The 144,179-nt window shown below is 40.3% G+C and overlaps 5 protein-coding genes, 4 long non-coding RNA genes and 2 other non-coding genes across 14 annotated transcripts in view; 1 reads left to right on the top strand and 10 right to left on the bottom strand.

Annotated features, from left to right (window-relative positions):
- The window catches only part of LOC101471868 (Fc receptor-like protein 5), a 5,832-nt gene extending 5,501 nt beyond the window's left edge, over positions 1-331 (bottom strand). Inside the window, exon 1 of the mRNA XM_076887086.1 lies at positions 307-331. Within this exon, the coding sequence (XP_076743201.1) occupies positions 307-331 (25 nt within the window). The remainder of the gene's footprint in view (positions 1-306) is intronic.
- A 6,795-nt stretch (positions 332-7,126) lies between these two features.
- Positions 7,127-9,985, bottom strand: LOC112431881 (myelin-oligodendrocyte glycoprotein). The gene is made up of 3 exons (XM_076885651.1): positions 9,702-9,985; positions 8,171-8,533; positions 7,127-7,932 (listed from the first exon to the last, which is right to left on the bottom strand). Exons 1-3 carry the CDS (start codon positions 9,769-9,771, stop codon positions 7,796-7,798), a joined length of 570 nt encoding a protein of 189 aa, XP_076741766.1. The 5' UTR covers positions 9,772-9,985; the 3' UTR covers positions 7,127-7,795.
- Positions 9,986-26,347: 16,362 nt separating this feature from the next.
- LOC106674697 (low affinity immunoglobulin gamma Fc region receptor III) lies at positions 26,348-33,300 on the bottom strand. The gene is made up of 8 exons (XR_003022699.2): positions 33,288-33,300; positions 32,234-32,269; positions 31,825-32,085; positions 31,500-31,745; positions 31,192-31,413; positions 30,015-30,107; positions 27,026-27,113; positions 26,348-26,790 (listed from the first exon to the last, which is right to left on the bottom strand). It is a non-coding gene; the product is annotated as a low affinity immunoglobulin gamma Fc region receptor III (long non-coding RNA).
- Positions 33,301-55,070: 21,770 nt separating this feature from the next.
- LOC101471078 (coxsackievirus and adenovirus receptor) lies at positions 55,071-76,806 on the bottom strand. Of its 3 annotated transcripts, none has more exons than XM_076885647.1 (3): positions 76,543-76,806; positions 75,189-75,545; positions 55,071-56,351 (listed from the first exon to the last, which is right to left on the bottom strand). In XM_076885647.1, exons 1-3 carry the CDS (start codon positions 76,610-76,612, stop codon positions 56,215-56,217), a joined length of 564 nt encoding a protein of 187 aa, XP_076741762.1. In that variant the 5' UTR covers positions 76,613-76,806; the 3' UTR covers positions 55,071-56,214. The 3 variants fall into 3 exon arrangements, with proteins under 3 accessions (XP_076741762.1, XP_024655412.2, XP_076741761.1); XM_024799644.2 differs by lacking the exon at positions 55,071-56,351 and adding an exon at positions 73,180-74,483; XM_076885646.1 differs by lacking the exon at positions 55,071-56,351 and adding an exon at positions 74,505-74,950.
- Positions 66,821-67,237, bottom strand: LOC143419334 (uncharacterized). Its single transcript, XR_013099286.1, has 2 exons — positions 67,154-67,237; positions 66,821-66,955 (listed from the first exon to the last, which is right to left on the bottom strand). It is a non-coding gene; the product is annotated as an uncharacterized LOC143419334 (long non-coding RNA).
- LOC143419606 (high affinity immunoglobulin gamma Fc receptor I-like) lies at positions 68,630-72,965 on the bottom strand. Its single transcript, XM_076887015.1, has 6 exons — positions 72,887-72,965; positions 70,839-71,102; positions 70,514-70,759; positions 70,224-70,427; positions 69,297-69,389; positions 68,630-68,709 (listed from the first exon to the last, which is right to left on the bottom strand). Exons 1-6 carry the CDS (start codon positions 72,963-72,965, stop codon positions 68,630-68,632), a joined length of 966 nt encoding a protein of 321 aa, XP_076743130.1.
- A 9,653-nt stretch (positions 76,807-86,459) lies between the features above and the next one.
- On the bottom strand, positions 86,460-90,094 carry LOC143419627 (uncharacterized). The gene is made up of 4 exons (XR_013099638.1): positions 89,993-90,094; positions 88,508-88,600; positions 86,837-86,924; positions 86,460-86,623 (listed from the first exon to the last, which is right to left on the bottom strand). It is a non-coding gene; the product is annotated as an uncharacterized LOC143419627 (long non-coding RNA).
- Positions 90,095-98,459: 8,365 nt separating this feature from the next.
- On the bottom strand, positions 98,460-105,096 carry LOC106676513 (sialoadhesin-like). The gene is made up of 7 exons (XM_076887098.1): positions 105,021-105,096; positions 104,599-104,862; positions 104,274-104,519; positions 104,071-104,187; positions 103,762-103,854; positions 101,702-101,761; positions 98,460-101,581 (listed from the first exon to the last, which is right to left on the bottom strand). The coding sequence occupies exons 1-7, from the start codon at positions 105,094-105,096 to the stop codon at positions 101,538-101,540; spliced, it is 900 nt and encodes a 299-aa protein (XP_076743213.1). The 3' UTR covers positions 98,460-101,537.
- Positions 105,097-109,109: 4,013 nt separating this feature from the next.
- LOC112431095 (uncharacterized) lies at positions 109,110-115,403 on the bottom strand. Its single transcript, XR_013099287.1, has 3 exons — positions 115,049-115,403; positions 111,463-111,804; positions 109,110-110,809 (listed from the first exon to the last, which is right to left on the bottom strand). It is a non-coding gene; the product is annotated as an uncharacterized LOC112431095 (transcript).
- A 5,932-nt stretch (positions 115,404-121,335) lies between these two features.
- On the top strand, positions 121,336-126,622 carry LOC106676512 (uncharacterized). Of its 2 annotated transcripts, none has more exons than XR_013099639.1 (3): positions 121,336-121,655; positions 121,743-121,849; positions 125,413-126,622. It is a non-coding gene; the product is annotated as an uncharacterized LOC106676512 (transcript). The 2 variants fall into 2 exon arrangements; XR_013099640.1 differs by having other exon boundaries at positions 121,336-121,632.
- A 9,508-nt stretch (positions 126,623-136,130) lies between these two features.
- LOC111501537 (uncharacterized) overlaps positions 136,131-144,179 on the bottom strand; it is a 9,183-nt gene continuing 1,134 nt past the window's right edge. Inside the window, exons 3-5 of the long non-coding RNA XR_002721541.3 lie at positions 142,731-142,811; positions 140,567-140,653; positions 136,131-136,482 (exon numbers count right to left, since the gene is read on the bottom strand). This is a non-coding gene — a long non-coding RNA (uncharacterized LOC111501537). The remainder of the gene's footprint in view (positions 136,483-140,566; positions 140,654-142,730; positions 142,812-144,179) is intronic.

Consider the following 144,179-nt stretch of genomic DNA (forward strand, 5'->3'; position numbering starts at 1 on the left):
AGATGTTTCCTTCATCGTCCTTCTCACTCATTTGAGCTTTTTTTCATTTCTGTCACTGACACCAAGTAAAGCCCGCCCTCTTCCTCTGAGCACCAGCTTTCTATTGGTTCAAACACAGAGGTGGGGGCTGGCTTTTTTTTTTCTTTTTTTAAAGATTAGAAAGACACGCCAAAAAACATCAAAAACCTCTAACTCTTTTATTTAAAACTGTGACACACACGTGCAAGTACTTAAGGATGAACACATTCAAAAGAAGTGTACATAAGCACTGCCTTAACTTTATCTGAGTTTGACCAAAGTGATTACATTTCATGTCAATGCCCACAGACATTCTCGACATTAGTTCAATGCAAAATTGAGTCTCCTCTGTTCTCAGTAAGCTGTAGTTTTGTTCATGAACAAATTCAATTTCAATGTAGTTGATGTGTAGTTGACATGGTTTATATATGGCCACTAGAGGGAGATGATGAAATTTAGTGGTTGAACGGCTACTCTGAGGCACCCCTGAGCAAGGCACCGTCCCCACACACTGCTCCCCGGGTGCTGCACTGGTGGCTGCCCACTGCTTCACTGGGTGAATGGGTTAAATAAAGAAGAGTAATTTCCCTACGGGGCCTAACACATACACATTCAAAAAATTATTACATGGATGAGCCCGTTCTCACTCTCGAGGTGCAACATCTTGATGATTTGTGTGAGGAACGCGAAAGGGGACCGTTCACATTCTTATGGTACGCGCAGGGTTATGGGTGAAATCTAGTAGAATTACGGTCCATCCATCCATCCATCCATCCATCCATCTTCATCCGCTTTATCCGAGGCCGGGTCGCGGGGGCAGCAGCCTAAGCAAAGAGGCCCAGACCTCCCTCTCCCCAGCCACCTCCTCCAGCTTGTCCGGGGGAATACCAAGGCGTTCCCAGACCAGCCGAGAGATATAATCTCTCCAGCGTGTCCTGGGTCTGCCCCGGGGCCTCCTCCCGGTGGGACATGCCTGGAACACCTCGCCCAGGAGGCATCCTTGTCAGATGCCTGGCATAGACTTTCCCAGGGAGGCTGAGGAGTGTGATCCCCCTGTGGTTGGAACACACCCTCCGGTCCCCCTTCTTAAAGATGGGAACCACCACCCCGGTCTGCCAGTCCACAGGTACTGCCCCTGATCTCCACGCAACATTGCAGAGGCGTGTCAACCAGGACAGCCCTACAACGTCCAGAGCCTTCAGGAACTCGGGGCGGACCTCATCAACACCAGGGGCTCTGCCACCAAGGAGTTGTTTAACTGCCTCAGTGACCTCGCCCCCGGAAATTGGCGGGTCATTCCCCTCATCCCCAGACTCTGCTTCCTCCTCGGAAGACGTGTCAGTGGGATTAAGGAGGTCCTCGAAGTATTCCTTCCACCGCCCGACAATTTTCTCAGTCGAAGTCAGCAGCGCTCCGCCAGCACTATACACAGTGCAGGTGGAGCACCGCTTTCCCCTCCCGAGACGCCTGATGGTTTGCCAGAATCTCTTCGAGGCAGTCCGAAAGTCGTTTTCCATGGCCTCTCCGAACTCCTCCCACACCCGAGTTTTTGCTTCAGCCACTGCCCGAGCCGCATTCCGCTTGGCCTGTCGATACCTGTCGGCTGCCTCCGGAGTCCCACAGGCTAACCAAGCCCGATAGGACTCCTTCTTCAGCCTGGTGGCTCCCTTCACCTCTGGTGTCCACCATTTGGTTCGGGGATTACCACCACGGCAGGCACCAACCACCCTGTGGCCGCAGCTCAATGCAGCAGCTTCGGCAATGGAGACACTGAACATGGTCCATTTGGACTCAATGTCCCCAGTCTCCCTCGGAATGCTGTTGAAGCTCTGCCGGAGGTGTGCGTTGAAGATCTCGCGGACTGGGGCCTCTGCTACACGTTCCCAGCACACCCTCACTACGCGTTTAGGTGCACCGGGTCTGTCCAGCGTCCTCCCCCGCCACCTGATCCAACTCACCACCAGGTGGTGATCAGTTGACAGCTCAGCCCCTCTCTTTAGAATTACGGTCCCATGGTAAAATCATAACCTTATCCCTAACCTTGACCAGCACTTTAATGATGTTAAATAGTGTTTTCCAAAGTTATTTAAGGAAAATGAACGATGTGTAGATTGAGCCCAAACGGTTCTCATGTTTTCTAATTTTTCCGATCTCATCATTTAGGAACGTGTTGGGTTCCCCAAAGCATAATATGTTGATGATTTGGCAGCTAGCCTCAAATATTACGCCTCAGGAGTGAAAATGTGTTGCATGGATACAAGCAGATCATCAGTGATGATAGTGCAGGAACATCACACTGAGCATTAGGATCTCCTAATAAATTTAAGTTCACTTAAATCTTTTTCTTTGCAAGCTCCTTTGACTACGATGACCTGGATGACTGAGAACCTTCACAGACATATTTCACTTAAATCTGTTTTTAGGATGATAATGATAAAAATACTAAAGAAATATAACTATCAAACGGACCAGTATAATGAATGACATGATGGTTCAATTGTGAATTTAAATCTGTTCTTGCATTTTTTTGGCATTTCTGCTCTGCCAGACAGGACTAGGGAAAAAACAAAAACAAAAAAAAACATCCTCCCACATGGTTTATATAGCCATGGCCAGTAGGGAAAAAAAGGGAAAAAAGATGTCTGATGCTAATGTGGATGTTAAGTCTAATTGTTGAAGTGTACCTCTGGTGCAAATTACTGACCTCTGTCATCATTTCAGGTGGGGGAACTTGCACAATCGGTGGCTGACTAAATACTTTTTTGCCCCACTGTATGTAAATAGCTTACCTTCCCTTCTGTGGTTCGATCGGGTTCATTGGAAGCTGGAAAAAGGACCCAGAATTTGCTTGCTGTCCCGCTTGGTCAAAAAGCGCGGTCTGGCGCATGCGCAATTAGGAACATAAGACTCATTATTTGGGGGTATATTTTACTGCATTTTTTAATGCAATGTTGTTACTGTTTGGAAAAGGGTATAATTAACCCATTACTTTATAATTCCTTGGCTGAGTGCAATAATAGAGTAAATTATACATGATTTGCATAGATTATATATACCTCTCTCCAAAATAGCTTTTATCAGTGCACTTGGCTGTGAACTGCTTCAGCTCAAGCTAAAGATTGCCACTTGACGGACCCAATAGATTCAGCTGCAGAAAGAACAAATGAAATCTTAAGTCCACCAGAACTATGACCAGGATCACTGTCACCATGGGATCGTTTTGACTTTTTTCTCATTGGGAAACTCCTCTGTCATGATGTAACTAGTTATTTCTGGGAAGATTTTACTAGCTTGGATAGCAGACTCTGACGAGAGATTATTTGATCATTCTGGGGTTACCTGTAAGAGCAATTTGTACTAATAAAGAATAATTACTGAGACTTTTACCTTTACAGTTTCACAAAAGCTTAAACAGTGAATGTCATAATTAAAGCTTGAGTTACACAAAATGTTATTAAATCATAAATTCTGAGACTCAGACATTCTTTAACACCAGTGAGTCCTGTGCAGTGAGGCCCGTTATTAGAATCACTGTTATTCTATTTTCTGATTCATCATACTGGTTTAGTTAAACATATATATTTTACCACTCCATCATGGTGAAGAGGCAGCTTGGTGTAAAAGTGAAGCTCTCAATTTTTTTTGGTCACTGTGGGTAGTCACCAAAAGAACGAAATTATGGATACAGGCGGCGGAAATGGGCTTCCTCAGAGATAGGGTGATAGGTTAGACATCCGGGACGGGCTCAGAGTAGAGCCGGTGCTCCTCCACATCAAAAGGAGCCAGTTGAGGGGGTTCGGGCATTTGACAAGGATGCCTCCTGGCTGCCTACGGGATGAGGTGTTCTGGGTGTCCCACCGGCAGGAGGCCCCGTGCCAGACCCAGGGCATGCTGGAGAGATTATATCTCTCAGCTGGCCTGGGAACGCCTTCGTGTTCCCCCAGATAAGCTGGAGGAGGTGGCTTGGGAGAGGGAGGCCTGGGCTTCTCTGCTTAGGCTGCTGTCCCCGTGACCCGGCCCCAGATACGCGGAAGAAGATGGATGGATATTTATGTGTACTTCTTTAAGTTCAACATGGCAGTGTTGCGAAATTTAGCATATTTAAGCCTAAGAAACAACATACGAATTCTGATAACTGGCACACATGTTTAACTGGCACATAACCCAACATATTAAACATATGTTTAATATGTTGGGTTATATTTTGATCAGTGTTAAGTGATTATGCTATTAAGCATCAGATAAACCACATATAAATTGTGGTTCTGTGTTTAAGAATTACACACTAAATGCTGATTTTCTGATTCTGGGTTGTTCGTATTATGAGTTGGTGGCACAGTATCTTCGTACATTCCTCCAGACACACAAAACTGTTACGTTATAGACCTTTTAACCTCTCTTAGCTGAGCGGTGAGGCAGCCAGGTTTCTTTCTACCCCAGGTCACGTGACATGTTTCAGCCCAGTACAATATGGCCACTTCTAGTTTTAAAAGAATATGACATAAAACTTATAAATGCCTATTTCCATCCCAGTGTAAAAATTGTTCCATCATCTGTGCTTGAGGCCACTGAAGCCCAAGGAGCACATCATCACTAAAAATCAGGGATTTGTTTTTTTCAACAATTGGTTAAATCGTATGGAACATTGGCATTCCATAAAATCAAAACAGCCACTGGTAAATAATCTGAACAGACAAAAACCATTATGTGTACCTGGAGTGCTTCTTGGTCCCTGAACCACCATCTCTGTTCTCTGCTGAAATCACAAGTTCATAGGAGTAACGTCACTTACATTTTTCAGAGTGGATTCAAAACAACTTTCCACATCTTGTTTCTTGTTACAGGAACAGTCACAAAGGTTTATCTCTCAGTCTGATGCAGTTAAAGCAGGGGTGTCAAACTCAATTGCACAGGGGGCCAAAACTCAAAGCACACTTTAGGTAATGGGCCACACAGGATAAACATTTATTGTACACACGGAATTTTAACTTTAAATATTTTGCTCTCCATAAAACTAAATCCTGTGAAAATTTAACAAGCTTGAAATATGAACATGCTGCACCCCCCCCCCCCCCCCCCCCCCCAGGAGAAATACATGAAAATTGTGCTTTTAAGGAAACACTAAAATGACATGAAATAAAAATAATGAGATTTTGTTGCTATTATGCCATTTTATGAAAAGCAAGCTAAAAATATTTTGCTCTTCATAAAAATATCTCTTGTCAAAATGACACAAATTCAAAGTATGAACATGAAAATCGTGCAAAAAAACAACAAAAACCCCCAACAAGAAATAAATAAATAATAAGAGAAATAAAATTGGTGCTTTTTAGCAAGGGTTAAAATAACAACAAATCATAACATTCAGGGTCAAAGGAGCTTGCAAAGAAAGGCGTCTGGACTTCTTTAAGTTACTTGAAGACGTTTCACCTCTCATCCGAGAAGCTTCTTCAGTTCTAAGGTCAAATGGTGGCGAGTCCCAGATATAAACCTAGTGGGAGTGACCCCCCACAGAGGGACAAAAGGACCCCCTGATGATCCTCTAGTCGCCTGAGACAAGGTGTGACACTGGGTGTGGGTCCCAATCAGCCAGAGTTTTGGGTGAGCTCATTGTGAAACCTGGCCCCACCTTATCATGCGAATTCCTGAGATCTGATGGCCCAGGATGTGAGTGGGCGTTAAGGCGTCTGGGAAGGGATCTCAACCTTAGACCTTGACCTTAGAACTGAAGAAGCTTCTCGGATGAGAGGTGAAACGTCTTCAAGTAACTTAAAGAAGTCCAGACGCCTTTCTTTGCAAGCTCCTTTGACTACGATGACCTGGATGACTGAGAACCTTCATAGACATTCTGACACTTAAAAGTGTTCTGTGTTGTGTGGAGAGCAACATATTGATGATTTAGTGTGACAACACTGCCACCATGAGGAAAAAGTGATAAATTACAATTAAAATTACAATTCAGGGTTTGTTTTTTGTTTTGTTTTTTTGCTCTTATGCAATTTTGTCAGAGGTAGATGCTTGGCACCATTTTTTGGCAACATTTTTGTTTAAGTTTGGTGTGAGGTCTTGTGTTGTGGAGATTATCAGGATGGTCCACAGGTGTTCATCAGTGAGACAACTCCTGTGTGCTGTTTTGTTAACCTTCATCACTGAAAACAGCTTCTCACACAGATATGTGCTACCAAACATACACAAGGTTCAAACTGCGTGTAGAGCTGCGGCGATCGTGGCTCAAGAGTTGGGTGTTTGCCTTGTAATCGGAAGGTTTCCGGTTCGAGCCCCGGCTTGGACAGTCTCGGTTGTTGTGTCCTTGGGCAAGACACTTCACCCGTTGTCTACTGGTGGTGGCACTGCATTATGGGATCTGTTGTTTGTGTGTTATTAGCGTGTCATATCACCATGCATAACAACCATAATAAATCTATATAAATTGATCTTGTGGGCCGAATATAAATGTACGTCGGGCCAGATGTGGCCCGCGGGCCTTCAGTTAGACACATATGAGTTAAAGAGTGTCTAGATTATTTTACTATGTATCAGAATCTAGCTGAGACAGAAATCTGCATCAGCTGCTCCAGAAATAAAAAAAGAACGGTTACAGCCACAAAAAACACATGAACAGACTGAATCAACACAACAATAGAGTCCTAGTTTTTTTTTTATGTTTTTTATTAGCAAAAACAGATTCAAAAAGAGTAAAATAAAACATTACAAATGTAACAAGTTCTTGAAATATTTAAACTGAAATAACACCCAGAAAACAAACAACCATGGAATGAAAAGTTCAATAAAGCTTCACAGATCAGAGGAAACATCTGCCTAATATATAAACATTCATAGATTTGGTTTCATGACACTGTCAAAATTACTGTTACTGTCTGTGATCTCCACATGAGGATGAGTCTGTGTGGTTCAAACCTCTCAGAATGAGTTTGATCTCACAGATAACTGAACCTGAAGATGAAACAAACACACTCACTCGTTCTGATGCTGCAACATTCTGAGCTCATGAATACTGATGAGAACCAAACTATGAAAAAGTAATTTGCGCTTCCACAGAAATGTAAATATGCACAGCTAAGCTCACAAACACAAATCTGACATTCACTTTTCTCTACAAACTAATTTAGCTGCCTCAGACCAAACGTACAATCAAATGATGAAAACCTGTGTGTGTTTGAAACATTTAACATTATCAAAACTGAACATGACTACTAATTATAATAATATACAATCGTCCAATACATCAGAAGCCAAACATCCTCAGTGCTGGAAATATATACATAACAATGTATGTTGTTAACAATGCTAACAGTAACAGTGTCGGCTTTAGTAATTATTTCAACATTATGCAGCATCTACTGTAAACGTGTTTACTACTGCAGGCTGTTGATTAAAATGTCTTTGATCCTTCTTGGATCACTTTGGGTCTAATTTCTCCCTCAGATGCTTGAGAATATTTTTTTTAATTCTTAAATTGGATTTTCAAATTACAGTTAAAATAACCTGCAATTTAAATAATTGCAGTTTCCCATTTTCAGTTGATAAATGTGCTGCACCTTGTTCTCCACCTTTTTCTTCTTCTTTTTGATTATCTGTTATTTTTTCTTACTTGAGGAAAAATTAGCTTTTTCTTTAACATTGTCTCTGCTGTGAAATCTTTTTGGAATGAAGCAGCTCTTCTGGTTTTCTACATGATGTGATTGTTTTAGTTTCTGAAAGCAGGCCTCTGCTTTGTGCCTTAGTGATACAGGCGACTCTTACATCTTCAAACATGCTACAGTTCAACAGGAGGCCGGTATGAATCCTGACTCTGCTGTTGTTTACGTTTTCTGTAGCACACAAAACCAACAACAGCAGCAACAAGAAGCACAGCAGCAACACTCAGACCGACGATCAGTCCAACAGGTCCTCCTGCAGGTGAGAAACAGGTGTGAGGTGTCAGCTGTCAGGTAGGTGATGAGTGAAGAACAGAACAGAATCCATTTCCTCTTCAAACTGCTGTCAGACATTATCTACTGCACTCTGATCACATCACTCAGACCAGCTGCTTTCTACAAAGTCTCATCAACAACATCTTTAGAAACAAACATCAACAACCAGGAAGCAGCTTCACCTCTGATCACACACACACTCAACTCTACTCACTCACCTGGAGGATCAACTTTCAGGGTGATGATGCTGATGGGGTCACCATCCAGATTTGCTCTTTTCCTCACGTTTCCTCTCGTGAAGACACGACACTCGTATGTTCCAGCATCATTAATCGTCACATTGTTCAGAATCAGAGACACGTCTCCATCCTTCATCTGTCTGTCCTGCAGATCCACCCGGTTCTTAAAAGATGGATGCTGGTTTTCTAGGTCGAACCGCTGATCCCGGTACAAAAGCACATAATCTGACTCCATGCCAGATCTGCTCCACTCTACACCGATGATGCTGTTATTATTGTTTGGAGCTCGGCATGGTAGAGTGATGTTCTTCTGTCCAGGCTGAGCTGTGATAATTTTCTGGCCTGACAGAAGAAACAAGACAGAGCAGAGAGGTGAAAGGTCGAAGTACAATCGTCGCTTAGCTATGCTGTAATAGAGGCTGCTGATGCTCCATGATGCATTGAGTATTCCTTCTTCTCACACTCACTTTGTTTTACTACACCTCTCTGCATTTAATCTTTAATGATTAATTAATCTCTTAAGATCTCTTCCACAGCATGTCTTTGTACTATCCTCCTCCACTCACCTCCTACCGGTCGTAGCAGATGGCCGCACCTCCCTGAGCCTTTTCTCTGTATGTATTATTGTACAGTCTACCTTACAATATAAAGCACCTTGAGGTGACAGTTGTTTTGATTTTCATATAAATAAAATGGAATTGAACTAAATTGAATACAGCAGCCATTCAAAGTGAGACACACTCACTGCTTGTAATATACTATAAAATAATTCAGATGAATGTAAGAAGCAGTGTAATATAAACATTTATACATGTGCTGATAATAAGTGAACATAATCTGTGAGAGAAAGCAGCCTCTCATTATAAGACACTGTGAGTCTCTGCATGCTGCCTTTATGGAGCTACAGCTGTTTGTATACACTGAACAAAAAGCTTTGTAGCTGCGTACAGGGCTGGATGTAATGAAATGTTCTTAGGGTGGCAAAATCAAAGCCATTTCTTTACACATATCGCATGTGTGTAACATTGTGTAATGTGCCTTACAATGTAAACAATGATTCTGACATTTCTTTGTACAACCATTTAAAACTTAGGGGCAGATCTGCAGAGGTGGCATAGAGAGGCATGTGCCAGCCTAATATAATCTGTTGCCACACCTTAACAAACAACAATGTCATATATAAAACTACTGTGGCACTAGAGGTGACTAGAGATCATTTTAGGGTGGAGCATGCCACTCCATGCCACCTCTGTAGATCGGCCTCTGGCTGTATACTGACTCCTGAAACTACAACACATCACACTGACACACACACTACACTTCTTTGTCTCTGTGCTGGAAACAGCATCGCTGACCAAGCGGGTAAATCCACAGACACCAACAGGCCTCGTGATGCCGTCACACACGCAGACGCTCAGAAACTAAATGTTTGGGAAGTACCAGGTAAACCAGACTGATGTTTATTCCTCTTTATCTCAGAGGGAAACACCGTTTGGTTTATAAACCTCACCTGCAGAGACAAACACGAAGACACCGAGAATCAGCAAAGTCGAGCAGAGCGACGCAGTTACGGGAAACATTTCCGTGTTTTTGTTTCTGCTGATCTGACTCTTAGTTTGTTCTAAAAGTCTGAGTCTGTTGGTATTTTCAGTGAATAACAAAACTAGAGTTTTAAAACTGACTACATGAGGTTAACTTTGAGGTTTAAATAAAGCTGAAACATTTGTTTTTCAGCCACTCGTTCAAACGCCACACTTTTGATATCTTAAGGAAGTCGCGTTAAAGTGACGTCTGTTACGCTGCGCTGTAGGACGACCATGAATAAGTGCGTCATGACTAAGGCCGTCAAATGTAGATATCAACGTGAAAATCAGGTTAATTCTCTTTTCACAGACAAACACTGTTTGTTTTCTAACAGTTAAATTTCACCTACATTCACAAACACAAAGACACCAACAAACAAACAAGCTTTAGTGATACAGGCTTCTCTTACCCAGCATCACCACGTAAGAAGCTCTGAGACATTTCTAACCTGCTGCTTTTTACTGGGAGGCTGGAATAAATCCTGACTCTGTCTCTTATGTTTACTGTAGATCAAAAAACCAGCAAGAAGCTTTCAGACCAACGTTCAGTCCAACAGATGATGCAGGTGAGAAACAGGTGTGAGGTGTCAGGTAGGTGATGAGTGAAGAACAGAACAGAATCCATTTCCTGCAGCTGTTTGTACACACTGAACTAAAAGCTTTGTATACAGGGCCGGATGTAATGAAATGTTCTTAGGCTGGCAAAATCAAAGGTATTTCTTTAAAAATATGCAGCTGTTGGATTGTGTAATATGCCTTAAAATGTAAACAGTGTTTCTGACTTTTTTGCACAACCATTTAAAACTCAGGGACAGATCTACAGAGGTGGCATGGAGTGGCATGTTTATAAACCTCACCTGCAGAGACAAACACGAAGACGCCGACAAACAGCAAAGTCGAGCAGAGCGACGCAGTTACAGGAAACATTTCCTTGTTTTTGTTTCTGCTGATCTGACTCTTAGTTTGTTCTAAAAGTCTGAGTCTGTTGGTATTTTCAGTGAATAAAAGAACCTCAGTTTAAAAAAAAAAGTTTAAAAATGACTACATGAGGTTAAATTTGAGTTTTAATAAAGCTGAAACATTTCTTTTTCACTCATACTCATATTCATACTCAACACATTTTGTAGGATGACCATAAGTAAGTGCATCATTACTAAAGTGGTGAAATCTGAGTGTTTAACAGGTTCAGTTCTTGAATGATCTCCACAGAACAACACAAACATCACCTCTCTCATCATCAACCATCAGCTACATACTAAAGACCATCATCAGCCAAAGGACTTCAAAATGACGTCACTGTATAAAAATGTATATTGTACTATGGAGGAGGCAGCATTTAGCTGGAGCCTCCATCAAACCACAGAGAACTTTCTCCACCTTTGTACAAAATAGTCAAACACTTACTTTTTTTCTGGATGAAATCTGTAATCCTCAAAGTCTTTTCTGATCATCATGATGGAATAAAATAAATAATAAATAAATAAATAAAATATTTTAAAAATGTAAAGAGCAAAAAGAAAAAGTACAATAAAATAAAATAAAAATAAATGGACCTCTGTACTAAACATCCAGAGAACAAACTGAGCTGTGTTTCCTTATCAGCTGTTTTTATACAGACACACCTCAGATCTGTGACATCAGCGCCCACAGCGTCACCTTAGCAACCACATTCCTCCACCTATCAGCTGTGAGTTCACATATTTGACAGACAAATACAAAGTCACAGCTGACTCTGAGCCCTCACAGTCAGCTGATCCTTCTGTCAAATAACTTAATGAAACCCTGAAATACAATAAATATTTTCAGGTCCTTGAAGTACACACGGGTGGGGGCTGGAAACTCACTCCACCTGTCACAGTCTGAAGACAGAACGTGATTTCTGTCAGTGTGTGAGGATCAGTATGATGTATAATAATGTGAGTAAACTTCAGCAGGTTCATGTCTGTGATGTAGAGAACAGGAACAAGCAGAGGTGCTCTGGATGTTTGATCTGTGCTCTGATAATTCAGCGTATCACCACGTGGGACAGGAGACTGTCCAGCACAAGTTACAGCCTGTCAGAGTGTCGCTCACGACAAACAACAGATGCATCTGTTACTGTTTCTGTCTGCTTTTATTCTAAGCCCACCTTTTATTTCCTGTCCTGTTCTTGTTTTGTGCTCATGTCTGACTGTGAAATGATTTCACTTCAGTGCAGCTAAAGCTCCTGTTAGAGCGAACATAGCTGTGGTTAGCTCCACCTGCCCGTCTGTTAGAATACAATAGAATCAAATACAATAAAAACATCCTGAATATTAACATCATTAGTTCAAACTAACAAAGTCTATGTATTATTATTATAATTGTTTTAATATAACACTGAGATGCAGCATAAACTGTTCATTTAAAAGAAAAATTGAAACTGATTGTTGCAGTAACTAAATACAAGTGAAACTCATGATACAACCTGTTTAAAAAACAGATTTTACAAACCTTAAATATTATTTTTAAATGCAACATATGTAAAACCAATAAATCAAGGTGATTAAATGATTAAATTATTGATCAGCTCCTCAGCACCACTGTGTTGATGGTAAATAGCTGTGTGTCAGTATCCTGGTCAGACTGGTTCAGCAGTAGCATCATGTGTCTGTGTGTGAATCATATCAGATTTCCTCTTTGGTGTTCAGCACATTCATCAGCTCTATTTGAACTTGGAGCTCCATTATTTTTCTTTCTGTTGTTTTGTTCTCGTCTGGATGTAAAATCATTTTAGAGGTCAAAGCTGACACACCTGTGGTTATTTCTGCCTGTCCAACAGATCTAAACATTTCAAATTTCACTGAAGTTTTATTTTAATCTACTTTGACTTTTCTTGCGTTTAGTGTTTGTTTTGATGGTAACTAAATACTTGACAAGTTTCTTATTGTTTACTTCTAATGAATTAAATGATCAGTAACTCCTTTGAAATGATCATCTGAGAAAGTTTGCTAAAGACAACAAACAGAAACTAAACCTCCAGCTTCCTTAAATGTAAAAGTTTGATTATTTTTCTTAGGTGAGAACATAGAAAGAAATATGTCAACATGATCAATTAAAATCAAGCAGGGAAAATTTGATGAAATTTGAAGAGAAGTTTGTAACTGCTCCTGAAGGTTTTTCATGTTCGAAGTAGAATAAAGGGCCATGCTCCAACTGATGTTCAGCCAGTATTTTAATCTTCTTTTCACCAGCAAACACCGTGAAAAACTATGGTGAAATGATCAATGAAAAACACGGATATTACATCAGCAGAACAAAAATTACAACTCAAATAAAACATACACACAAAGTAAATGCACCAACATACCGTGTGCGCCTTTCTACTGAACATTCATGAGCAATTGTAGTCCATATTTTCTATATTTCCACCCTTTACACAGGCCAGCATTCTCTTTGTGGCTCGAGCCTTCAGTCTCTGGTGACACGTGCTCTTAATTGAGCCTCACCCCAAAGCATGCGCACCACAAAGCGCCACACTCAGGCCCACCAGTAGGTGGCGACAACACAACATGAATCCAGATTAAACACCAAATTTTTCAACATTGCAATCACATAATAATTACATTTCAATGCGACAGCTACACTGCCACCAAAATTACAAAGGATTTCTATTTACAAGTGTTAAACAAAATTAAATCCTGTAATTTTTAATAAATTGACAATCAAACATCAACTTATGTTACAAAAAAAAACACTTCTTAAATAAACTTATAGATCACATATTATGTTTGTGCTCTTAACCCATGTACTACTTCACTGTAGTTTAGACCCTTTAACTAGTACCACTAGTTTCTGAACTGGTCTCTCAAGAAAAGAGACTTGTTTCAAACGTTCACCTTTTTTTCCCAGATCCTTTTGCCCTATTTGGATCTTAACCTTCCGCACTAAACCATCATCATCTTCATTGGCTTCAACCACCCTTGCCAATTTCCACTCATTTCTTGGAATATTGTCCTCCTTTAAAATCACTACATCTCCAACCTGTACATTTTGTTTAGAAGTATGCCATCGTTGTCTTAAACTAATGCTGGTTAGGTATTCCTTGCGCCACCTGCTCCAGAACAACTCTGTTAAATATTGCACCCTCCGCCACCTCTTCCTGGAGTACAAATCTTCTCTTACAAATCTACCAGGAGACGGAAGTGGCACAGACTCTTTCATTGTGAGCAAATGATTAGGCGTCAAAGGCTCAGCACTGTTGGGGTCGTTGATTGTATCAGTAGTGAGTGGATGATGGTTCAAAATTGACATGGCCTCGTAGAAGAAAGTTCTCAATGAGGTGTCATCTAACCTCCCTGTGGCTTGGGCTAGGACAGAACTCATGACATTCCTAACAGTGCAGATCTGTCGTTCCCAAATGCCTCCTCTGTGACTAGCTTCAGGAACATTCATTTGAAAGTCACACTGGTTTTTAGCTAGATAAGTAGAAATCATCTCCTTGTCTAATTCCAACAGACCCTTCTTGAATTCGTTCTTAGCTCCGACAAAATTTGTCCCTTGGTCAGAACGAATCTGTCTGACTGTGCCTCTGATTGCTATGAAGCATCTTAAAGCGTTTATAAATGCGTCAGTGGAGAGATCCTCCAACATCTCAATGTGCGCGGCTCTCGAGCTTAAACACGTAAACAATAGGCCATACCTCTTCCATTCCTTTCGACCTTGTTTCGTATAGAAGGGGCCGAAAACATCAACTCCAGTGTAGGTGAATGGGGGCGAAGGATCCACTCTGTCAAATGGCAAGTCAGCCATGCGTTGTTCTTCAGCTGGCCCACGCACTTTTCTACAATTGACACACCCTTTAAGGTATTTGGCCACTACCTTACTGCCACCTATGATCCAATAGCCACTTTCCCTGAGTTTGTTCAGAGTTTGGCCTCGGCCTTGGTGTTGCGTTTTCTTGTGACAGTGGTCAAGAACAAGTTGTGTGACAATGCCTTCCTTTGGAAGGATTACTGGATGATTCAATGCAAATGATGCTGAGGACTTTCTCAACCTTCCTCCAACCCTAAGCAAGTTGTCTGCCAAATCAAGTTGATACATTTTATGAGTTTTTGGTAGTCCAGCTGAGTTTTGACTGAACCATTTGAGCTCTTCTTTAAAGACTTCCCTCTGTGCTGCCTGGAGGAGTACAAAAGCGGCCATTTGTCTTTCTTTTACACTAATGGGTCCTGAGTTATCTCTCCTTGCAAGTCTTTTAATTCTTGCCACAACGTTAAGAGCTGTATCCCAATTGGAAAATCTTGAGAACCTCTCAAGAAAGCTGTTTTCTTCAAGGGCATTTGTCTTCAGGACCTTTACTTCTGGGTCCCCAACAAGAAGATTAGGGGAATGTTGGTTTGTGACAATTTCCCTTTCCCATAGGAATTTAGGTCCAGTGAGCCAATTCGAGCTTAGCAGATCTGCCACCTTGAGGCCCCTAGACACGTGATCAGCTGGATTTTGATCAGATTCAATGTAAAACCATTGCTTCGGATCAGTAGAGTCTCTTATTTTCTGAACTCGATTTGCCACAAAGACATGAAAGCGACGAGCATCATTTTTTATGTATCCAAGCGTCACTTTAGAATCTGTCCAGAAAAACTCCTCGTCAATTTTCCGCTCGAGCTCTGACCTGAGGAAGTTACTTACAGCTGCAGAAACTGCAGCTGCAGTGAGCTCAAGGCGTGGGATAGTGATTATTCTTGTGGGTGCCACTCTGGCTTTACCCATGACCAGTGCACAATGCACGTTCTTATCAGCAACAATCCTGATGTATGAACATTGTCCATAGCCACTGCTGCTGGCATCCGAAAAATGATGCAGCTCAATTTTTTTGACCTTGCCAAAGTTCTCAGGAACAAGGCATCTTGGTATTTCAATCCTTTTTAGATTCTCCAAGTCACCGAGCCATGCTTTCCATTTGGTCTCTAGTGCCGGGGGAATAGGATCATCCCATCCCACTCCGCGCTTGCACATTTCCTGGAGTACTTGTTTTCCTGTCAAAATGTAGGGTGAGAGAAAACCTAACGGGTCATACACACTAGCAACTGTTGCTAGAATTCCTCGGCGTGTGGCTGGCCTTTCTTTGAGGGCTACACTGAATGAGAATACGTCAGCCTCTATGTTCCACTTTACTCCCAGCACACTTTGCATTTGAATTACAGAGTAGTTCAGGTTTACATCTTTGGTCTTGCTGGCTCGTTCTGTTTCTGGGATAATGCTCATGACCTCCTTGTTGTTGCATGCAAATTTGTGCAAGCGCAGTTTCCCTTTTGCACAGACCTCTTGTGCTTCACAGACCAGCTGCTTGGCTTCCCTGACTGAATCAATGCTGATTAGCCCGTCATCCACATAAAGGTTTTTGTGAATGAATCTGGCTGCCAGTGGGTAGTCCTTTTTTTGTTCCCTGGCGAGATACTTCATGCCATAGTTAGCACATCCCGGTGATGATGCCGCTCCAAAAATGTGCACTCGCATGCGATACTCCTTAGGCTCAGTATCTGTATTCCCGTCCTTCCACCACAGAAACCTTAAGAAGTCTCGATCCTCTGGGTTGACATGAAAGCGATGAAACATTTTTTCCACATCACACATAATTGCTATTTGATGCTCTCGAAATCTGCACAAAACCCCTGCCAGAGCATTAATCAAGTCTGGGCCTGTGAGTAGGTGGTCATTTAAAGAGATGCCTTCGTGTTTAGCAGAGCAGTCGAAAACAACTCGAATTTTCTCTGGCTTCCTGGGATGATACACGCCATGGTGCGGAATGTACCATGTGTTACTACCTGATGTGCCATCTGCTTCCTCTGCATCACCATCTTTAAAGACACTATTCATGAACTTGATGTAGTCTTCCTTGTACTTTGGGTTCTTATCCATTTTTCCTTTTAAACGTTTCAAGCGAAACATTGCAAGCTGCTTGTTATTTGGAAGCTGTGGGCGTTCTCTAAAAGGCAGAGGCATTTCTAAATGGCCTTCCTCATTGTAGTGAATGTTCTCATTCAGCATCTCTAGAAACTGAATGTCCTCTTGAGAGACACTCCCTTCTTTATGGTTTGTGTCCAGAAAGTCAATTTCAAGTGCTTTAATCACAGAAGCAGGTGTGACAGATGGCAGCTCCTTTACTGTGACACGATGACAGATCCCTGCTGCTTCCATCGAACTTTTCCATGGCTTAATGGCTCCCACGATACTCCACCCTAAGTCTGTCTTTATTGCATAGGGATCATAATCATTTCCTGGTATGACTTCCCTTGGCTTTAGTGCTCTTGCACAGTCGTAACCGATGAGAAGAGCTATAGGACAGTCCAAGAGATCTGGCATTTCATTTGCAATGCTAAGTAGATGGGGCCACTTCTTTGCTGTCTCTCGAGTTGGAATAGTGTGTTTCTCCAATGGAATGTACTCTTGAGTGTAGGTTGGTGGCAAGTCAATGTACTTTTCTGAGTTGTACCCTCTTACCCTCAGTCCATCCACTCTTTGACTAGGTACAATCGAACACCTGTCAGTCATTGTTGTCAGCTTTAGCTTCACTGGTTCCCTGCTTGCCTGTATCTTTTCACAAATATCTTGGTCAATAAATGTGTTGCTGCTTTGGGTGTCTAGCAGAGCATAAACCAATGTCTCTTGATTCTTCGCTGATGAAGAAAGCCACACTGGAACAATCATTGAAGTGCAATCATTGTTGCCCACTCTCACACTGCACGATACGGTGGCTGCATTCTCCTCTTCTGATGGTGGTTCAGGTTCATCTCCCAGTGGAGGATCTTCATGGAGAGGAGAAGGGTGGCTTCGTCTGCAGACATTACATGTTGCTCTCTGTCGACAGTTTTTGGAAATGTGGCCGACTCGCAGACAAGCAAAGCACATATTGTTGTCCCTAATAAACTGTTTCTTTTCTTCAAGCGGCATTGCTGTAAACTTTGCACATTTATAGATAAAATGATTTTGCTTGCAGCAGATACATTCAAGTTTCCGTTTGTTCTGAGTTGAGGAAGGGTTGGGTTTTGATTTTCTTTGGCTCTGAACTGGAGTTGTGTTCTTCACATCTTTAGACCCATTTGCTGATGTCACCAGGACACTGGCCTTCAGACGTTTTTGTTCTTTCTCAGGTTTTTCAAATGTGTTTTTTAAGGCAAACAGAGAAGAAACAGGATTACATGCTATACGCGCCTCTTCAGCCACAAAGTCCGCAAATTCTGCAAACCCTGGATATGCCTTTTCTTCATCCAGTAATTTTGTGACATAACGATTCCAGCGGGTTGTGGCCCAGTCAGGAAGTTTCAGCAATATTTTTTGATTTTCTTCACAATCATCTAAAACCTTGAGGCCTTGGACGTGAGGCATAGCATTCTTACAAGAAATGAGGAAATCACTAAACTCTCTCAATTTAAGTGACTCCTTTGGACCAATCTTTGGCCAACTGCTTAGTTTTCCCCTAAAGGTTCTTTGAACTACAAAAGGGTGTCCATAGCGTTTGTTCAGAGCATCCCAAGCTTGTTTGTAAGCTTCCTCGTCACTTCGATAAAATGTCCCTTCTAAAACACAGAGAGCTTCTCCACCAATGTACTTCTTCAAGTAGAACAGCTTATGGGCTGAATCTGTGCAGCTAGTCTCGATAAGCGCCTTAAAGCAAGTGCTCCACTCAACAAATTTAAGTGGGTCTCCTGTAAATGTAAACGGCTCTGGCACTGGGAGTCTAGACATTACTAAGGACTCTTTTAATGCCTGCACCAGAGAGAGCTCACTTTCTTTTGGCACCACTTGAGTATCATATTGAGGGGCGTGAACACTTTGTGAGGTCAGGATGAATTTACCTTCAGAGTGAGGAGGTGCAGTGCTCTGAGGAACTTGGGTGCATGGGGGACTGTTAAGTGGTTTAGGAAGCTGACTGAAAGACAAAGTACTCCTTACTTCACAATTTCTTATTTCAGCATTCATTTTTGATTCCTCTTCAGCATATACATTGTATTCTGCCTGAATGACCTCAAGATCTCTTTGATTTTCCAACATTTTCAATTGCTCTTGTTGAGCTAATATCTCCTTTCTCCGGGCAGATATTTCCATTTCTCTGTTTATTTCAGCTTGCTTTGATGCCAGTCGTGCTGCTGCCTCTGCTTTCCTTGCAGATACATGACTTCCTTGCTGACTATGGCTGTGCTGGCTATTTCTTCCAGCTCTAGACACAGTTGAGCCATAAATTGATTCTGCACCTTCTCTTTGGAGTAACTGAAGGAGTGATTCTTTTACAGCTCCTGCATCAAACTCTTTGTCAACATCTGCGTAACGCCTTTTCAGAAGTATCATCATCTCAGCAGAAACTGAAGTACAGCTATCCATCTTTCTTCTCATATCTTGAGATGGTGTAGTCAGTGCACGTAAAGCTACATAATCTTGCTGTAGGTCTAACTCACATTTTTCTACTGACTTGATCATTTCAGCTAATTCTGCTTTAGAACATTCTTCTTTAAGTTTGGACCTAGTGAGCTGAATTTCTGCCTTAAAGTTTAAATATGTTGACATAAACTTTCTTTCTTTGCTTGTTATCTCTGTCTGTTTAAACTCGCGCATTTTTTCTGTTAGTTGCCTTTGACGGTCTGTCCGTCTTACCTCTGCGTCAGGTTTAGATGATGGCTGAGGCAGCCCTACTTTGTGTATTTCATGGTCTCCATGAATTTCTCCTATGCGTGCTTCAACTTCTTCTCTTTCTGCATCTTCAAGTTCAGTTTCTAATTTCTTTTCTAACTGTGCCTTTTCATCTTCTAAGGCTATAAGTATTTGCTCAAGGATATGAGTTTCTTGTGTACTCTGCTCCATTACAATGTTTTGAACCAACAACTTAGGACAATAAAAGGAAACTTACCCAGAGTACACTACCTTAAATATCAAACAGCACAGTAATAAACTTTCAATAAATGAACAGATGTACAATATCTACACCATACAATTTTACTTTTGGCTTTTTCTTAGATCTCTTTATGCAGTTCAAACGTTTCGCTGATGTAAGAACTCACAGTCTACTCTTCCACATGGGCTGCCGTCTTGGAAGAATGGCGTGCAGGGCTCTGGCTGCTCGCTCCATAACAGGCCACGTTTTTCACTGTAACTGCTCCTGAAGGTTTTTCATGTTCGAAGTAGAATAAAGGGCCATGCTCCAACTGATGTTCAGCCAGTATTTTAATCTTCTTTTCACCAGCAAACACCGTGAAAAACTATGGTGAAATGATCAATGAAAAACACGGATATTACATCAGCAGAACAAAAATTACAACTCAAATAAAACATGCACACAAAGTAAATGCACCAACATACCGTGTGCGCCTTTCTACTCAACATTCATGTTCAGTCCATATTTTCTATATTTCCACCCTTTACACAGGCCAGCATTCTCTTTGTGGCTCGAGCCTTCAGTCTCTGGTGACACGTGCTCTTAATTGAGCCTCACCCCAAAGCATGCGCACCACAAAGCGCCACACTCAGGCCCACCAGTAGGTGGCGACAACACAACATGAATCCAGATTAAACACCAAATTTTTCAACATTGCAATCACATAATAATTACATTTCAATGCGACAGCTACAAAGTTAAAATGTAACAAAGAGAAATGATTAAATATTAACTTCCTTTCTCTGTGCTGACAGAGAGTGAAGATTACATAGGAAACATTTTATGGTCTTCCTGTTGTCAGTAAATTATTTTGGGTCATTTCTTTTTATTCAATCTGTGGAAATAAAATAGGGACACATTTTAGCTCAAGACTCGTGGGGAGCAGGTGCTGCAGCACCTCCTGGTGGATGTTTAAATTCATGACCAGGGAGACGTATTAAAATAAATAAATAAATAAATGAATAAATAAATAAATAAATAAAGATATCTCAAAATGTAAGTTCTTTTGTAAACAGCAGAGTAATAATGTTTAATTCCACCTTTACTTTCACCCAGAGCTCAAAGACTATATGCAGGTGAAGTCTATATTTTATGTACCGGTATATGTTTTATATGATTACTCTTTTATAAAGAAGTTAAAATGTGTGTTAATGTCTAGAAAGATTCTAAAAAATGGATTTTATTCCTCTGTGGACCTGGCATAAATAAAACCTTCCTACTCCTAACAGTTAAATCTTGCCTGCAGACACAAACACATAAACACCGACAAACAGAGAAACTGATCAGAGTAAAGCAGACATTCCTCTGTTATCTAGTTGTGATAATCTGCTGTCTTCTAAATGTCTTAGACTGTTTGTATTTTCAGTGAAAACAGAAACAGAGTTTCAAACTAAGATTAAATTCAGATTTAAATAAGTCACCGATTAAGATAAGAGATCTGTGTTTGAGCTACTTGGTTGACTTTCCCATAAATGTTGATGAAAAAAAGAAGTTTGTGTAACTACATATACGTGCTTCATAATAAAATATTAGCTGTCGCAACCATAAAACCACAGCTGTTCTGGAGAGCTTTGTCCACCTTTAGTCTCCAATCTGTTATTCCACTGAAGACCATAGTTTTTTTTAGTTCTCTCCATGATGACAGCAGGGCTAACTATGTATTTAACTAGCTTTGCTATGCAAAACAGCTAAAGTCTGTCTAGATAGATGCAATATTTGTTGCTAGAAGGCAGCGCTATTCAGAAGCTTCTGATGAGGCTGTGTTCTCAGTTCTCCTTTCCTGCCGTGTTTCTCACCACAGCGTCGTAGGTGGGGTAGCAACAGCTCATTTGATACAGACTCTGAAATTGACTGAAACCGCAGGTGTACAGGCACGGTACAATGAGCGATCTGAATGGTGTTTTAACATGAAACTTGAAAGGCACATTCTCAATCATGCAATAGCCTCTATTGGTAAAGCCTCAATTTTGCAGCAAGACAATGATCCCAAACTCACTGTCAATGCAGTAAAAGCACACGTGGATACAAAAAAAATAAACAAAACACACACACACACACAAAATGAAACTCTATGAATCATGGATTGGCTTCCTCAGAGCTGTGTTAGATCCTTTTGCCAGAGAAAAGAACAAAAGGCAGCCAAGATCCAAAGAAACTTGGGTCATATTAAATAAAAAATCATTTTTATGCAACCAGGACAGCGTAGATGGAAACACTCATGCAGAGGTTTCACCGAATTCAGAAATCAGTGGACGGCATCACGGTAGCTATGTCCATCTTTTGTACTGTCTGTATTTACATAGACGTTTGCACTTGTTTCAGTAAATCCCTGGAGCTGTTTCCCATATAAATAGGAAAAAAGCTCATCTTACTATAATATGACTCCCTTTTAATAGAGGGTCTAACATGGAACATTAAATATGTGCAACACTTTGGTCACCGTCTGTTACATTTAAATGTGTTTTATGAATAAAGACTTGACTATCATGCACAGTGACATCAGAAAAATACATACACTGTGAGGTGCATCACTATGATGCAATAAAAGCACTGGAATTAAGACTATATTACTAAAAACCCTTAGTTCTGTTGACACTAACTGATTTGTGTGTTATACACTGGGGTTGAACAATGTCTGGCTGCCATATTAAAATATTCTAATATTTTTGTTTTATTCATCTTTATATAAACACATACTACTATATAATACAAACCAATCAAAGTCTACAACACTGCAAACCTCAAGCTCAAAAACTTATAGTCTGTGCCAAAACCAATTATATTCACTCTCCACAGTAACACAAACTTAGTGCAAATGCTGATAAGGTCATTTTTGGTCACTGGATAAATATGTTTGAGGTACCTCAAAGTACACTAAGGAAACATGCACCTTAAAGCTTTGATAATTTTGAATATGAAAAGGTGATTCTGTTTAAAGCTCTATTTCTTCTATGAAATCATATTCTTAAGTTTGATTGTTCACCTGCAAAAGAAAACAAAGAAAAAAAAAGACCATAGCAACATTTTAGAAACCACAGTCCTGTCTTCTCCAGCTTTACATACACATATTTGACAAACAAGTACACTTACAAAGTAACAGGAAGTGAACTTGTCTCAGTAAAACAGGTAGATGTGTAGAAACATCCTGTCTGTGTAGTGTATGTGAATTGAAATCAACTTATTCTAATGAGTAAAATTCAAATGTCACATGTACCTAAACATCATGTACAATGTCCTGTACAACACGGTTATTTACAAAAACAACAGGCTCTTTTCTTAATTCTTCACATGCAACAAACCCCAAGAGAGTGACTGTTCAAAATATATCCACTGTCTTGAGTGAATGCATTTTTTCATTTGGAAACAAAAACAAACAAACAAACAAACAAAAAAAAAACATTGATCATAAATCCAGCAGGTCTGATCACATACTCAGACAACATGAATGGAAAATGTAAATAAAACACTTACTCTGTTTAAAACCACCGCACTTGTTTCTGGTGTCGTCTGTGTCATGGACGTCATTCATTACTCTACTCCGAGTACAAAGCGCTATATAAGAACCATTTACCGTTTACGATTTGTTCCCTCAGAACTTCATAAGTTATGAAATTTCAATGGCTAAAAAAAACTAAACAACAAAAAAATGAAGTTCTATGAAAAGCTAAAACCACTACAACTGTCACAATCTAGAGACAAAATTTTTTATCAAAGTTTTAATAAACTGAACCATCTGTGAGGAACAGGAACAAGTCCAGGGTAAACCAGTGCATTCTGGGAAACTTTGAAGGCTCATATGACCGTGTGGGAAATGTGGCTCAGAACAAGTTTCAGAATAAAGTAAAACAGAAAGGCCGATGGAATTTTCCAATTATTTATTATTACTATTGATTATTATTTAAATAATATCCTGATTATTTATACAAACCTCAGCAGCTGTGTGTTGGTGGAAAAGGTGTGTCTGTGTGTGTCTGTGTGTGTCTGTGTGTGTCTGTGTGTCAGTGTCCTGGTCAAACTGGTTCAGCAGTGAGTGTTTGTTTATTGTACAGATGCGTGTTTTGTTTCACATGAGCTGTTGGTTTGTACAGCAGAATGAAAACACACTAAGCTTCTTTCCTTCTACGATTTTATTCTGTGTTCATGAAACATCTGACAGTGACGTGACCTCATGTGTCAGTAGAGCAAACAGAGCTGGTTAGCTGTTAACAAGATGCTTAGCTCAGCTGCCTGAAAGCGATAAAACCACACAGTTCAAAACGTTTTGAAACAGAACGGTTGTTGTTGTGTAGATTAGTGCTGCATTCATTTGATTTCTAGTCAAGGAAATGATGAGCTGCTCCCCCTGGTGGATCACCGGGGAAATTGTTGAACTAAATAGCAATAAAAATTTGAATACAGAAAAAAATCAAGATAGCACCGGTGTGTGTGGCTTGCCGTCTGCTTCTGTCAATTGTGTTATTGTTTGTTTTGTTTCTGACAGTTCTTGCCACCCAATCAACTCACAACTGGTGGATGAATGCCCCAAAACTTTTAGATCTTCAGTTTTCTGCCATAAGTTTTGAAAGCTCTAATCAGAAAGAGTTAAGAACAGAGTATCCACCGCCCCTAGCTGATGTTCTTACTTGCTACATGGAGCACTTCCACCTGCCCCGACACACCGTCATTAACGCCGTAAATGTACTGGTTTAAGGTTTAAGCTGATCAAGTTTAAACCTTGCCTTAGTGTTTCTTCAGCGGCTGCTCCAGTTGGTTATTGTCTGTTCCATCCCAGGGCATCTCCTGGAACCTGTTGCCTCTTGTCTGGTTCTTGTGATGGGGTTGGGTGGCGGTGAGCCTGCTGGCTACTGTTGCCCTCTGACTGCTCATTTCTTAATGCTCTAAAGATATCAGGTAGAGGAGGAGGAATACTGAGTTTTTAAAATAACTTTCACTGCAAACAACTCCATGTACCAGTTTCCCCCTCCAGCTTTGAACTTCTCATGATTGGATTTTAATAGTTGTTGATTTTAATATTCACGTCTGTTCCCCTGATGGATCGTTTGCTCAGAAGTTTTTAAATCTTATTCAATCTTTTAACCTTGTACAGTCTGTAGAAAGCCCTACACATCAGCAGGGGCACACTCTTCAAAGTGACCTTGACCTCTGTCTCGGTTTGCTCAAATGTTAGACTCAAAACTCACATTCCTTTCAAAGCTATTGGAAAAAAAAGTTTTTTTTCCAAACTGATTATGTTTTTGGATAGTAATGGTGTTTTTTCAGTCTGGTTTTAAACATCTACACTCCACTAAAACAACACTTTTACGGGCTTTTAATTACGTAATTCTAGCAAATGATTGCGGAAGATCCGCAATTCTTGTGCTTTTAGATCTTACTGCAGCCTTTGATGTTGTTGACCAACCACAGTATTCTTGGAACACTGATCTAAAGGGTTGAAGGACCTTAGATCAGCCGACCTGCTGCTTTCGGTTGTCCCCAAAACTGGTTGAAACTTAAAGGAGAACGAGCTTTTTCAATTGTGGCTCCCAAACTTTGGAATACGTTGCCTTTAAATATTAGACAGGCATCTACACTTCTTCCTTTTAAGTCTCTTTTGAAAACACAACTTTTTTCAGCATTTAGCGTTTAGACTGGTGTGAGTTGATATGCTTTTTTCCCTTTATGTGCGTGTTTTAATGTGAATGGTTTTATCTTTTGTTTTATATCCTGTTTTATTTTTGTACAGCACTTTGGGCAAACTTTCCACCTTTTAAATGTGCTATATAAATACATTAGATTTGGATTTTGTATTTGAAAATCATTAATCTATAAATCAACACTAAACTTTCCAGGTGATGGCTATCTGATCATTTGTAACCTCTAATTATAAATTATTCCAACTCACTGGAATCAAGAAAATTTTATAGATAAGATAAGATAAGATATGATAATTTTATAGATAGATATATATTTTACTTTTATATATTTAACAAATAGCTTCCGAATCCTCTTAGGTAAAAAAGCAACTAAAGTCTGACATCTTGAAGTACAATGTGAACGGTAATCTATGGTGTGGAGGGCAAAATATTAATTAATTCAGTGTGAAAACACTGCCACCATGTGGTAAAAGTGAAACATTACATAATTATGAAAAGACACATTTGTGGGATCATAAATTATGCTTAATCCACTGAGTATAATTTCGCATGTGACTGATTCTTCACCAGATTTACCTTTTGTTAAATCTGTTGTGCAGAACAGAAGAAGAGCACTGTCAGGAGCCCCTGAGTTTCACAGAATTTCAGACTTTACTTTTCACAGAAGGTTAAAAACACATCATCTGTGGTGATCTTAAGATGCCCCCAGCAAAGTCACAGGAGTGTTATACCCACTGAGATGTAAAGTCATCCCTCTTACCTAAATGGACATTGATTCGTTTCTGAAAATAGCTGCAGCACAAATTGGTTGTTAATAGATTAGTACGACTGTCATGCTGCTATGAGAGAGTATTGGGGCCATTTTAAGAAAAAAAAAAACATTGTCAATTTTGAGATTAAGCTCCAAACTCATATTTGACAAAGTTGAAATTTGGCCCTCACAGTCGTTTCCAGCCGAACAACTGCCACAACACTTATACCCTCTACAAAATGCTTGTGTAGATGATTCAGTGAAACACATTGGTACTGTGTCTTGTGATACAACACACATATTCTTTATTGCACAAGACTGTAAATATCCATATTTCCACTCCCAGCTATTTCATTAAGCACAAATCTGGCAAACTCTTTCATGTTTGTGTGTTTTTTCCTTTTAACCAGATGCAGATGTGTGCGCCATCTCTTCTAACTTTGTTATACTTATCACCACATTGTGTTTGTTTCTGAAGACATTCTGAATTATGATTTCACTAACTAGTCTTTACTGGTGTATAGGCCCTTTGCACATTAGTCATTTAGCCTGAAAAAAAAAATTAAATATTCCAACAAAAAATACACAAAAAATGACATAAAACATATAAAAATGTGTTTTATGTATTTTTTTACTCTGGTCTGAGGTGCTGGGGGACCAGTTAGAGACCAGCAGCTGGATGTCAGTGGTTGGACTGGTGGACTACTTCAGTGAAGAGTAGACGACGTCTGGCTCTGGTTTAAAGTCTGAACACAAACACACACAGTTCAAACAACAAGAAACATGATTAGAAACTTTGTAGTTCAGTCAAGACCTCCAACCTCCATCTCTCTGCATCACACACATTCTAGTTCAACTGGGTCAGAGCTCTGAGTTTGATCCAGGATGAGGTTTGATCAGCTTATCTTAGCATCATGGATGCAAACAGGATGAGCAGCTAGCTTGTCTCTATGCAAAGTTAAAGATAAAGAGCAGCTGTACCTGGGCCTGCTTGTTCTGATGGCTGTTTGTCCAGAACTGATGTCTTCACTTCTCACTGCTGAGTAGACCACAACTACAAAATAAATATCTGCAAAATGAAAACAAAACTCATTGAAGCTACAACAATACACCAGTGTAGCTACACAAAGCAAAACATTTTTACTGTTTCTAATGTTTCATCACGAGAGTCCATGACAGTGCCGGCCATTGCAAGGGTCACATTTGTAACCAGATGAATTTGTCCCACAAACACTGTTTGTGTGACTTCCCAGAGTTTATCGTCCAATATAGTGAAGAAATAACAAGAACATGTAAAACTTTCTTTCTGTTCTTCACACGGTTCAGTAACATGAGAAATATGATGGGTCATGAACAGGAGGAGCTACATGGCACCGATGTTCTGCTTTATAAACCGCAGCATCTTTGTACAGTTTTTTTTCCTCATCTTAACACCTCTGCTGTGAAACACTGAGTGACCACAAAGAACTGGAGGCTGTTTCTGAGAAAGATGCAGGTGGACGACCACAAAGCTGCCATCTTTTTCCACTGCAGACTGACACTCTTCACCACAGAGCACAAAGCAAACACGTTCTCACAACATGAACACTATTGTTAGACAAACCAGTAAAAACTGTGGTGAGAATGAACTGTGTGATGGATGAACTGTAATCAACAACAGGAAGTTTGTTTTACAGTTTGCCGAACTTTGAAACGGTAAAAAGTGTGTTTATTATATTAAACAACATCTTGTCAATTCAGTCGTTTTCTTTATATCGACCGACAACCAACAACTGAAAGTCTCGGTCGTTGTGTCCTTGGGCAAGACACTTCACCCGTTGCCTACTGGTGGTGGTCAGAGGGCCTGGTGGCGCCTGTGTCCGGCAGCCTCGCCTTTCTCAATGCGCCCAGGAGAAGCTGTGGTTACAATGTAGCTTGCCATCACAAGTGTGTGAACGTGTGTGTGAATGGGTGGATGACTGAATGTAGTGTAAAGTGCTTTGGGGCCCATAGGGACGAAGTAAAACACTAAGTAAAGCGCTATACAAATACAGGCTATTTACCATTTACCATATGCAAATATGGCAATAAATTGACGTGGGCCAAAAACCAGACAGCAGATACATGTCAGACTAATCAGAGCTGCTCTAAGGTCCTACTGCTCAATTACAACACTGATAATGTTCTGAGTGTCACAACATACCTGCCATCTGGACCTGAGGCTGAGTCATTAGTTAAAATCAAAGACTCGCTAAAGAAATTTGCTGATCTGTCACATTTATTTCTGCTTATCTGCAGGGGAAGCACCCTAAGAAGAGAAGCCCAGAACTCCACCTCCTTGGCCACCTCCTCCAGTTTGTCCAGGGAAACACCATCATTCCCAAAGACTGCTGAGGAATATTATCTCTAAAGCAGTGGTTCTTAACCTTGTTGGAGGTACCGAACCCCACCAGTTTCATATGCGCATTCACTGAACCCCTCTTTAGTGAAAAATAAAATATGCTTTTTTTCAAATTCAAGACATAGATATGTTTTTTATTGGTGCACAAAATGAGCCGTGCATGTCACGGTGGAGGCTCTGCCGAACCCCTGAGACCGACTCACCGAACCCCTAGGGTTCGATCGAACCCAGGTTAAGAACCACTGCTCTAAAGCATATCCTGGGTCTGCCCCTGGGCGTACTCCCAGTGGGACACCTCATCCAAGAGGCATCCTTGTCAGATATCCGAACCACCGCAACTGGATCCTTTTAATGTGGCGGAGCGGTGGCTCTACTCTGAGCCTCTCCGGGATGGCTGAACTTCTCACGCTATCTCTAAGGGAGAGGCGAGGCACTCCTTGGAGAAAACTCACCTGATTAAGCAAACAGAACCACATCATCTGCAATCAGCAGGGATTCGATTCTAAGGCTACGTTCACACTAAATGTGAAAGTGCATCAAATCTAACTTTTTTTGACCCTATGCGACCCATATCCAATCATGTTATGACAGTTTGAACAGCACAAATCCGATATTTTCAAATCCGACCTAGGTCACTTTTGTACCTACCAATTATCAGTGCCAGAAAAGACAAACTAGAAAGCACCGGGCAGAAACTGGAGACGGAGCGAGTCAATGGACAGAAACGGAGTTTTCTCTCTAGTTAATTTGTCAAAATTCTTTCGGTTATGACTCTGCAGAAATTGATATATTGCTGCAACAACACCTACTAACTCTGTAGCTGCCATTTTTACTTCCGTAAACAGAGCACGTTGTGTGTGATTAGTAGGATCTGCTAAATTGGTCCTGGGATCAGATAAAGAGCAATTCAAAAACTCCTTTGAGCAGAGGTCCATCGGGCCTGGCTGGGCATAGCCCAAAAAAGGGACATTAGTCAACCCTTTTGTATGCCCACCACCACCACCCGCACAAGGCACTTTAGAGGTCAGGAAACATTGTGTGCTTGGCAGTGGCCAGGAGCGGAGGCCCTGGCAGACGGATCCCTGGCTATGAACATTAGGGAGTTCATATTTGACACAATAAAATAAATGCAATATATCTCACATCTTTCTATTAAATATGTGTTCCTGTTTCAGCTGCCAATTAGCTCTTTTTGGGGCAGCGATAGCTCAGTAGGTAGAGTGGTCGCCCCATTATTGGAAAGTTGGTGGTTCAAGTCCACTGAATGGCTACCCTGAGGTACCCTTGAGCTAGATGCCGTCCCTACACAGTGCTCCCCAGTGTGGCTGCCCACTGCTTCACTGAGTGAATGGGTCAAACGCAGAGAGAAGGGATCAATAAAGTATAAACTATTATTAGCAACTATATTTGTTGAAGATTTTCATTTAGATAAAATTGTAATGTCTCTTTGTTTACATGTTTTTTTTAATCATTTTTATTATTGGTTTGCAATACTTCTTTAGGAAAAGATTATTTATATACTTACTAAGAATATTAAAAACAGACCTGTGACCCACAGCCCACCATAAAGAAAAAAAATAAAAATACTACCTCGTCTTTCTTTGTCAGATTGTTCTTGATGAACTGATATCTCAATGATGACATAAGTGATGAGGTCATCTTCTTCACTTCCTTCTTGATCTGCTGAAATGATCCAAATAATGTGAATTACATCTCTAAACAGAGATTCGACCCACAATAAATCTCAGACATGTGGTATCTAACCAGATACGTACTGATATCATTACCTTGGCCTTACTCTTTATTACTCTTTATTTTATTTAGGACAGTGCATGTTAATGAACATACATGTAACAAAAAACTTACATGAATGTAAACATACCAGATTATAGCCAAGGGCTAATTTCCATCTGTTGTCCATAAAACATAAAAAGTAGACATAATAATTCATAAAAAATTCATAATTCATCCATAATAAAAAACTCCATCACCAAACTCACACATACACACCATTCTATTCCCAAATACAACATTAAAACACTTAGAAACCCTCTAGTTATTTTTGACCAGATTACATCAGTGCGCATATTAAAATTAATATGTGAGCTTTTTTTCCCTGTTTGTCTCAAACTTATGCCGAAAAGCAAGATTCCAACGATGCACGAGTGTTTCTTTGTCAGTCACCTTTTTCACTCACTATGTGCTTTTATTCCTCTCTGCATTTAAATATTAGCCCTTATACATCTCTACCTCTCTTCCACAGCGTGCCTCTGTCTGTCTGCCTCCCCTCACCCCAACCAATCACGGCAGATGGCTGCCCCTCCCTGAGCCTGATTCTGCTGGAGGTTCTTTCCTGATAAAAGGCAGATTTTCCTTCCCACTTTCACCAAAGCAATTGCTCATAGGAGGTCATATGATTCTTGGGTTTTACTGTTTGGTTTGTTTGGTTTTTTTAAATTAATAAATTAATAAATCCATTTGCCTCTGCTTAATCTTTTCAGGGTCGCGGGGGGCGCTGGAGCCTATCCCAGCTGTCTTAGGGTGAGAGGCAGGATACACCCTGGACAGATTACCAGTCAGGCGCAGGGCCAACACACAGAGACAGAAAATCATTCTCACTCACGCATTCACAACTATGGGCAATTTAGATTCTTTAATTAACCTATCCTGACCTTTCTTATTTGTTTTGTTTAATGATCATAATGAATGTGAACTTTATTCTACTAAACAAACTCAGACATGAAAGATCAGGAAGTCTGAGTCTCACCTTCAGGTTTCCTGTGAACACATCGTCTCACCAGCAGAACCAGTAACACCAGTAGAACCACAACACAGACTGATCCAACAAATGAAAGCACAGAGAGATCAAGAGGAGAGAGTGATGGAGGAAGAGTGATGGAGGTGGAACCAGGAGGAGGTGTGGATGTAGGTGGAGTTGTGGATGTAGGTGGAGGTGTGGATGTAGGTGGAGGTGTGGTGGTGTGTTCCCCTAAAATAAAGCAAACACAGTCATTAAGTTGTCGTCACATTGTGAATGTTGAAAGCTGCAGAAACACAGACAGGTGAGTGTGTCACCTGTGACAGTGATCCAGCTGGATGGAGACTCTCCATGACCGCTGATGTCACACTTGTAGAGGCCTTCATCAGACCTGGAAACATGCTGGATGGTCATGTGACCTGTAGGCTGCTTCCCGATGAGGGAGCCATCTTTATAGAAAGCAGCTGGGAGGTTGGAGGGAGTGGTCTTTGTTTTACAGAGCAGAGTGACGTCATCTCCCTCCATCACAGGGAGGACAGGACTCTGCAGGATCACTGATCCACCTCAACACAGAGACAAACTACAGCATTTCATCCATTTACACACAGCTTCATCAACACTAACTCCACACACTCAGCTTACCAGTGACTGTCAGGTTAACCATGTTACTGATGGGACCCTCTCTGGACTCACACCAGTAAACTCCACTGTCATGAGGCATCATAGTGATGATACAGGAAGAACCAGCTGGTTTTCCCCATGTGCTTCCACACTGAGTCCTCTGTTGTTTGCTTGTGTTTCTCCTCAGAGTCCATCCAGCAGAGCTGTCGTCCTCCTCACAGCTCAGAGACACAAAGTGTCCTTTAAATAACTGAGAGCTGCTGGGACTCACAGTCAGACGAGCTGTGACGGTTAAAATGAAAAAAAAAAAACTGATGATCTGTTATACTTTTTTTTTTTCTGAGATTTTACATCTGCAAACATGAATCCAATCAGGTCATATCAGTGAGCATTTCTCAGGTTTAAACTGTGACAGAAGAAGGTTACTGACCTTGGTTTGTTGTGCAGCTCAGCAGTGAGATCAGAACTAAAGAGAAATGACACTCAGGTTGATTTGAGGTGAACATAAAGAACAACTCCACACAAACAACATTCTCTGCCAGTTGAGTGTATTTTAAACATTTTTTGCTTCATAAATTGTTAATTTTCACACCATATATTCATTTAAATGTAATTCAGTTCAACTTTATTTTGTTCATAATACCAAATTGCAACAACAATGGGCTTAAAGTTCTTTGTTTGGTAAGATAAAGACAATGATGCTGAGAAAACCCGAAAATCAGAAAGATCCATACGACCAAGAACTTTGGCAACACTGGAAAAACATAAATAATAAGTATCGAAAGAACTGAGATCAGGGAGTTATGGGAATGAAAAATAAATAAAGGAAATGGCATAAAACAGATGTTTGCCATGTGCCAATTCAGGGGCTGCATCCTTCAGAGGGTCCAGCCTTCATGGTCTACGTGGGCCCAGTCCTCTGAAGACCGAAAAGGCCGGAAGTGTGAGTCTGTGAAATGCAACAGTCTAGCCTTCAGACTTGTGTCACCAGCTGTCTCAGTGGAATTTAATAAACTCAGCTGTGCACATGCTCCTTGCTATCTAAAATACAAAAAGGACACTGGCGTAACCTCTCAACGATCTCACACTTCTGTTTATGTGATGTTTATTAAACTTTGTGAAAACTGTAACTTTAATCTCAGCCAAATTACTCAGGAACAAGTAAAACACTGAAAAAAGCCAAACAATAAAATTTTTAAGTTATCTATATATCATGTTTAAGCTGAGTAGTGAAAGACAGCAGGGATCTGAAAATGATGTGCTGGGAGTTTGCTGTTCTCACCAGCTCTAGTGAGCCTTGACCTTCCAGCTAACTATCGAGCTGGTGGGTAGCAGACGGCTCCAAAAATATCAGAGTACTTTTGCAAATATATGATGTCTTCAAAAACCGAGCAGATATTTAATGTTTACACACCTACGTTCTCGGCTAAAAATATCTTAAAAGTTTATTTTGTGATCCATAAAGAGTAATATTTCAAACCCGCTCTCCTCCACCATTGCCGCATTCTAAAAGTATTTTTATATTTTTATAAAAATATTATCAATGCTATTTTAATTAATGAAGTGTTGAAAAGAGTAATAAGGGTAATATTACTGTGAGACATATCACATATTGACGGGGTCAGGTTATGTTAAAAAGTATAAATTGTTATACTTTGTTCATTGGTTCAAAGGTACCCCACACTTCTTTTTTTGTTTGCTTGTTTGTTCTGGTGTATTTTTCATTTAAACTGTTATTCTGCCAGAGTACTCATATTTACAAGATGGCATTGAACGCCTCATTGGTGTGTCAGGAAATCTCTTTTGTACGTATGTTCCTTGAAGGGGATTGGAGTCGTTCTTTTTCCACCGCAGCGAAGGGCTAGGAGTAGGAAAGGAGCTGCTGTATGTTTTTGTTATCGATCTGATTGTGAAATAAAGCATATGCAGTGAGAAAGCAACTCCAGGAGTCATCCCTGCCTTAAAGCTGCAACATATCATGGCGAGCCAGCCAGGAGGAAGGTTTGAAGAACTTCCAGCACGAGAGTGAAGCAGAAGCCTGGTTAGCGCCATTAGCGGCTAACGTTAGCGCTACCGCACCGCTCAAGAAAAACCTTTCTCCAAGCACCGGACCTGAAATCTGACGGACTAAAGACAAGCTTGTGAGTAGCCACAATGGAGGTAGAAGCCCTACGAGATAAGATCACCGCCACACTCTGCCAGCTAAGTCGTGATCAGCTCATAGAAGTGGGTTATAATGTGAAAGGCTTTGCTACACCGCTAGATGAGCCCACAAAAGACACTTCCAGACGCCACCTGATGAAAGTTATAGAACATAAACTGGACGAGGTGGAAAACAGTTATACACCAGACGATGCTGTACAGTTTGTGAAAGAACTTTTATCGTTTTTGGGCGAATATAAAGCTAAAGACAATGCGGCCGAGAGTGATTTTTCCCGCCCTTCAGACGAAAGAGACAAGTATGACGAGCTGCAGGAAGAAATTAGAGTGATAGGGCAGAAACTCAAGATGGCAGATGCTGCCCCGAGCCTCGGCCAGAACCTGCCGTCTTCTAAAGTACCAGAGGTGACAATTCGCAGGGACTTTCGCACCTGTGGCCAAATAGGAGAGGGAGGGCAGCGCGATCGGCTGTCCTATACCAACCTGCTGCATCAGATGGAAAATGGACTCCACAAAGGCCACAGTGAGTCAGAAGTTATTGAAGCAGTGATAAGAGCCATCAATCCAGGTCTCAAACTGCGTGATATGCTTGAAATAAAGACTGATTTGACACTCACACAGTTATAGACAATATTGAAAGGACATTACAGAGAAGATGACACATCTGATTTGTACCAAAAACTGATAAATATTTCCCAAGATCCAAAAGAGTCAGCTCAAGACTTTTTTATTCAGAGCCATTGAGCTTAAAGATCGCCTCCTGTACGCATCCAAGGACAAAGAAGCAGAACACTACAGTCGGGACCTGGTAAAAATGAAGTTTTTGAGATCAGTGGGCACTGGGCTGCAAAATGACAACATAAAGTTCCAAGTTAAAGCCCTTCTTGACAACCCAGATGTGACTGATGAAATGCTGATTGAGAAACTAAATGAAGCTGCCAATCTCGAGACAGAAAGACTGAACAAGTTAAAGAGGAACAATACAAAACCACCAAGAATCAATGAGCTACATACTAGGGATGAACCACGCAGTAGCTCACAGATCCCCGCCACCAAGGAAGACAAGAAAAATCATCCTCCACCCGAAATGCACGACCTGGTGAAAGAACTGAGGAACGAGGTTGCAGAGGTGAGGCAGATGGTTCTTACTTCCCTGAACGCTGGCAAGTCGCAGACTACAAAGAGGACATCAGATGCTGCCACGGACACCCGGAGGAAGAAAAGCTGCAGGACCTGCCAGAGCAATGGAGAGGGAGACAACTGCACCCACTGCTTTAAGTGTGGCCAGCCCGGCCACATCTCCAGAGGATGCCGAGCTCCACTTCAGCTGCAGGGAAACGCCAGAGGGCCACTGCTACGGGACCAGCAGTGACCCCACCACCACATCAGGAGTCCCGCCGCTGTGGTTGCTGCCACCAGAGAGAGTCGGTCAGCACCCCACTCCACAGGTGTGCAGGCTGCTCATCTGTCAGTTACTGTTCTAAAGCCTGTCAGGGACAACACTGGCACCATCACAAACATGTATGTAAAGCGGTGTAGCTAGTTGAACAACATTTGAGGGAAAGAGAGAAAAAGGGGTGTTTGTCATACATGGGATATTCTGACCTTCTATCAGATAAGCAAGGACAAAAACTAGTGAAGCTGATTGGTAGACGAAAAATGGTGAGATGCACCTTTGACAATGTACCAGTCACCGCATTGTGGGACACGGGTGCACAGGCTACCGTAATAAATGAGAACTGGAGAGTCGAGCACTTACCTCACACCGCTATCCGGGGGATAGATGAACTCTTAGGTTCAGAACCATTAAATGGGCTCGCAGCTAATCAGACAGAGATACCATTTATGGGGTGGGTCCCTGTAGAGTTTAGACTGACGGGGGTGGAGACGACCAGCTCTAGTCTCCTAGTGCCTGTATTGGTCTCTAGTGACCCAAATGTAGCTCAGGATCCCATTATTGGATACAATGTTATAGAGGAAATCATCAACGAGCAACTTAAACAACAGGGTGTTAAAAACAGTGACTGTGCTGCAAATATTGTGAGTAGTGCTTTTGGTATTGACGTCAGATCTGCTAAGACTTTTATCCAGTTGATAGAGACACATCGAACAGCCGCGGAAGAGATCCAAGTCAAGACAGGGCGGAGTAAAGTTGTTTTAGGCCCTAGTGAAGCTACTACCATTCGCTGTTGCACACGCATACAGGCTGACGAGGACACTCTAATGTTATTTTGTCCTGTTCTGAACCCCAGCCTGCCTGAGGGGCTTCATTTGCAGGAAGTATTGTTTAAAGTAAAAAGGGGCAACTCAGCCATGGTCCCAGTATTTGTCACAAATACCACATGCCATAATATTACTGTAGATCCGCGTGTTGTCCTGGGACACATTGAGGGCGTAAAAGCATTATACCCTGCTGCCCTAAAACCTGTAGAAACTCCAAAAACTAAAACAGCAGACAATGCAGGTGTTGAAGTCCCATTAGCCCCCACAGGTGAGACAAGTGGTGTTTGGGATCCTCCTGTAGTTCTAGACCATCTAACGAGTGGGCAACAGTCGGCGGTGAGGATGATGCTCAGGGAGGAATGCAAAGCTTTTGCAAAAGACGAAAATGATGTAGGCTGCATTCCAAGCCTTCGGATGCACATCACTCTCAACGACCAAACACCAGTTCAAAAGACTTAAAATAGTGTGCCTAAACCTCTGCATCAGGAAGTAAAAGCTTACCTGCAAGACTTGATCAATAGGGGGTGGGTCACGAAATCCAAGTCGCCTTATTCGTCACTGATAGTCTGTGTTAGGAAAAAGTCCGGTGACCTCAGACTTTGTGTGGATTATCGAGAACTTAATCGCAAATCGGTGCCTGACAGACATCCTATTCCTAGGATACAGGACATGTTGGACAGCCTTACTGGTAGCTCCTGGTTTACAGTACTAGACCAGGGAAAGGCTTATCATCAAGGATTCCTAGACGAAGACAGTCAGCCACTCACTGCATTCATCACCCCCTGGGGTTTATACCAGTGGGTTAGAATCCCATTTGGACTCAGCTCCGCCCCAGCAGAGTTCCAGAGGAGCATGGAGGAGTGTCTTTGGGGTCTGCGTGATGATATCTGTCTACCGTACCTTGATGACAATTTGGTCCACAGTAAATCTTTTGAGGACCATGTTGAGCATGTAAGAGCCGTGCTACAAAGGTATCAGAAACATGGGGTCAAACTTACTGCTAAGAAATGTGAACTGTTCAAGCCTAAGGTCAGGTTTTTGGGTAGAGTGGTGTCAAAAGATGACCATAGTATGGATCCAGCAGAGGTCGCCTCCGTGATGTCACTTAAAGAGAAACACCCTAGTACAGTGGGGGAAGTGAGACAGATTTTGGGCTTCTTATCTTATTATAGAGCCTATATACAGGACTTTTCACGTATCGCCAAACCTTTGTATGAACTGCTAGCAGCCCAAACAAATGCTAAAAGTAGCCCACAGGACTTAAAAACACAGAACAAGAGAAGGAAGGAGAAAAACAAACAGGCTAAAGGACAGTTGCCTTCATCAGCCCCTGTGAAATGGACAGAGTCACGCCATCAGGTTTTGTCTTACTTAGTCAATAAACTGGCCAGTCCTCCGATCCTAGGCTACCCTGATCTAAACCAACCATTTGTGCTTCATACTGATGCTTCTCAAGCAGGGTTAGGAGCAGTGCTCTACCAGCGCAGTAATGGCAAGTTAAGAGTTATAGCTTATGGATCTAGAACATTAACGCCGCCAGAAAAAAATTACCATATGCATGCTGGCAAACTAGAGTTTTTAGCTCTCAAATGGGCTGTCTGTGAGTGCTTCAGAGATTATTTGCTGCATGCGCCATCTTTGGTGGTTTATACAGATAATAATCCACTCACCTATGTGTTAACAACAGCAAAGTTGAACGCATCAGGTCAGCGTTGGGTGGCTGAGCTCGCAGATTTCAACTTTATGATAAAATACAGGCCAGGAAAAACGAATGCAGATGCAGATTTTTTATCCATGATGCCCTTCGATTTTGAGGACTATATAAACTGCTGTACACAGACGGTTAGCCAGGACGTGGTTGCAGCCTCACAGCAGGGCATATTAGTGCAGCAAACAGAAGCTCTAATGTTTAATGCTGTCTCCTTCCACACCCTTCAGCATCAAACACGAGCAGAGGAACTGCTGGACATGATTCAGCCAATACCGAGAGAGGAAATCTGTGCAGCACAGCGGCAAGACCCCGTGATAGGTAATATGTACGAGTCTGTAGTGCAAAACAAAAGGCTCACCACACAGGAAATTAAAACTGAGAGCACTGAGTTTAAAGCATTGGCTAGAGAGTGGAGCAAACTAAAAATCAGAGAGGATGGAACTATGTTCAGGGAGACTCGACACAAAAAACAACTAGTTCTCCCCTCAGCTTACCACCCACTAGTGCTCAATGAACTACACAAACAGATGGGTCACTTGGGATCAGAAAGGACCCTAAATTTAATTAGGGATCGTTTCTTCTGGCCTAAGATGTTGAACATTGAACACTTTGTCAGTAATGTTTGTGAGTGTCTCAAACAGAGGAAGCCAAACAGGCAGGCACGGGCACCTATGTTGAGCATAGAGACCACTCATCCATTTCAGTTGGTTTCAGTTGACTTTTTGCACCTAGAGCAATGCAAGGGGGTGTGTGAATACATACTTGTAGTTATGGACCACTACACCCGCTTCGCTCAGGCCTACGCAACTACAAATAAGTCAGCTAAGACTGTAGCAGAAAAACTATTCAATGATTATTGTCTCAGGTTTGGTTTTCCAGAAAAACTACACCACGATTTGGGGCGAGAGTTTGAGAATAGACTATTGCACCATTTAAAAGAACTGGCTGGTGTTAAAGGGTCACACACTACTCCTTATCACCCACAAGGAAATGGGCAGACCGAAAGATTCAACAGGACCCTGCTCTCTATGTTAAGAACTCTAACAGAGGAACAGAAAAGAGACTGGAAAAGCCACCTCCATAAAGTTGAACATGCCTACAATTGTACTGTTAATGAGGCCACTGGCTACCCTCCTTTTCTCCTAATGTTTGGTAGGTCACCACGGTTACCGGTTGACCTTCTCTTTGGCATTGAGCAGGAGGACAGTTCAGGCTCCTACCAGGACTATGTGGACAGATGGAGAAGGAGAATGGCTGAAGCTTACACTGTCGCCACAAAAATGCAGCTAAGTCAGCTGACCGAGGTAAAAGGCAGTACAACAAAAGTGTGCCTGGTCCACCACTTCAAATAGGGAGTCGTGTCCTTGTTAGAAATGTTGTGGAGAGGGGTGGGCCAGGTAAAATTCGCTCCTATTGGGAAGACAACATCTACATCATTAAAAGACAAAAGGGGGAGGCCAGTCCTGTGTTTGAGTTAGAGCCAGAGAATGGTAAAGGCAGGACAAGGATTTTGCACAGGAATATGTTGTTGCCTTGCGATTTTCTTCCGCTCCCAGCAGATAAGGAGGCAACTGTAACTAGTACTAAAACAAGGAAAAGACATTATAACAAACGGAAATAAACATGCATGACTCTGACACAAGTGGGGAGTGAGGAGGAGGAGGACACAGATGAGTTTTTTGATGTGGTTTTCACCTGGCCTTATCCTGAGCCTCAGTGTTCACCCACATTGGACCCCACAGCGGCAGAGTTTATGCCACTAAGGGACGGAGGTGAGCCAGATGAGTTTCCTCACATGTCAGGAGATGGCCAGGGGGCCCCCAGCCAAACTGATGAGGAGAAGATGGACAATATGGAACCATAGGTTGTGGCTATTGTGGGTGCAGGGGAGGTGGACAGCAGCTCTGATGTCGAAGAGGCTTTGGAAACAGACCAGCCAAGTCCATACCCAAAGAGAGAAAGGAGGAGACCACAGACTTTGACCTATAGTAAACTTGGACAACCAAGTGTTGAAGAAAGAATAGTGGCCACCAAATGTGTGAATATTCAAGGTTACTGGCGACCTTGGTAAAAGAGGAAGATATAATGTTTACACTTGGTACCCCTATTTCAGATTGTAACAAATGTACCTATGTTGATTGAAATATCGTGACACATAGATTGCAGGCCGAACATGTGTATGAGTAAAGGGAAGATGCTTAGTGTTCAGATGAGATGTGGACAAAGTTAATGCCTTTACAGGAGAGTACAAATAGCATGGTAATTTGATAGATTGAATGTTGGACTAAAAAAACAAAAAAGCTAAACTGATTATATCAGGAGTATACACAACTACAGTGCATGGTAGTTTGGGTAACTTAAAAAAAAAGGGGGTGTAATGTAACCTGGTAAATAGTCCATGCCATTTTATTGTTCTCTATGGATTGTAGATTAAAAGGTACATTTATGTCGGGACGACATTTCTCGAGTGGGGGAGAGTGTGAGACATATCACATATTGACAGGGTTGGGTTATGTTAAAAAGTATAAATTGTTATACTTTGTTCATTGGTTCAAAGGTATCCCACACTTCTTTTTTTGTTTGCTTGTTTGTTCTGGTGTATTTTTCATTTGAACTGTTATTCTGCCAGAGTACTCATATTTACAAGATGGCATTGAACGCCTCATTGGTGTGTCAGGAAATCTCTTTTGTACGTATGTTCCTTGAAGGGGATTGGAGTCCTTCTTTTTCCACCGCAGCAAAGGGCTAGGAGTAGGAAAGGAGCTGCTGTATGTTTTTGTTATCGATCTGATTGTGAAATAAAGCATATGCAGTGAGAAAGCAACTCCAGGAGTCATCCCTGCCTTAAAGCTGCAACATTACAACTAAATGGCTACCGCTATTGTTGGAACTGGAATTGACTGGGGAGCGCTATTAATTCTGGGATAGGTTGGGCCATGAAGGATACGCCTGACCCATCCTTCAAATCTGGGAAAATGAAGACTGCATTTGAAGCAGCCTTCAAATTTGGAATTCAAATTTGCCTTTCTCGTGTTGCTGTGAGGTAATTGTGCTATAAATGCGGCCCCCAAAGGATGCAGTCTCTGAATTAGGAGATAGCACTAGACTGTTAACAGCCCTAGCTGTGGAAGAAGTGAGCTAGCCTCCCTTCAAGCAAATTCAAGTGTGGCAACACCCACAGATGATTGGCTGACTGGGAACCTTTTTTTTTTTCACCTCCAGGGAAAGGGACCAATTAGCGACCAATTGGGCACACCTGTATCTTTAAAAGCCTGAAGAGCATCCATTCAGGCGCTGCTGTTTAGAGCTGAGTGATCAGTCTGCGCTGTATGCTTCTGTCTGTGAGCCTTGTCTAAATTGTGATATTCTCTTGAGTAATATTAGTTGTGTTACAACCTGTGAGGGTATTTTGGTTTTCTACAGGTTAGGCCTTAAGCAAGAAAGTTGTTTTTGCATTGGTTGTTTGTTTGTATTAAATGCCTCTATTATTTTTTTCGTAATAAAACGTTTTGAATCCAATCTTTCTCATGGGAATCTCATTTATGTTACCTCCTCTGACTTCCCTAGCAGAGTTGCGTCATAACATAGACAAATCAATGTTTCAATAAAGTCTGAACAACAAATCACAAAAAAGTGTGTAAAGCTAAAAAGCTGCTGGTGGAAGTTTCATAGTCATCATCATCCATCCCTTCCAGATTTAACAGCATGTGTACAGGTCATCAGTCGATCACAGATTAACACACGTACAACTAGTTTAAAATCACCAGTTAACCAAACATGTCTCATGTATGTTTAAGCCCTAATTTTTATTCAGTTCTCTATCCTGATCTGCTTCCTGTTGTGTTGTTTTCAGTCTGCTTGCTTCCTCTGGCTTACGGATCACATTAACTCGATGGACCGACGCATCAAATTCACCAGGGAGGATATGAAAAGTGGCAGGTTAGCCTTCTTAGACTGTGAGATTTCCATCAGTAATGGAGGAAATCTAAAAGCTGACGTGTACCGTAAATCTACACATACGGATCAGTATCTGAGGTTTGACTCTCATCATCCACTGAAGCACAAACTGGGTGTCATCAGGATTGTAACTGCTCCTGAAGGTTTTTCATGTTTGAAGTAGAATAAAGGGCCATGCTCCAACTAATTTAAAAATCTTTTTAAACTGTTTTAAATCTAAAGTTCTCACCACCACTCCTGTGGAGGAACCTTGGAAGAACGTTACTGACAAATATGCTCATGTAGTTTGGGCTCAGCTTTAACCATGATCATTATGTTTACAAGTATACACAAGATATCCTCTACAGTGTTTCCTCGACTCCTGAGCAAAGATAAAGAGTCAGTTCAGACCCGCAGTTGGTCCTCGTGGTGTTTGAACTTGAATTCAGCCTGATTTGTTTTTCATGTCTTCTCCTCCATCATCAGTTATCAGGAGAGCAGACAGTCAAAGTACAAGAATTCAAACAAACACAGAGATTCTACTTACAGAGCAGACACAGCACAGATGTTTCCTTCATCGTCCTTCTCACTCATTTGAGCTTTTTTTCATTTCTGTCGCTGACACCAAGTAAAGCCCGCCCTCTTCCTCTGAGCACCAAGTTTTCTATTGGTAGAAACACAGAGATGGGGGCTGGCTTTTTTTTTCTTTTTCTTTTTTTTTAAAGAGTAGAAAGCCACACGCCAAAAAACATCAAAAACCTCTAACTCTGTCATTTAAAACTGTGACACACACGTGCAAGTACTTGAGGATGAACGCATTCGAAAGAAGTGTACATAAGCACTACTTCATCTGAATTTGACCAAAGTGATTACATTTCATGTTGATGTCCACAGACATGCTTGACATTAGTTCAATGCAAAATTCAGTCTCCTCTGTTCTCAGTAAGCTGAAGTTTCGTTCATGAACAAATTCTATTTCAATGTAGTTGATGTGTAGTGGACATGATTTATATATGGCCACTAGAGGGAGATATTGGAATTTAGTGGTTGCCCCATGATCGGGTTCGAATCCACTGAACGGCTACCCTGAGGTACCCCTGAAAACAAAACAACAAAACAACCCCCCCCCCCAAAAAACATCCTCCCACATGGTTTATTTATGGCCATTAGAAAAAAAAAGATGACTTTAAATGCTTGCCCCCAAGTCCTCAACGTAAGGAACGACGATAGACGGCGTATCCTTTACTGCATGGAGATGCACGACCTGGCAGTGACCAACACATTCTTTAACCCTTTAAGACTTACCATACAACCAAGTCCGCCAGAGCTTATATTATATTTTTACATGCTATAGTGCCATTTTTGGGAGCATTTCAAGTTGATATACATCAATACAACCATTACAGCCCAAATTTTAATAATATGTCTGCATTAAGTGCATAGTAATTACAAACATTGCAAAAACGTGCAATAACCTACCAAAAAAAATTGAAAATCGTTTTGGTTTTTTTTAACATATATTTCTAGTTAGAGAAATTTAAGAGGTTTATCTCTTAAAACTTTAAATGGTAAATGGCCTGTATTTATATAGCGCTTTACTAGTCTCTAAGAACCCCAAAGCGCTTTACATATCCAGTCATCCACCCATTCACACACACATTCACACACTGGTGATGGCAAGCTACATTGTAGCCACAGCCACCCTGGGGCGCACTGACAGAGGCGAGGCTGCCGGACACTGGCGCCACCGGGCCCTCTGACCACCACCAGTAGGCAAGGGGTGAAGTGTCTTGCCCATGGACACAACGACCGAGACTGTTCAAGCCGGGGCTCGAACCGGCAACCTTCCGATTACAAGGCAAACGCCCAACTCTTGAGCCACGATCGCCCCTTCAAAAAAGTTGCACAAAGTAGTTTCCCACCACAGGAAATTTATTTTGAGTGTCTTCATAGTTTTATTTTTGAAATACACCAATTTTTATATACTGCATGAAAAACAAAAATAAATATTATAGTGCAAATTTGCAAAAAATAAAGAATATGCATCAAAATAAACTATTTCAAGCAGCGCAATTTGAGTTCTAATCATCCCAGAAACGACACAGAGTCACAAAATTAAACATAACTTTTAAAAACACCAGTATAGGCTCATAAGGCCCTGATGGTAAAAAAAAAACAACTAAATTTCTGCAAAAATGACGTCACTTCCTGTTTCGGGCGGGTCATGGCGGACATGCGATAGTTCGCGCTGATGGATATAGGAAGTGTTATGAACAGCTGATCGGATCGGCAAAGTGTATGCAATACTCTTACATACTCAATACTCATATACTCATACAAATATCTCAAATATTGTGTTTTTGTTGCTGCAAGTGCTTTTTATGCAGTTTTTGCAAAGCTATATGTGGAAGGAAACTGTGACCTAGGACAAGCTGATGGCATAAGATGTAAGTACAACTCCTCCGGTTTGATATGCAAAAAAAATTATTGCACTAGCTCATGTGGTTGCAGTGCTACCGGGATTTAAAAATAGTTACGCAAAACGTTGCGTGCCTGCTCCGACTGGCTTTAAAGGGTTAAGAAGCAGCCATCGCAACCAGCGGCGCCCATGCGACTCCGTTTGACTATTGGATATTCCGGCGGTGAGACCTATATAGGGATGGGTATCGTTTAGGTTTTATCCGATACCGGTGCCAAATCGGTACTTTTGAAACGGTGCCGGTGCTTAAATGGTGCTCAAACCGGTGCTTAAAGAATGGAGAACACAAAATTGGTCCAAAAACCTCTCATGTTTAGCTGTTTTTTTGTAAAAAGATAACAATGTTAGCCTTTTCTGCAGCTATGGGACATATATGGTATCACTCTTGGCTGGAAGCAGTGCTTAAACAATGGAAAAAACACAAACTTTGTCCAAAAACCTCTCATGTTTAGCTGTTTCCCTCTTTTTCTTTGGTCATTTTAGCCTTTTTGGCCAGGGTGAAGGGAGCACCTGCCATCAAACAAGAAGACAGCATGTAGCTATGATGATGTTTGCTAGTTCACCTTACATGCATTAATGTAATAACGTGGTTAGCCTACTCAACGTAAATTACACACGAACAACATTAAGCTACTCACGCAGAGAAGAACGGCTGCTGCTGCCATCAAATACGGCGCATTTCTCGGCTTTTAAAAAAAAAAACGCTACGCGTCGTCAGGTGTTTCATCGGATTTGAGGTGTTACCTCCTTTGCACAGTATCACCTTAAAGCACTTGTTGCAGGCTGCTGAGTTTGCATATTTTGCTGTGAAGTACAGCCAGACTTTTGACCGCTTCGCCTTGGGCATTTTTAATCTGTAGCTCTGCTCTAAAAGAACATACGTACCTGGACCCGCCTACTATCCTCGGAAATGTAAAATGATTGGCTAGAAGTGTATCACAGCTCAGGAAAAAAAAGCACCGAAATAAAGCACCGAAATGTGCGCTGCTTTTCGGTCTGGTTACTACCGTTTATGTCAGAACCGGTGCCATCATGTCACCAGACACCGATACCCATCCCTAGACCTATATGGGGTGACGGACACCAAAGTAATTCTGTATGAATCCATGACTCCCCAGCACCGCCTAATCATCATGGCCAAGCCAAAGTTGCCCAGGCCAAAACAACTCAAATGGTGGAAGGTGAAGGAGCACACGGAGAATCTGACAGTTGCACTCATTTCACTCATTTCACTTGCAGCAAACACCGACCAACCCGCCGAGAAGATGTGGACTCAAGCGGCGGTCGAGTGAATCCATGAAATTGTGGAGGACACACTTGGCTCGACAAAATCGGGAAGAAAATACATTGACAAACAAGTGGAAGGAGGAAGTACAAGAAGCAATAAAAGTGAAGAAGCTGGCCTTTAAGACTTGGTGGCACTTGTGAACTCACAAAGACTTTGGTCAATACCACTCGCTGAAATTGGCAGCAAAGGGGGTGCTGGCCTCCACAAAAATCAGACAAAATCAGGGTTGCACATAACGTGAGCCTATCAGAAGCAAAAGACCGCCCAGACTTGCAAACCCAAACACAAGTTTGGAAAGATCGTCTCTCCAAAAATGGCAGGTGCCTGAACAAGAAGATTTAGTACCTCCAATGAACGATGGTACCATCACCATTGACCAAAGTCACTCAATTCAAATACCTTGGGTCCCTTGTCACCTTGTACTGCAAAACCCTGTACGTTGAGCCCATGTCAATGTAGAGTGGATGAAGTGGCTTCAGGTCACTGGAGTCCTGTGCAACAACAGAATTCAAATCTACCTCAAGGCAAAAGTCTAAAAGTCGATCATGTGTCTAGTGGCATTCTACGGGTCAGAGTGCTGGCCAGTGATGACCAAGCACGAGCGAGTTCTTCACACCATGGAGATGAAAACGCTGACGTCCCACATGACTCGACCGAGTAATGAATGAAGACGTCAGGAAACAATTGGGAGCAATCTTCCCTCCTGTTGTCAGGCCTGCAGGTATCAGGCTGTTGTTCTCCTTTATCTCATAGTGGACAGAAATATTTTTTGGAGTGGCACAAATAATTTGTGTGGCATCAGATTTGATGCAGAACACCTGATTGTTCTGTAAATAGTTTGAAATGTTTGTTTAAAAAACGCCTTGGCTGCATTTAAAAATATATGGCTGCAAAAAACTTTGTTGTTTGCCAAACTGAGTTACTTTTTTGAAGAAGTAACTATATAATTAATTGCCCAACATTGGTTATTATTTACTGTATTTTGCAGACAGAGTTACAGGACTCTCTCCCAGACCACAGACTCATAATACAAGTCAGAGCTTTATAAAAAAAAGAAAAAAAAAGAAAGAAAGTTGTGTTAATTTTCATTGTAAGTGGGCAAAAGCAGTTAATTAAAAGTAGTGTAACATAAATGTAAATGCTGTAATTTGATTATTTTAACAAACCATGTAACTTGGATGGATTGGATGCCGGCGTGACCACACGTCTGATGTCGCTCACAGTGGTCCAAGGGATCGCTCAGGTAGTTTGTGTGTTCGCTCAGACACGTGAAAAATTAGAGGGAACATTGGTTGGGAGTGGTCCAGATCATGGACAAGATGCAAGAGTCTAGTCTCTGATGGTACACTGAACAGCTCAACAATTAGACCTGGGTGGCAATACACCACAAGGAAGACCAAAAAAAAAGCACTGGATGGACCAAATCAAAGACAATATAAAGGCTGTGAAAGTCACACCGGAAGGCGCTCTGGATTGGAAGAAGAGGAGAAAAGCGTGCAAAACAGCGGACCCTGCATCGAACAGGACATGAACCGCTAAGACAGAGGGATGTGTTCAGGATGGTAATGATCAGACTTTGAAGACCGTGAGTGTTTGAGAGAAGAATAATAAAACATAAACTGAAGAAGAACACATTTATACAGATTACAGAGAACATAGTAAGGAGGAAAAACTACTCTCTGTTTAAAGTATCTACTCTGCTGATCAACACAACATAAGCAATTTTAATGTTAAGTCATTGTCACGGCTGGGGCAGCAGTCGTATGGTGGAGTGAACGAGGACTCAAGTAGCAGACAGCGGCGGAGGTGCAAGTGAGTTTTATTTACAGTGAACAATAACCAAGGTTAGGGCAGAACTGAACATAAACCTAAACTGGGAAAAACTAAGAAACAAATCCGAAAACATAAGGACAGCAGGAGATACACAGAGATGACAGATGAAGAAGGCTGGGCAGAGAGACACAGAGAAACACTGATTGGCATGGAGCAACACAGAGTAATGCAGAGTAATGCAGACGATGCGACAAGGAGCACAGACTGACACCCACTATATACACACACACACACACACACACACACACACACACACACACACACACACACACACACACACACAAGGTAATCCAGAAATGGCACACAGGAGGGGACACAGGTGGAACTAATGGGCATAACGAGACACAGACCTACAAAGTGAAACAGGAAACTCACAGACTGTTTTACAACACAAAACTCGGGGACACGAACAGAGCACAGAGGGAAGACACGGGTAGGGATATAAAAGACACAAGAACTAAACCCAAAGACTTAGCACAAAACATAAGCTGACACCAAAATGAAACACAAAACGCTGGGTCAACGACACAGGACCATGACAGTCATATTAACCTACAGTGTTGGGGAGTAACGGAATACATGTACCGCCGTTACGTATTTAAAATACAAAATATGAGTAACTGTATTCCGCTACAGTTACCGTTTATAAAGGTGGTATTTAGAATACAGTTACTTTGTTGAAATAAATGGATTACACTGCGGTACTTTCCTGTTTCATTTTGTCGCGGGTCAGGACTGTTTGGGTTTTGTTTGACAGCTACGTTCTGTTGTTCCAGACGGCAGCGTTACGGTTGCCATGGTTACAGTGTCTCTCTGCGTGTTTCCTGGGTGAGTGAGGCCTTTTGTTGTTGTTATGCTAAGCTAATAGGCAGAATGCTACAGGTATAGCTCTAAAGAATGTAGCATCATGGGCAGTGTAGTCCGTGCTGCAGGGAGAATGAACTGCCATACCCGTTATGTATCTATGAGCAAGGGAGGGAGAAAAAGGAAAAGTACGAGTTATCATCGAGCAGAAACGGGAGCTGGAATCATGTAAATATAATAATAACCACTGCAGCCAAGAAGAGTGCCTGATGAGCCCAGTCGTAAGTAAGCTATTAAGACTCGACTGTACGCTGTGTTCATGTTTTCCTCCGAAACAATAAGTTCCGTTGGAGCAGCCTTTCAACGCCTCTCTCTTTGTCTCTCGCAAGCAAAGTTGACCCACACATCAAAGTAAAGCTAGTTTTCGGCTACAAGCCCGACACGGACTCCACCGTATAAGTCAGAGGTCCCTTTACTACAGTTCGGAGCTGCGGACCTTCAGTAATAGTAATAAATCACACAGCAATAGTACATTCACGTTGTTGTAAACAGCATGATAATATATTACGTAATCCAAAGTATTCAAAATACGTTACCCTCATTGAGTAACGTAACGGAATACGTTACAGAATACATTTTGGGGCATGTATTCTGTATTCTGTAATGGAATACATTTTAAAAGTAACCTTCCCAACACTGTTAACTAAACGTTGAACCATTGAACTGAAATTCTTTAAATATGTGATCTATTCAAATGTTTGGCAGGTGGTTATAGATGTAAGACTAATAATATAATATATTTAATGAAAATAGGTTTTTTAATACTGTTGAAGTAGCTTCCAATTTTTAGATTTAATTTACAGTAACAGTAAAACTAGGTAGGTAGTTAACACAAACTTACTCAAATCTTTTAGTTTTATCTCTCAGTCTGATGCCGTTAAAGCAGGGGTGTCAAACTCAATTGCACAGGGGGCCAAAACTCAAAGCACACTTTAGGTCATGGGCCAAACAGGTTAAATATTTACTGAACACACTATAACAATGTTTTGTGAACATAAATATGAATAGAAACAAACAGGAATATTATTCCTGAATAAATAAAATTATAATAAAGAATAACTTTAAACTTTAAACTTTTAATATTTTGCTCTCCATAAAACTATATCCTGTCAAAATTAAACAAGAACATGCTGCAAAAACCCCCAGAAAAAATACATAAAATTTGTGCTTTCTTAAATAAAGCTCGACCCACGACTGTCGAAGCTTTGAAAATCTTCTCATCCAAAGTTATCTCCTGGAAGAGGCAATAACTGGTTATGACTTTGTGTTTTTGTGTTTTTTCTTTCCTGTCCCCTTGCCTTGTGACCAATGTTTGCTTTGATAGTGCAGTTTACTGTTGTGCTGTATATGTCTGTTATGTCAGCCAGAAACGCCAACAAACATTTTCACTTGTCATCCCGCAAAACTGTGGAGTCATTTCCTTTACTGTCCATGAACTGACAGATTTCCTTGCTCTGCTCAAAAACTCTATTGAGAACTTTTATTTGACTCAGCCAATGGACCTATGATAAGGAATGTCTGTAAACTCTGAATCTATTTCCTCTCACAAACCTGATTTCTACTCAGGCTCACATTTGCCAAAATTTGCGCTTTGTCTAGATACAGGACATCGGTAAATGGCCCGGTGTTCCAGATCTACTGGCGTTTAGATCAACTGGCGTTGGTTGAACAGATGTGTGGCAGTCTTGCGTTTCAGGAGCTGCTACCGACAAACCAGCAAAAAAACGCCAAATGTGAGGTTATCTCAAACATACTCTGTCAGTCTTGATGCTGTTGAACAACAAAATGTTTAAAAATGTGGCGAGTTTACCTGGTGATATCCTCACGCGCGACGCGATTGCGAAAACAGCAAACAATTAACACCACGCCGATGTTGTTCACAGGACAGCAAGAGTAAACGATCGGGAAAGCGAGCAGTTTACTTTGTGCACTTACATGGAGTCGAGTCAACCAGCGCCACCTCTGGCCAAGTGCCACAGCCTACAGCCAGATCAACCTGTGACACACATCTGCAACACGTTTGAATTCGTGTCATGCACAACACATTTGTACCTTTCAATTGTGTCTGTTTGTGCATCATGCAAATAAACCTCTGAAAAGAATGAAATGATATCATATATTCCTTATTGGCCTATGTGATATTCTGGATTAGGCTCTTTGAAAAGATCAGGACAGAAGGACGTGGATAGGTGCCTTTATTGAACAGCAGGACATCACACACTAACTTGTTGTTTTCTTAGCGTGCAGAAACTACCCTTTTTTGTTGTTATATATTGGTCAACCAAGAACTAGCCCTGTAACAGGCACTTCTGTATTTTACCACTGGGGGGCAACAATTCACTCTATTACAGCCTACATTTGTACAAAATTCCAAATTATATACACAAAGTCATAGAAATCACCACTCCAATTGGTCATCATGATTTTGATATTCTCTTTTCCCATAACAATGAAATACACCTTGGACAAACATGACACATCAATATTTCATTAGTGTTGTCACAGTGTCACAGTGAGCTTTATATATTTACTAGGTATGTGTGTTTTTAAAGGGATGTCAAATGCTGTCATTTTTCTGTAAAGCAAATTTACCTTGCCTTTGGGTATAAATAAAGTTACCTTACCTTACCTTACCTTACCTTACCTTACCTTACCTTACCTTACATCACATCCTGTAAGCACAGTCTGTCTGTGTCCTTTCTCTGGAAATTAATATTTCCAGCCAATATAGGCAATCCGTCAACATGGCTGGAGAGTTGGTAGTTATATACAGTCTGTGGTTAATCTAATGAACATTTGTAAGGAGACGGCAGTTACTGTGAATTCACAGCAGTTACACAGTGATTAGTAATAAACAGCCAGTGAGAGTGAGTGGATATAAGTCAGTGACTCAGGTGTGTCGCTTGGTTTGTCATCTGTTTGTGAGACTGGAGGAGACGTAGAAATCTTTTGTTTTAAATCTTAGTTAGGAAGGTTCCTGTTTTAAAACAAGCACTTTTTGTGAGAAATGCAAGAAGTACATCTACAGAAAGCACACAGTTACATTCTGTCCATCATGTCGACAAAACTGAAAATGTTGAACATTGAAAAACTGAGAACGTTGGGCAAGTTCAAAAGAAATGTGTTTGTAAGAACGAAAAACCAAATTGTTCCTAAAATAGTTATGGAAAGTCAAACTGTTGGATGTCTTTGTTCTACATGTTTATCTCATGGGAAATAAAGTTGCTATTGTTTCAGTGCAGTTTTTTGACAATTCTGAGTGGATTGACACAGTACAGGTCAAAATGACCCGCAACAGAATCAATGTCACTTTTTTGTTCTTCAACATAATACAAGGGTTTTCCAACACTTGCATATGATCTTCAATTTGTAGCAGATCCACTATCACACAGCAGCTGGAGCAGTTTCAAATGGAGGTCAGTCCACTGCTGCCACCTGTGGCCAAATACCATAGCCTACTACTAGATTAACTTGTGACACATCTGCACCTGCTGCTATGATCACATTGAGTAGAGGCTGAGTGGCTGCACTTACCCCTGATACATCCAAATCTACCCACAAACATGTTGAAAGATGCAATCCCAGCAATGTGGATTGTCAACACTAAAAACAATCAGTAAGCAAAGACAACAGGGATCAATTTTCTCTGTTTATTTAGCACCCACAACATTTGTAGTTGCCTTCTGCAAAGGGGAAGTCCACACACACTGTGTGGTACCACTTTCCACAGAAGGAGCAATCTGCAAGATTGAATGAGATTGTCAGAGTTGTAAATGTCCAGTTTTGTTTATTGATCTAAGCCTGAACAGCTACGCGTAGTGTCCAGTAAAGGGCTCTGTTGTTTAGTTAGCGGCAAGCTGCACTTCCAGCTCAGACCGGTTTTTGTGGCGCACATGTCCCAGTAAGCAGCTCTCAATGAAGCGTGAAGCAGCGTGATACCGGACTCTTGCGAAATTAACAATTTGCAGCCCTTGGAATGCGGAGCGAGGTACATGTTTTAAGTTGTATTTCTTTGCTTAACTGATATTTTGTTGTATTTTCTGCTTTATTTGAGTTCATATTTGTAATAAGCATCTAAGAAAATGTATTTTGTGTTTCTGTTTAGTTTTCACGGTGCATTGGTGCACCTCAGCACTGTTAGATTCTGAATGAATCTCAAAGTAAAAATTACTGCACCCGTCGAGGCTCTCTCTATTTCTTCCTTGGTCCGAGGGACTGCTACAAGAGTCATTGTCTGACTGTTTATTACTAATCACCTGCTGTACATTCACAGTAACTGCCATCTCCTTACAAATGTTTATTAGATTAACCACACTTATACAGACTGTATATAACAACCAACTCTAAAATGTTTGTTCGCAGAGAAAAGACGCAGACAGACTATGCTAACGACATGTGATGTTACAAAACTAGTGAAATATTAGTGTCATTTCATTCATTTCAAAGGTTTATTTGCATGACGCACAAACAGACACAATTGAAAGGTACAAATGTGTTGTGCAAGAAAGGAAACAAACGTGCTGCAGATGTGTGTCACAGGTTGATCTGGCTGTAGGCTGTGGCACTTGGCCAGAGGTGGCGCTGGTTGATTCGAGTCCATGTTAGTGCACAAAGTAAACTGCACGGTTTAGTTGTGAAGCAAAAACGCTGAAACCGGAGAAATAAAACGTGCGAGGGGAACGATAACGACGACAAGAGTCTCCCGATCGTTTACTCTTGTGTCCTGTGGACAACATCGGCGTGGTGTTAATTGGTTGCTGTTTCGCGATCGCGTCGCGCGTGAGGATATCACCAGGTAAACTCGCCACATTTTTAAACATTTTGTTGTTCAACAGCATCAAGACTGACGGAGTGTGTTTGAGATAACCTCACAAGTGTCACAGTTGACACATTTGGCGTTTTTTTGCTGGTTTGTCGGTAGCAGCTCCTGAAACACAAGACTGCCACACATCTGTTCGACCAACGCCAGTTGATCTAACGCCAGTAGATCTGGAACACCGGCTGATTTGACTGTCTCCTCTGCTACATTAAATCTTGCTTTAAAAACAGCTTCACTTTGTGATTTTGCTCTGGTGAAAAAGTCTGCTGAAATGTCAGATTCTTCTTCAGCTCTTCTACTTTCTGTAACTTCTGCTCTGCATTTAGGTTTTTCAGCTTATCCTGACGTTTTGTCTCGTAGTGCCGTCTTAAATTAAATTCCTTCATTAAAGCCACATTATCTCCACTAATAAGACACACGGGTTTACCAGCAATGTCTGTAAACATATATTCAGCCTCTCACTGGTGCTGAAAGGCTCTGCTTTCAGAATCAACTTTTCTCTCCACCATTGTGAGCGGCTAGCTTCACAATAACAGAAGTTTAACTGCACGGGAATGTTCCCAGGTAGACTAGCGTTCAGCAAGGAGGCTGCAGCGCTGCATTATGGGTAGGGATGGGTATCGAAAACCGGTTCTTGTTGAGAACCGGTTCCCACTGTTTCAATTCCTTGGAATCGTTTGCCATTTTTGCAAACGATTCCCTTATCGATTCCAGTCGCCCCTAATGACGTCACCACGTTGCGGAGCGTCATTTACCTGGCAGGAAACATGGCGGCTCAAACGCTAAAAAGTTTGGTTATACTTTACAAGAACGGATGACAACAGGGCAACTTGCAATACTTGCAAAGTAGATACAGGTACTTCATTTAAGGGAGGAAACACTACGAATATGCAAAAGCATTTGCTCACAAAACACGTGATAACCTTAAATGAATGTCGTGTTTTTAATTCCGCTCCGGACTCGTGAATCTCAACCCAGCAGCAGCGGTAACGTTTGCACGTCCTCTCCCGTTAATGCGGCAATGATAATCAGCTAACAGTGCATATTATGTTAGCGCGATCTGCCTTATCTGCCATTACTGTGCGTTTAGGTGACCATGATGAGAGAGACAGAGTCTGGCTGGCGCTCGCTCTCGCTGGCAGTTCTCGCTGCAGTCTGCCGGTAGCGTCTCCTTTCAAGCCAGGATAGACTAATGTTACCGAGCAGTGACTAAGTTTGTGGTCAAAGGCTTGCACCCATTTGCCACAGCAGATGCCCCCAATTTTCGGTAAGTGAATGTGTTTAATTGTAGGCAGGGACATTACTGGATATTCTTGTGTAATTGCTACAGAATAATTTATGTTATACTTTGTTATTGCTACAGAAGAATATTTATTTTATTATTTTACATTTACAATTTTTTTCCGCGGGGTCCCTGTGACACCACATTGAAGAGCCGTAGGCTGGATCTCTTAAGATCTCACTGCTGGGTTTGTAAGGCCATGTTACTCCTAAATTTCTATCTTGTTCAAAGAGAAGATATAAAACAAAGTTCTAAGCTAATCGACCTTAGTGTTCTCCTTTTTTAAAAAGAATCGATAAAGAATCGAATCGTTAAACAGAATCGAAAATGGAATCGGAATCGTGAAAATCTTATCAATACCCATCCCTAATTATGGGATCTGTAGTTTGTGTGTTATTAGCGTGTCACATCGCCATGCATAATGACGATAATAAATAATACATTTATAAATCTATATAAATTGATCTTGCGGGCTGGATATAAATGTACGTCAAGCCAGATGTGGTCCGTGGGCCTTGAGTTTGACACATATGACTTAAAGAGTGTCTAGATTATTTTATTATGTATTATTGAAATCTAGCTGAGATAGAAATCTGCATCCGCTGCTCCAGAAAAAAAAGAGAAGAGTTACAGCCACAAAAAACACATGAACAGACTGAATCAACACAACAATAGAGTCCTAGTTTTTTTTTATTAGCAAAAACGGATTCAAAAAGAGTAAAATAAAACATTACAAATGTAACAAGTTCTTGAAATATTTAAACTGAAATAACACCCAGAAAACAAACAACCAAAAGAGTCGTTCATGGAATGAAAAGTTCAATAAAGCTTCACAGATAAGAGGAAACATCTGCCTAATATATAAACATTCATAGATTTGGTTTCATGACACTGTCAAAATTACTGTTACTGTCTGTGATCTCCACATGAGGATGAGTCTGTGTGGGTCAAACCTCTCAGAATGAGTTTGATCTCACAGATAACTGAACCTGAAGATGAAACAAACACACTCACTCGTTCTGATGCTGCAACATTCTGAGCTCATGAATACTGATGAGAACCAAACTATGAAAAAGTAATCTGCGTTTCCACAGAAATGTAAATATGCACAGCTAAGCTCACAAACACAAATCTGAAAGTCATTTTTCTCTACAAGCTAATTTAGCTTCCTCAGTCCAAACGTACAATCAAATGATGAAAACCTGTGTGTGTTTGAAACATTTAACATTATCAAAACTGAACATGACTACTAATTATACTAATTTACAATTGTCCAATACATCAGAAGCCAAACATCCTCAGTGCTGGAAATATATACATAACAATGTTTGTTGTTAAAATGCTACCAGTAACAGTGTCGGCTTTAGTAATTCTTTCAACAGTATGCAGCATCTACGGTAAACATGTTTACTACTGCAGCCTACAGCCTGTTGATTAAAATGTCTTTGATCCTTCTTGGATCCTTTTGGGTCTAATTTCTCCCTCAGATGCTTGAGAATATTTTTTTTTCCTTAAATTAGATTTTCAAATTACAGTTAAAATAACCTGCAATTTAAATAATTGCAGTTTCCCATTTTCAGTTGATAAATGTGCTGCACCTTGTTCTCCACCTTTTTTCCTTCTTTTTGATTATCTGTTATTTTTTTCTTACTTGAGGAAAAATTAGCTTTTTCTTTAACATTGTCTCTGCTGTGAAATCTCTTTGGAATGAAGCAGCTCTTCTGGTTTTCTACATGATGTGATTGTTTTAGTTTCTGAAAGCAGGCCTCTGCTTTGTGCCTTAGTGATACAGGCGACTCTTACATCTTCAAACATGCTACAGTTCAACAGGAGGCTGGTATGAATCCTGACTCTGCTGTTGTTTACATTTTCTGTAGATCAGAAAACCAACAACAGCAACAACAAGAAGCACAGCAGAAACACTCAGACCGACGATCAGTCCAACAGGTCCTCCTGCAGGTGAGAAACAGGTGTGAGGTGTCAGCTGTCAGGTAGGTGATGAGTGAAGAACAGAACAGAATCCATTTCCTCTTCAAACTGCTGTCAGACATTATCTACTGCACTCTGATCACATCACTCAGACCAGCTGCTTTCTACAAAGTCTCATCAACAACATCTTTAGAAACAAACATCAACAACCAGGAAGCAGCTTCACCTCTGATCACACACACACTCAACTCTACTCACTCACCTGGAGGATCAACAACACTCAGGTTGATGATGCTGATGAGGTCACCATCCAGATTTGCTCTCTTCCTCATGTTTGTTCCTCTCATGAAGACTTGACACTCATATATTCCAGCGTCATTAATCATCACATCCTTCAGAATCAAAGACACGTCTCCATCCTTCATCTGTCTGTCCTGCAGATCCACCCGGTTCTTAAAAGATGGATGCTGGTTGTCTGGGTCAAATAAGTCATCCCGGTACAAAAGAACATATTCGTCTCCCAGGTCAGCTCTGCTCCACTCTACACCGGTGATGCTGCTGCTGTTGTTTGGAGCTCGACATGGAAGAGTGACGTTCTTCTGTCCAGGCTCAGCTGTGATGATTTTCTGGTCTGAAAGTGAAAACAACACAGAGCAGAGAGGTTAAAGGTCAAAGTACAACTGTTCACTTCGACAGCAGCCAATGAGAGGACCACAAACACACTCACTGCTGTAGTATCATTTTCAATAAATAACAGCAGGACCTGTGTTATATAAACATTTATACAGTGAAACGTGCTGAGAGAAAGCAGCCTCTCATTATAAGACACTGTGAGTCTCTGCATGCTGCCTTTATGGAGCTACAGCTGTTTGTATTCACTGAACTAAAAGCTTTGTAGCTGTATACAGGGCTGGATGTAATGAAATGTTCTTAGGGTGGTGTGGAAATCAAACGTAAAATCAAAGCCATTTCTTTACACATATTGCAAGTGTAACATTGTGTAATGTGCCTTACAATGTAAACAATGATTCTGACATTTCTTTGTACAACCATTTAAAACTCAGGGCAGATCTGCAGAGGTGGCATAGAGAGGCATGTGCCAGCCTAATATAATCTGTTGCCACACCTTAACAAACAACAATGTCATATATAAAACTACTGTGACACTAGAGGTGGCAAGAGATCATTTTAGGGTGGAGCATGCCACTCCATGCCACCTCTGTAGATCGGCCTCTGGCTGTATACTGACTCCTGAAACTACAACACATCACACTGACACACACACTACACTTCTTTGTCTCTGTGCTGGAAACAGCATCGCTGACCAAGCGGGTAAATCCACAGACACAAACAGGCCTCGTGATGCCGTCACACACGCAGACGCTCAGAAACTAAATGTTTGGGAAGTACCAGGTAAACCAGACTGATGTTTATTCCTCTTTATCTCAGAGGGAAACACTGTTTGGTTTATAAACCTCACCTGCAGAGACAAACACGAAGACACCGACAATCAGCAAAGTCGAGCAGAGCGACGCAGTTACAGGAAACATTTCCGTGTTTTTGTTTCTGCTGATCTGACTCTTAGATTGTTCTAAAAGTCTGAGTCTGTTGGTATTTTCAGTTTATAACAGAACCGGAGTTAAAACTGCCTACATGAGGTTAACTTTGAGGTTTAAATAAAGCTGAAACATTTCTTTTTCAGCCACTCGTTCAAACGCCACACTTTCGATGTCTCTTAAGGAAGTCGCGTTAAAGTGACGTCTGTTACGCTGCACTGTATGATGACCATGAATAAGTGCGTCATGACTAAGGCGGTGAAATGTAATGTAATGATTTCTTTGAGAGATATCAATGTGAAAATCAGGTTAATTCTCTTTTTCACAGACAAACACTGTTTGTTTTCTAACAGTTAAATTTCGCCTACATTCACAAACACAAAGACACCAACAAGCAAACAAGCTTTAGTGATACAGGCTTCTCTTACCCAGCATCACCACGTAAGAAGCTCTGAGACATTTCTAACCTGCTGCTTTTGAATGGGAGGCTGGAATAAATCCTGACTCTGTCTCTTATGTTTACTGTAGATCAAAACACCAGCAAGAAGCTTTCAGACCAACGTTCAGTCCAACAGATGATGCAGGTGAGAAACAGGTGTGAGGTGTCAGGTAGGTGATGAGTGAAGAACAGAACAGAATCCATTTCCTGCAGCTGTTTGTACACACTGAAGTAAAAGCTTTGTATACAGGGCCGGATGTAATGAAATGTTCTTAGGCTGGCAAAATCAAAGGTATTTATTTACATATATGCAGCTGTTGCATTGTGTAATATGCTGTAAAATGTAAACAGTGTTTCTGACTTTTTTGCACAACCATTTAAAACTCAGGGACAGATCTACAGAGGTGGCATGGAGTGGCATGTTTATAAACCTCGCCTGCAGAGACAAACACGAAGACGCCGACAAACAGCAAAGTCGAGCAGAGCGACGCAGTTACAGGAAACATTTCCTTGTTTTTGTTTCTGCTGATCTGACTCTTAGTTTGTTCTAAAAGTCTGAGTCTGTTGGTATTTTCAGTGAATAAAAGAACCTCAGTTTTTAAAAAAAAGTTTAAAAATGACTACATGAGGTTAAATTTGAGTTTTAATAAAGCTGAAACATTTCTTTTTCACTCATACTCATATTCATACTCAACACATTTTGTAGGATGACCATAAGTAAGTGCATCATTACTAAAGTGGTGAAATCTGAGTGTTTAACAGGTTCAGTTCTTGAATGATCTCCACAGAACAACACAAACATAACCTCTCTCATCATCAATCATCAGCTACATACTAAAGACCATCATCAGCCAAAGGACTTCAAAATGACGTCACTGTATAAAAATGTATATTGTACTATGGAGGAGGCAGCATTTAGCTGGAGCCTCCATAAAACCACAGAGAACTTTGTCCACCTTTGTACAAAATAGTCAAACACTTACTTTTTTTCTGGATGAAATCTGTAATCCTCAAAGTCTTTTCTGATCATCATGATGGAATAAAATAAATAATAAATCAATCAATAAAATATTTAAAAAATGTAAAGAGCAAAAAGAAAAAGTACAATAAAATAAAATAAAAATAAATGGACCTCTGTACTAAACATCCAGAGAACAAACTGAGCTGTGCTTCCTTATCAGCTGTTTTTATACAGACACACCTCAGATCTGTGACATCAGCGCCCACAGCGTCACCTTAGCAACCACATTCCTCCACCTATCAGCTGTGAGTTCACATATTTTACAAACAAATACAAAGTCACAGCTGACTCTGAGCCCTCACAGTCAGCTGATCTTTCTGTCAAATAACTTAATGAAACCCTGAAATACAACAAATGTTTTCAGGTCCTTGAAGTACACACGGGTGGGGGCTGGAAACCCTCTCCACCTGTCACAGTCTGAAGACAGAACGTGATTTCTGTTCAGTGTGTGAGGATCAGTATGATGTATAATAATGTGAGTAAACTTCAGCAGGTTCATGTCTGTGATGTAGAAACAGGAACAAGCAGAGGTGCTCTGGATGTTTGATCTGTGCTCTGATAATTCAGCGTATCACCATGTGGGACAGGAGACTGTCCAGCACAAGTTACAGCCTGTCAGAGTGTCGCTCACGACAAACAACAGATGCATCTGTTACTGTTTCTGTCTGCTTTTATTCTAAGCCCACCTTTTATTTCCTGTCCTGTTCTTGTTTTGTGCTCATGTCTGACTGTGAAATGATTTCACTTCAGTGCAGCTAAAGCTCCTGTTAGAGCGAACATAGCTGTGGTTAGCTCCACCTGCCCGTCTGTTAGAATACAATAGAATCAAATACAATAAAAACATCTTGTTACTGAACATTAGGATCATTAGTTCAAACTAACAAGGTTTATGTATTATTATTATAATTGTTTTAATATAACACTGAGATGCAGCATAAACTGTTCATATAAAAGAAAATTTGAAGCTGATTATTGCAGTAACTAAATACATTTACTAAAGTGAAAGTCATGATACAACCTGTTTAAAAAAAGATTGTTCAAACCTTAAATATTCTTTTTAAATGCAAGATGTGTAAAACCAATAAATCAAGGTGATTAAATGATTAAATTATTGATCAGCTCCTCAGCACCACTGTGTTGATGGTAAATAGCTGTGTGTCAGTATCCTGGTCAGACTGGTTCAGCAGTAGCATCATGTGTCTGTGTGTGAATCATATCAGATTTCCTCTTTGATGTTCAGCACATTCATCAGCTCTATTTGAACTTGGAGCTCCATTATTTTTCTTTCTGTTGTTTTGTTCTCGTCTGGATGTAAAATCATTTTAGAGGTCAAAGCTGACACACCTGTGGTTATTTCTGCCTGTCCAACAGATCTAAATATTTCAAAGAGAAATGAGTAAATATTAACTTCCTTTCTCTGTGCTGACAGAGAGTGAAGATTAAATGGGAAACATTTTATGGTCTTCCTCTTGTCAGTAAATTATTTTGGGTCATTTCTTTTTATTCAGTCTGTGGAAATAAAATAGGGACACATGTTAGCTCAAGACTGTGCGAAGCAGGTACGCTGAGGGTGCTGCAGCACCTCCTGGTGGATGTTTATATTTATGACCAGGGAGACGTATTAAAATAAATAAATAAATGATTAAATAAATACCAAAGATATCTCAAAATGTAAGTTCTTTTGTAAACAGCAGAGTAATAATGTGTAATTCCACCTGTACTTTGGCCCAGAGCTCAAAGACTATATGCAGGTGAAGTCTATATTTTATGTATATGTTTAATATGATTACTCTTTTATAATGAAGTTAAAATGTGTGTTAATGGCTAGAAAGATTCTAAAAAATGGATTTTATTCCTCTGTGGACCTGACATAAATAAAACCTTCCTACTCCTAACAGTTAAGTCTTGCCTGCAGACACAAACACAAAAACACCCACAAACAGAGAAACTGATCAGAGTAAAGCAAACATTCCTCTGTTATCTAGTTGTGATAATCTGCTGTCTTCTAAATGTCTGAGACTGTTTGTTTTTTCAGTGAAAACAGAAACAGAGTTTCAATCTAACTACGATTAAATTCAGATTTAAATAAGTCATCGATTAAGATGAGAGATCTGTGATTGAGCTACTTGGTTGACTTTCCCATAAATGTTGATGAAAAAAAGAAGTTTGTGTAACTACATATAAGTGCGTCATAATAAAATATTAGCTGTCACAACCATAAACCCACAGCTGTTCTGGAGAGCTTTGTCCACCTTTAGTCTCCAATCTGTTATTCCACTGAAGACCATAGTTTTTTTAGCTGTCTCCATGATGACAGCAGGGCTAACTATGTATTTAACTAGCTTTGCTATGCAAAACAGCTAAAGTCTGTCTAGATAGATGCAATATTTGTTGCTAGAAGGCAGCGCTATTTAGAAGCTTCTGGTGAGGCTGTGTTCTCAGTTCTCCTTTCCTGCCGTGTTTCCCACCACAATGTCGTAGGTGGGGTAGCAACAGCTCATTTGCTACAGACTCTGAAATTGACTGAAACCGCAGGTATACAGGCACGGTAGAATGAGCAATCTGAATGGTGTTTTAACATGAAACTTGAAAGGCACATTCTCAATCATGCAATAGCCTCTATTGGTAAAGCCTCAATTTTGCAGCAAGACAATGATCCCAAACTCACTGTCAATGCAGTAAAAGCACACGTGGATACAAAAAAACAAACAAAACACACACACACACAAAATGAAACTCTATCAATCATGGATTGGCTTCCTCAGAGCTGTGTTAGATCATTTTGCCAGAGAAAAGAACAAAAGGCAGCCAAGATCCAAAGAAATTTGGGTCATATTAAATAAAAAATAATTTTTATGCAACCAGGACAGCGTAGATGGAAACACTCATGCAGAGGTTTCACCGAATTCAGAAATCAGTGGACGGCATCATGGTAGCTATGTCCATCTTTTGTACTGTCTGTATTTACATAGACGTTTGCACTTGTTTCAGTAAATCCCTGGAGCTGTTTCCCATATAAATAGGAAAAAAGCTCATCTTACTATAATATGACTCCCTTTTAATAGAGGGTCTAACATGGAACATTAAATATGTGCAACACTTTGGTCACCGTCTGTTACATTTAAATGTGTTTTATGAATAAAGACTTGACTATCATGCACAGTGACATCAGAAAAATACATACACTGTGAGGTGCATCACTATGATGCAATAAAAGCACTGGAATTAAGACTATATTACTAAAAACCCTTAGTTCTGTTGACACTAACTGATTTGTGTGTTATACACTGGGGTTGAACAATGTTTGGCTGCCATATTAAAATATTCTAATATTTTGTTTTATTCATCTTTATATAAACACATACTATTATATAATACAAACCAATCTACAACACTGCAAACCTCAAGCTCAAAAACCTATAGTCTGTGCCAAAACCAATTATATTCACTCTCCACAGTAACACAAACTTAGTGCAAATGCTGATAAGGTCATTTTTGGTCACTTGATAAATATGTTTGAGGTACCTCAAAGTACACTAAGGAAACATGCACCTTAAAGCTTTGATAATTTTGAATATGAAAAGGTGATTCTGTTTAAAGCTCTATTTCTTCTATGAAATCATATTCTTAAGTTTGATTGTTCACCTGCAAAAGAAAAAAAAGAAAAAAAAAGACCATAGCAACATTTTAGAAACCACAGTCCTGTCTTCTCCAGCTTTACATACACATATTTGACAAACAAGTACACTTACAAAGTAACAGGAAGTGAACTTGTCTCAGTGAAACAGGTAGATGTGTAGAAACATCCTGTCTGTGGAGTGTATGTGAATTGAAATCAACTTATTCTAATGAGTAAAATTCAAATGTCACATGTACCTAAACATCATGTACAATGTCCTGTACAACACGGTTATTTACAAAAACAACAGGCTCTTTTCTTAATTCTTCACATGCAATAAACCCCAAGAGAGTGACTGTTCAAAATATATCCACTGTCTTGAGTGAATGCATTTTTTCATTTGAAAACAAAAACAAACAAACAAACAAAAAAAAACCATTGATCATAAATCCAGCAGGTCTGATCACATACTCAGACAACATGAATGGAAAATGTAAATAAAACACTTACTCTGTTTAAAACCACCACATTTGTTTCTGGTGTCGTCTGTGTCATGGACGTCATTCATTACTCTACTCCGAGTACAAAGTGCTACATAAGAACCATTTACCGTTTACGATTTGTTCCCTCAGAACTTCATAAGTTATGAAATTTCAATGGCTAAAAAAAACTTAACAAAAAAAATGAAGTTCTATGAAAAGCTCAAACCACTACAACTGTCACAATCTAGAGACAAAATTTTTATCAAAGTTTTAATAAACTGAACCATCTGTGAGGAACAGAAACAAGTCCAGGGTAAACCAGTGCATTCTGGGAAACTTAAAGGCTCATATGACCGTGTGGGAAATGTGGGAAATGTGGGAAATGTGGCTCAGAACAAGTTTCAGAATAAAGTAAAACAAAAAGGCCGATGGAATTTTCCAATTATTAATTATTACTATTGATTATTATTTAAATAATATCCTGATTATTTATCAAATCCTCAGCAGCTGTGTGTTGGTGGAAAAGGTGTGTGTGTCAGTATCCTGGTCAAACTGGTTCAGCAGTGAGTGTTTGTTTATTGTACAGATGTGTGTTTTGTTTCACATGAGCTGTTGGTTTGTACAGCAGAATGAAAACACACAAAGCTTCTTTCCTTCTACGATTTTATTCTGTGTTCATGAAACATCTGACAGTGACGTGACCTCATGTGTCAGTAGAGCAAACAGAGCTGGTTAGCTGTTAACAAGATGCTTAGTTCAGCTGCGTGAGAGCGATAAAACCACACAGTTCGAAACGTTTTGAAACAGAACGGCTGTTGTTGTGTAGATTAGTGCTGCATTCATTTGATTTCTAGTCAAGGCTGTGGAAATGATGAGCTGCTCCCCCTGGTGGATCACCGGGGAAATTGTTGAACTAAATAGCAATAAAAATTAAAATACAGAAAAAAATCAAGATAGCACCAGTGTGTGTGGCTTACTGTTCTTCTGTCAATTGTGTTATTGTTTGTTTTGTTTCTGACAGTTCTTGCCACCCAATCAACTCACAACTGGTGTATGAATGCCCCAAAACTTTTGGATCTTCAGTTTTCTGCCATAAGTTTTGAAGCTCTAATCAGAAAGAGTTAAGAACAAGGTATCCACAAGGTATCTGATGTTCTTACTTGCTACGTGGAGCGCTTCCACCTGCCCCGACACACCGTCATTAACGCCGTAAATGTACTGGTTTAAGGTTTAAGCTGGTCAAGTTTAAACCTTGCCTTAGTGTTTCTTCAGAAGCTGCTCCAGTTGGTTATTGTCTGTTCCATCTCAGGGCATCTCCTGGATCCTGTTGCCTCTTGTCTGGTTCTTGTGATGGGGTTGGGTGGAGGTGAGCCTGCTGGCTACTGTTGCCCTCTGACTGCTCATTTCTTAATGCTCTAAGGATATCAGGTAGAGGAGGAGGAATACTGACTGTTTTTAAAATAACTTTCACTGCAAACAACTCCATGTACCAGTTTCCCCCTCCAGCTTTGAACTTCTCATGATTGGATTTTAATAGTTGGTGATTTTAATATTCACGTCTGTTCCCCTGATGGATCGTTTGCTCAGGAGTTTTTAAATCTTATTCAATCTTTTAACCTTGTACAGTCTGTAGAAAGCCCTACACAGGGGCACACTCTTCAAACCGACCTTGACCTCTGTCTTGGTTTGCTCAAATGTTAGACTCAAAACTCACATTCCTTTCAAAGCTATTGGAAAAAAAATCGTTTTTTTCCCAACTGATTATGTTTTTGGATGCTAATGGTGGGTTTTCAGTCTGGTTTTAAACTGGTTTTGATGTTGTTGACCAACCACAGTATTCTTGGAACACTGATCTAAAGGTTTGAAGGACCTTAGATCAGCTGACCTGCTGCTTTCGGTTGTCCCCAAAACTGGTTGAAACTTAGAGGAGAAAAAGCTTTTTCAATTGTGGCTCCCAAACTTTGGAATACGTTGCCTTTAAATATTAGACAGGCATCTTCGCTTCTTCCGTTTAAGTCTCTTTTGAAAACACAACTTTTTTCAGCATTTAGCATTTAGACTGGTGTGAGTTGATATGCTTTTTTTTCCTATATGTGCGTGTTTTAATGTGAATGGTTTTATCTTTTGTTTTATATCTTGTTTTATTTTTATACAGCACTTTGGGCAAACTTTCCACTATTTAAATGTGCTATATAAATAAATTAGATTTGGATTTTGTATTTGAAAACCATTAATCTATAAATCAACACTAAACCTTCCAGGTGATGGCTATCTGATCATTTGTAACCTCTAATTATAATTATTCCAACTCACTGGAATCAGAAAAAGCATTATTTTACTTTTATATATTTAACTAATAGTTTCTGAATCCTCTTAGGTAAAAAAGCAACTAAAGTCTGACATCTTGAAGTACAATGTGAACAGTAATCTATGGTGTGGAGGGCAAAATATTAATTAATTCAGTGTGAAAACACTGCCACCATGTGGTAAAAGTGAAACATTACATAATTATGAAAAGACACATTTGTGGGATCATAAATTATGCTTAATTCACTGGGTATAATATGGCACGTGACTGATTCTTCACCAGATTTACCTTTTGTTAAATCTGTTGTGCAGAACAGAAGAAGAGCACTGTCAGGACCCCCTGAGTTTCACAGAATTGCAGACTTTACTTTTCACAGAACGTTAAAAACACATCATCTGTGGTGATCTTAAGATGCCCCCAGCAAAGTCACAGGAGTGTTATACCCACTGAGATTTAAACTCATCCCTCTTACCTAAATGGACATTGATTAGTTTCTGAAAATAGCAGCAGCACAAATTGGTTTGTATAATCAATAGATTAGTACGACTGTCATGCTGCTATGAGAGAGTATTAAGAAAAAAAAAAAACATTGTCAATTTTGAGATTAAGCTCCAAACTCATATTTGACAAAGTTGAAATTTGGCCCTCAGAGTCGTTTCCAGCCGAACAACTGCCACAACACTTATACCCTCTACAAAATGCCCTATGTAGATGAGTCAGTGAAACACATTGGTCTTATTATGTCTTGTGATACAACACACATATTCTTTATTGCACAAGACTGTAAATATCCATATTTCCACTCCCAGCTATTTCATTAAGCACAAATCTGGCAAACTCTTTCATGTTTGTGTGTTTTTTCCTTTTAACCAGATGCAGATTTGTTCACCATCTCTTCTTTGTTATACTTATCACCACATTGTGTTTGTTTCTGAAGACATTCTGAATTATGATTTCACTAACTAATATACACGGGATATAGGCCTGTTGCACATTACTCATTTAGCCTGAAAAAAAATTAAATATTCCAACAAAAAATACACAAAAAATGACATAAAACATATAAAAATGTGTTTTATGTATTTTTTTTACTCTGGTCTGAGGTGCTGGGGGACCAGTTAGAGACCAGCAGCTGGACGTCAGTGGTTGGACTGGTGGACTACTTCAGTGAACAGTAGACGACGTCTGGCTCTGGTTTAAATTCTGAACACAAACACACACAGTTCAAACAACAGGAAACATGATTACAAGCTTTGTAGTTCAATCAAGACCTCCAACCTCCATCTCTCTGCATCACACACAGTCCCAGTTCAACTGGGTCAGAGCTCTGAGTTTGATCCAGGATGAGGTTTGATCAGCTTATCTTAGCATGATGGATGCAAACAGGGTGAGCAGCTGTACCTGGGCCTGCTTGTTCTGATGGTTGTTTGTCCAGAACTGATGTCTTCACTTCTCACTGCTGAGTAGATCACAACTACAAAATACATTTCTGCAAAATGAAAACAAAAAATCTTTGAAGCTACAACAACTACACCAGTGTAGCTACACAAAGCAAAACATTTTTACTGTTTCTAATGTTTCATCACGAGAGTCCATGACAGTGCCGGCCATTGCAAGGGTCACAGTTGTAACCAGATGAATTTGTCCCACAAACACTGTTTGTGTGACTTCCCAGAGTTTATCGTCCAATATAGTGAAGAAATTACAAGAACTTTCTTTCTGTTCTTCACACGGTTCAGTAACCTGAGAAATGTGATGTATCATGAGCAGGAGGAGCTACATGTCACTGATGTTCTGGTTTATAAACCGCAGCATCTTCTTACACTTTTTTTTCCTCATCTTAACACCTCTGCTGTGAAACACTGAGTGACCACAAAGAACTGGAGGCTGTTTCTGAGAAAGATGCAGGTGGACGACCACAAAGCTGCCATCTTTTTCCACTGCAGACTGACACTCTTCACCACAGAGCACAAAGCAAAGATGTTCTCACAACATGAACACTATTGTTAGACAAACCAGTAAAACCCTCGGTGAGAACGTTCATCTGTTATAGATGAACTGTAATCAACAACAGGAAGTTGGTTTTACAGTTTGCAGAACGTTGAAACATTTTAAAAGTTTTTATTATATTAAACAAGAACTTTTTTCATTATATGTCTAATAGTGACAATAAATGCGCTAAAAACCAAACAGCAGACACATATGGGACTAATAAGAGCTGCTCTGAGCTCCTACTACTCAGTTACAACACTGATAATATTCTGAGTGTCACAACACACCTGCCATCTGGACTTGAGGCTGAGCCATTAGTTTAGTCAAATAATCCCTAAAGAAAATTGCTGATCTGCCACATTTCTTTACGCTTATCTAGAGCTGGGTTGCAGGGGCAGCAGCCTAAGGAGAGAAGCCCAGAACTCCCTCTCCCTCGCCACCTCCTCCAGTTCCTCCTCCGGGGAACACCGAGGCGTTCCCAAGGCCAGCCGAGAGATATTATCCCTTCAGCGTGTCCTGGGTCTTGCTCAGGCCTCCACCCAGTGGGCTATCCCCAGAAAACCCCAATGTACAGGCAGCAAGCTGAGGGGATGCCAAGATACCCAACCCGGCCCGCCACCTCTCCTGACTGTATCAGTACTGTATTTTCTTTGAATTGTTGCCTTTTTGTGGTGGAGGTGTGTCCCAGGGATCCCAGGGGCTATGTTGTTGTGGGCTTTTTGTCCCTTTGTTAGGGTCTGCTGTAACAAATTGGTCCTGGGTGAGGGACCAGAGAAAGAGCAATTCAACAACTCTTATGAAAAGAGGTTCATGTGGCCTGGCTGGGCATAGCCCAAAAAAGAGACACTTTTGTCGGCCCGGCACCCACACGAGGAGCTGTAGGGGTTAGGTATAGCTGTGGGGGCGTGGCCAGGAGCGGAGACCCTGGTCGACCCATCCCTGGCTATCGAAACTACCAAGTTCATCTTTGACACAATAAGATATATCCAGTACATCTCACATCTTTCTGTGTGTGTTCCAGTTTCAGCTGCTGACTGGCTCTTTTTGGAGCGGGGCAACCATGTTTATTGCAGATTTAGATTTATATGAAATTCTCCTTGAAATGTCTGTTTACACGTTTTTTAACTCATCGTTATTAGTTTTCAATACTTCCTTTATGAAAGTCTTTACAGGATTATTTATATACTTCCAAAAAATATTAAAAACAGATCTTTGACCTCACATGAAAGGGCAATGACCCACAACCCACCATAAACCCTAAACTTTGTGGTCGTCCACCTGCATCTTTCACAGAAACAACCCACCACCGGGGCAGGGATAGCTCAGTAGGTAGAGTGGTGGCCCCATGATCGGAAGGTCGGGGGTTCGATTCCCCTGAACAGCTACCCTGAGGTACATCTGAGCAAGGTACCGTCCCTACACACTGCTCCCCGGGCGCCCAGTGGCTGCCCACTGCTTCACTGAGTGAATGGGTTAAATGCAGAGAGGGATTTTCCCCACGGGGACCAATAAAGTACGCTTTCTTCTTCTTCATAAAGAAAAAAAATATTACCTCGTCTTTCTTTGACAGATTGTTCTCGATGAGCTGATATCTTGATGATGACATGAGTGATGAGGTCTTCTTCTTCACTTTCCTCTTGACCTACTGAAATGATCCAAGCTGATCAATAATACGAATTAAATATCTAAACAGAGATTTGACCCAAAACCAATGTCACAAAGGTGGTATTTCACCAGATACGTACTCTTAATGTCATTAACTTTGCCTCCAGGAACACTGTGAGAAACCTTGTAGTTATTTTTGACCAGATTATATCCTTCAGTGTCCATATTCAACTACTTGCTTTCTCCCATGTCTGTCTCAAAGTGATGCTGAAAAACTAGATTACCGTAATGCACTAAGTGTTTCTGTGTCAGTCAACTTTTACACTCACTATGTGCTTATACTTCACTTTTAAACATTTGCCATTATGAATCTTTGGCTCTCTCCTACAAGATGTCTCTGTCCTGTCTTCCTCCCCTCATGCCAACCAATCACAGCAGACGGCTGCCCCTCCCTGAGCCTGATTCTGCTGGAGGTTCCTTCCTGATAAAAGGGAGATTTTCCTCCCCACTTTCACCAAAGCTCTTGCTCATAAGAGGTCATATGACTTTTGGGTTTTACTGTTTGGTTTTGTTTGTTTTTTTAAAATTTCCATCCATTTGCCTCCGCTTATCCTTTTCAGGGTCTAGGGGGAGCCTATCCCAGCTGTCTTAGGGTGACAGGCAGGGTACACCCTGGACAGGTCGCCAGTCTGGCGCAGGGCCAACACACGGAAACAGAAAACCATTCTCACTCACATATTCACACCAATGTGCAATTTAGATTTTTCTATTAACCTATCCCAACCTTTTTTATTTGATTTGTTTAATGATCATAATGAATGTGAACTTTATTCTACAAACTCAGACATGAAAGATCAGGAAGTCTGAGTCTCACCTTCAGGTTTCCTGTGAACACATCGTCTCACCAGCAGAACCAGTAACACCAGTAGAACCACAACACAGACTGATCCAACAAATGAAAGCACAGAGAGATCAAGAGGAGAGAGGGATGGTGGAAGAGTGATGGAGGTGGAACCAGGAGGAGGTGTGGATGTAGGTGGAGGTGTGGATGTAGGTGGAGGTGTGGTGGTGTTTCTCTCTAAAATAAAGCAAACACAGTCATTAAGTTGTCGTCACATTGTGAATGTTGAAAGCTGCAGAAACACAGACAGGTGAGTGTGTCACCTGTGACAGTGATCCAGCTGGATGGAGACTCTCCATGACCGCTGATGTCACACTTGTAGAGGCCTTCATCAGACCTGGAAACATGCTGGATGGTCATGTGACCTGTAGGCTGCTTCCTGATGAGGGAGCCATCTTTATAGAAAGCAGCTGGGAGGTTGGAGGGAGTGGTCTTTGTTTTACAGAGCAGAGTGACGTCATCTCCCTCCATCACAGGGAGGACAGGACTCTGCAGGATCACTGATTTATCTGAGCACAGAGACAAACTACAGCATTTCATCCATTTACACACAGCTTCATCAACACTAACTCCACACACTCAGCTTACCAGTGACTGTCAGGTTAACCATGTTACTGATGGGACCCTCTCTGGACTCACACCAGTAAACTCCACTGTCCTGAGTGAATAGTGTACTAATGTTACATGATGAACCAGTCCCTCTTCCCCACACATCTCCACACTGAGTCCTCTGTTGTTTGCTTGTGTTTCTCCTCAGAGTCCATCCAGCAGAGCTGTCGTCCTCCTCACAGCTCAGAGACACAAAGACTTCCTTAAAGAACTGAGAGCTGCTGGGACTCACAGTCAGACGAGCTGTGAGGGTTAAAATGAAAAACTGATGATCTGTTAAACTTTTGACCAAACAATTGGTGAATAGTCCTTAATTCCATCCGGTTTACATCATATTAAAACATGAACCCAATCAGGTCATATCAGTGAACATTTCTCAGGTTTAAACTGTGACAGAAGAAGGTTACTGACCTTGGTTTGTTGTGCAGCTCAGCAGTGAGATCAGAACTAAAGAGAAATGACACTCAGGTTGATTTGAGGTGAACATAAAGAACAACTCCACACAAACAGAACTACCAGTGTACCTCTGTGAGCTAAATAGCTCATGTTGTTTTTAAACTATTATTCAATAGACTACAGCCCTGTTAGGTATATATACTAAAGTCATGTGTCCACTGTGCAGCTGTGTTGATATAATGAGTGAAGGATTTGATCTTTTCACTGCCTGCTGTGTTTCCTCGACTCCTGAGCAAAGATAAAGAGTCAGTTCAGACCTGCAGTTGGTCCTCGTGGTGTTTGAACTTGAATTCAGCCTGATTTGTTTTTCATGTCTTCTCCTCCATCATCAGTTATCAGGAGAGCAGACAGTCAAAGTACAAGAATTCAAACAAACACAGAGATTCTACTTACAGAGCAGACACAGCACAGATGTTTCCTTCATCGTCCTTCTCACTCATTTGAGCTTTTTTTCATTTCTGTCACTGACACCAAGTAAAGCCCGCCCTCTTCCTCTGAGCACTTTTTCCCCTTTTTTACGTGACTTATCTTTTACCCTTAAAAAGACACAACATGCAAGTGAGAAAGTTTTTTGTTGATAAAACACTTTGAATTAAAACATTAAACATCAAAAACTTTCTATACAAACAAAAAACAGTAAAAGAAGAGCGTACATAAAGGGCTAAATTTATGATGCTCTCAAAACATGTCTCTCTTCTCTGAAAAGCTGTCTGACAAACCCCTTTGAATCAAAGCAAAAAAAAGACCTCTTAAACATGAACATACATCACCTTCAGTGAGAGACGGGGATATGAGCTAAAACAGTGAACTCCAACCACACGCTACTAAAGTCAGTGTTATAAAGCAGAGGAGAATAAGAATAAATACGGGGAAGAGAGAGAGCATCTTTGGGTTCTGTTATATACAAATACACAAACATACTGAGATTAACTGAAGTGAATTATTTTTCTACTTATTATTATTATGTAACAGGCCCCTGAAAAGAGAGCTGCCAACAGTTATGTTTGATCACAACAACAAAAAAAAAAAACAAATGAGGTGGAATCACTGACAGGTAGTGTGAGATCAATTGGTAGGAGGTGCCCCCTTGTGGCACAATTTAGGATGTCACAAAAATAACAAGAAATGATAAAAAAAAAATGTGACCACACATGTAATCAAGAAAAAGAAGAATTTATTTTTAAGACTAATCAGGAAACGGCCTACAGGTCACATGACTATCCTTACTCCTGTCCTGACTTTTATTATGTAATCAAAGCCTCATTTACTGTTTTATTTTTTGGGTTTATATTTATTGTTGATTTAGTTTCTTAAAATGTAACATAGTAAAATGTTATGTACATGTAAAATAGAAACCTTTAACTGGACTTGAGATATTGTAATGATACAACGGTTGTTTTGTTATAAAGTAATTTAAATGCATTTTACACTTGCACTTTTAAAAAGGATCAAACTCTTACTAGGTTTTCTGCCTTAAGTACTTTCTGCCTTCTTTGCCTGTGACATAAAAATGAATGAGCGAGGAGGCTGCAGCTATAATCACTGGGGTGGACCCTTCATAAGTGTTTTACCTGCAGTGGTTGAAAACCATCGGGTATAGCCGGAGTGGTTCTTTGTCTGACGCCCACCCAATTTACAAACTCCTGACATGTTCCTGCTCTGTTGGACTCATTCGTTTACAGTGAAACATCCTTGTTACAGACTCAGATCTGACTGTGATCTCTCAATCTTCTCCAGGACAGAGACAGCGTCAGGATTATTTGAGTCTTACTCTTGCTGATTTCTGCTCAGAGAAAATCTGCTTCAACAGCCAGAAGACACAGATGACCAAAGACACAGTACTGTTTTTTATAGTAGAACTTTATTAGCAAGCTTTTATGAAAAGCTTAAAATAAATAAAAAAATATGTAACCAGCTCTTCAAATATTTAAACTGAAGTAACAACCATCCAGAAGATTGTCCTCTACTGAAATGTAAATTTATAAAGAGTTTTGCAGTGGGGGGGAAACACCTGAGCTCTCACTGAACTCATGAATACTGATCAGAAAGCAAACTGTGAACAGAGTAAATTGCTGACATCAATGGAAATAAAAGTTACCTTCAAACAAATTGAGTCAGAAACAGAATATGTTGCTGCTCATGCCTATTCGAGAGAAACATACACGGAATAGTTATATAACAGTTTTATATCATATAACAGAATGTTTTGTTTGGAAATACTCCCAAATATTTCAAATGTGATGATTTATTAACTTTTGTTTGAAAATATGAGCTAATGTGTGTTCCACACAAATGAAAAGAGTAGAACATGTTAAACTCATGAGAGCAGCTAACGTCACAAACACAAATCTGACAGATAATTTTTTCCTCTACAAACTAATTTAGCTGCCTGAGACCAAACATACAATCAAATGATGAAGACCTGTGTGTGTTTGAAACCACACATCAACCAAAACTACTACTAATAATAATAATGTACAATATTACAATAGATCAGAAGCCATATTTGCTCAGTGTTAGCAGTAAATTGATAACAATAGATGTAAAGAACATGAAATGCTAACAGTAAAGTGTAGGCGATAACATTTTGTCAACACATTTTCATTATTCTGTATCTTTTCTCTTATTCCATAAACTTCTCACCCTGCAGATTAAAAATGTCCTTGATTAATTTCCTGGGACTCTCCCACAGATGGTTGAGAATATATAATTTTAAATAATTCTGGTTTCCAATTTTCAGTTGATGGATTTGCTGGTCCTGGTGCTCCATCTTTTTTCTTCTGTTGAATGTCTGTTTGTTTGTTTTTTCCTTTTTACTTGAGGGACGGTTAGCTTTTTATTTAACCATTGCCTGTGAAATGAAGCAGCTCTTTTGCTTTTCTACTTGGAATCTATTGTTTTACTTTCTTCAGTAAGATTCACTTCTGCTTTTTTGCCATAATGATGCAAGCTGCCATTAAACAGCATTCTTATGTAAAAAGCTCTGAGACATTTAAGTTCTACTGCACTTCAAGAAGGGCTGGTATGAATCCGAACACTGTTGTTGTTTATGTTTTCAGTTGATCAATAATCGAGCAACAATAAGCACAATGGGAACACTCAGACCAACTTTCAGTCCAACAGGTCCAGCCTCCTTCCCTCCATCCTCTGTGTGTCCTCCTGTCTGACCTGCAGGTGAGAAACAGGTGTGAGGTGTCAGGTAGGTGATGAGTGAAGAACAGAACAGAATCCATTTCCTCTTCAAACTGCTGTCAGACATTATCTACTGCACTCTGATGTCTCTGGAAGCAGTCCTGCTGCTGGTTCCTGAGGAGGAAGTAGTTCATTCTCAAGTGTCAGAGTGGCATCAGGAATCCTTGTGGAGTGCTGGTGACAGCTGTTTTCTTCCGGGTCATTTCTGTCATTGTGTTCATTAGCAGGAGATTCAGAACTCAGAAATCTCCCAGACATTCCAATCTGTGGTTCAGTGGTGGGGCAATATGAGTCCTGGCTACGTTGTTTATATTTTCTGTAGATCAAATAACCAACAAAGGCACCACCAACAAGAAGAAGGAAAATAACAACTGGAAGACCAACTTTCAGTCCAACAGATCCATCCTCCTTCCCTCCATCCTCTGTGTGTCCTCCTGTCTGACCTGCAGGTGAGAAACAGGTGTGAGGTGTCAGCTGTCAGGTAGGTGATGAGTGAAGAACAGAACAGAATCCATTTCCTCTTCAAACTGCTGTCAGACATTATCTACTGCACTCTGATCACATCACTCAGACCAGCTGCTTTCTACAAAGTCTCATCAACAACATCTTTAGAAACAAACATCAACAAGCAGGAAGCAGCTTCACCTCTGATCACACACACACTCAACTCTACTCACTCACCTGGAGGAACAACAACACTCAGGTTGATGATGCTGATGGGTTCACCACTGAGATTTGTTCTTTTCCTGCGATTATTTCCTGTCTTGACACGACACTCGTATGTTCCAGTGTCATTAATTGTCACATTCTCCAGAATCAAAGACACGTCTCCATCCTTCATCTGTCTGTCCTGCAGATCCACCCGGTTCTTAAAAGATGGATGCTGATCATCTGGTTCACATCGGCCATCCCTGTACAAAAGCACATATTCATCTCCCAGGTTGGCTCTGCTCCACTCTACAGCTAAGATGTTGTTGTTTGTAGCTCGACATGGCAGAGTGACGTTCTGTCCAGACTCAGCTGTGATGGTTTTCTTGTCTGAAAGAGGAAAAAAGTACACATACACATTATTTTTTGCTATCATTGCAGTACAATACATTACAAACATAATACTTTGAGGCTAATATACAAAAAAATATTTCTCTTATTGTTGATGAAGGTCTGTCAAGCAAAACCAGAACACCTACAAAGAGCAATTCTTTATGTTCTCTCCCTCTTTTTCACTGTTTTATTTTATTATCTATTTCTATCGTTCACTCTCTCTTTGACAGAGATTTAGATTTAGACCTTAATATATTCCTGCTGAGACCAAAGCCAAGAGGATGAAATATAAACATTTATACAGTGAAACATGTGGTGATAATAAGTGACCATAATGTGTGAGAGAAAGCAGCCTCTCATTATCAGACACTGTGAGTCTCTGCATGCTGCCTTTATGTAGCTACAGCTGTTTGTATACACTGAACTAAAAGCTTTGTAGCTGTATACTGGGCTGGATGTAATGAAATGTTCTTAGGGTGGCAAAATCAAAACCATTTCTTTACACATATTGCAAGTGTAACATTGTGTAATGTGCCTTACAATGTAAACAATGATTCTGACATTTCTTTGTACAACCATTTAAAACTCAGGGCAGATCTGCAGAGGTGGCATAGAGAGGCATGTGGCAGCCTAATATAATCTGTTGCCACACCTTAACAAACAACAATGTCATATATAAAACTACTGTGGCACTAGAGGTGGCAAGAGATCATTTTAGGGTGGAGCATGCCACTCCATGCCACCTCTGTAGATCGGCCTCTGGCTGTATACTGACTCCTGAAACTACAACACATCACACTGACACACACACTACACTTCTTTGTCTCTGTGCTGGAAACTGCACACAGACGCCACCAAACCTCGTGATGTCTTCACACAATCAGACAAACTAATTAAATATGAAACTAATTGTTTGGGAAGTAACATGTAAACCAGACTGATGTTTATTCCTCTTTATCTCAGAGCGAAACACTGTTTGATTTATAAACCTCACCTGCAGAGACAAACACGAAGACACCGACAAACAGCAAAGTCGAGCAGAGCGACGCAGTTACAGGAAACATTTCCGTGTTTTTGTTTCTGCTGATCTGACTCTTAGTTTGTTCGAAAAGTCTGAGTCTGTTGGTATCTTCAGTGCATAATAGACCTTAAGATTAACACTTGACTGCACGAGGTTAAATTTAAGGTTTAAACAATGCTGAAAGTTTTGTCTTTCAGCCACTCGTTCAAATTCCACACTTCCGATGTGTCTTAGGGAAGTCGCGTTAAAGTGACGTTTGGTAGGTTGGACTGTAGGACGACCATAAAGTGCGTCATAAGAAAAGTGCTGAAATTTAATGTAATGATTTCTTTGAGACATAATAACTCTTTCACAGAGAAAAACACGGTTTGGAGGATTTCAGCTGGCCTCAGACTGGTATTAAATACTTGGGCATTACATTCCCCCGTTTGTTACACAACATAGTCCAGGCTAATTTTGAACCTCTATTGGACAAGTTCAGAACCGACATAATTAGATGGTCCCCTTTGTTCCTCACCCTTTGGGGTAAAGTTAACATCATCAAAATGAATTGTGCTCCAAAATTAAATTACCTACTACAAACACTCCCGCTAGAAATCCCATCAAAATATTTCCATCAATTTGACAGATTATGCAACCAATTCATATGGAATAACAGACGCCCTAGAATAAAGCTTAAAAAGCTACAGCAACCAGTGGAGTCGGGTGGCCTGGGGGTCCCAAATCTACTATTTTACCATTATGCTTTCAGTCTGAGACACATGGTTCACTGGGCTCTCCCTCCAGAACGAGCCCCCCCATGGCTTAGTCTGGAGAGTACTTTGTGCTCACCACTCCCTCCGATGCACATTTTAACCACCAAGCTCCCACCAGATATACAAACCCACCCCATTCTTTCTTTCCTGCAGACGGTCTTGAAGAAGGTGGCCTTGCTACTAAATTTTAACTCCCACCTTCACACTGAGGCTTCCATATGGCTCAATCCCAAACTCTGCATTAATAAATCGCCGTTTTTCTGGAGACTGTGGGTCCAGAGAGGGATACTTGTTCTCGGAGACCTGTATCAGGGGAGGATTCTCAAGTCCTTCAACGACCTTAAAGCACAGTTTCAGTTGCCACAAAGTCAGTTTTGGAGGTACTTGCAGCTCCGGCACTTATTGCTCAAAACCTTTGGTTCCCCCTCCACACCACCTCCAAATATTGAATATCTCAGCTACATCAAAAAAATCTTTGGGGGGGGGTCGTGAAGTCTCTAAATATTACTCAATGCTTGTTACGGGCACGAGTAAAGGACTACCTGCCCTCTGGTTAGCTTGGGAATCTGACCTTGGTGTGGCTTTTACAGATCAGGAATGGACTGCAATTTTGCAGATTAGTAAAAAGGTGTCCAGGGAACTTAGAACGAGACTAATCCAATTCAAATTACTACACCGAATTTACTGGTCGCCACACAGACTGTATAGGGCGAACCTCATTCAGTCCCCTGAATGCTGGAGATGTCAGACTGGGGTAGGCACATTGACCCATATGATTTGGAGCTGTCCTAAAACCCAAATCTTTTGGACTGAGATACATGACTTTATCAAATCAACCATACGATGGGATATTCCTTTTTCACCAAGACTATTTGTTTTGGGAGACCCATCACTCCTTAACTATGCTCCACCTAAGGCTGCTGAGTGGGTACAGACTGCATTGATGCTGGGGCGTAAACTCATTATCTCCCAGTGGAAGGCCCCCTCCACCCCACCTGTCTCTGTATGGCATATTCAACTAGGGAGACTCGCTGCACTAGAACAACTCTCATACAGGCTCCTGAATAAAGTGGAGAGTTTCCATCTGAAGTGGGATCCATATCTGTCCAGAATAAAATGAACAGACTAGACCTTAGAGTGGGATAGTCATTGGAATTCTGATGAAGCACTCTCAGGGATGTCAGAGTGTGGCATGCAGTAAGACCCACATAGTCAAAGGCTGGCTGTTTTTGTTTCTTTTGTGGGTTTTTTTGTTTGTTTGTTTGTTGTTGTTTTTGTTTTTCTTTCCATGCTTTTGTTTATCTCTTGCTTTGTTTGCCCCCCCTCATTTTGGTTTGGTATTCTCTACTGTTCTGCTGCTATGCTGATGGGTTTTTTTTATGTGATGTAATCTGTCTCCGCAGTGGACTGTAGTGTTCTAAAAGTACAATAAAATATTAATCACAAAAATGAAAAACACGGTTTGGTTTTTAACAGTTAAATCTCTCCTGCTGACACAAACACAAAAATACCAACAAACAGCAAAAACTGATCAGAGTAAATAAGACATCTGTCTGTTATCTACCTGTGATGATCTACTTTGTTCTAAATCTCTGAGTCTGTTGTGTTTTTCAGTCAGCAACAGAATATGACGTTAACACTACGTGAGATTAACCCTTTCACGCATAGTGGTTATTACAGCTATTCAAAGGCTGTTTTCAAATCTAAATAATATCATTTAAATAATAAATAATAAATCTAAAGCAGGTCTGAGTGTTTAACAGGTTCAGTCCTTGAATGATCTCCACAGAACAACACAAACATCACCTCTCTCATCATCAACCATCAGCTACATACTAAAGACCATCATCAGCCAAAGGACTTCAAAATGACGTCACTGTATAAAAATGTATATTGTACTATGGAGGAGGCAGCATTTAGCTGTAGCCTCCATAAAACCACAGCTGATCTGGAGAACTTTGTCCATCTTTGTTCAAAACACTCAAAAATATAATTATAAAACACTTACTGTTCTTCTGAAGAAATCCTCAAAGTCTTTTCTGATCATCATGATTGAAAAAAAAAATTATCAAAATATTTTAAAAACATAAAGGGCAAAAAAAATAAAAAAATAAAACTGGACCTCTGTACTAAACATCCAGAGAACAAACTGAGCTGTGCTTCCTTGTCAGCTGTTTTTATACAGACACACCTCAGATCTATGACATCAGCACCCACAGCGTCACCTTAGCAACCACATTCCTCCACCTATCAGCTGTGAGTTCACATATTTGACAAACAAATACAAAGTCACAGCTGACTCTGAGCCTTCACAGTCAGCTGATCCTTCTGTCAAATAACTTAATGAAACCCTGAAATACTATAAATATTTCAGGTCCTTGAAGTACACACGGGTGGGGGCTGGAAACCCACTCCACCTGTCACAGTCTGAAGACAGAACGTGATTTCTGTTCAGTGTGTGAGGATCAGTATGATGTATAATAATGTGAGTAAACTTCAGCAGGTTCATGTCTGTGATGTAGAGAACAGGAACAAGCAGAGGTGCTCTGGATGTTTGATCTGTGCTCTGATAATTCAGCGTATCACCATGTGGGACAGGAGACTGTCCAGCACAAGTTACAGCCTGTCAGAGTGTCGCTCACGACAAACAACAGATGCATCTGTTACTGTTTCTGTCTGCTTTTATTCTAAGCCCACCTTTTATTTCCTGTCCTGTTCTTGTTTTGTGCTCATGGAATTGATGGAAGATTGTGTCTCAGTATCCTGGTCAGACTGGTTCAGCAGTAGAATCATGTGTCTGTCTGTGAATCATATCAGATTTCCTCTTTGATGTTCAGCACATTCATCAGCTGTATTTGAACTCGGAGCTCCATTTTTTTTCTGTTGTTTTGTTCTCGTCTCTTTTGGATGTAAAGTCATTTCAGAGCTTCATAACATACCTGTGGTTAGCTGTGCCAGTCTAACAGACTGAAAGAGTTTAGAGAGTTTAAAGAGTTTAATCCTCTTTGGCATGAATTAAAGTTTTTTAGAGAAAAAAATATTTCACTGTACTTTCTTGGAGTTTGGAGCTCCTGCTTTATATTTGAATCAATAAATTTGCAATAAATAAATGTGCAATGCGGCTCCCAAAATGTCACATTTTTCTAATTCAGAACTTTTATGAAAGAAACAACTAATTGATTGAAAATTGTAATTTTTTTAAAACAAACATCACGTTGATTTTCATAGAAGTTTTTAATAAAATAAATTAAATATATTTATTTAATGGTAATTATTTATTTAATTACCATTAAATAAATGGTAAATTGACTGTTTTTATAGAGCACTTTTATATTGTACTTGTTGCATTAAGCGCTTTGATGCTCAATGCAACATGCCTCATTCACACAAGCACCTTTTATACATGTTTTCCATCTAACATTCACACTCTGAGAAACACTTCAGGAGCAACTTGAGTTCAGTATCTTGCCCAAGGATACTTTGGGATCAGGTGGGCACAGGTTGTGTGCAATATCATGCACGATGCAAGGGTCTGTATGTGTGATCGTGTTTGTCTCTGTGTTTTTGTGTGTCTGAATGTGTGAAACTTTATGAATCAGAGGTGGACATCACATTTCTGTTGTTTGACATTTGGAGTACCATTACATCCTGGGACTTTACATCTCCCTTCATTCTGTCCTCCTATGACATGTTCTTGTGGTAATTTCCTGCAATTTGTATAGGCTTGTTTTAGTGCATGGTTTGATTGCTACATATCCCATCACTCAGTGCTCAGACATTACCAATAAGTTTGATGTGTCACATGACCCTCTTCCTATTGAAAAAACAAAAGTTGTATCCAAGATGGCCGCCTTCTAAATGGCCACCATGCTCACCACCCATCTTGAGGAGTTTGCCCCCTCACATATACTAATGTGCCACAAACAGGACTTTAATATCACCAACCATTCCCATGTTATTACGGTGTATCCATATAAATGGCCCACCCTGTATATATTATGTATACATTTTATACCATTACTCTTTCATAATAAAGCATTTTTGTATGAATTTATGGTCCATGTTAAGGACTATAATCACATATGAAAAGAAAAACAATGTATTTGTATAAAATTAAAAGTGAATTACTTTAATAGTTAGAAACCTTCTAAATTATCTTTGTGGACATTAATGAGACAGCATGACCACGATGTCAGACTGAAACAACCTCCACACTTTTCTGATGGAAAAACTTTTGAAACAAAAAATTGATATTTGTGATTTATTGGAGAAACATGAACTTGTAAACCAGGCTGATTCTATTTAACAGAAACAAACACTGTTTGGTTTTTAACAGTTCACCTGCAGACACAAACCCAAACACACCGACAAACAGCAACACTGATCAGAGCAAAGCAGACATTTCTCTGTTATCTGGTTGTGATAATCTACTTTGTTTGGAGTTGGTATGTCTAATCTGAGAATCTGAGTTTCATAAATCTAACTAAGATTAAATTCAAGGTTCAAATGAAGTCACTGATTACGAGAAGTAACTTTGAGCTACTTGTTTGACTTTCCCATAAGTGTTGAAGAAAGAGGAAGTAATAACTACACATAAATGTGTCATAATAAAAGAGGTGAATGATGGAGGAGGCAGCATTTAGCTGTAGCCTCCATAAAACCACAGCTGTTCCTGAGAACTTTGTCCACCTTTGATTGTCTTTAAGTTGTGTTGGAGCCACAGAGAACAAATCTTTGTTCTTTATGGAGAACCAGTGAGGTTGTTTGGACTTTCCTATGCAACATCAGTGCATGCAGCTGCTGCAGCACTTCCTGGAAATCACATGACTGTGTTCAGAGTACAGGACGGTCCATGAGTCATTTGGTACCGGGTTGCATGAGTTGAGGCTTGCAACTCTATAAACACAATAAACATAGTTTTTTATCGTTAACTTGGTTTCCCTGGGTCTTTTCTTGTGTTGTAGTTTTGTGTCTTTTTTGAAAGAAATATTTACACATTACCATAGCGACCAGAAAACATTAAGGGGCAGAGAGGAGGATGTTACTCTCAGTGTTGTTGGCGCATTTCATGAGAATACTGCTAATAAAGTTACACAATTACACAGTGAATTTGCGTTTAGTATTATATTTACAAAATACCAGTTTTTGTCTTGGTCGTATCATTTTATTTTGTTGTATTTATTTGCCATACTTTCAACAAAAAAGGTTGGGGAACACTGATGTAGATTACAGAAAAGGCTGAAAAACATCATTTTTTAACACTTACTGTTGTTCTGAAGGATCACTGAAACCCTCAAACACTCTTCTGATCATCAGGATGGAAAAATGATCCACTTGAAAACAACAAGCCCTTCACCTCTGTCACGCCATAGCTTGTTCCTGCCCACTCATACAGATATTTGACAAACAAATAGGTTTTTTGTTAATCCTTTACACAATACAAAAAACATAGGAGAAAATGAAAGTTCAAAATATATATTAAAATTGAAAAGTTAAAAAAACATTGATCATAACTCCAGCAGGTCTGATCGCTCAAACAACATGAAGAAATAGTTTATGAAGGCAAAATGTAAATAAAACACTAAGTCTGTTTAAAACCAACAAACTTGACTCTGGTGTCGTCTGTCTCTGGCACATTGTTCCCTCATAACTTCATAACATATGAAATCTTCAAGGCTAAAACACACATGTCACTTTTACTAAATTAATACATTTTACAGCACCTACTGCAGCTGTCAATATCGAGAGACAAGATCTTTATCACAATATCATCTGTGAGGAATAGAAAGAAATGCAGATTAAAACAGTGCATTCTGGGGAAACTGGGAAGACTCATATGACCATGTGGGAAATGTGGCTGCTCAGCCAGTTTCAATTTAGAGTAAAAGAAAAAAACAGCTGATGAGCATAGCTGGACTGGCCATCGGGCATCGGGCATTTGCCCGGTATGCCCGATGGCCATCTTGCCCTATGGGCTGATGGTGATTTTTCGTTTTTATGGGCCGATGGGTTTTTTTCCCATAACGACATAAACACTGAAAGGTGGTGGATTGGCCAGATGAAGGGAGATTTGTAAAAAGAACTCAGTTGTTTGGTGGTGGCTATTGCGGAGCTTCCACAGTTTCAGTAACATTAGCAAGTGGTGGAGGCCAGCAGATGCAACACGCTGGCAGGTGGATGACGGAAAGGCAGGAGGAGCAGAGACCCGAGGCGGTGAACTGAACTTCAGGTAAGAAGTTATGACTGCAGTCTATCTGGGTCAGATATAACCAAGTTTAGGTGGAGTTTATTTTCGTTATGCTGACTTTTTACAGTCAGTTACATTAACTTATAATAGCATTAACATTGAAAGGGGGGCACAAAGAAATACTTTTCTTTCTTATTCCCATTTAAAATATCTAGCTTTTAACAAATAATTATCTGAATCTTACAACAAACAGAATAGGGAGGATGGTGTGGGTTTACGTTTATTAGATTGATACATATACACCAACAAGACAGTGTACATCACTGTGACAACAGTGTTTGTTTTCATTCAAAGGCTTTATGGTTTTTCCTATAATACCTGGTGGCCCGGTCTCTAGTCAAAATGCCCGGGCCGATTTTTTGTCCCAGTCCAGCCCTGATCTCAGCTGCAGTCAGTCCAGATAGATCACATAAAATCAAAAATATCACTCAAATAAGCCTCAGACTGTTTAACTTCATCAGACTTGAAGATGAAACAGATTTGTGACTGTTCCTGTAACAAGAAACAAGAAGACGGGGAGTGAAGAGTTGTTTTTAATCTGCTCTTAATCATCTCCTTTAGTCAGAGACTGAAACACCCTCACTGCAGATCATCCATCCCAACAGCAGTTAGACTCTATAACCTATAACTCCTCAATCCCGATTTCACAAGTCACTGGACATCCACGGTCACCACTTCCTGCATAATGCACCTTCTATGTGTATGAACGTGTGCAGGTATATATGTATGTATATACATACATATGTGTGTGTGTGTGTGTGTGTGTGTGTGTGTGTGTGTGTGTGTGTGTGTGTGTGTGTGTGTGTGTAGATGTCTATACATAGGAATAGTAAAGAATGTGAGTTTTCACTGTTGAAAGGTCTGAAGGACTCTGTAAAGTCAGCTTTGTGTCTGTGGAGAGCCTTTGAAAAAGTCCTCACCTTCAAAATAAGTATTTGATATTCTGATTATTCATTGAGTCCTCAAGAGTGTTGATATAAAACAGGTGTGTGTGTGTTTGCGTGTGAGTCAGTATCTTGGTCAAACTGGTTCAGCAATGAGTGTTTGCTGATCATACAAATGGGCTCTGTTTTGTTTCATATCACATGATCTGTTGGTATGTGCAGCAAAAGTAAAAACACTCAAAGCTTCTTTCTTTTCCATTTTTATTATTTTTATAAAAGTAGAGCTAAGATAGTTGCTTAGATGTTAACAAGGTGGTAATCTCAGGCTGTCTAATAGCGATAAAACCACATAAAAAATCTTGAAATGTAACATTATTATCTACGCAAACTTAGATTTTACTGACTTTAAAAATCTATATTTTGCAAACACTACTCATACAGAGTATGAGTAGTGTTTGCGCCCCCCATGATCTTGAAAAGGATAAGCGGAAGTGAATGGATGGAAAACTGCAGCTTCCTTGAATGTAAATGTTTAATATTCAAACACTGAAATGATGACAGTGAGTGACCACCAGAGAAGAAGCCGTCTGTGGTCATCAAGCAGTCAGAAACCACTCTGGATATTAGTCACTGGAAATGAAACAGGAACAGTGCTGGATTCGGGGCTGTGGGAGGAAAGATGCTGAAATGCACCCCGTGGTGGATCGTAGAGACTCGAACTCAAAGACAAATGAAAAATAAATAAACATTAAACTTTTCCTTTATTTGTGTGATGTATATCTGATTCTAATATCTAACGTTAATGAACAGGGTTTGAATCAGATTTAAATAATTTCACTGTGAAAAACCATCAAACTCTGACGTTAAAGGAAACGTTAAGTGTTCTGTGGAGAGCAAAATATTCATGTTTCATTGTAACAACACTGCCACCATGAGGTTAAAGCGAACAATGACAGCTGTGCAGACATGCTCTACTCACTGGAACACAATGATTCAGATGTATGAGTTTTATAAATGGCTGCATTGTGTATAACTGTGGATGAAGATTCCTTTACTTTCACTTGTATTCAGGTTAATCATGAAATAGTCAGTGGAATAAACATGACTGTACTCATGATTGGGCAGTAATACTTCTAATATGAACCTAAGAACAATTTCAACAGCACAGTGAAAATATTTAAAATGTGTTTAATATTTCTGTTGGAAAGGTTGTCAACAGTGTGTGAGAGCACCCTTGTGGCGAGAGAGCGCAATTGCACTATTGAGCACGTGAGCTAACCAAATCAAATCAAATCACTTTTATTGTCACATCACATGTGCAGGCACACTGGCACAGCACATGCGAGTGAAATTCTTGTGTGCGAGCCCCACAAGCAACAGAGATGTGCAAACACAACAACACAAACGAGCAAAATACAAGAATGGCCAACCTGAAACTAATAAATATATGTACAATATATAATAGTGTATGCATTTCTGGATGTGTATACTAAATATTTTCCTACGTGTGTGTGTGTGTGTTTGTGTGTGTGTGTGTGTGTGTGTGTGTGCACATTTTTACAAATTAAATAGTTAAAAAAAAAAAAAAAATAATAATAATAATAATAATAATAAAATATATAAAATATACAGAGTTGAATATGTGCAAAACAAGTGGCATTTATATACAGTGTGGAGTGCATAGTGTTGAAGTTCCAGTAGTGAAGCTGAGGTGTCTATGACGTGTTCAGCAGTCTGATGGCCTGGTGGAAGAAGCTGTCTCTCAGTCTGCTGGTACGGGATCGGATGCTGCAGAACCTCCTTCCTGATGGAAGCAGTCTGAACAGTTTATGGCTGGGGTGAGCCACTTTGCACACTGGCTCAACAGAGGATGTCTAGGCATGGTGTGAGTTGTGTGTGTTGCTAAAGAAGTGTGTGTGTTGCTAAAGAAGTGTCTGTAGACATTGATCCCTGCTTGGAAAGGACAGTCTTGAGCCTTTTATGTCATTCAGGCATTTGGTTTATTTATTTATTTTTTTAAAGAAAAATGTGTTGCATCTTTGTTATAATTTTGTATTCTGGTCTGAGGTGCTGGGGGGACCAGTTAGAGACCAACAGCTGGACATCGGTGGTTGGACTGGTGGACTACTTCAGTGAAGAGTAGACGACGTCTGGCTCTGGTTTAAAGTCTGAACACAAACACACACAGTTCAAACAACAGGAAACATGATTACAAGATTTGTAGTTCAATCAAGACCTCCAATCTCCACCTCTCTGCATCACACTGGACTGAGTTCTGAGCTTGAGTGAGGATGTGGTTTGATCAGCTTAGCTTAGCATGATGAATGAAAACAGCATGAGCAGCTAGCTTGTCTCTGTGCAAAGACAAAGAGCAGCTGTACCTGTTCTGTCATCTTGTTGTGATGGTTGTTTATCCATAACCGATGTCTTCAGTTCTCACTGCTAAGTAGACCACAGCCGAATAAATGTCTAAAAAAAAAAAAAAACTTCAACAAACTGCAACTACACCAGTGCAGGTAAACATGGCAAAACATTTTTACTGTTTCTAATGTTCCATCACGAAACTACATGATGTGCCAGCCATTGCAAAGGTCAGGTTTTAGTGAAACCAGATTAATTTGAATCTATTTGACTGTTTTTGTGACTTCTCAGTGGAGTTTTTAGATTTTAGATTTTGTCTGTGTTGGACAGAGTACATCTTTCTTTCTGTGAGAAAGAAATGATGGATCATGAACAGGAGGAGCTACATGCCACTGATGTTCTGCTTTAAAAACCACAGCATCTTTGTACAGTTTTTTTTTTCTCGTCTTAACACCTTTGCTGTGAAACACTGAGTGACCACAAAGAACTGTGGGGTGTTTCTGAGAAAGATGCAGGTGGACGACCACAAAGCTGCCATCTTTTTCCACTGCAGACTGACACTCTTCACCACAGAGCACAAAGCAAAGATGTTCTCACAGCATGAACACTTTTATTAGACAAAACAGTAAAAACTGTGGCGAGAACATTCATGTGTTAGATGAACTGTAATCAACAACAGGAAGTTGCTGCTGATGGTTTTACATGAAGAACTTCAAAATAATAAACGATTGTGAACTTTTTAAAAAGACATCGTGTCCATTCATGTTTCTTTTATTTCTCATAGTGAAAATAAATTCATGAGCACCAAAAACCAGACAGCAGATACATGTCAGACTAATCAGAGCTTCTCTAAGCTCCTACTTTTCAATTACAACACTGATAATGTTCTGAGTTCACAACACACCTGACATCTGGACCCAAGGCTGAGTCATTAGTTAAAATAAAATCAAAGCGTCCCTAAAGAAAAATGCTGATCTGTCACATTTGAACCAAATTTCTATTAAATTTTTGACACAATTAAATAAATATTTGTTTCAGCTGTTGACTGACTCTTTTTGGGGCATGGGAATCATAATGTTTTTTTATTACAAATTTCCATTCAAGATTCAATTCTCCTTGAGATGTCTTTATTGCTTTACAAGTTTTTTAAATCTCCCTTTTTTTTTAAGTATTGCTGTTGAAAACGTGCTTTACGAAAGTGCGGAGTCAAGGAGGCCATTTACGTGAAAAGGGAAAGACCATCTCTGAATCGAGGAGGGGGCCTAGGGGAAAATCTTTCACCATCTTACAATGCTGTGATGGCAGCCATTCCCCAACTCTCTGTGAATGGTGATAATTGCCATTAATCAATTATTATTGATCAGTGGCTGTGACAATTTGCATATTAATGATCAAGGAACTGACCTCCCAGCCCATTGTTCCTTTTGTGGGCTGGTTTCAGTCAATATGCAAATGTACTGTTTGTAAGATTGAAACCTGCAGTTAGCTGAGACTGAAGGAGTCACCTGGATGAGTGACGAAACTTTTCTCCCACTGAAAACATTTTGTCCAGATGAGCAGAATCAACTTTTGGGGATTGCTTGTCAAAATTCTTTCCATAAATATATTTACTAAGAATATTTAAAGAATATTAAAGAACTCTCATGCGATGGTGATGAACTTCATAAAGAACAAAATAATAATAACACTACCTCGTCTTTCTTTGACAGATTGTTGTTGATAAACTGATATCTTGATGATGAGATGAGTGATGAGGTCATCTTCTCCACTTTCTCCTCGATCTGCTGAAACAATGAAAAACAATTCAGTAATATAATTTAAATCTTTAAACAGGGTTTTGACCCCCAAAAATCTCATAATTGTGCTATCTAACCAGATACTTACTCTCGTTTTTGTTACTGTGAGATTATTTTATTATCTTGTGCCATGTTATACCCCTAATTAAAGATTGTGAAATTATTATGTAGTTTTAGTTTTCATTATTCTCCTGACTTAGAAAAAGGTGATAACTATTACATTTATTAAACTGATTTGTATTATTATTGTATTGATTTGTATTACATTAGACTGCTGATTTATTGTAAATGGATGATATTGTTTTATGATGCATTATACTGATGAGGTATAAGAAATATTGTTTTCAGAGAATCATGGCCTTTTTTGACTGATTAGAAAAGAACAGAACACAGGAAGCCAAGGTCATAACTTAGGCTCACTGAGAGAGAGAAAGAATGTGGATGCTTAGGTATTATGACTTTGGAGGGGGGCTGAAGCTATCAGAATGTGAGAAACGCGCGGACACCCTCCTGTGCTCTCCCCTCCGGATGGTTTATGCTCAAAAGTGTTGTATGGAATAATAAGAATTGTATGGAATAAAGAGATTTTTTGATTGAGCATTTATACACCGAGTGTTGTCCTTCCTTCAGCCCAAAGATCAAAAGAACTGAGAATTTAACATTACCTTGGCCTCCAGTGACACTGTGAGAAATCGTATAGTCATTTTTAACCAGGTTATGTCCATCAATATTAATTTAAATTTCTTCCATTTCCATTTCCTCTCACAGTGATGGTGACATGCACTGAGTGTTTCCTTCTCCTTCACCTTTTTTTTTTCCACTCGCTAAGTGTTTCAGAATCAGAATCAGAATCAGAATACTTTATTGATCCCTGGGGGAAATTATTTTTTGTTTATATATTTCTCTACATTTAATTATTAGCCATTATTAGATTATTATTTGTCCTGTCTTCCTCCCCTCAAACCAATCACATGAGTCTCCCTGAGCCTTGTTTTACTGCTTTTTGACTGTCACTAAAGCTCTGGTTCATGGGGGGTGGGGGGGGGGGGGGGGGGGGGGGGGGGGGGTTATATGATTGTTGGGGTTGGATTTTTTGTCTTTATTCCTTTTTTTTTTTTTTTAACTATACAGCTTTTACCAAACAATAGAAAACACCTTGAGGCAACTGGTTTTGCAATTGAACTCAAATGAATTGAATAACTTTAAGAAACTAGTCAGTGTAAACATAATGCCTGTGGACTTCTGCTGAAATTTAAAAAATGAACAATAATAAAAATTAAATATGTAAACAAATTTGTTACTGTGATCGTAATAAACGTTAATAAACTTTATTCTACTAAATAAACTCATACATGAAATATCAGGAAGTCTGAGTCTCACCTTCAGGTCTTGTGTGAACACATCGTCTCACCAGCAGAACCAGTAACACCAGTAGAACCAAAATACAGATTGATCCAACACATGACAACACAGAGAGAACAGCAGGAGGTGTGGATGTAGGTGGAGGTGTGGATGTAGGTGGAGGTGTGGTGGTGTGTTCGTCTAAAATAAAGCAAACACAGTCATTAAGTTGTCGTCACATTGTGAATGTTGAAAGCTGCAGAAACACAGACAGGTGAGTGTGTCACCTGTGACAGTGATCCAGCTGGATGGAGACTCTCCATGACCGCTGATGTCACACTTGTAGAGGCCTTCATCAGACCTGGAAACATGCTGGATGGTCATGTGACCTGTAGGCTGCTTCCTGATGAGGGAGCCATCTTTATAGAAAGCAGCTGGGAGGTTGGAGGGAGTGGTCTTTGTTTTACAGAGCAGAGTGATGTCATCTCCCTCCATCACAGGGAGGACAGGACTCTGCAGGATCACTGATCCACCTCAACACAGAGACAAACTACAGCATTTCATCCATTTACACACAGCTTCATCAACACTAACTCCACACACTCAGCTTACCAGTGACTGTCAGGTTAACCATGTTACTGATGGGACCCTCTCTGGACTCACACCAGTAAACTCCACTGTCATGAAGCATCATAGTGATGTTACAGGAAGAACCAGCTGGTTTTCCCCATGTACTTCCACACTGAGACCTCTGTTGTTTGCTTGTGTTTCTCCTCAGAGTCCATCCAGCAGAGCTGTCGTCCTCCTCACAGCTCAGAGACACAAAGTCACCTTTAAATAATTGAGAGCTGCTGGGACTCACAGTCAGACGAGCTGTGAGGGTCAAAATGAAAAATTGATCATTTCTTGTGTAGACTTTCACCTGCCATTTGAGAGTATCCATATTCAAGTTGGATTAAGGGTTTACGAGTTTCAGCTACCTAACGTCTGCCACCGTCTTTATTGAGTGACCAAAAAATTAACTAGACAATGATTTATTTATTCATTTCATGGGTAGGTATTGCAATTCCATTATGTCATTATCCGTTAAGTTATTATCAGTTAAAATATGAGGCCTTGAGTTGATTTGAGTTGTTGTGCTTGCATTTAGAAGATTTTGCTGTGGGCCAACAACATGCAGTTAAAGCGGCTCTCAATGCAGGTGAATCAAGACACCCTTAAGCTGCAGAAGGAAAAAACATAAAAACATCTGAGAAATCGCCTTCGTGAACTAGGCAATGCGAAAAGACCTGGATATCCATGGAAGACAACAGTGGTGAATGGCCGCATAATTTCAGTACTGATGAGAAACAATCCTTAGTAGCCAACTGAGGGAACAATGCATTTTCTACCATTCTCTTTATGTCTACCATTACAACTAAACTGCATGAAAGTAAATCCACAGGGTTCACTGAAAGGTGCAAGCCACTCATGAGCCTCAAGTATAGGAAGACTAGATTCAACTTTAGTAAATAAAAAAAAAATCATCTAAAAAAAGTTGTAAAAACGTACTTTAGACTGATGAAACCAAGATCAACCTCTACCATAATGATCCAAAGCGTAGTGTGATGGCTTGGGAGTGCATGGGTGACAGTGGCACTGGGAAACTAGTGTTTATTGATGATGTGACACAGGATTAACATTTATGGACCTCCTCATCCTTTATTTCATCAGTTTTATATGTGAGATCCATTGTGAAGCATGAACCCAATCAGGTCATATCAGTGAGCATTTGTCAGGTTTAAACTGTGACAGAAGAAGGTTACTGACCTCGGTTTGTTGTGCAGCTCAGCAGTGAGATCAGAACTAAAGAGAAATGACACTCAGGTTGATTTGAGGTGAATATAAAGAACAACTCCACACAAACAGCTGACAAACAAAGAAATGACATTGACACAGTGTTTTGAATTTTATTTTTGGATTTATGAGGTAGCTCACATTCTAGTGTTTTATTATTTAGTCATGAGTTTGAGTGCTTCTGAGTTTTGTGTCTATGTTTGCAGATCTTAGTTCCTTGTTTGCTGATGTTAATCTGAGTCTGGTCTCTGTGCATCTCCTGTGTTAAGTCAGTCTCGTCTCTTGTGTTAGTGTTTATTTCTTTATGCTTGTGTCTTATTGTGTTCAGTTTTTTCTTCCTCTTGTCTAGTAACTTAGCTTCGGTTCACCTGTGCCTCATTTTCACCAGCTGTGGCCTTTCTCTCTAATTGCCTCATGTTTTTATTTAAGCCCTCAGTTTTCTTCAGTTCCTGACCACCTGCAATCTGTGTGCTCTCCTGCTTGTCTGTTAGGCAGTTCAAGCACTCTTAATTCTTATTCTCATGTATATATCTCATGTATATCTCATGCACATATCTTTCTACGTAGCACTTTTAATTCTTATTCCTACTTTTATTTTTTCATGTCTATTTAAGTGCTATTTATGACACTATGTTTGCACTGAAGCACCGCAGCAATTTCCTAATGTTGTAAACCTGCTCAACATTTGGCAATAAACCCCTTTCTGATTCTGATTTTGATGTTAGTTTTTTCTCTCCCCAGTCAGCCAAAATTCCAATGATTATGTTTTGTTTAAAGAAAACATTTTCACATTTTCACATGAGTCTTTCTGCCCACTTCTGGATTTGGCTCATTTGGCTCACACTTTGCCTGCATCACAAACACACTAACCACTGCACCTCTCCGCTACCTGTGCTGTTAAAACTAATTTAAATAACATTTTTATAGTGTTTTAATCAACATTTCTGGAGGAACTTACTGACATAAGTATTTACAGAGAGTGGACTCAGCTTTTACTGTGATCATTATGTACATGCTGAGTATATACTTTACAAATTATCTACTACTTAAACGTATTCAAACAGTTTGGCATCTCCATCTGCTATCCCAATTTTTATCTAAAAAGCAGCTCTTACTGTGGTCACTCATGTACACTGACTACTCCGAGTATATACAAATGTTCACTATAATAACCCAGTGAAGTCATGTGTCCACTGTGCAGCTGTGTTGATATAATGAGTGAATGATTTGATCTTTTCACTGCCTGCTGTGTTTCCTCGACTCCTGAGCAAAGATAAAGAGTCAGTTCAGACCTGCAGTTGGTCCTCGTGGTGTTTGAACTTGAATTCAGCCTGATTTGTTTTTCATGTCTTCTCCTCCATCATCAGTTATCAGGAGAGCAGACAGTCAAAGTACAAGAATTCAAACAAACACAGAGATTCTACTTACAGAGCAGACACAGCACAGATGTTTCCTTCATCGTCCTTCTCACTCATTTGAGCTTTTTCTCATTTCTCTCACTGACACCAAGTAAAGCCCGCCCTCTTCCTCTGAGCACCAGCTTTTCTATTGGTTCAAAGAAAGTCGTGAGGGGCTCACTTTTTTCTTTGTGATATGATGTTGCTTGAAAAAGTTATTTTGAAATCTAACTACAATCACACTATAATCCCTTTAAAAAAATTAACTATTGTTTTAATATGATCCAGTATTTTCTATAAACATCTTTATATAAAAATCTGAGGAATAAGATGTCCTCTGTTCTCAGTGATCTGTAGATTGGTTGATAATCAGATCCATTTCCATGTAGTGGACGTCCCCCTCAGTGAGAGAGGCTGAAACACAGGAATCAAACCAGGGTCGCTGCTGTTATGGAGCTGAACTGGAGCCATTCAGACACAGAGGCCCTCTGAAAATATTTTAATTACAGGTGTCCAAAGACACACTGGTTTACTTTTTTACAGACATACAGTGGGGCAAAAAAGTATTTAGTCAGCCACCGATTGTGCAAGTTCCCCCACTTAAAATGATGACAGAGGTCAGTAATTTGCACCAGAGGTACACTTCAACTGTGAGAGACAGAATGTGAAAAAAAAAATCCATGAATCCACATGGTAGGATTTGTAAAGAATTTATTCGTAAATTAGGGTGGAAAATAAGTATTTGGTCACCTCAAACAAGGAAAATCTCTGGCTCTCACAGACCTGTAACGTCTTCTGTAAGAAGCTTTTCTGTCCCCCACTCGTTACCTGTATGAATGGCACCTGTTTGAACTCATCATCTGTATAAAAGACAGATTCTTTACAAATCCTACCATGTGGATTCATGGATTTTTTTTTCACATTCTGTCTCTCACAGTTGAAGTGTACCTCTGGTGCAAATTACTGACCTCTGTCATCATTTTAAGTGGGGGAACTTGTACAATCGGTGGCTGACTAAATACTTTTTTGCCCCACTGTATGTCTTCCCCCAACTGTTAGCAGCACTTCAAATGAGCCATAATGCGCAAAGGGGCACAATTTGTCATGGCTATGTCGAGACTCTCTCTCCACTCCATTATATATTCCATATGTATAGGGGTAACTCTGTAAGACACCCCGTGAGGAAACAGTGCAACCGAACCCAGAGTCAATGTATCAACGAACTATTTACAAATGTACGTATATCCACGCCACCCCGGCCAGGGCCTTGCCAGACGCAAGGCCGAGTCGGAGGCATCAGTCCGCAAGACTGGCCTGAACCGGCCCTGCAAGACGCAAATACTGCAACCGATCGGATGCTTTCGGTCAGCCTGCAATACGCCAGGCAGACCAGGGAACGACAGTTACCACCGATGGGCACCCAGCACCCGCTTCCCAAAGAGGGGCTGGCTGCCACGTTCAAGTGGTAAAACCACGTAAAAGTGGTGGCTGAGGACCACGTGGCGACCACACAAAATGAGGAGAGGGAGGCATCTGTCCACAAGGCCCAAAAAGTGGCCACCCCACGTGTTGAGTGTGCTCACACACCCGAGGGGAGAGGGATTGCTGCCAAGGAGTAAGCCTGGCGGATGGCCTCTACAGCCCAACGGGACAACTAGGACTTGGACAGGGGCCTGCCCAGGATCCTGGGATGGAACGAGACAAACAGTTGGTCCGTGGTCCGAATTGGCTGAGTACGTACAACGTACAGCACCAGTGCTTGTACGGGGCACAGGGCCCAGAGACGCTGCGCCTCCTCCCAGTCCAAACCTTCTGTGGGAGCTGACCGCAGCTCAACTGACTGGGGAAGGTGGAAATCCGAGAGGACTTACGGCAAGAAGGTAGGGTTTGGCCAGAGGACCACCCTCTGGCAGCCACCTGCAGCATTCACCATGGACCGACAGCGGAGCTCACTAATTTTTCTGGCGATGAAGAAAGGCGGTCTTGAGCAGCAGCCACTTCAACTCTGCTTTTTCCAGAGGCTCGAAGGGAGGGCGCTGGAGGGCATGAAGGACCAGGTCCAGATCCCGGGGGGAATGGGGACCCTGGCATATGATCTGGGCACCCCTCAAGAACCACGAAATCAAAGCAGTGTCGGTGTCGCTGAGTGCTGAGCGACCAAGACAAATAGCCTTAATCGCAGCCACCAGCCCACGCAGGGTAACAGCGACTCTGCCTGCCTCTAGCTGGGACTCCAACTGCAGCATTCAGGCCCATGAGGCGGAGACACAGGCCCCAGTTCACCCAAGAGTGGAGGCTGAAGTGGTCCAGGCACACCCTGAAGACCCGCTACCGTTCTGCTGTGAGGGACACTAAGCCCCTGACGGAGTCCAGGTACATGCCTAGAAAGGTAGTACTCTGAGGTGGTTCCAACCAGCACTTCTTGGGATTCAGGCAGAGCCCCAGAGCCTGAACATGGGAGACCAGAAGGGCAACATGGCTGCGGCACTGTTCTATTGAGGAGGCGCAGACCAGCCTGTCGTCCAAGATCCTGAGGCCCCGCAGCCTCATAGGAGCGAGGGCGGTGTGCACACACCTGGTGAAGGTTCGGAGTGCCAGGGAGATGCCAAAGAGGCGGGCGCGGAACTCGAAGATCTGCTCTCGAACCCGAATCTGAGGACCATCAACATCTTGCACTTCAGGGGCCAGAGATAACAATTGAGGCCCCTGTTGTCCAGAATGGGACAAAGACCCCCGTCCTGCTTGGCGACCAGTATGTAGTGGGAGAAAACCCCCACTTTGCGGTCCCCAACGTCCACCTCCTGTATGGCCCCCTTTGCCAGAAGCATCACCAGTTCCTCCCGCAGCACCAGGGCCTGCTTCGGGTTGCTCACAGGGTTAAAGGTCGGGACATTATGTTACTGTCAACTGCAGGCGATAACCCTGGGTCATAGTGGAAACCACCCAAGGGTCCGCCCCCAGGGCTGACCAGGCCACCCTGCACTGCTCTGTGGATAGGGCTGGGTGGCCTGGCACCAAGAGATGTCAGGAGGGAGGGGTGGCTGGAGGACTGAGAGACTCCACATCCTCCCTGCCTGCCCTGGGCGTGACTGCCGTGTCTATGAAACCTACTAAGCAGTGCCGTGAGTCTCTGTAGCCTGCTGCAGGAGCCAGGCCGCACCTTGGTCGAACATGGCTGAAGGGTCAACCAACAGTCTCATAAGGCAGTCCCGGTCGTCCGACATGGAGCCAGGACTGAGACAGCCACAGGTGGCGGCGTACTACCCAGAATCAGCCTAAAGTGCAGCCCATAGCAGTGGCCTGCTCTTTCATAAGCGAGGCTAGTTGAGAGGAGGCAGACAGAAGCTCCCCTACGCCGTCTAGGTCCCCCAAACTAGCCTGCAACTGGCGGGCCAAGTGTCGTACACGAAGCAAAAAAAATGGCTGTCAAATTGGAGAGGCAGGCCTGCGTTACCATTGCCCTGTGCAACTTAGTCAACAGGACATCCCTCATTGTTAGGGCATGCAGGCCGCCCCAGGAGGGAGCCCGAAATGGCAACCAGAGGGTTCAGGGGCAGATCCACCAGGGAAAAGTGCCACAGTCAATCTGCTCTTGGCCATGCAGAGCAGCAAACCACTTACAGACAGGGGACCAGTGATGCAGGGCTGTAGGGGATCAAACTGCCTGCATACCAGGTCCTGAAAATCAGGAAGCAGTGGCACCTGCAAGAGGTGGCGCTGAGGCTGTGTGGCATCATCAAACATAGAGGGTACTTAGACGGGTTATCCTTAAATCTAATGGGAGGTTGAGAGTGCCCATTGTACATGCATGGGGGGTGTGGCAGAGAAGTGTGTACATGTGGCAGCTCTCCTGTACAAAATTTACACTGCAGTGCGTCTACGAGGGAACATCACACATACAGATGTCCAGGCTTACTGGATAATGCCCTCAAATATGAAGAAAGTGCAAGGAGTCCCAGGCCATGCAATCAACTACACCACCAGTACAGCAAGGAAAAGGGCACTCGACCAGTCCATTAGTGAAGGACAAAGTGAGTGTTCTGTACCCAGAATCTGGACGCATACTGGTTGCAGTTTGCTAAAACAAAGAACACTGACTGAGTTAAAACCTCCCACTGATCTTATGCATGCACAATGGTCGGGGCTCTGTTCTGTTATTAAGGAATTCCGCCACTTATATGCAGACCCTGTCCAGCCTTGTGTCCTCCCCAAAACACTTACATGTCTCCATGAAAACAAGGGGACGCAACAAATATGACTTTTGGCACATAGCACAGGCAGGAAGAATCACTGTGCCAAACATACATTTGTTATGTTATGTCTGCCTCCAATGCCACTCCTGCGTTATCAACTGTGAAGAAAGTGTGCTACCCACAAAAACTGTCACATCAGCTCTCAGACACTGAACCACAACAAATCAAATGGGGAAAAGAAAATGAAGACAGAGCTACAGAATGGTATACCTCACAGAGTAAGCTGCAGCACAGAGAGCTTAAAGCGGAGAAGTGTGGTTTCATCATCGACCACTGATGCTCTCGTTAACTGTGAATGTTGTGGAAAAGGCAACAATCCCCTGCAGGCCTGTGAAGATGACAAGTTCTGTCTGAGGCTAACTGATGGAACAGTGGATTTGAAACAGACACGCATCTACTACAAGCAGGTCCAAACCAGATTTTTGTTACAAAGTCACACTTTTGTGACTTAGTTGTGTGGACAACCAAAGCTTTTGTAATTACATGTGTGATGCCAGATGTAAACATGTGGGGTAAAGGTTTAGCAGTGGGTCAGAATTTCCGTGGATGTTGCAATGACAATCAAAAAGAGAGAGAGAAAAAAAGCTTGCTAAGAAAACTGAGGCAGTATTCCAGTTACACCCGTTTAGACAGAACTCTAATATTGCAGGTTTCTTTTAAGATTTTTGGTTCGGTGTCACATTAGGGTGGACCCATCTTCCTGTACTCTGCACTTCATGTTTTATTTTACCCGTTTTTCTATCACTCACTGTGAATTAGTAGATCAGGTTTAAAATACTACCAATGTAATTCACAACATACATACTTTGGCGTATCTATTTTCTGATTTTTTTCATTTTATAGCTGTCGTTAAAATGTTTTCTTTATCTCCTGTACAGGCCAACGCAATCTATTTGTCTTTTCAGGTTGTAGTATTACACAACATGTTCAGATCCAATAGAAATAAAATAAGTGTTTCATAATTTATTAAATTGTCTTTATTTATAACTGGCATTATTTTGTCATTTTATTATAGAAGCTTACAAGAAAGAGGCAAAATTGTATTCCGTTGTGCTTTATTAGCTGCTTCGGGGAAAAACAAAACAAACAAACAATGCAAAAAAAACAAAAACATTTCAAAACAAACTGGAAAACAGTTCATCAATTGATATTTAATTGTGTGCCTACTTTTGTAAGTGGAATATGTCTCTGCCTTAGCGCGTAAATTTTGTGTTCTCTCTATAAAAACTTCAAAATAGTCAATAACTGTCACACGGTCACCAAACATCTCAACATACTGGTGTGGCACACTGGCCCGTATGCAATGTATTTTAGCCCAGTGCACCAATGGGCTGAGGTGAGCGTACAGTAAATTTACAGTAATGTTAAACACAGTGGTTTTAGTTTAAGCTAAAATCAAAGAGATGTGCAACATGTTCAAGTGGAAGGTTTAGTCTTAAACGCATCAAAGTCAACAAGAGCATCTGAAAATGAGATTTTTCTGTGAGTATCTGGTAAGATGGGGCTAATTTGTTATAGCATGCCCATTTGTAAAGCAAGAGATGGCAGCCCTATGTTACTACCCGGCTCAAAAGCCGAAACATAAAAAAAGGAGATGAATACCAGAGTGTTAGTGAGAAGAGGTTTTATCTTAAAATGAAATACCAGGTTGGCTAAAATGACTGGTACCACCAAGGCAAAGACAAGTGAACTCCAGCTTGCCTCAGGTAAGTTTTTATCCACACCTGACTAGGTGTGACCAATTAGCACCAGCTGAAAACATTGAGGAGATTAGGGGCTGCAGAGGGACGAAACTCCTGTGTAGGTCTTCACTTTAGAGTTGTTGTCTTTCAGGAAGTCCTTGTCTAATTATTTTTTGGACAATTCTTGTTTCAATTTTTGTTTTTCTTTTGTTTTTCTCTGTGAATAAAACACAGAATCGTTAGCAAAGTAATATAATTTATTTTGTGTGTTGAAATCCAGTTTAAATTAATAAAATGTTTCCAAGATAAAACTTTCAAATGGATCAAATTTGACTGAAAAAAAAAATACGAGTGTGATACTGAGAATAAACTAGAGATGGAACGATACTATTTTTTTATGACTATACCGATATCATAAATTTGGACATCTGCCTATATAGTGTATTTTAAAATTAATAAAACTGTTTTTTTTATATCTTGTTGCATTTTGTATTTGGTCTTTTTAAATTTGAGTATGACCTAACACTTTAAAATGCAAAGAATACACAGCACCCAAAATATTTCACAGTTCAACAATGCTGATCTTTTTATTTAAACATTTAGCAGAACTTAAAATCTAAGTACTTAAAGTAATATTCAAAAATAATTTAAAATGCAATTTTATGCAGATTTCAAAAGCTCTTTTGTTCTGAAAAAAGAAGTGCAAAATCAGGACAAAATAATCTTTATATTCCACAACTTAAAATGGACCCTTTCATACTTAAAGCTACATGTAAAGAGACATCCAAAGTGGAAATAAGTGCAAATGAAAGCAAACATGGCTTCATGACACTCATCTGTTATCAAGATGAATGTCAGTAAGCTGTTTCTATCACATTTAACCTGATGCTGAATGTTATGTCATTTCCATACAAACCTTAACACAAGTATGAAAGTTTTGTTTGTTTTTTAAAGTAAAACTTGAGTCTATCTTTTGTATGGTCAGACTTAGCAGTGACAACGCACAGACGTCCGAGCTCCATATATCGGTTGTTAAGCTTAATGCAAGATCACTTTGCAAACATTCAAAAATGATCTGACTCACTTGCTTTACTTCTCTGCGATAGCTCAGAGATAGCTCATGCCGGTTTGGCTCCAGATGCTTTCAGTGTGAAGCAACTCTACAATGCCGACAGGCCTCATACACAACAGCTACTCTACTGTGTGACACATACTGCTCCTTCATGCTAAGGTCACAACCTGGGTTACGCCATGTTGCAAGTTTTATGAGGTGCTTTTGTGACATTTAATGGATCGGGTTACATTTTTTATTTCTCCTCGATATCCAATAAAGTAATTTAGGTCAGGATCGATACCAATACTGTATCCGATCGGTCCATCCCTAGAACAAACAAGTCAAACCTGCTCAGTTCCTGTTTTATTTCTCTAAAGTGAAAGATGAAAACATTTTGTCTTTAAATTATATCTGTATAACTGTAATACTTGGACTTAACAGTAGATGGCTGCAGACTCTAAATGGATGTTTTGGCTATGTTAGGCTTCAGAGTAGTTTAGCCCAAGAGCTGGGACACATGAATCAGCCTGACTGATCATGCGTGTAAATTATCGGACACCAAACGCTTTCAGCTCTTTGCTGAGGTGGTAAGAACATGAGATCTTCTTAATGTTTTTTTGTTTTTAAAGTGTCTTCATTGTGTTGTAGTTTACACCAGGGGTAGAAAACTCCAAAGCTTTGCCCTGGGTCAACACACCTGAATCAAATGATTAGTTCAGGCATCTGGAGAACTTCAAGACATGTTGAGGAGGTAATTTATCCATTTAAATCAGCTGTGTTGGATCAGGGACACATCTAAAACCTGCAGGACACCGGCCCTCGAGGCCTGGAGTTCCCCCACCCCTGGTTTACACCATTCTCTAACTGTTAGAGAATGGTGTAACAAATACATCCCCAGTTCAATCTCAGAAGGAGACACAAATCCCTTTGCTCTTTGGTTTTTGGATGATATAAAAATGCCAGCCCTTTAGTCTCAAACATGCACATCCTGGAATGAAGCTGTTCTGTTTTCAGCCACTGAATGATTGTAAGAAGGACATATATCAGTTAGCTACAAACAAATAAGTCAAATTTTCCATTTGATATCTTTTCCAAGCGCACACATGAGAAAACACATGACAATATTACTGCTGAAGAGTAACTAAATGAGTGTGATAAGAATGAGAACAAAAGCCATCAAACATGAATAAATTAAACATAAGAACAGTCAAGGACATGAATCATATTAGTAGAGGATAAAATTTGAAAACTCAAGTTAAAAATACATTGTGAGCATGCAGGTCTAATTCAGTGAGAACGACAGGAAGAGGGAACGGACCAGTTAGGGACCAGCAGCTGGACGTCAGTGGTTGGACTGGTGGACTACTTCACTGAAGAGTAGACGACGTCTGGCTCTGGTTTAAAGTCTGAACACAAACACAGTTCAAACAGCATTACAGTTTTCTCTCTGACAGAAAGGAGATATTCTGTGCTTAAGTCATGATGTGGTTAGAATAACTCTGTACAAAGGTACAGAGCAGCTGTACCTTTTATTCTCTGCCCAGCAGTGACATCTTGTGTTGTATCGAGTGCAGGTGGATCGTTCTCTGCACAATAAAACAAAGAAATGAATAAAGGGACAAAAACATAACATAACATAACCATACTACTTTTGTTTAGAGATTAATAAGGAATTTTTATAAATAGCAACAATTTTCAAGCTTTGTCCTTTTAAAAACAAAACAAAAAAACATCCCCTCTGCTGTGAAACTGTGGTTACCACATGAAACTGGGGATGTTTGTGTGAAAAAAGAAAGAAAGCAGATGTCAGTTTCTTTCAGTTCTAACCAAAATTTCTCCACAGGGCACAAATGAAACCTGTTTTCAAATACAAAACAATTGTTACACAAACCAGACAAGACCATGGTGAGAAATGTCACGACCTCAGAGAACAGTCATCTGGAATCAATAACAGGAAGTTGCTGCTGAGGGTTTTTTATACAGAATTTTACAGAAGTGGGAAGTTGTTGGTCTTTTAGTCCTTTGTGTATTAGAGAAACAACTGTGTAGGTATATTGTGTGTACCAAACCCAGACACATCTGGGATTAATCTGAGCTGCTTCTAAATTTACTGCTTAGTTATGACAATGGCAGAATTCACAACACATCTGACATCTGGCCTATGTGAGGCAGACCTGTGACTGCCGCAACGTGGGAGATATTGATTGGTACAGCTGCTGCGTTAGCTTTGCTCCAACTCACTGACAGGAAAGACAGAGACGGGAAGTACTTCACATTTAAAGGGAAGGACCAAAGGGTGATAACTGTTTTGCAAAAAGGAAATGCAAACAATGTTACTGTAAGAAAATACTTCCAGTTTAGTGAAGCACATAAAGGACTGGCATCCAAAAATAAGTTCAGTAAGTTTCAGTTCACAGTAAAATTATCCTTCTCACATTTTCCTGAAATCTCATTATTAGTTTGTTTGAGAGAACCAGAGCTTTGCGAAAGGGTAATTTTTTTTCAGTGACTAAAAAAAAAATTCATATGGTATGGTAATGTAACTCTAACAATGTAACTGTAACATAAGTTGGCCACTCAGCAAACATCTTAACATTTCAGTTTTGTCCCGGAACAAAATATATTGTTAAAATTTTAAATAAATGAACAGCCACCTTGTTAGTGTTAAAACAGCTCTTTTTTTTTTTTTTTTTTTTTTTTAAAAAGGAGTTTATGTTTAAATACGTTGGATGATCATTTTGTTTTTCTGTGTTGAGACTAAAGTAATTCCACTGGTATTAGTACCACCTACAAAATCTCTGGTATCAGGACTCCTTAAGTAGATTTAAAAAAAAAAAACTCACCTGTTTAAACTGTATTAAAACTTAAAGTTTGCGTTCATAGGGGCGTGGCCTCTTTGACTTACAGGTGGATGGAGAAACTGTTATTAGCTGTATGCTAGGCTTCACCTCAGCTAATTGGAGTCCTTGAACTGGATCTCTACACAGTGTTTGTTCTGTTGGTGCCCTTGGGACCATTTTTAATGTCATTATATGACAAATAATACATCTGATGTGTGATAGGATGTGTGGTTTGGAGATGGTGGTACTAACAAAAAGACAGATGGCCAAGGTGGAGGTGTTAAATTTTTGAGTTTTGTTGAGAGAACTAACGTTGAAGCTTCAAAATGTCAGGCCCAGAAACCTGCAGGTGATGCCATAGTTAATCTGTCTATTGCATGTAGTCTATTAAATTAACATGAACGCATAATAATGGAAAATAAAACAAAAAAACAAGTGACCCACATTAAGTAAGGAGTAGCTGAAACTTTCCATTCCATGCAATAACGTGACTGGTCACTTATTTCCTGTTTAAGCTGCTGATAGGCTCTTTGGAAGAAAGCCCTCTGTGTTCACCTACATAGGTATTCTTCTTCTTCAAAGGTACTCTTTGGCTGAACCTATAATTTATGTTTATTTATTTATTTATTTAATTATATATATTTTTTGATTACGTAATTCTAAATGTCTACACTTCCATTAAGTGTTCTAATTTTATGGACCACAACCCAGCCCCCAACCACAAATCTTAATAAAAGAAAATTTACCTCTTTCTGATTTGACTGGTTTTTGCAGACGATTTGATAAAATGACCTCAGTGTAGGTGACTTGGTTTTCTTGGACTTCTTCAGGATTTTCAGCTGAAAAAAAAACAACAACATTTAACCCGAAATTAGTTAGGGGTAAATGAAGAGAATAAGAAATAGAAAAAAGAACATGTGTTTTCATTACTGTGTAACAGCTTGGAGTTACTTCCATTGGGAGTAAGAGTCAATATAAAAACATCTAATCACAATAGCTGTGTAGCTTATTCAGCAGAACTTTATTTATATAAAATCCAGAAGTCTAGGTCTCACCTTCAGGTTTCCTATGAGCACGCCATCTCAGCAGCAGAACCAGTAACACCAGTAGAACCACAACACAGACTGATCCAACAGACAACAGCACAGTGAGAACAGATGTGGTGTGTTTGTCTAAAATAAAGCAAACACATTCATTAAGTTGTCGTCACATTGTGAATGTTGAAAGCTGCAGAAACACAGACAGGTGAGTGTGTCACCTGTGACAGTGATCCAGCTGGATGGAGACTCTCCATGACCGCTGATGTCACACTTGTAGAGGCCTTCATCAGACCTGGAAACATGCTGGATGGTCATGTGACCTGTTGACTCATTCCCAATGAAGATGCCATCTTTATAGAAAGCAGCTGGGAGGTTGGAGGGAGTGGTCTCTGTTTCACAGAGCAGAGTGACGTCATCTCCCTCCATCACAGGGAGGACAGGACTCTGCAGGATCACTGATCCACCTCAACACAGAGACAAACTACAGCATTTCATCCATTTACACACAGCTTCATCAACACTAACTCCACACACTCAGCTTACCAGTGACTGTCAGGTTAACCATGTTACTGATGGGACCCTCTCTGGACTCACACCAGTAAACTCCACTGTCTGACAGGAAAAGTGTGATTTTACAGGAGCGACCAGCTAGTTGCCCAAATCCATTTGTTCCACACTGAGTCCTCTGTCGTGTGCTTGTGTTTCTCCTCAGAGTCCATCCAGCAGAGCTGTCGTCCTCCTCACAGCTCAGAGACACAATGTTATATTCAAAGAACTGAGAGCTGCTGGGACTCACAGTCAGACGAGCTGTGAGGGTTACAATGAAAAAAACAAAAAAACAATTGTTGCTTGGTTGCTTTTGCCTGACACAAAGGTGTTTTACTTAATTCTGAAACATGAACCCAATCAGGTCATATCAGTGAGCATTTCTCAGGTTTAAACTGTGGCAGAAGAAGGTTACTGACCTTGGTTTGTTGTGCAGCTCAGCAGTGAGATCAGAACTAAAGAGAAATGACACTCAGGTTGATTTGAGGTGAACATAAAGAACAACTCCACACAAACACACAAACTCATCTCTCTCTGATATATCATTTTCTGATATTCTCATTTTCTGTTCGATATCAGGAATAGGTTAAAATAAAGTTCAGACTGACAATAGAGCTACACTGTATCCCAGCTGCCACTGTGGGAGAGTTAATGTGGACTGGTCAGCAGTTTCACATCCTGCCTGTATCGAATCACCATTTAACCTCAAACATTTTCCGCCACATTTTCTGAAGGAACTTCTTTAAGGTTATTACTGAAATAAAATTAAACAAAACTCTTGATTCTCCACCAGTCTGAAGTTTTCATCTAGAAAGCAGCTCTTACAGTGATCATATTTTTATGTACACTGTGTAAACTCAGAGTGTAATCAAAGTATCCACTGTATTTAAAAAACCCAGTAAAGTCATGTGTCCACTGTGCAGCTGTGTTGATATAATGAGTGAATGATTTGAGCTTTTCACTGCCTGCTGTGTTTCCTCGACTCCTGAGCAAAGATAAAGAGTCAGTTCAGACCTGCAGTTGGTCCTCGTGGTGTTTGAACTTGAATTCAGCCTGATTTGTTTTTCATGTCTTCTCCTCCATCATCAGTTATCAGGAGAGCAGACAGTCAAAGTACAAGAATTCAAACAAACACAGAGATTCTACTTACAGAGCAGACACAGCACAGATGTTTCCTTCATCGTCCTTCTCACTCATTTGAGCTTTTTATTTCTGTCACTGACACCAAGTAAAGCCCGCCCTCTTCCTCTGAGCACCAGCTTTCTATTGGTTTAAATATAGTGGTGGGGACCTGAAGTTTTACTAAGTATAAAAAAAAATACTCTGCAGTATCTTGTTTTTCATTCGTCAAGTCTTAAGACTGGAACACTATGATTCACATTTTACATTAACACATCCTCACACATGTTTATATACGGACAGTAGAGCAATGTTCCCTCTAAGCTGCGCACGTGCGCAATTGCGCACTGCTTGCACGGTCTCTGCGCACAGAAAATTGCGTTGCGCACAAAAAAAAACTAACCTGAATTGAAATTAAAATTAAAACTTTAACAATCCTGTTTTGCAGTGTTAGTCAGTAAGTGACTGGCTGCTCCCGTATAGGATTAGAACGATGCCACTTTATCCCATAGTCCAGCCAATAATGCGATTCACATTCGTATATACGCAGCTAATCGACGTCGTTGACAGGCTATGGCAGCGTCGTTATGTGCCGACACCAGTGTTTTAGCTAGCAAAGCAGCGTTGCTGATGTGGAGCGAAGCCAACGTTTACAACCATTGGAGATGTGAGCAGGACAGATGGAACAAATGACGGAAAAAGTGTGGACTTTATACCAGTTTTTAAATTGTGTTGATAAGCCACGTAAAACCAGAGTTATGATAGAAATATCTGTGATGTTTGGTTTTCTTCCTGAATACTGTCGTTGTTTATATTTACTGCGGGAAGAAACGTTCTATAAGAAAAAAGACTCGAAAGCGCTCTGCAAAAACAAAACCAAAAACACCCCCACCCTTTCCTATTGGTCGAAAAAAGTGCCATGTCGACCAATCAAAAAAGGATATGGCAAGTTGTAAAGAAACGGGGGGAAGTGACGGCGGTGTTTTGAGATGTGAGAGATTTGCGACGTGTAGTGTAGTCAATAGTTTTGTTGTGTGTGTCAGGACAATGAGGCGACTGCTGAATGTTACAGGTGTTACAGGAGTGATACATCTCCTGCTGTCAGGCCTGCAGGTATCAGGCTGTTGTTCTCCTTTATCTCATAATGGACAGAAATTATTTTTTGGAGCGGCACAAATAATTTGTGTGGCATCAGATTTGATGCAGAACAGCTGATTGTTCTGTAAATAGTTTGAAATGTTTATTTAAAAACACCTTGGCTGCATTTAAAAAAAAAATAGCTGCAAAAAACTTTGTTGTTTGTCAAACTGAGTTATTTTTTGAAGAAGTAACTATATAATTAATTGCCCAACATTGGTCATTATATACTGTATTTTGCAGACAGTGTTACAGGACTCTCTCCCAGACCACAGAATCGTAATACAAGTCAGAGCTTTATATTAAAAAAAAAGTTGTTTTCAAAATTGGAGTCAAGTTATTTTTACTTCCAATAGTGTTAACATACTACACAGGTCATTTCAGATGTCAGATTTTTTTTTACATTTTTATTGTAAGTGGGCTAAAGCAGTTAATTAAAAGTATTCTAACATACATGTAAATGTTGTCATTTTAATAAAACATGTAACTTGGATGGATTCAATGCTGGCGTGACCACAGTGCACACGTCTGATGTCGCTCACAGTGGTCCAAGTTTGTATTTCTGTGAGGTGTTATAATATACTTAATACATGAATAATAATAATAAGAGCTTTTATACTTTTTAAGAACTGTATAACAAACACTTTAAAGCGGAGAAAAAACACAGTTTTACTTAAAAAAACAACAACAACCAATTTTCAGGTTTGAGTTCACATCTCGTGGAAAATTAATCAAATACAATCTATCTCACGTCATCTCAGTTTTCCAATAAATAAAACACAGCAGCCTCTGATGGGCCAGATCTTCCAGATCATCTGTCATTTAAAAAAAACAAAACTTGAATATGTCTTTATCAGCTAGGGCAGGGATAGCTCAGTAGGTAGAGTGGTGGCCCCATGATCGGAAGGTCGGTTCGATTCCCCTGAACAACTACCCTGAGGTACCCCTGAGCAAGGTACCGTCCCTACACACTGCTCCCCGGGCGCCCAGTGGCTGCCCACTGCTTCACTGAGTGAATGGGTTAAATGCAGAGAGGGATTTTCCCCACGGGGACCAATAAAGTACACTTTCTTTCTATGTCGGCAGGTTCAATTTCAAGATCACCCAGTTTTGCTCCTGTAAATACGGATATGTTCACTGTGATGGGTCCATCAGCAGGAAAGGATAATGTTTCTTTTTCTTTCACCTTTCTGATTTCACTGAATCTTTTCCCAAGTGCAGTTTACATTACTATGATTGCATATTGCAAATGCTCACATTTTACGTGATTGCTTGCTCTGAGCTCTCTCGGGAAGGGGAAAAGAGAGAATGTATCTTTCTGTAGTCTCAAAAGTGATTTTGTGCTTGAACACCAAAACATCCTGAGGACCGTTTTTTCCTTTTGTTCATTCTGCTTGTTATGGTGATGCGATGGTCATCTTATATCTACCACGAAGTGCAGCTTTTCAAGCCACTCTGCGGTTTCCAGTTGGGATAGGTGAAGTTTTCACATGTTTCACACTCGCAGCAAATTGTTTTAGCCCCTCTCCCTTTGACAGCCACCAGACTTTGTCTTGCAGCAAAAGATTTGATGTGAGAGTAGGTGCACTGATAATTTTATGAATTGTTTATGTTTTTATGTATTCTCCATCGGTGAATGGATTTTGTGTCTTACTATCTCATGAGCTACCAGAAAACTAGCAGCATTTTTATTGAACAAGGTCTAAAAAAAGCATTTGGTCTGCTTAGCAGTTCCAGTCCCTCTTTTTTTGTTTGTCTCTTGGTGCTTTTCAGCAAACTTGGAAACGTCTTGTGACACTGCAATTAAAAAAATGTTATTAAACATCGGGCAAGTCAGCGTAATAAGTGGTGAAAGCAAATGAATCAGTCCAAACAGAGAATTACACACCAGTTTCCCCCAAGAGTTTTGTTCTTCGGATTAATCCACGGTTAGCTTGCTGGAGCTCTCTCATTATTAGCCACTGGCAGGGAAAACACGGGAGAGCGAGAGGTGTGGTAGACGGGGTGGATATTTTTGTTTTATTAATACATTTAATAAAACTGTGTATAGAATAAATAAATATAAAAATAGTTTGTTTAAAATTGTCTTAGTTATATTTTTTTTTTTACCCTGAAAGATTCCGGCAGCCACAGCTAGAAGAGGGCAGGTTGCCGACCTCTGAGCTAAAACAACACTCTAAATGGATACCAACCCTGCCCTAATCACCAGAAACGGAGAAAACAAAGAACAAAAAAGAAGAAAGCTTTAACAGTTCTTTATTAGCAAAATATGACTTCTTATAAAAACATACAATTACAGATAAAAAAAGTTTATTCATATTTGAATGTAAAAAGCAAAAATACAACTCGAATTCCAGAGAAGTAATTTAATAATTAATTAAGTAATTTAATTTGAACAAAATGAAAACTAAGACTTTCAAAAAGCATGAGCCAATATTTCATTCACAACAGAACATGAATAACACTCTGATTGTGTTGGACACTTTTGTTTATGTAAGATTGTTTTGTATTATATTGCATTGTGTTGTACATAACATTGTTGTATTTCTATCTTTTTATCTCGAGGGCTGAGGACTATGGGAGCATTGCAATTTGAAATTCTTGTGTATGCTCTGAGCATATGGTTTTTGCCATTAAAGCTGACTTTGATAACATGAATGTTTAAACTGAGATTTTATACTTTCAGGCACTAAATGAGCTCATTTCAAATCAGATGCTTGCTCCAGGTCTCAGAGTAGTTGAAACAGGGGCCTGTTTGTGTAGCATCTCCTCTTCTTTCCAAACCAGTGTGAAGATGTCTGAGCATTGAAGTTATGACTTTCTGGAGTTTTGGTTTGGAAAATTCAGTCCAATTCTTGCCTGATATAGGTTTTCATCTGCCGAAGAGTTTGTGCATTTAATTAATTATGTGTCTGTAATGTTCTCTATAGGTGAAAGATTGGCAAATACAAACGGCCTTCCCTGAACTAGACATCATCTGAAGGGTAGCAGATGGTAAATGGCCTGTATTTATATAGCGCTTTACTAGTCCCTAAGGACCCCAAAGCGCTTTACATATCCAGTCATCCACCCATTCACGCACACATTCACACACCGGTGATGGCAGCTACATTGTAGCCACAGCCACCCTGGGGTGCACTGACAGAGGCGAGGCTGCCGGACACTGGCGCCACCGGGCCCTCTGACCACCGCCAGTAGGCAACGGGTGAAGTGTCTTGCCCAAGGACACAACGACCGAGACTGTCCAAGCCTGGGCTCGAACCGGCAACCTTCCGATTACAAGGCGAACATTTCTTATGTTAATTACGTTCTGTTGCTCTAAAACCTTTATAGCACTTTTAGCATTCATAGTTGTAAAATTTCTCAGTTTAAACATTTATGTTAATTACGTTCTGTTGTGAATAAGTTATTGGCTCATATCAAGTGAAAGTCTTAGCTTTCGTGTTGTTCAAATTTATGAAACGTCACAACTTTTCTGGAATTCAGGTTGTATAAAGAACAACAAATTGGAGGCTGAGAGGAACGGAAAACCTACAAGCTACTATACTATTAGGATAAGGATTTTGTATCATACAGTGAATTCATTGATTGATTTACAAAGTTCTTCTTATTGTAAACAAATCCTATGGAAACTGAAGATGAACAAACACTGTAGTTCACAGAGTCTCTGACAGACAGCACAGAGACTGGCACAGTCTGAACAGGTCTGATGATAGTCAGAGAAATTTGACATCAAAGCAACTCTGGACGTGTTCGATGTTCATCATCAATTCATGGGTCAGAGTTCAGATGGAAAAAGTTCTGAGAGGTTTCAAAGCTGTTGTGGTTCAGCAGGAGGCTGGTACGGATCCTGTCGCTGTTATTCTCTAAAATGCAAAAGCAAAAGCAACAACAAAAAGCAGACCTAAAACTAGCACACTGCCTTTCAGTCCAACAGATCCTCCTCGCTGACCTGCAGGTTAGAAACAGGTGTGAGATGTTAGATAGATAGATAATTCTTTCCCTGCACACCAGGCATAGCAGAAGTGGCTTGATTTGTCCCCAGGATACCTTTTGTTTAAATTGCTTTCTGCTGACCACAACTCATGGTAGGGCCTTCATCTGTGTTGGGATTTTCTCCAGGATCCAGGTAAGATTGACACATGTTTCTTTTCAAATATTTATTGCTTTTATGCGCTGCATTGTCACACTCACAGCATGACAATTATGTAATTTCCTCTGTCTTCTGTTTTACTGGCAGTTGGCAACACATTTAATCAGAGCAGGTTGCATTGCCCTCTAGTGGAAGAGAATGTAATTGTTCTGCCAGTCACGCCATTTGCTTAGAGTACCAACCAGGTGGAACCAGATCATCTTCCACGACAAACCTGTGTGCCGCAGCACAGTGGTTGGGAAACACTGAGGTAGGTGATGAGTGAAGAACAGAACAGAATCCATTTCCTCTTCAAACTGCTGTCAGACATTATCTACTGCACTCTGATCACATCACTCAGACCAGCTGCTTTCTACAAAGTCTCATCAACAACATCTTTAGAAACAAACATCAACAACCAGGAAGCAGCTTCACCTCTGATCACACACACACACACAACTCTGCTCACTCACCTGGAGGATCAACTTTCAGGGTGATGTTTGTGATGGACTGCAAAGAGCGTGTTTTTTTTTCCAGGAAGACACGACACTCGTATGTTCCAGTGTCATTAATCATCACATTCTTCAGAATCAGAGACACGTTTCCATCCTTCATCTTTCTGTCCTGCAGATCCACCCGGTTCTTAAAAGATTGATGCTGGTTGTCTGGATCAATGTTTCCATCCCGAAATAAAAGAACATATTTTGGCTGCAGGTCAGGTCGGTGCCACTCTACAGTTATGATCGTGCTGTTGTTTGGAGCTCGACATGGCAGAGTGACATTCTGTCCAGACTCAGCTGTGATGGTTTTCTGGTCTGTCAGAGGAAACAATACAAAGCAGAGAGGTTATAGGTCAAAGTACAAATGTTCACTGTGCGCTGGTTTATGTACAGGTGTTTATGTACAAACATAAACACCTGCTCATAGTGTAATTTGTGAAACAAAATAAATACAACAGTCAGAGAATGAAAAATTCAGGAACCAAATCTCTTCTGAAGCCTCTTAGTGTATTTCTGATTTACTCACTCTGTCAATATAATGTTTTATAGAAAAATTACAAACTATTTTAACATTCCTTTCTCTTAGCACTGTGACTTTAATATTTAGCATGAAAAAAAAATCCCAAAATACAAAAAATGCTGTCAAAACAAACAAACAACAAAAATAGTAGATCTCTAAGCTTTGATAGCAGACTTTTCTGATTTCGTGTGCAGCATCATACAGTGTGTTCTTGTGTTTGTCTACGTCTACAAATCTCCACACAGGAAAGGAAGTGACCCTGACTCAGTTCTGCATAATCAGTTTCAAAGCCACTAAACTATGCACGTCATTTTTTCAAAGACCCCTCCACAGCAAAGCTTTCTGACTGCAGGAGACCCAAAGCCTAATTAACTTTCAACTGCAGCTTTGGCAAATGACATCAGTGAGACACCTGACCTCTTTGTGCTTAATTTAACCATGATTGTTACTGTTTGGGATTTGCCTTCGATGAGCCTTCAGAAAAGTGTTCCCAGTCTCTGCAAATTTGTTCCTATACAGTGCTACCAAATCCCAAGTGCACAATGATTGACGTGGATGAAACTGTGCAGTGGATGAATGCAGATTGTTTGACAAATCGGTCCAAACAGGGAGGGTGAAGCAGCAGATTTCACAGAGAAACATTTCATTGTTTTAAACACCGGTTTCACTTCAGCTATTTGTATGTTATAAGTTTACCTTTATCTGCAGCTCAGTGAAGGACCAACAACAGGACAAGCATGAGTGGCCCACAGGCAAACTGTACCGCATATATATCTATGTCTATCTAGATATCTCGTAACAATATATCTCTTCCAATTAATATTGTGCAAAAGATTGAATAACTCACATCAGTGTCTACTGTCGGTCTACTGTTTACTATCATAGTGTGAGCGTGGATGTACGCATACATGTAGCCTACATATACACATATATAGTTTAGAACTTTGATAGGTTATGTTTAGGATAAAACATAACCTATCAACCCTGATTATGTCATAGTCAGGGTTCACCAGCCTCTGAGTTTAAGATTAGGGCCAGCGATCCTGAATAAAACATATATATATATATATACACACACATGTATGACAGAGAGAGAGATGGCTAGGTACAGCCGTTGACCGATGGCCGTACAAGGAGTGAAACCTGCCCATACGTTCATTTTTATTACTGGCAGCCACCAGCCCCTCCCCTACACTTGCTGTGCCTGTGCGCTCGCGGGGCTTTTAACATGGAAGAAGTGTCAAAAATAAAAATAATCAAAATCAACAGTCAAATTAACGACATGTTATCAACATTAAAGTGAGATAAAGTGCAGCATAAATGTCACATGTTGCAGTGCAGCAGGCAGCCCTGCACAACACACTTCTTTATTTTTGTCACACCGGTGACATTAAGAGGGCGTTGTAAGTCTGTCTTTCACTCAGTGTTGCCAACTATATTTAGCAAGCTTTCAGACCCCTTAGCGACTTTTTTTTTCTAAAAAACAGTCGCTAAAAAAGACGTGAAAGCGCGTATCGCTTTTACTCTCAACAAGCAGCGGGTGCTGTCAGTTCTTCTTTTACTCTTTTACTCTTATGCTGTTTTGTGGATCACAAGGTTTAAAACTACTTATAAACACACACACAAAGTAACTCCACCAGAGTGCCTATTTCGGGTCACTTTTGCCGGTCCAAGCCCGGGCAAAGGAGCAGGGTTGGAATTGTGACATTAAAAAAACAATAATTGCTAAAAGAAATTTAATTTGTAGTTCTAAATAAACTCTAAATACATTTAGGATGTTTTTTACTCACTTCATGTCTCTTCCACGATGTTATTTCTCTCTCCAACAACACAATTAGGGTTACAATTAGATTAGCATGACCAATTATGCAAATTAGGCGTAGACGTCATTTAGCGACTTCTAGCGACTTTTAGGACAACCAATAGCGATTTTCCTTACTGAGGAGTTGGCAACACTGCTTTCACTGGTTTGATTTTGACAGAGAGGAGGGCTGGGTAGCCGTAGTTTTTGTTGACCGCTGCACAACGAGTTTCCCCTTGTTGCATTAGAGCCTGTGATGTTTTAAGAGTTTGAAACGTGAGCCGATCACGTTGCTCTGTAAACTTTTCAAGCACTTTAATAAACAAGCAAGCAATTCCACCTCTCGCATTATTGCGTTAAGTTGACAGCGCGTCAGGCAAATAGGCAGGCTCAGTCCCCGCCCTCTAGCGATTGTGGAAGTCGCTACACTCCTCTTCTTTTCTCTTTTTTTAAACTTTGAAAACGGGTTGTGTGTGAGACTTTAAATCAACAAAATATAAAATATACATTTTAAATTTAATTGTTATTGATTCCTTTACCCCGAGTTCTTGTATATTAATTTTTTTTACTCTTAAATATTTATTGTTCGTTTACTTGCACTGCTGTAACTGGGAGCCTCGTCGTCTCTCTATATACTGGACTGTATGTAGCGGAGATGACAATAAAGTTTACTTTGACTTCAGCAGCGAGCAGGCGCACAGAGGGCTCTCGCGATCACTTTTCATGTATAGAAAAACATCGGTGCAGATTATAAGTCTGTATCATGATGTCTGGTGTTTTCGTGTTTGTTGTTTTGTTTTTATTTTGTTTAATTTTGCGAGTTGGTTATAAGATGCTGCTCCAGCCAGCCAGAGAATCCCCCGCCGCCCCGCCATCTCCTCTCTGCGCCGCAAGCAGCAGGTGCACCTCGCAAACGGAGAGCGCCCTTACTCCCAGCAAATGTGCGATAGAAAACCGATGGGTGCCTATGCCATCCCCAATATGCGCTGGCTGATGTCGGGACAGCATGAATACGAGCAATTTTTATTTATTTTTTTTCTTGCCCGTGATGCCGCCCCCCACCACGATGCCGCCCCGGGCAACCGCCCGTGTCGCCCGTATCTAAAACCGCTACTGGTTACACCTGCATTACATTAACGGACGTGAACTCCACGAATCAATAGAAAACCCACAGTGATTTCCTTTACTTTTCTCTACCTCAGTGGGAAATAGTTTGGTTCTAAATTTTTGAATCTCACCTGCAGAGACAAACACGAGGAGCCCCACAGACAGGAAACAGCAGAGAGATGTAGACATTTCCTTGTTAGTGCTGATGATCCGACACTTGTCCAAAGGCGCTGGTATTTACTGTAAATGACTGAGCCTCAGTATAAAGCCTGACTAATTAATTAGGTACTGAAAGTTATTTCCCGTGAAAACAAGCACTTCTCTCGCTTATGCGATTGGCGCTTTCAGATGCATTGTCTTTGAAAAGGAAGTAGGAAATCTGAACTATCGAATCACAACACTACATCAGCCTCTCGTGACTGATATCTACCTCCAATCAAACTTCCATCCATCAGCCTGCACTAGTGCAATGCGCAGTAGTGAACCTGTGGGACTGCCATTTTTGCTTGTACTGTTTGCGTCTGTGTCTGAGCCGTGCGCCGCCTCCTTCCGTGAACGTGTCGCCGCGGTGTGCATAATGTGCCTACACAATGCAGGCACAGCGCTGTACTGTTAATGACATCCGAGTTTCCCGTTCTACAGAGCAAACAAAGCCTGTTTTATTGTTTCATTTTTTTCTGACCTTCTCACTTACTTCTGCTTGAACTTGGTGAACGTCTCATTTCCGAGGTAAAGGGAACTTGATGCTTTAGATGTAGTGATCCAGTGAGAAATTCAAGCCATTTATAGGAATATAAAAAGTTATTAAATGCAGTACTGTGCAACAATGTAAAGCATCCTTTCAGAAGAGTGAAGATTATCAGTAACATTTACTCAAGTAAAATTCACTGAAGTTCAACTTAAATATACTTTAATTCTGCTTAACATTCATAGTTAACATATGAAGAGATCAATGGATGCAAACTAAGAAAACTAAAAAAAAACTTAAAAAAAGTGAACGCTCATCAGGAACCACAGTGAAAGTATGACAGAAATAAACTGACAGCTAGAAAACTATTTTTCTTCCTTTCCTGTGCACAATTCCACAGAATGGCATTAAGTTTACTTCAGTTTACTTCATTTCTCTGCGCTGGCAGTGATAAACACAAGCAGAGAAAGTGTTTGTGTTCCAGTGATTCTTGAGATAAGGGACAAAACATGTCTGGCAGATAAAACCTAATTCTGTGGTTAAAAATATGCATACAAGTGTTAACCCAACTGCCTAAAAGACAAACCAAGGCAATGTTTATACAACAAAACTATGGCTTTGCATTTTTATAAATATATATTTATTTTAAATGGTACATTACCAGTACCTTAAAAGTCCATTGTCCAGAAGCAGGTGTGATAATATTAAAATATAAAAAAAAATTAAAAGTAATGTAAAATTAAACATCATGGCTCTCGTCACGAAGTATTTAAGTCAATACCTTATACAATATCAAAATATGACATCGAAAATTTATTTTTAAATATTTTTTAAGTGATTAAAATCGTGTTCAGAGTTTTTGTCAACACCGTCAGATTTTTTCAAAAGTACAAAAAATTCAAATCATTGTGACACTCTGAGGACCCCTTTACCACTTCCTGTTTGATGCACTTCCTGTTTGATACACATGCCATGAGGTCACTGCTGTGATAATTTGTTTGTTTTTATTTCATTTATTGCACACCTTTCTGATAAAACTCTGTGTCACAACCATAGTGCGTCAACACCAAAGTCGATCTAATCCAAGATTTAATTATTTTTTCTTGTAAAAAGAGCTTAATTTAGGTAGATTGTTGAGGCCATAAGCAACTGATGAAAAACAAGATGGCTTCTGTCAGAAAAACATGTGTTATGAGAAAAAGTCGGGTATTTTGTCAACACCATCAAATGTCCACACCATCAGGATTTTTGTCTGACGGTGTTGACCCTTTTTCTAATGGTGTTGACAAATGTCACAAAAGTCTGCTGTTCACCGTTTATATTAAGTAATTTTTTTTACTAATATTTCAGACATATTACTTCTTGTGTATTTTACTGATATTTCTGCTTCACAGATGTGTCAAATATTATCAAATTTGCCTTATCTTGAATCTCATTGTTTATGTATACAGTATTAATCCTGTAGGAAAATGCTTAGTCCTCTGCATTTAACCCATTCACTCAGTGATGCAGTGGGCAGCTACCAACCCAGGATAGCCTCTGTTCGTTGGATTTGAACGCCCAACCTTCCGATCATGTGACATCAACTGAGCTATCTCTGCCCCGAGAGTTGATCTTTAAGTGATGATGCTTCCTGCTTCCGGGCCCAAACTACTCTGTGTTTATTAAGCCTGTTGTGCTGTTAAAATGTTTTAATGCTTTTTATCTTGTTCTATTACATCTGAACAAGCCCCTAAAAACAGCCAGTGATCACTGTCAGCCTAACCATCGGGAACCCTCACGTTAACTTTTATCAAGTGGAAAAAAGTTAGCATTCATCCTCCAGCTTCACTGTGTTTATGTTATGCTAACACAGCTGTGTCGCCAGTGATCACGTGGCACATCACTACATACCAGCTAGCCCAACTTCAGTAACCTGACAATAGGTCACTGCTGTTTAGTTTTCTGTCTCCATTTATGTTGGAAGTGGTAGCAGAGCTGGTGTATCATGTTCAGGTGGAAACAAGCAATCTAACTTTAACTCTGTTAAATTTCATATATTCTGTTTTCATGGATGCCTGGATGTTACACCTGGTAGAGCCACACACTGATCATTTTATTAAAGATGAAGGAATTTAGACAGTTTGTAACTCTCAGTGATGCCGCAGAGTTCCTTTGACTTTGGGATCTGCAGCGGAGTTTGGACCTGGAAATGGCTAATGACATCAAACTTAATGGCCGGATAGCATTTCTATTGCTTAATGCATAATTGTGTTGTGAATATTCATCCTTAACCTGTGAAAAAGCATAAGGTTCAGAAAAATTATAGTAATTACAAAATGGTACATTTCAGGCTAGAATGGCAAAGGGGAAGCTGCCCTTAGAGGAACGAAAGAGAGGGAACAGGGATGATCGAAAAAGAAAGAGAGAAAAAATTAACAGCCAGCCTGAGCTGAAGAAAGAGTTTCTCATAAAGGAAAGATGGAGAAATAAAGAACACCAGTGATCTGAAAGGAAGAGAAAAAAGACAGAAGAGAAGGTTTTGGAAACAAGCACAGAGACAAAAGGAGAGAAAGTCCAGCAGGGTCGAAACACACAACCACAGAGAACTTTAGGAATCAAGGAGTAGTAGGCTGGTGAACTATTAAGATGTAGAACTTGACATGTGCAAAAACAGAATTGTTATGATGTGTCTTGTGATATTACGAAGGTTGTTAAGGTTTAATTGTCATTTTGAAAGAAATAATATCTTGTTTTCTACTAGTGTGTCACCACCGTCAGCACCTTGTCAACTCCACAACATGGAGTTTTGGTTTATTTTTCTCTTTTGGAGAACCATATAGTTTCCTCCCTCATGATCTTCCAATAAAAATACGTAATTTTCTCAATAAATGTGTAATTTGCATGCTGCTTAATATGACTGTTTCTTATACAGATTAAATACAAGCTTCTGAAAATATGTATGACTATAACTGGCTGCACACACACAGCATACATGATTTAATACATAAAATAATTTTATGTATTAAAGAACATATGAGAAAGCGCTTCACTTTAAATGTTGGCCTCAGATGTGACAAAGGATGATTTCTCTTAAATTCTAACGTTAATTGTTAATTGTTATGAGCAAAGGTTGGTGTTAGTGTACATTAATACTAATATGGTAACATTGCTGTTTGCGTCTTGATACATTCTCAATCATCCAGGAAAATAAATCTCCAAAAGTTGTCATGAGAATTTGCATAATTAAGATTAAGGAACTGACAGGGTACATCTGTCACCATCTTACAATGCTGTGATTGCAGCCATTCCCCAACTGTCTTTGAATGCTGCTCATGGCCTTTGATCAGTGGTCTTTGATCAGTGGGTTTTGGTCAGTGGTTAATTGAGTAACTAATGATCAAGAAACTGACCTCCCAGCCCATTGTTCCTTCAGTGGGCTGGTTTCAGTCATTATGGAAATGTACTGTTTATAAGATTGGGGAAAGGAAAGAGTGTGAGGATAAGGAAACCCCACCATGTTCCCAAAGGACATCCCAGATTTACCCCTCCTGTAACAGTAACAAAAGCCAAAGGTCTACTGGGGTCAGCAGGGGAGCTTGCCCCTCCCTTCCTTCACTCCCCATCTCCAGCTGCCTCCCTCTTCCCACTCCACCACAATCACCCACACATGCAGGGCCTTGGGGGTAAAGATGTGTCACCAGGGTGCAGGGGAGACACCCCCCCCCTCTGTCCCCTTCTGGCTGCCTGTGCCTCAATTTTATCTCACAACTTAGACATTCACATTACTCACACTCTCATAACACATACATATAGGTTTCCCCCTCCAGGGGCAAGGGTACCTAGACCCGGTTTGTAGAGTACGCTTGGGGAGTGTGATCGTGTGTACAGCATCTCTTTATGTCTGTCTCCACGTTGGTTGAGTGTGGAGTGAGTGCATATGAGAGCATGAGGGGGGGAATGGATGTTTGTATCTGTGTGTGCCTGTATTTCTGTGTCTATATGTCAGGTTGGGTATCAGACGCCACCTCTCTGGGGACATCTCGGGCCCTCCAAGGTTTGGAGGCCTATCTCCCCCCACCACCACTTCCCCTGCCAGTGGCGGACTCCCTCAGGTGTCGGTGTGTTGGTGGTTCTTTGTGTCTGGGGATGGGCGTCCAGGTACACACCGGCTCACTCCTTGGCGGCCGCTTATCGGGGCCTGGAGCCTGGGGCTCGCTCGGGCCACTTCGGGGGTGGGGTGCCCTCGGCCTCTCGGCCTGGGGCTCGGTCACTCAGGCGCAGCTGGCTGCCGGCGGAGCTCACGGGCACGTCACTGCAACTCCTGCAACTCCCCCTGGCTTCTGCTCCGCGGCTGCTGAGTGAGCCCTCATCTGTGACTCTCCTCAGCTCTTTCTGGGACAGTGGCGCGGCTGCCCCTCTGTTGGTCTTCCTTGGTCTCTTGTGTTCTGAGGGCCTCTGGATGTCTGGAGTTTTGATCTCCTCCATACCTGCTTCACGCCCTGGAGGACGGGGCTGTGGCCCCCCCACACCCTCTAGCAGATCATTACATGAAGGAACCTTTTAAAACAAGCGCGTCCATGCTCACAGGTGTACACACGGGTGATCACACCCACAAACTACACCCTTTTTGGCTCCTACCTCAAAGCACACTGTGTTCTGTTGATCTTATGTGCTGCACAATAATGTTTAACATTTAGTATTTACTGTCATATTCCCATATATCATTGTGATGTTGTTTATTCTATTACTCTTGTTCTCTTCTGCTTGTTTTCTTTTTTCTTTCTCAGCAGGTGATCCAGGTGATTGATATGTATTTTTATGTCTGCTTATTTAGTTGTTTTTTTGTTTTTTAGCCCTTTATCCCCGTCCCTCTTCTCCACTGTTTCCCCCCCTCTTCCTTTCTCCCTTTTCTTTTCCTCATTCAAGTCTGTCCCGTATCTAGCAAGTGAAAATAAAATAAACAATAAAATAAACAATAAAAGGTGAATAAAATGGACCATTACGGCAAGTCTGGGATGGTCCATTTGGTAAAGTAAATCCGTTGGGCATCTTTCCTCACCTTTAGACAATAATTCTGATGGCAAAAGAACCAAACGGGACAGGCAAAAAAAAAGGAAGAAAAAAAAAGCGAAAGGCTTGAATGCCTTCTTGCTGAGTGATGGAAAGATTTGGAATGCCACTCATCTAGCACGCTGTCGCCCAGTGACTGAAAAGAACGCTGACACTGCTAGCACCACACTCTTACTGGTTCACCTACTGCCAGAAGACCGCGCGTCAAGTACAAGTCTCGCTGGCACAAAGACTATATTGTACCATAAAAGGTTGCTTGGAAAAAGAACATTAGAGAAACGTTATTACTTGTTCTATCTTGGGTTTAAAAATAACTGATTTTCTGCCACCAATGCACTAAGAAAAAATTGTCATGGAAAAACTGGAATAATAATTTTTCATGTTACGTAGGAGTGCAATATAGTTTCAGGCTTATTAAGCTTTGCTAGTTGTAGTAATCTGATGTTATAACTATTGCAGCATTTAAGTTCACAAGTGTATGTGTGACTTGCTAAACAGTGAATTACTTTATTTCTGTACTACGCTATTTGGTGAACTCTGTTCATAAAGAGAGAGTAGACGTTGTGTCCTGCAATGATCGTACCATATTGCACCACTAGAGGGTGGTGTCGTGAAATAAGAGTAAAGCGGAGTTGGTAAAGTTTTAGAGTTAGAGTATAGTTAGATGGATAACTTGTTGTGTCTCCCTGTTACCTCTACGATGTAAAGTCTGTGCTGAATTCATTAAAGAGCACGGTTCCTTTATGCGGACTGGTTTATTACCGGCCGCTACTAAAGAAGTGATTATTTTGGCCATAACTTGAACATAACTGAATGGAACTGTTATTTCTATTCTCGGATATTTATTCAAAGATGTTCTTCTCGTAAAGTAAAGCAGCTTTTAATTCTACCCTGCTTGATTCCCAGGCTCGTCCTCGTAGCTTATAACACTGATCTCAGATCTGTGCTCGTCATCAGCGTATATTTAAAGCCCAGGTAACCGAAACGGATCCATTGTGGTCAGTGTGTTTTTTGCTCTATTTCAAAACTTACAATTAATTTAGTTGTGACAAGGGGACAATATATTTTTTGTTATCCGCATAAAGTTCCGGTGTCCCGTCCCGCAGACCTACATCTGAAATGTCCGCTGCAACGTCTGTATCGCTCATCAGGAATGTGCTGTCAGTCTGCCTCCTCGTTTCAATCCGTGCAGGTGAGATTTGTCTTTAATTTCAAACCAAAAAGCCTTTCTTCTCTGTTGTAGGTGTGCAGAGGGGAACGGCTGAGGCAGTTTTTTGGCCACTCAACTCGGTTATGTTTGTTACGCTGGAAACGTGTTTGTGTGTAGTTTCTTCTTTTGACACTGAGACACAAGGAGTTAATTAGCCGAATAAATGTGCCGCTAAAATTTACGATTAATTTTTTTTGTCCGTTTTTTTGTATTGATTTTATTAAGTCTTGCAGTTTAGCAAGTGCGTCACAAATTGTTGCGCTTCCGCGTTGTGACGTTTTAACTTCCCTTTGAACCTCCTATTTAACAATACCAGCAGACTAGGGGATTTAAAGATTTAAACTAGCTAATATCGAGTGATTTAAATTACATTAGCTAACTTTTTTGATGCTATTTACAGAACAAATAAAAATAAATTCTTAATTTTTAATAAGATACTTTGTAAGTAACAGCAACGTTTATCACAACCGTTTGAACTTTTGGTATATGTAGGAGCCATAATTGAATGTATTGAATTTTGATGATCACTGGGTTTTTATTTGTTTGGTTGTTATGGGAGTCACGTGGGTGCTAGCGGTGACATAAATGGGCGTTGTCAGTCTGTCATTCACTGGTTTTGATTTTGACAGAGAGGAGGGCTGGGTAGCCGTAGTTTTTGTTGACCGCTGCACAACATGTTTCGCTTCGTTATATTAGAGCCTGTGACGTTGTAAGAGTCTGAATCAGGAGCCGATGACATTACTCTGTAAACTCTCAAAGCACTTTAATAAACAAGCAAACAATTCCACCTCTGGCATTATTGCGTAAGTTGACAGCGCGTCAGGCAAATAGGCAGGCTTCATCCCCGGCCTCTAGCGACTGTGGAAGTCGCTACAGTATATTTCAGTTAAAGTGTTTTAAATCTGCATCACTGTGTCATGAAATTCATTCTGCATCTTTCTGCTGCAGTCGTATTAGCCTATTAATGACAAGCTGAAGCAGCAACGCCTCTGTGCGGGCTCACTGTAACAGCACTGGTGGTGATAACAACATCTTAGAGTTGTTATCACCAGAATGCACAGAGAACAACTATCAGTTAGTTGCCGTATGTCTGGATTTATTTCACTTAAATCAACACTGACTGCTAAACGCTGAAAGGGAAAACAAAATTGGGCTTAAAGTTATTAACTTAAACATAAATATTTAAGGTGAGAAGAACAAATCAAACTCACCTCAGCTGCAGTCCCATGTTGGCATAAAAAAAGAGTGTGTGAAAGGGAGCGAGGTCCTTATATAATGTGTATATAATGTGTGTTAGCCCAGTTTAATTAATGACAGAAACTCAAGAACCAATCAGTGATGAGAAAGTCAAGAGACCAAACAGGGTAAGTATGGCGAGGTGAGGGAGAGTGGGGAAAAGGGTAAACAAAATATAAATCTTTACACAGGTGTATATGGTTGCCAGCCACGGAGCTCATGTGCATCATTGTTTTAGTTTGTTAAAAATTTCTATTCCTCTTTTCAAATTTGGCTTAGGTTGTTTTTTTATAGTTCAGCTCCAGACCCAAGTAACAGCAAGTCAAAATGAAAAAAACAAAATAAAACATTACCTTTCTGTGTTCAGCAGTAGTCTGTATTCAATTTAAAAATTGATATGGAGTTTATGTGACAGTAAACATTTGGGTGGTGGGACAGAGTCTGAGAGAGGAGGACAGAGAGGGAGAGAGCAAAAAGAAACAGATAAGATAATTTGTAGTCAAATTCTCCAAAATTATAAAGCTGTAGCTTTACAACATACATATAATAATTATTATAAGATTATATTTTCGTCATATTCTAGTTTCTAGTTGAGTGAGGAGTATGGAGAGAGAGAGGTTGTACAAGAACAGGAAGAATGAGGGAGCAGATGGTGAAGTTAGCTGGAAAAACAAGTCATTTTTCACAAAGTAGTTTTTCATGTCTTTCATGCTTTGTGTGCTTTCCAGTAACACACTGAAGAAAATGTAAGTGAACGTTCTAAACAGAGCATGCTGACATGAATAGCAGCATTTAACAGGATTCATATCTCTCTAAACATGGACAGGATGGCTGCCACTACATTGATGTCACTACAAATCTGTTTTCCACTCGTGAAATTGGGGTTCATGATGCTCTGTGCTCAGTCTCTATAATAAAGGGAGGGTTTGAATGAATTCAAAAACTTAATAGAAGGTAATTCTATTGCAAGTTTGCTTTGCGTACAGGTCTGTGTAGTAGAAGGATGATTTTAATAGTGCTAATAATGCTACTTCAAGAGATTGATTTGGTGGACTGCCTCTATGTGAATGAGACTGAATGTTGTACATGTTTCTCATCGTATCTCCTTTGCTACAAATAGTTCTTTAACTTCTTTAAAGACTGGACATGTGTGTGCATGACATAATGACTGGGGACCGAGCCCCCCTAAATGTTTGAAACTAGAATCACCCCTGGTAAAAATGGTTGCTGTGACTGAGTATTAGAGCCACATGAAAAAAAAATGTTTTGAAAAAAAGTTGAAACGTGAAGATTAAAGTTGTTGTTTCATGTCAAACTGCCACAGTAGCTATACCCTCTACAAAATGCCTTGTGTATAAGACTTTGTAAAAACATATATCCTCTTTATTCTACCAAACTGCATCAGTTGTTACTAAAACTGATTCTGAAGTAGTTCATTAACTTATCCACACAAGGCACGTTATGGGAGACTATGTTCATGTTTTGGACTTTATTTCCCCCCAAAATATTTTTTTTCTTAATGTGGTGCGAATACTCCTTTGTAATAGTACTTTGCTTTATTGTAGAGCTCTTATTAATTAGTAATTGTTATTAGTAGTGAGACCCACCTTGTTTGTAGAGTGTCTGCTTGAATGTGTGTTGATCCCAGTGCCTTCAAAGCCACGATGTGATTATTTTCATCATATATTTTTACTTGAAGTTTTCCCGGCCTCAATTACAGCTGGAATATTAGTGGAAGACATGTATGAATGTGGAAGTTACAATGGCATGCTACCCTCTGAAATATTTGTAGTTTGTAAGGTATTTAATAGCTATATTGCCTTGTTCTTCTGGTTACTTGCAGATAATAGCTGCTCTGCGGAGCTACTATGTGTTTGCTTCCAACATGAAGCTGCGGTTTAAAGTGTTATTACTGAAGTCAGAAATCACACAAAAAAATCCCCTTTTCTCAGCTCAGAAATGTTTAGTGTTTTATTTTAAGCTCCCAGTGAGCTTTCGTTCCATTTTCCATCTATTAATTATTTGCTCATTAAGTAAACTGGATCCTTCTCATAAATATTTTTTACATTTTGTATAAATGAAATTGCTATAGGGAGGATTTGGGTGCAATTTGAAAATATAAAACTTTTATTAAAATATTTAGGAAATTTGGAGCAGGAAGTAAAAGGAAGTAAATTGGAGGTAAATGTGAAACCAATTAAAAAACATGCATTTCAGTGGTATCTCTCTGATCCTCACATTGATTGGCTGTTGTACAATAAGCAGAAACTGACTTCATCCTCTCTGCTCTGTGTTGTTTACTCTTTCAGACCAGAAAATCATCACAGCTGAGACTGGACAGGCTGTCACTCTACCATGTCGAGCTCCAAACAACAACATCATAGTTGTAGAGTGGAGCAGAGCTGACCTGGAATCAGAATATGTCCTTTTGTACCGGGACGGTCACTTTGTTCCAGAAAACCAGCATCCATCTTTTAAGAACCGGGTGGATCTGCAGGACAGACAGATGAAGGATGGAGACGTGTCTTTGATTCTGAAGGATGTGACGATTAATGATGCTGGAACATATCAGTGTCGTATAATCATGAGAGAAACATACTCATGGAAACCCAGCAGCATCATCTACCTGAGTGTTGTTGATCCTCCAGGTGAGTGAGTAGAGTTGAGTGTGTGTGTGATCAGAGGTGAAGCTGCTTCCTGGTTGTTGATGTTTGTTTCTAAAGATGTTGTTGATGAGACTTTGTAGAAAGCAGCTGGTCTGAGTGATGTGATCAGAGTGCAGTAGATAATGTCTGACAGCAGTTTGAAGAGGAAATGGATTCTGTTCTGTTCTTCACTCATCACCTACCTGACAGCTGACACCTCACACCTGTTTCTCTCCTGCAGGTCAGACAGGAGGAGACACAGAGGATGGAGGGAAGGAGGGAGGAGGCAAGGAGAATGACTTTCGCCAATTTATATTTTGCTTGGTAGTTTTTCTTGTATATGTTGGGATTGTTGTTTATGTGATCTTCATGATACATAAACAAAAACAGAAACAGGATCCCCATTAATCTCGTGCTGAACGGCAGCATGCAGAAATGCCAGGATGTGTTTTTCAAGCAGTACTCTCCTGCAGCTCTCAGTGTTCACGCTGAGCCTTCAGGGAAAGACAGATGACAGAAATGGACAGGCTCGGGAAATCTGGGCAGTCGCCGTCATGATGTTGTTCATGTAAAACCGACAACATGAACAAAAGACAGACACCAACAGGCAAAAAGGAGGAAAATGCACAAAATAAATCAGCCATGTGAAGGCCAGTAACAAGGTATGATACAGAGAGAAGCTAAACAAAGGTGTGTTATTAGGAGGGGTTGAGCTATTAAAAACAGAAAGAATGATCGCTTTCATTTTTCATTTGTAGTTTTAGGAGCTCCCGATGCTCAAAATTTACAACATTTTCACAGAACTGTAATAATATACTTACTGTAGTTGTACTAAACTGTGGATGTTAAAAATAAAAAAGTCATTCATATTTGATATAGTTTTTATGTCTTTTTTATGGCACAGTATTTCATTATCATACTCCATGTTCTAGTGCAGGAAGTTCTAGTAACTTTGTTCTCCACTGATACGGGTCAGAGGGAGCTGATTTGACTTCCTTGTGTCCAAGATATAACAGTGGTATCCACTTAGGATCACACTGTTATATTTCAGAAACATTTTTTAAAATGAGAAAAAAAAAATCATAAATATTATACTGTCATGTATTTACAGCCAAGAAAACTGGCACATCTAAGAAATGCAACAACCTCAACTCCTTGTTGCTGCTTCCAATCTGCAAAGCACTCTCACTCTGTTCTGTAAAAGACTTCCACAGTTTGACTTTCAAACCCAAAGGCAACATCTATCCCCCCGTATGATTCTCAGCTTCTAAGTAGTTAAGCTTCTTTGTGAAGATACTTTGTGCTCGAACAGGAAAAGCTGGAAACATTACTGTGAATGTCCATAAACAGGGTGCACCTTAAAGACCGATTGTTTGAATTATCAACTCGGTCACCTATAACGTCTCTAAGTTTCTGGCTTCGATCCTCAACCCGCTGGTGGGCAGCTCTGAACACCACATCCACAACACCCTGGATTTTGTTGAAAAGGTGAGCGATGTCATTATGGAGGCAGATGAAACCATGGTCTCGTACGACGTTACATCTTTCTTCACTTGCATCCCAGTCAGGGAAGCGTTGGAGGTAGTCCGTAAGAGATTACAGGATGACCCCAACCTCAGCAACAGGACCACTCTCAGCATCTACCGAGTGTGTTTGCTTCTGGAACTGTGTCGTCATTCCACCTACTTCACATACAAGGGTCAGTTCTACAGGCAGAAACATGGGTGTGCCATGGGCTCCCCAGTTTCACCCATTGTGGCCAATTTGTACATGGAAGAAGTGGAAAAGAGGGCTTTGCTATCCTATCTTGGACAGGGAGGAACGCTGGTTTGAGCGCAGAGTCACTTTCGCGGAGTCCATTCACTCACTGGGCTGGTTTCAGTCATTATGCAAATGTGCTGTTTATAAGATTGGGGAAACCTGCAGTCAGCTGAGACTGAAGAGTGTATAGAAAACTCTTTACCAGTAAGTGAATTAAACATTTTCTAAAATGTCCTTGGGAAAAACATCCTTGATTGCCAGTCTACCCCGGTCACCAGTCTGAAAGCAAAAGACAACAGTTTTGCTTTTTGTGAGTATCCTCCATCTTCCTCCAGAGGGTGCTAAACATCTGAAAGCCACGAGTATCACTATGTCAGACCTTTTTCCAAAAAATGTTCCACACCAGCTCCATAAGGGGCAATTCTAAAATAATCCAAGAGGTGGGTCTTTGTGCTGGATCACAAGACGTAAACCAGCCTAATGGATAATATGATGAAGACACTGACATTAAATGTGTTTTTATAACCCTATTCTCTGCGTTAAGCTGGCAATCAATGGCTCCAAAATATCATGTTTTGTTTTTATATAATCTTTTCACGAAAGACATACTTAGAAAATAAGCTTCAGGAGCTTTGAATGAGTCCCAGAAGGAGAAACAATACATAAAATAATGCTTTGCAAAAACAAAAATAAAAACAATGGTGGTCTACTGACAGGTTTACTCTCCTCTATGCCTAGCACACCTACAATGAAGCACAGTTATAAAATACTTGTAATTATTTTTTGAAGTCTAAAGTTAAGTTGTTGAAAATTTGTTTATGCTGTTGTTGTTATTGTTGTTGTCTGAACAGCAGACAAACAAGACAATTTTGACTTCATAAGAAGCTGGTATTAGATGTATTTACTTCTTTTGCTGCTGGCGGTTTCTGTTTGACACAGGAAATAAAGACATGAAAACTCTTGACACACACTCAGCACTGAAGCGTCTCTGTGCAGTTTACATTCATGTAATGTTGCCGCTGTTGTGGTTTGATACTTATTCTTTGTTTTCTGCAGTAAAATAAGGTGAGTTTTGGTTAGCCACAACCAAAGCGGAAGAAGTCAAATTTTCCATCTGCGCCTTGGTGAAACCCACAGAACCACACGAGGAAAACAAAGGTTTAATAATTTGACTGAAACCAGATCACTACAATGGGAGGAAAAGCCAACAAGCTTAAATAGCATTTATACAATAGTAAAGTTACTGAGAACACAAAACATGTTAATAATTAAAACGTTAAATGTTCAATAACTAAATAAGTAATAAAATGACATAAAACATATACAAATATTTTTAATACATGGATGCCCTCCGGATTGATGTGCTGGAGGGACCAGTTAGAGACCAGCAGCTGGACGTCAGTGGTTGGACTAGTGGACTACTTCTGGGACGACTTCTTTCTCAGTTTTAAAGTCTGAACACAAACACACACAGTTCAAACAACAGGAAACATGATTACAGGCTTTGTCATTCAGTCAAGACCTCCAATCTCAGCCTATCTGTGTCACACATTTCAGATTTTACTGGGAACCACCTCAGACCGAAGTTAGAGAGCTTCTATACCGCCCACACTTTTGTGAATTTCAAGAAGCAGCTAGAGTCAAATCTGGAACCCACAGAGCTGAATAATTTGCATCAACTAGACTCAATGACATTAAAAGTCAAAGCTTTTGCTGCTCCCAGCTTCTCACAGAATATTTGTCAGACAGGCCGAGCAGTGACACGTATAAACAGGAACCATGAATCTTTTCATGAGCTTTATCAACCAGAATTATTTTGCTTTCCAGTTTTTTTTCATCTTCTTGCCTTACAGCTGAGATAAGCTCCCACAGGACTAAACAGGTGCTAAGAAAATGGATGGAGTCACAGCCTTATGTGACTGTTAGGGCTTGCTACTAGTCGTTGCTTGTACTCCTGTTGATGGTGCAGCAGCAGCCCTGACAGCCAGTTAATTTGACCCATTGTGCTGCATTTATTTTTGGTTACTTCGTCTCTCTTAGCTTTTCAGCTCTAACTTTCCTTCACTTCTTCCACACTAAAATCTGTCTTCTGTATGAGCAGCAAAGGTAAGGGAGGGCCCGAAGATGTTCAGTGATGTGATTGGGCAATACAGTGTCAGTAATGAAAATTTACAAACAGACTGCTGTCAGTGCATGTAGAGATGATGTGCAATAGGCTTTCAATTGACCCATCGATCCAAAAGTGCATCTGCCCACCAGGAAAATGCCTGGTATGCCAGATTACCAGTCCAGCCCTGTTTCCATCTCTTTGCTGTGTTCACAGGGTAAGAGAGCAATGAGGCAGCAGAAAGTAACAGTAAGCAGTGGTGCACAAGTTAGAGTTTCCAATTAACCCAACTCCACTAACTCCATGTTTGGACTGTGACCATGAGAACACACAGAAAGACCCAGCCTGATGGTGGAATTGAGCTCAGGACCTTCTTGCTGTGAGGCAACAGTGCAAACCACCATGCTCACTTCATAATTAACATGAAACTTTTCTGATTATTTCCAGAGTAGCTTGGAAGATTTGCAGTTGCAAATAATCCATATTTATCTTATACACGCATTAGTGCTGCCTCTGTGCTTATTCTATGCCTGATTTAGTACTGAAGGAAATATTAATCTGATCTTACTACTCAGGCCGGTGTGGCTTTTGAGCATACAGGGATATTCAAAATATGAAACATAATTTTGCTGAAATGATGACAAGACATTTAATATCCTGAGTTTGAGTCATGATGTGGTTAGCATAGCTTAGCATGAAGACCAGAAATATGTCTCAATCCAAAGTTAAGATAAACAGCAGCTGTACCTCCTTTCCTCTTTGCTGTGACGTCTATTTGTCCATAAATTATGTTGTTAGTTCTCACTGCTGAGTAGACTACAGCTATGTCAGTCTCTGTGGAAGAAAAATAGCTCAGGTAACACAGCTGTGGCAAAACTTTTTTTTTTTGCACATTTGATTATGCAGAGATTAGGTTTTAGTTTCTGCAACTTGCAGCAGGTTTTCACAGTTTTTCTCCCATTTCTTTACACCTCTGGTGAGAAACAAGAATTGATTGCATAAAATTGGTAGGTGTTTGTCTGAAGTCAAAGGTGCACAACCACAGAGATGGCCCCCTTTTCAGTGCAGTCTGACACACTTCACCACAGAGCACCAAGCAAACGTTTTCTCACAACATGAACATGACATTAGCCAAACCAGAACTCACTATGGTGAAAAGTCTTCAGCTTCAGACTAGAATCAACAGGAAGTAGCTGCTGTGGTTTGACATGCAGAACTTGTTTCATTGCATTAAAGGATATTTGTTATCTGCATTCTTCCTTCATTTCTTTACACACCTCATATCAACAACATATTCCCCCTGTTAACTTATGTTTGAGCGAAACTGTGCATTTTGAATGCTCAGTTGTGGCCAAAAGTAACTACACACCTGAAATCTCATTCATTTAAGTTTTGTTGGTTGTTACCAATTGTTACCAATCAAATGTGCCACAAAACCAGAAATGTCCCATACTTCAACTAAATAGTGCGATTCCTCATTTTATTTGTTTTAGGTGGGCTTGGAGTCGACACGATGTCTGTGGGGAAGGGTTCTGTGGTTGATGAGAGGAAACCTATTAACTTGTTTGGCAGTAAGTTAGCTGCAAAAATATGCAATCAAGCATTTGCAATAACTGGCAAAGAGTCCTTTACATTTTTTGGCCCACACATCTTCACACAATTGTTGTAATTCAGCCACACTGGAGAATTTTCAAGCATGAACCACCTTTTTAAATTCATGCCACAGCATCTAAATTGGATTTGGTCAGAACTTTGACTATGCCACTTCAAAATCTTCATTTTGTTTTTCTTAAGCCATTTAAAGGTGGACTTGCAGGTGTGTTTTGGATCATTCTCCTGCTGCAGAACCAAAAGTTCAAAACAGCTTGAGGTAATGAACATATGACCAGGCATTCTCCTTCAAGATGTTTGGGTACACAGCAGAATTCATGTTTCCATTTACCACAGCAATTATTCCAGGTCCCGAGACAGCAAAACAACCCCAGACCATCACACTACCGCCACCATATTTTATTGGAGATTATGTATCGGAATTTCAGAGCCCATGCTTCCAAACACACTCCTTCCGGTTGTCATAGGTTACCCCAGTTCTGCAAGCTTATATATAATATTATAAATAATACAATATAATATAATATAATATAATATAATATAATATAATATAATATATACTAGGGGTACAACGATACTCGTATCGATATTGAACCGTTCGATACAGTGCTTTCGGTTCAGTACACATATGTATCGAACAATACAACATTTTTAATTTATTTTATCAACTTTTCTTCTGACGATGCTGTCTGTGTTGAGAGCTCAGTGGATCTGCGTTCGACTTATCTGCCTAGGCTGCACTGTCGAGCGCAGATCCACTGAGCGCAGCACAAGCTAGCAAGACAGAAGCTAAGCTTGTTGCAACATGGAAATCGAACCTCCCCCACCCTCATTCAGATCTGGCCTTTGGAACTATTTTGGTCTTCATGTGAAGTATGACCCATTACTAGTTAACTTTTAAAGGAATGCTTGGTTCTAGACCTTTTCTAGAGACTTTTTGTCAGCCTGGTTACAGTAAACGGGTTTACCTAGGGTTGTTCTTGTTTTCTATTATTTCTATTATTTATTATATCATTTACTCTTTCTATAAAACTATGAATAATAAGATGTTCTAACTTTACACAGGGTTTAATAAATATGTATAGGGTTAGGGTTATATATTGCAACTTTTCCAGGCTTAATGATGATATTTTAATTAGTGAGACTATTTTCTCTCCAGCTTCCAGCTTCCAGTTTATTTGTTTTAAAGAGTAATACCAAGCAGTCAAGTACTTCTGATTTGAGACTTTTCTGAGAGGAGAAAATATATATAGATATAAAATATCCAGAGTTGTATATAGTAAAGAAGTAAAATTAAATATAAAACAAGATAATCAACTTCTGTGGAAGTAGCGTTCAGGTGGCTGCTCTGCACTGTCTTGGCACAAGTCATTGAAAAACATAGCAGTGTAAACATATCCTTATACTAAGTCAGCGCACTTTCAGAAAGAGATCGACTGTGATGAAATCTGTTCAGCTTTTCACTGCCTGCTGTGGTTCCTCGACTCCTGAGCAAAGATAAAGAGTCAGTTCAGACCTGCAGTTGGTCCTCGTGGTGTTTTGAACTTGAATTCAGCCTGATTTGTTTTTCATGTCTTCTCCTCCATCATCAGTTATCAGGAGAGCAGACAGTCAAAGTACAAGAATTCAAACAAACACAGAGATTCTACTTACAGAGCAGACACAGCACAGATGTTTCCTTCATCGTCCTTCTCACTCATTTGAGCTTTTTTTCATTTCTGTCACTGACACCAAGTAAAGCCCGCCCTCTTCCTTTGAGTAGGAGCTTTTCTATTGGTTTTTAATGTGGTGGGTAATAGCCTATCAAATCAAATCAAATCACTTTTATTGTCACATCACATGTGGAGGTACATTGGTACAGTACATGTGAGTGAAATTCTTGTGTGTGAGCTTCACAAGCAACAGAGTTGTGCATGTGTAAAAGTATATTTTTAAAATATAACAATTAAAAAAAATGTCTAGTCCACCGTGAATGCAAATGAAAAGGTAAAATAAATAAATGTTCAAACTTATGTAATAAGATATTCATCGTTTCACACAGAAAAAAATATAATTAAAAAAATTCAAATGTCCTCTGCTCTCAGTGATCTGTAGTTTGGTTGATGAACATATCCATGTCCATGTAGTGGACGTCCCCCTCAGTGAGAGAGGCAGATATGAGCTGAAACACAGGAATCAAACCAGGGACGCTGCTGTTATGGAGCTGAACTGGAACCATTCAGACACTGAGGCCCTCTGAACACATTTTAATTACAGCTGTGCAGAGACACACTGATGACTGACTGGAACACTATGATTCACATTTTACATGAACACCATCCTCACACATGGCTTATATGTGGCCACTAGAGGCCGATACTTTACTTTAAATAATAACATGAAAACACTCGGCTCACCAGTGATGCTTCCACTTTTTGATATAAAGAGCTTAAGTAGTGAGACTGTGTAGTTTCTAATACACTGGCTGGATTTTAATACACTTTTGATAAAAATCATCTTCCCTCAAATATGACTGCAGGATGGTGATGAAACAGACTGTGAGTCATTTGATTCCATCCTCCCCACAGTCCCTTTACCAAACTGTCAGACATAGGACTTCCAAACTCCACTTGTCTTTGGATTAAGGACTTCCAAATTAACCACACACAGATGCCACCAACTCAGGGGATGAGGCTTCCCCTGAGTTCCTGAAGGCTCTGGACTTTTTCAGGGCTGTCTTGGTTGACCTGCGTCTACAATGTTGTGTGGAGATCAGGTACAGTATGTCTAGACAGGGTGGTGGTTCCCATCTTCAGGAACCAGAGGGTGTGTTCCAGCTATAGGGGATCACACTTGTCAGCCTCACTGGAAAAGTCTATGCCAAGGTGCTGGAAAGAAGAGTCCATCTATTAGTCAAACCTTAGACACAGGAGGAACAATCATTTTCTCCTCATTTTAACAACATATCACAAAAGTCAAAATTGGCTGTATGTAAGCAGCAATACATGAAAAAAACATGGGACCGGGGGAGAAAAGAATCAGCACCTGAGTCTGAGGCCATGGTTCTCAGCCAGAAAAGAGTGGCGTGCCCAGTCAGGGTCAAGGACGAGTTCCTGCCCCAAGTGGAGTTGTGTAAGTATCCCAGTAGGACCCCTAGTCCTCCACATTGAAGTGTGCCAGTTGAGATTGTTTGAGTGTCTGACAAGTTACCTCCTGGGTTACCTCCTCCACCGGGAGGAGGCCCCGGGGCAGACACAGGACACACTAGAGAGGTAATATCTCTCAGCTAGTCTGGAAACGCCTTTGTGTTCCGTAAGAGGGAGGTCTGAGCATTTCTGCTTAGGCTGCTGTCCCTGCAGCCCAGTCCTGGTAAGAAGAAGAAAATTGACGGATGGATGAATGGAATAATACTGTGAGCAAGAGGAGTACCTAACAAAGTGACTGTTTTATTTCATTGTAGATAAAGATAATCCTCATTTAAAGGTGACTGTGATGTATTCAGCGCTACTTCCTGGTTGAGGTTAACTAGCTAGTGTTTGCTGATACCTTAGAATGTCCCTCTCATCAAAATACAGTAAATTCTGGCTGTCAAAAAAAAAGAAAGAAAACAACATGGCCTCCAAGTTTCATACCAGCGTTCAAAGCACTCCGTTAACCAAATATTTGAGGCCATCACTCAGTGAAGATACCAGCACAACTTTAACAGCAAAGAGCAAAGATTTAATTCTGAGATGACCAAATTTAATACCCACCAGGAAAGACTCTGAACATACACATGAAGGTTAGGCCAGAGAGTGAAACAGTCATGTGTGGTTAAACCCCTAACACCATGATCGGTTCTACATGTCAGAAAACAAAGCAGATATTAGAAAAAACAAAACAAAGTAAAACAAAAAAAACAAACAAACACAACAACACTGAAAAATAAATGACAGAATTAAGAAAACATTGTGTACTCGTGAATGTAAAACAATGTGTCAACCAATTAAAGCTCATCAATGGATACTGAACACTAATGGCCAAATCAGTGATTATCTCTACTCACATCATACCAGTGCTATGTTTGTGTTGCCACTTGTTTCATTCAGTATCTGTAAGTATAAGGTAACAGCTGATCTCTAAAAACAGAGGACACTGAATTAATGAATACTTAACAGAAACAGGCAATAAACAGAGACAAAAACAGAAACATGACTTTAAGACAGCAGAAAAGCTGATGTCATCAAACAGTTGGTAAACAATCTGAAATTAGTAACGGGACAGAAAACAGGGGGAGTGTCAGATTTGGGGGATTTTAGCGCGCTTGTAGTGAAGCAGTGACACTGAAGGTCTTCTGTAACACTCAGTTTGACCAGTAGGTGGCAGCACATTTAAAATGCGTTCAATAGTAGTATTCGTCTAGTATACTACTATTGAATTGAATAGTAGTATTAGTATTCAATTATGAATAAATAAAATATAACACTGCTGACATAAACAGCTTTACAATCCTCAAACAACCAGCTGTAAAACATCTGTCATAGACCAGGTTAACCCACGGCTGTGTCTGACAAACACACAAATACCAAATTTTGAGGTTATAATAATTTTAAAATGTAAAAAAGATTATAGCGGTTAATTTTATTATTTGTCTTACAATTAAATAATTAGTTAATGTGAATCCATTTTTTATTTCATCATAGCTACTGTTCGGTTTCTGGGTTAGTTCACTCTATAGACACTCAGCACTTCACTTGAACGTTTCCGTGCACTTTGTATACACTGAATGTTGCTTCTGTTGTGGTTTGATGTTTATTCTTTGTTTTCTGCAGTGAAACGGGGCGAGGATTGGTTAGCCACAACCAAACCGGAAGAAGTCAAATTTTCCATCTGCAACTTGGTGAAACCCACAGAACCACACGAGGAAAACAAATGTGAACAAAAGTTTATTAAGCTGACATAACCATGTCAGCAAAGGCCAGCAAACATAAATAATATATACAACAGAAAAGTTACTGAGAACATAAAACATATGAATATATTTATAATTTTGCTGTTGATTTTGCATGAAAATACACGCTTAAACTCAAGTTGAAATTCAAGAATTGATTTTTAAATCATATGTGTCTAAATTAACAAGAAAAAGATGTCAAACATATAAAAATATTTTGAACATGTGGATGTCCTCTGGTCTGAGGTGCTGTGGGACCAGTTAGAGACCAGCAGCTGGACGTCAGTGGTTGGACTGGTGGACTACTTCAGTAAAGAGTAGATGACGTCTGGCTCTGGTTTAAAGTCTGAACACAAACACACACAGTTCAAACATCATGAAATATGATTACAAGCTTTGCAGTTCAACCAAAACTCTAATCTCCACCTCTCTGCGTCACATAGTTCAGATTTTACTGAGAACTACCTCAGACACAAATCACAGAGCTTCTGTACCGCCCACACTGTAGCTACTTTCTGAAATTCACACCAGTCAAATCTGCAACCCACAAAGCTGAAACGTTTGCATCAAATACATTCAGTGACATTAAAAGTCAAATCTTTTGCTGCTTCCAGCTTCTCACAGAATATTTTTCAGACAAACAGCAATCCATAAAAACAGGAACCATGAAATATTGCCTCTGTTCACTACTGGATGTTGTTTTGATAGACTTGGGTACATATTTAGTTGTTGTCTTATCTGTGAATTGTGGCTTTGCTGCAAGATTTAGCCACATTTCATACAAAGACAGCGTGTGATAGACTGGATACCTCTCCAGGGTATACCTCACGAGGATACAACCCATTTTGGGTAAGCTCCAGCTCCCCACGTGACTAATTTAGATAAGCAGCTAAGAAAATGGATAGATTGATGGGTCTAGCAAAATATTTCAAGAAAACATTGGACCAATTAGTTGTTGTGCTCTGCCGGCACAGAAACAGCATTCACCCTCTGTCTACGTGGGATGTTCACTGGGTGAGAGAGCAGTGAGGTTTCAGAGAGTAAAGGTGAGCAGTAGTGCACAGTGGTTGTGTAGCAGGGAAGTGAGGCGTGGGTGTGTAAATTCTGACCCAGTAAATTTTAAACTGAAAAAACACTAGGACCTAAAATTTAACCTCTGCTACTGTGAGCTACAGATGTTGAGAAAAAAATGCTTCTACTGGATCAAAAGCTGCAGATAGATTTAAAAGAACATGCGCATGCATTTATTGTAGGCAGTTAGTGTTAAACTGTCATAATATGGAAATGCAGTAGTTAGTAAGCACATAGTGTATATGGCTTACTACAGCTAATGCTCTGAAGGAAGTATATTGATAGAGACACACTGTTATTGGCTTTAAGTTTGGCTGTAATTTATGGTATGATTGATGGGAAACTGTCTGTCTTTGACTCTACAGGACAGGATAATAGATACAAAATCTCCAAACTCTTCTCATTGCTTATTTCCAGAGCAGCTTTGCAAGACTCAAAGTTAAACGTAAGGACCATCAATCATGTTCTGTTTGGAGTTCCATGTTTTTCTTGCTTCCGAGGGTAAAGATGGTCATGAGAAAGACAGTGGATCAGCCCAAAACCACACAGGAGTAGCTTGTTAATGATCTGAAGGTAGTTAGGACCACAGTCACCAAGAACAACACTGGTAACACATTACACCAGGATGTATTTACAGTGGGGCAAAAAAGTATTTAGTCAGCCACCGATTGTGCAAGTTCCCCCACTTAAAATGATGACAGAGGTCAGTAATTTGCACCAGAGGTACACTTCAACTGTGAGAGACAGAATGTGAAAAAAAAATCCATGAATCCACATGGTAGGATTTGTAAAGAATTTATTCGTAAATCAGGGTGGAAAATAAGTATTTGGTCAATAACAAAAATACAACTCAATACTTTGTAACATAACCTTTGTTGGCAATAACAGAGGTCAAACGTTTACTATAGGTCTTTACCAGGTTTGCACACACAGTAGCTGGTATTTTGGCCCATTCCTCCATGCAGATCTTCTCGAGAGCAGTGATGTTTTGGGGCTGTCGCCGAGCAACACGGACTTTCAACTCCCGCCACAGATTTTCTATGGGGTTGAGGTCTGGAGACTGGCTAGGCCACTCCAGGACTTTCAAATGCTTCTTACGGAGCCACTCCTTTGTTGCCCGGGCGGTGTGTTTTGGATCATTGTCATGTTGGAAGACCCAGCCTCGTTTCATCTTCAAAGTTCTCACTGATGGAAGGAGGTTTTGGCTCAAAATCTCACGATACATGGCCCCATTCATTCTGTCCTTAACACGGATCAGTCGTCCTGTCCCCTTGGCAGAAAAACAGCCCCATAGCATGATGTTTCCACCCCCATGCTTCACAGTAGGTATGGTGTTCTTGGGATGCAACTCAGTATTCTTCTTCCTCCAAACACGACGAGTTGAGTTTATACCAAAAAGTTCTACTTTGGTTTCATCTGACCACATGACATTCTCCCAATCCTCTGCTGTATCATCCATGTGCTCTCTGGCAAACTTCAGACGGGCCTGGACATGCACTGGCTTCAGCAGCGGAACACGTCTGGCACTGCGGGATTTGATTCCCTGCCGTTGTAGTGTGTTACTGATGGTGACCTTTGTTACTTTGGTCCCAGCTCTCTGCAGGTCATTCACCAGGTCCCCCCGTGTGGTTCTGGGATCTTTGCTCACCGTTCTCATGATCATTTTGACCCCACGGGATGAGATCTTGCGTGGAGCCCCAGATCGAGGGAGATTATCAGTGGTCTTGTATGTCTTCCATTTTCTGATGATTGCTCCCACAGTTGATTTTTTTCACACCGAGCTGCTTGCCTATTGTAGATTCACTCTTCCCAGTCTGGTGCAGGTCTACAATACTTTTCCTGGTGTCCTTCGAAAGCTCTTTGGTCTTGGCCATGGCGGAGTTTGGAGTCTGACTGTTTGAGGCTGTGGACAGGTGTCTTTTATACAGATGATGAGTTCAAACAGGTGCCATTCATACAGGTAACGAGTGGGGGACAGAAAAGCTTCTTATAGAAGACGTTACAGGTCTGTGAGAGCCAGAGATTTTCCTTGTTTGAGGTGACCAAATACTTATTTTCCACCCTGATTTACTAATAAATTCTTTACAAATCCTACCATGTGAATTCATGGATTTTTTTTTCACATTCTGTCTCTCACAGTTGAAATGTACCTCTGGTGCAAATTACTGACCTCTGTCATCATTTTAAGTGGGGGAACTTGCACAATCGGTGGCTGACTAAATACTTTTTTGCCCCACTGTAACTCTTTCACAATCCACATGGTTCCCCTGCTCAAAAAGGCCAATGTTCAGGCTGTCTTAGGTTTACCAGTGAATTTGCATTTTTTAATCACTCTCTTATATTTAAATGTTCATTTGCTATTTCATCTAGGGTTTGAGAGTAACGGAATTTCTATTCTCTGTATGTCCTGTACATGTGGCAGAATTGACAAATAAAGTTGACTTTGACTTTTGACTTTGAACACTGAAATTTTTCAAAGAAGAAGAAACCAAAATCAACTTTCTGGCATTAACTCAAGTTGCTGTGTTTGGAGGAAGAGAAATGCCGAGTATGATCCAAAGAGGTGGTATCATTACGATTTGGGCCTGTGTTTCTGCTAAGGATACAGAACAACGTCAATGGATGCGACCCTCTAGAGCACCATCTTGGAAGCGAAGAGAACCTAGGAACAGAATCTCTATGCCTGACCAATCTTCAGCCAGAACACTGAAGATCGGTCAGGCATCGGTTTTCCAGCGTTTCAGTTACCCAAAACAAACAAGAAAGGCAAAAAAAGGAATTGCAAAAGGTCATGGAGTGGCCTAGAACAGTTCTATTAAAAATCTGAGGAGGGAGCTGATGTTTTGAGGTGAAGCCAAGAAAACTAAAGGATTTAGAGGGTTTCAGTAAAGATGAGTGGGTCAAAGTCACTCCTGAGATGTGTGCAAACCTGGTGACTTATAACAAATAATTGCCCTTCCCAACAAGGATTTCTCCACCAACTGCTAAATCACATTTTGATTGGGATCTAATATTATTTCCTTCAATGACATGCAAATCCATTTATAACTTTAATAATATTAATTTGTCTATTCTTTTATTATTTTTGGTTGATATTATGTCTCTCTCCGTTAAAATTAAAACATAAAAAACATAGACTTCATTTATTTGTAAGTGAGCAAACTTACAAATTTAGCAGAGAATCAAATAAATAATTCCCCCACTGTACATTCTGTTTTATACTTTAAATGTATAGTAAAAAACATTTTTCTTCCTCAAATGATGATAAAACTGTTTGATATCCTGAGCTTAATAAATGATTTAGTTAGCTTAGCTTATCTTATCTTAGCTTAGCATGAACACCAGAACATAAAGAGTACCTCTTTTCCTTTTTGGTGTAACAGCTATTTGTCCATAATCGATGTCCTCAGTTCTCACTGCCGAATAGACTACAGCTGTGTCAGTCTCTGCAGGAAAACCCCCACACAGATAAACAAAAATTATATTTCAGGTACAATAGTATTCTTATATAGTTTGATCATGCAGAGATTAAGTTAGATCTTCTGCAACTAGCTGCAGGTTTTCACAGTTTTTTTCTTCTTTACACCTCTGCTGAGAAACAAGAATTAATTGCATAGAACTTGTAGGTGTTTGTGTGAAAAACAAGGTGCACAACCACAGAGATTGCACCTTCATCTCAGTGCAGTCTGACACACTTCACCACAGAGCACCAAACAAACAAGTTCTCACAGCATCAACACTGCCATTGGACAAACCAGAACTCACTGTGGTGAAAAGTCCTTTCAGCTTCAGGCTAGAATCAACAACAGGAAGTAGATGTTGTGGTTAAACATGCAGAACTTGCTTCATTGCATTAAAGGACATTTGGTCTCTTCAGTCTGTTTCTTCAGACATTTTATTCTAACAACACATTCACGATGCTAACAACTTATGTTTGTGCCTAAACAAGACAGTAAGCACATCTGGGCATTTTACTCACATGTTCAGTTATGCCTAAAAGGTTGATTCTGTTCATTTGGATGTAGCGTTTTCGATTGGAGAAACGTTTCGTCACTTATCCAGGTGTCTCATAAACAGTACATTTGTACAATAATGTAACCTAGCCCACTGAATGAACATTGGGCTGGGAGGTCAGTTCCTTGATCATGACTAAAGAATTCACTTGGATGAGTGACGAAACGTTTCTCCCACAAAACATTATGTCCAGATGAACAGAATCAACCTTTTGGGATTTACTTACCTGGATGATTGAACATGCATCAAGAAATGTTCAGTTACGGCGCTGCCAACCATTACAACCTACCTCAAATCTGATCTATTTAAGGTGGACCTGAGCGTAGGCTATTAAGAAGTAAGAAACTAAGAAAACTGTTTCATATATGAACCCACAATGCTAAGATAGTTTATTCCTCATTTTCAGGAAATTATTTTTGGTGCTCTGAGAGCTGACACGGTTTTTGTGGAAATGTTTTTTTTTGTGATGACAGGATGTGAAAGCTGCAGAGAGGCATGTCAGCTCTGCTTCCAGGTCTTGACTTTGGATAGAGATATGTTGGGTGTTTTGGTGAAGTTTTTAAATATTTTTAGTTTTTATTAGCAGTGTTGTATGAATTCTGTTTGTTTGCATTTGACAGACCAGAACAGCATGAAAACATGAGGTATTAAAGTGTGCCTGAAAAAAATTATATCCGGGGTGAAAAAGACACAAATACTTGTTAAAAAGAGAAGACTAGCTTTTCCCTGAATGAATCCTGGCAATGGAAAATTTAACTTTTCCATTTAAATGAAATGTTCCTCTACAGTGTGCATGTATTGTTATTACCCATGTATCAGCCTGTGGGAGGTCTGCTGATTGTCCACAATACATTGTTTACCTGTTAGTTTGTTATCACAGAATGGGTTGAGTTCTATGAATGAACTATTAATTCATTCTTTTAGTTGGATGTCTAATGCATTTTTATTGTGTTTTAACTTATAGACCTCCAAGTTCAGCAGGATTTATTTCAAGTTAGTTCACAAATATTTAATCTTCCATGGTTAAAGTTGGAATTGGAAATTTTATTTTGCACAACGATGAATCACGTCAGCTGCCCAGACACATATTTTCTAAATATCACTGATTTATTTTAAGCTGCCTCTCACACTGATGGTAACAACAATGGACCTTGTTGTTTTCTCAAAGGTATTTTTTGAACTTATCACAACTGTCATGATTTGTGGTGATTTGTTACCTTGTGGGAACAATTTATTATCTTGGGTGCGCAGAATGATTAGCTGGCTAATTGTAATTTCTAAACTCCAGGTGACTAACCAAACCAAAAAAACATTATAGGACTCAATATTTCCATCTGCTGTTTGCCAATTAGTAAATATTAGCTTGCTACTTAACATTTTGGATATAATTAACAGACCTACTGACCATCAGTGCATTAGCATTCTTATGTTAGCATATAGATTTAATCAAAGCTTCAGTTCCTGTCCACAGAAGAGAACCATGATGGAGACAAAGAAGAGCAGCTGTACCTCTCGTCTTTGATCTGTTTTTCTTGTCTTTGATGACATCTTCAATTTTCAATGTTGAATAAACTGCATCTGTATCAGACTCTGCACAATAAAAAACACACAGAGGACATCAGTGCAGAACAGCTGAGAGCTGATCATTTAAATACAAGTACAAACACAAATGCTGTAGAAATCTTCACTACAAAAAATTTACTTTTTCTATTCAAACAACAAAAGTTAAAAGTCCAAATTACTTTTACTACAATTTGAGTAATTTGACTAAATCCAATTGTTATTCTGTTTTTAAATTCAACAACTAAATCTAACACCATCTAAGCGATGCGACACCTGCACCCTTTTTGTTAAACCTTCTTTTTCATCTTATACAGGATGCTGGATGATTGCAGAGCTGTTAGCTTCAGTCAACCACAGACCACAAGTACACAATCTAGCACAGAGAACAACAACCTCGGAACCTTTTAGATTTAGACAAAGAAAATAAATAAAATTTAAAAAATTTAATGTTAATTTCAATATAATTGTAAAAAAGTAATTCCAAATTTCAAATCAGTAAGATGTTTGTTTTCTTCTCACAACTATACACATTATTCTACCTCTGACCATCTCTCACATGCTTCATAAAGTTCTCATCCCTTATATGAATCATCGTTAATCACAGTCAGAAACAATCAGCAGCAAACAAACACCAAGTGAAACTCTTGGAGAGGTTCAGATCAGAGAACATCGTGTCCTTAAACACAGACATTCCAAAAATGTTGCTGCATTGTGAAGCTTGACCAAAGTCTTCTTACAAGCTCTTGGGGTCCACGGGTCATTAACCTTGGGTTTAGAATTTTTGTGGGTTCAATATTTATTTTTGGCTTTGTGAAGGAAATTATGTTCTTTAACTATTTTAGTATTTAATCTTTGGAGTATAATTTAATATTTCCTAGTGTCTCTGAGTTTTTTGTTATCTGTGTTTCTAGTTCTTAGCTAATTAAATGGTGTTAGTTAATCTTGTGTCCGTGTTTGTTTACTGATGTTCTGTGTCTAGTTTGTAGGTTTGAGTCGTTTTTTTGCATCTTAGGCTCAGTTTCCTGTTTTATTTGCAAACCTATATCTTGTATGTGTTGTCTTCAGTTTCGCTTCTCTTTTTGTGTATTTTTGTTTATCATTTGTTTGTTTATATTTTGTTTATCTTTTTGTGCTCTCTTCCCTCTTGTCATTGCCATATCACACTGTTACGATCATTCTGTTACTGCTGTACTGTTTCTGTCCATGTTTAAGTTCCTGTTCTACGTGTCCTAACGCCAGCGAGCTTTAGTGTTTTTTCTTTTTGGACTTTCCCATTTGGATTTGTGTTTTGCTACCTCATCAGTTTAATATAAGGTGTGTTTTCAAGCTCCTGCCTATACAAATACAGAGACAAACCTTTATTTTCAATAAGACATAAAAACGGCATGTCTAAAA

Source organism: Maylandia zebra, linkage group LG7 (genome assembly GCF_041146795.1).
Source record: "Maylandia zebra isolate NMK-2024a linkage group LG7, Mzebra_GT3a, whole genome shotgun sequence".
NCBI classification, from domain to species: Eukaryota; Metazoa; Chordata; class Actinopteri; order Cichliformes; family Cichlidae; genus Maylandia; species Maylandia zebra.

Bases quoted from the DNA above. Each gene is read 5' to 3' on its own strand.
- LOC112431881 (XM_076885651.1), bottom strand. From the start codon at position 9,771: ATGTTTCCCGTAACTGCGTCGCTCTGCTCGACTTTGCTGATTCTCGGT. The intron at 8,534-9,701 runs GTGAGGTTTATA...TTCTTCTGTCAG, and splicing joins CTTCGTGTTTGTCTCTGCAG to GCCAGAAAATTATCACAGCT. The intron at 7,933-8,170 runs GTGAGTGAGTAG...TCTCACCTGCAG, and splicing joins CCTGAAAGTTGATCCTCCAG to GAGGACCTGTTGGACTGATC.
- LOC143419606 (XM_076887015.1), bottom strand. From the start codon at position 72,965: ATGTCAGGAGTTTGTAAATTGGGTGGGCGTCAGACAAAGAACCACTCC. The intron at 71,103-72,886 runs GTAAAACACTTA...TAACCCTCACAG, and splicing joins ATGGTTTTCAACCACTGCAG to CTCGTCTGACTGTGAGTCCC. The intron at 70,428-70,513 runs GTGACACACTCA...GCTTTATTTTAG, and splicing joins CAGCTGGATCACTGTCACAG to AGAGAAACACCACCACACCT.
- LOC101471078 (XM_076885646.1), bottom strand. From the start codon at position 76,612: ATGTTTCCTGTAACTGCGTCGCTCTGCTCGACTTTGCTGTTTGTCGGT. The intron at 75,546-76,542 runs GTGAGGTTTATA...TTCCTCTTTCAG, and splicing joins CTTCGTGTTTGTCTCTGCAG to ACAAGAAAACCATCACAGCT. The intron at 74,951-75,188 runs GTGAGTGAGTAG...TCTCACCTGCAG, and splicing joins GAGTGTTGTTGTTCCTCCAG to GTCAGACAGGAGGACACACA.
- LOC106676513 (XM_076887098.1), bottom strand. From the start codon at position 105,096: ATGTTCACCTCAAATCAACCTGAGTGTCATTTCTCTTTAGTTCTGATC. The intron at 101,762-103,761 runs GTAAATTTTCTT...TTTATTGTGCAG, and splicing joins ACCAGTCAAATCAGAAAGAG to AGAACGATCCACCTGCACTC. The intron at 101,582-101,701 runs GTACAGCTGCTC...GTTTGTGTTCAG, and splicing joins TGCTGGGCAGAGAATAAAAG to ACTTTAAACCAGAGCCAGAC.